General features: G+C 32.6%; 4 protein-coding genes across 4 annotated transcripts; 3 read left to right on the forward strand and 1 right to left on the reverse strand.

The window, feature by feature from the left end:
- Positions 1-18932: 18932 nt before the first annotated feature.
- LOC115874885 (leucine-rich repeat-containing protein 58) lies at positions 18933-38690 on the forward strand. Its single transcript, XM_030890184.1, has 6 exons — positions 18933-18992; positions 22456-22646; positions 22706-22993; positions 31257-31473; positions 35909-36098; positions 38280-38690. The coding sequence occupies exons 1-6, from the start codon at positions 18933-18935 to the stop codon at positions 38447-38449; spliced, it is 1116 nt and encodes a 371-aa protein (XP_030746044.1). The 3' UTR covers positions 38450-38690.
- LOC115874924 lies at positions 23627-26377 on the forward strand. The gene is made up of 2 exons (XM_030890223.1): positions 23627-23869; positions 24169-26377. The coding sequence occupies exon 2, from the start codon at positions 24170-24172 to the stop codon at positions 26264-26266; it is 2097 nt and encodes a 698-aa protein (XP_030746083.1). The 5' UTR covers positions 23627-23869; position 24169; the 3' UTR covers positions 26267-26377.
- Positions 38691-41202: 2512 nt separating the features above from the next.
- Positions 41203-79899, reverse strand: LOC115874925 (chromatin-remodeling complex ATPase chain Iswi). Its single transcript, XM_030890224.1, has 15 exons — positions 79701-79899; positions 79447-79643; positions 79081-79253; positions 78817-79025; positions 76598-76791; positions 70264-70502; positions 66332-66720; positions 61171-61364; positions 60876-61110; positions 60622-60821; positions 52852-53129; positions 50059-50317; positions 43793-43909; positions 43428-43633; positions 41203-41560 (listed from the first exon to the last, which is right to left on the reverse strand). The coding sequence occupies exons 1-15, from the start codon at positions 79749-79751 to the stop codon at positions 41466-41468; spliced, it is 3036 nt and encodes a 1011-aa protein (XP_030746084.1). The 5' UTR covers positions 79752-79899; the 3' UTR covers positions 41203-41465.
- Positions 79900-80188: 289 nt separating this feature from the next.
- On the forward strand, positions 80189-82635 carry LOC115874926 (CCR4-NOT transcription complex subunit 7). Its single transcript, XM_030890225.1, has 6 exons — positions 80189-80347; positions 81090-81298; positions 81354-81580; positions 81643-81919; positions 81989-82129; positions 82187-82635. Exons 2-6 carry the CDS (start codon positions 81191-81193, stop codon positions 82313-82315), a joined length of 882 nt encoding a protein of 293 aa, XP_030746085.1. The 5' UTR covers positions 80189-80347; positions 81090-81190; the 3' UTR covers positions 82316-82635.
- The last annotated feature ends 61544 nt before the right edge of the window (positions 82636-144179 follow it).

Here is a 144179-nt window from a genome sequence, read left to right on the forward strand (position 1 = left end):
CAAACGGAAAATAATTTCAACAATGATTTTTTTTTATTTCAGCCCTATATAGTAATAATTTCACTATATTTTTATTATATCATAGTTTATCTAAAAGCCACACTTGATTGAGGATTGAAAAATGTCCAAAATTTTACTAAAAAACACTTTTTTAACAAAATAACAAAGAACATTGAGACCAGATGGAAGTTTGACATTTCATATATTCTTCTTTCTCTCTCCTATGTAATGAGAGAGACAAATATATTTTATACCTAATCTAGAAATTTGAAAATTTACAGCGTTGCCATATCTTGATTTTTTTCGGGCGATTAGGGATTTTAAATAAATTACCTATTATGAGATCTGACAATAGTTAAATATACCTATATCTACAAAGTTACGGGGAAGAGTTTTAATTACATTTAATTACATTGCAAACTTCTATGCTTAGGGGGTTGATATTTTTATGTTATATTAAAAAAAGATTAAACCCCTTCGCAAAGAAGTTGCATGAAAGAGTTTTGATTGCATTGGTTTCAACTTCTTTGCGGAGGGGGTTACTCTTTTTTTTTATATAATATAACAAAAAAAGATTAACACCCTCCGCATAAAAGTTGTAACCAATGCAAACAAAACTCTTTCGTGCCACTTCGTGGTTATAAATAGCAGATCTCGTTGGTAAAATAGCAGTTATGGGAAGGAGCCGTTTCTCAGGCAACCGCCTTTCGTAATCCCAGAATGAGCGAAAAAAACACGCTAAATTTACGTTTAGCATTGGCAACGTTGCTTTAAATGCCAGAAACACACAACCCAACATTTTCAGATTGTTTACAAATTTATTTTAGCAAATTTTGCTCTATTATGCATAGAATTGTTTAAAAAAATAACAGAAAATAGCAAAAACCTCATTGTTTATTGAATACCTAACAAAATATGTGCTAGAAAACCTTAAAAATATGAGAAATTAAGTAAAATTCTATGTTGAAATTATTTTCCGTTTTTCTGAAAAACGGTAAGAGGCCGCCAGGAAAAATGTTCAGATTCGTAATCTACTACCTCAAAATAGGGTGTATACCAATTTTGGTGAAAATCGGACGATTTCCAGTTTTCTCAATAATTACCTTTAATTATTATCAAACTACATTAATTTGAAACAGTTTATAATCATCTGCTGATGATGCTAACATGGTTAGCGAAACGCGCGTCCAGCGTAAAAGTAAAAGTGTTTTGGTGTATTGTGGTGATTTAGTGTTTTTATTTTGCTGTGTAACACCAAAGGTTCCGACCCCTCAACTGTAATACATTAATTAGTGAAATAAAGTGATGGGAAGGGGGCGGGAATATTAAACTATTACATTACTCTTTGGCACGACCGATTTGGAACAAATTTGGTGTTTTTTAAAAGGGCTTAATTTGTCCTTTAAAATAATTATCTTTTTATTTGGTACTACTGATTTTTTTTTATTTCCATTATTGACAGCAATATCTGTATAAATAGGTATCTGTTTCTATAATACTATTTGCAAAAAATGCAATGATGTAAACGTTTTTACATCATTTAAAAGTCCGATTGCATTATAACATAATTTAATACATTTTAGTTGACAAAAAAAGCACTCAGTTTTAACTTGCTTTCGTAGCCTGCTGTATTATCCGTTTTAAAGTATAACGATATTTTTTTGAAAAACTAGTCAAATAAAAACATCTATTTTTAAACATTAGATTTACAAAATTTATAATTTTATTAACATTTACAAAATAATGATTTTATATAAAAGATATGTGTGTACTAATTGTAAAAATATTGTATGCAAACATAAATATTATTTTCGCTATTTGTAACTTGTAACTTGTACGAAGTGATCAACAATTATTATGGAAATAGTTGACCGTTTTACTTGACTTAACTCGCTTGGTTGGGAATAAATTTAAAAAGCATTTTTATTTTATCAAACAGTATTCCTTAACGCGCTATGCAAGCCGACCCTGTAAAAAATCTCAACCGCCTACATCAACGGCTCTATGGCTGGCCGGCCAATCAGGGTAGATTTCGCCGCTGACTCTCGCCTGACACGTGCTGATCACGCACTGTGCATTTGTTTATACTGGTGCATTTTGAATTTGAATACAGTTTAGTAGTCCAGATTCTCGTATAATTATTTTTACAAACTAATAAAATCTAATATTAACAAAGATAGAAGAACTACCAACAAAATCAATCTCTGATCCTCCATATTGTTTGCAACCGCCAGTACTATTTTATTTCTACGCTCAAATGTAGTCCGAACGCTTTTTTTTTTGGTTTTTTTATACCATTCAGACTCGACCGGCTCCGAAACCAAACGGACGCCTCAAGGTAAGCGCACATTCATCGGAAGCGGACAGACGGCACGCAACGCATTTTTAAAGCCCAGACAAAGGTCCAGACGCACATTTATCGGCAGCAGACGGACAGAGCGCATTGGAATCATCGGATATTTTTCCTGAAATCAGTTTGAATAATGGATTCCCCTGGAGACTCACATAAAAAAAATTAACGGAAAGTGGTGACATTATACAAAATTACCCTGTACACTGTACGTACATGCCTATGTAAATCAATAAAACATTGAAAAAGTATATGTATTTATTTATCTTCTTCATTTAGTCGGCCTCCTATCTCTCTCCATATTTCTTCCCTCCGTTCTGCATTACAATAATTTTTATTTCGTACATTATATAGCTCTTCGTACTGCTGAACTAGTAAAATCAACTGTTCGCTTTCCATTTCTGCACGACCGGCTATGTCAAACATATGTATCGTTCACGATATACTGACCTCCAATGTGTTTTTACTCAAAATCCGTATCAAAATGCTGCTATTTTAATTGTTTTTCCATCGGCAAGTTCCAACTCGCTATCGCACACTTGTTGTCATCGGCACGCAGCGGACGCAGAGTACGGATTTAAATTACAACCCGGCGAATTTTTAAAATGCTCTCTGTCCGATGCCGACTAGTGTGCTTTGCCCCGTTTAAATTTATGCTAGTAATATTTTTCCGCTACGTGCCGTCCGTCCGCTTCCGATGAATGTGCGCTTACCTTCAGAAGACGTTCGCTTCCGTTCGGCGTAGTGGGCGCGCCTAGCTTAAATTGTATAGGCTTTTAGTTCGGCCGGAATTTTTTCCGTTCCGTTCGTTTCACTTCGGTTCGTGACTTTTCCGACAAGTGAGGGACAACTTTTACTGGTGTCTCCGGAAAGGGGTATTATTTATACGCCGGAAAATGGTATACATTGTCCAAATTTTAAAATTGCGCAGACCTCTGTGCTTCGGGCATTACATGATAATCATTTCTGTAATTTAGTGACCTTAAATGGAATCAACATCGAATTTTTGTAAGCATTTTTTGTTTTAACCCCTTCCATTACCCGACAATATCTTTTCTTCTTACAAGTAGTCGTTTTTTATTCGACGACTCATGGTCCAAACTACAGTTCTACAGTTCATATCCAAGAAAGTCTGTCAAAAGCGCAAAGTTCATCAATTTATTCTTTGTTTCTCTGTTTTGTATACAAACATTCAGAGACCTAGTTTCGTACGACGAACAGTAAAAATAGAACATTTCAAAAACGTATTAATTTTTGGCAGCCTAGTTTTCTTATTCTTAGCGGGAATAAATACCATTCATAAGCGCTGTTATACATCTATAACGTAACGGCCAAGGTATTTTTATTATCGGTTTTTTAGAATACCTTACCGTGTCCCCGGAAAACGCCAATACATTGTCCGAATTTTAAAATTGCGCTCTGTGTAACAAACGTGTCGCGTCTGATATTAGCGTTCCACGATAATCATTTCTGTAATTTAGTGATCTAATGAAATGGAAGGTCATCTTCTCGTTATCGAATTGACACCACCAGCAGGTCGAGGCGATATTACAAAAATTTATTTCGCTCGAATCAGTTCGGTGCGTGCCGCCGCGTCGCAGAAGTAATCGAATTTTAGGCTTAAAATTATTGTGCTTTCTGTTAAAAGTTACCAGATAAGTTAAATGTGAACATGCCCATATAAGTAAGTAAAAAATTTAGTCTATACTTAAAAGTGCTAATTATTTCTCCTAATATGTGGAATATTATTCACGTTTATTATTTCTTATTAAACCAATTTTATTCTAAGACAAGTTTTAAGCGTTGAATTCTAATGAAAAAAATTGTTAAGGAAAAATAAAGTTTGTTATATTTTTTGTATTTTATTCATTGATGTTATAATCAATTAATAGGAAATATTTAATTTAAAAATAAGTCTTCACAATTATATTTCGTAATTTTGGATAAAAGTTGTGATCGAATGAAAAAGATGTCACAGTAGGCATTGAAATGCTAATTTAGTTTCATTTTTATTCTGTCTAGCATTGAACTGCTGTTAGTGATTTATTTGTTTTTATAAAACTATAAACTATAAATAAAACTATAAACTAAAACTATCGCTAGGTTCACTATTAAATTATCATTTTTTAAAACTATGATATTATCAAAGATATTTAAATATTTTTGGATTTTATCCTGTGTTTTTAAGGTTTAAAAAGGACTTGAAATATCTAGTTTTAGTTGTTTTTTTTTCGTCCAAAAGAATTTATTTTCAAATAGAAGTATTAAAAATAGAATTTGAATGAATGAGGAAAATAAAAAAAAAACGTCAACGAAAAATATGCGTTTAAATTATACAGGGTGATAATTTGAGAAGTTGAATTCTGTTTACTATATTTTTATACCGGGTGGTACATCGGTGGAAATCCTATGCAAATTTTGAATTTTTCGAATAGGCTCCCCTATTAATTTTACAGTATGATGCCGTAAATAGGTATTTTAAAGGTCTGTGTATGCTGATAAAATGCATGCCAAACGTGAACAATTTTGTTGAAGTAATTTTGGGCAAGCCGTTTTTAACTAATTTAAGAGAAACTGCCTCTATTTTTAAATTAAAACTGGACCGATAAAAATGCAAAACCAGGTAAATGCCAACATACCTTAAGAGTCTATTACGCTATACAGGGTGATTTACGGTTTCCGATTTGATATTTACGGTTTCCGAAATCCCAATGATGCGAGCGTTGAATTCGATCCACCCTGTACTTTCGGGTCGCTCTCAGGGGTCAGGTAAAGCGGATGTATATCACTGTAATCTGTAATCACAAAACTTCAAGCTATCTCCGTATTGTAACGGAATTTTAAATTATGTCTTTATATTCGAGAAAATTTAGTCCAAACATAAGGAATATTTTGTTGATGTTCGACCATCAAAATCTTCAAAATAAAGATGTTGTCTAAAAATGTGCTACAATACGGATATAGTATAATCCTTTACCTTTAATTTACTTCTTAATTTGTTTAAAAATACCTAGCCAGTTTTACATAAAACGTTAAATGCCAAACGCTTATTTTGCTGCTTTTTCAGACTAGTGAAATGGACTCTTAACTTATCAACTTATAATTTAGTCAATGCCAAGTTATAATCACCCAACACAAGTTATAAATTACAAAAATGCATATCGGGCACACTAACTGTAGATATTATAACATATAGTAGATAGTAGCGTAAACAGCACAACAAATTGCATTCAATCATGTTGGTTGACAATTTAAGGTATGTTGACACTTGCCTGATTTTGCATTGTTACTTTTTCAGTTGTAATTTAAATATAAATGCAGTTTTTCTTAAACTAGTTAAAAACGGCTTGTCCAAAATTGTTCAAAGGGTATAGCCGGATTAATATAGGAAATCTGCCCCCACGACTTTTTTGACTCGTACTTAGGGGATCGATTTGGTGTGGAATCAAAATAATTCTACTAAATTTTTAGCTCTGTAACTCAAACGGTTTTCGAGATTTTCAAAAAAAACTGTGTTTTCAATTTTATTTTTATTTTTATAGTAAAATTCAAAATTAATTAATGACGATTATTTTTCTACTTCTTAGAAGTAGGGGTCTAACTCACTGACGACCAGGTCGCAACGACCTGGCCGTCGGCTGGCCGGATGCATTGCGTTTATAGCTGCGGCCAGATGAACGACCAGTTTCAACAGAGTTGTCAGATCTAACTATTTTTTACGTTTTACCAATTAGAAAATATGTTTTCAGAAATGTTAAAATATCCGCGTTAACTAAAAAGCGAAGTTGTTATTCAGCTATTTGCTATGAGCTTAGTAAATGTTCTAATATTAAATAATGCATTTAAAATATTCTTGGATTTTTCGTTTATAAATACTGGTGTGGTAAATGGAGTAAGTAAAATTTCCAATCCCGACTAAGTAAAATTCGTTAGTAAATACTGGCGTAGTAAATGGAGCAAGTAACATTTCCAACACCGTCATTTCCATGTTTTTCAAATCCGCGATGCCTGCTATTCCATCAGTCGTTTCATAACAGAATATTCTACATCCTACGTCTATGTAATTTAATATGTTAAGAGTGAGACATGTAACTCGAGAGATTTTCAGCATTATATCAATAAAGGACAACAACAGTATTGTACCTAAAGGTGCGTCCAGGCTTGAGCATTTTAGCCCGAACGAACCGAGCGCGCACGAACAAGCAGAACAAATAGGCCGAACAAAAAACATTGTGTACGCGCGACCGACAAAAAGGGAAATATTCTGTTTCTTTTTTCTACTCTTATGGACTTCTACTGATGGCTCTTATCGACTTTAGGGCCATCGTAAAAAAAGATCATCAGACACTGGCTCTAAATATAAGCAGGCAGAAAGTTTAGCTTCCAGTTATTTCAATGTTTACAATATAAATTCCTCTTTTTTATTGTTACTGAGAATCTACAATAGTAATTACTTCTATTTTTATGAATGTTTAAGTTTTAACTTTTACTCTTAATTTTTTCTAAAATTATGTATCTTGTAGAAATATACTCTAATGAACCCTGTTTGAAAAACATTAAATTAAATATAATATTTAAAATACAGTTGTCCTCCTTTAATAGAAAAAACAAGTGGTTGTAGAAAAACTTTAAATATGATTTTTTTATTTTTTAACATCGAAACTTGAAGGTATAATAACAGGTATCATACCAACCATAAATAGAGTAGGTATGTCATATAAAAATGTTTTGAATTTTTACTAGAACCGAACCTTGATAAAAAAGGGCCTAGATTTAGGTTTCCCTTTGATCCAGTCTGTATACTATTTCTTTGGATTTCCTGCACGTGTGCAAAAACTACACTAAAACACTATATCTTATAGAAAATAAAATATTGTGCGTTGAATTTGAGGGATTTCATCTGAAAAACTATTAATTTGGAAGAAAACCGGCAACAAGCGGCAGAAAATAATATTTTAGTGCAGTCTACTGGTCGCAACGACCAACGGACCGGACGGCCAGGACGTTAGTGTGCGCCATGTGTGCGCCGTATCATTTGATTTAATGGTTTTAGAGGTAGCAGCGGCCTGGCCGGTGCGACTACTTGCATCTATATCTAAACGTGACTCCGCATACCACGCAAGCGCCAATATATTTTCGCGCGAGTTATGAATTAAAGTTTTGTATTGTAGTCTGTATTATTTTAGTTGTGAATCATAGTTCTTGTGTTTTGTGGCTGAAATACAATATGTATGTACATTCTGATGTGAATTAAAATTCTCTATTAAATAAGACACATAATAGGTAATTATTTCATTAACTCAGTTATTATATTCACGTTAATATTAAGGAACATTGGACATAATACATAAAAATCAAAATGTGTCATTTGTAAATACACTGATCAACAATTGATAAGGATCACAAACTTATATCGCGATATATTTTTAGTTCCATTTTTTTAAATGTGTAACGTTTGATTTTTTTAGAAATAATCGGGTTAAAAACTAGTCCAGGAAAAAAAACGAATTTATTTAAAAAAAATGTATGAAAAATCAAAATGTTCACCTATTTCCAGTTAAATCAAATTTTCTTTTTTTTTTAATGAATAATTTGTTGCATATGAAATGCATTGTTATGTCTTTGTGCTGCATTTCCAAGTAACATTTAACACACATTTCACTTTATTACACGTGCTTGAATAATAGTTTTAAACGTTTTTAAGTTAAGCCTGAATCCTGAAATGACCGAAAACCCGGAAAAATCCTAATGTTGATCCTCAGCAATTGTTTTGAGCAATGTAGTTATAACTTTTAGTATCACAAATAAAACATAACAAATAAATAATAAAATATATATATTTTTGTCTAATGCAAGTGGTGCGACCTGGTCGTCAGTGTGTTCGAGCCCTAAGACATGAAAAAATAATATGATCATGATTCTTAAACGAAAAGCCGATTTTTAGCGGAGGAAAGAAAATTAAAATCTTCACTTTTTACCTTTGTGAAATATGTCACTCACTGAAAATCGCCAGAAAATGTCTTTTTTACTTCTTTACACTCAGGAATTTTTTAGAATTTTTTGTAATGGTGGAACAATATGAAAAAAAATAAAAACTTTTTTTTCTAAAATCTTTTCGGGTTCATTTTTTTGTAATAATCTTTATGTTTATTTGTGGCAAGGATGTATTTTTAATGAAAAAATATTTTCTACTCACTTTTTTAAACTAAACAAAAATATAAATTAGTTAAAACAGAGGATTTTAGAAAAAAAAATAAGTTTTTAATTTTTTTTTCTTCCACCACTTTAAAAAATTCTGAAAAATTCCAGAGTGTAAAGAAGTATAGAAGACATTTTCTGACGATTTTTAGTGAGTGACATATTTCACAAAGGTTAAAAAAATAAAGATTTTAATTTTCTTTCCTCCGCTAAAAATCGGCTTTTGGATTAAGAATCATGATCATATTATTTCTTCATGTGTTAGACTTCTAAGAATTAGAAAAAATCATCATTAATTAATTTTGAATTTTACTATAAAAATAAAATAAAATTGAAAAAACAGGGTTTTTTGCAAATCTCGTTTGAGTTAAAGAGGTAAAATTTTAGGTGAATTACATATTTTGATTCGACACCAAGTCGATCCCCTGAGTGAGAGTAAAAAAAGCCACGGGGCAGATTTCCTATATTAATCCGGCTATACCCTTTGACATGTGTATTCAGCATACGCAGACCTTTAACCCTTAACTGGTCCGGTAATAGATATGTATCATAAACGGTCCGGCGTAGTCTGTAGGACTACGCCTTCTAAAAAGTTAAAAACACACAAAAACTAAAAAATAACAAATTTTTATTTCATTATATATTATATTATGTATTATTGAACTAATCTAGACAAAAATGGGGTCAAATAATATAAACTTTAAGAAAATATAGTACAAAATAAAATAACATACATATAAATTTAAAAAAAACAATTAGGTTTTTACTAAGCTCTAAAAAATAAAACCAAATTACTAACAGCCATTACAATATAGAAATAAGTTTTTAATACGGCGTTACGAGTACAACAAGCAACAAGCGACAGGCGACAACCCGTATTTTTAAATACGAGCGATATTTCACTCGATTCAATAATCGAGACTCGATTATTGAAATCGCTTGAAACTCGAGTACTCGATTTTTGAAATTAATCGGTTTTTCCCTTTGAATAAGAAGACTAAGGAAGGAGCAAAATGCTATCCATGTATTCATGCATGGTGGGCGGAAAAAGCGCCATAAAAGCACTCTAGGGTGGGGATCCTTGACAGTTCTGTTTGACGATGCATTTGACACATTTGAATTTGATTTGAAATTTTGTGGATTTGTCAGTCTCTACGGAGCTTATTTTATGTTATTTATTATTTATTCTATTACTGATAGTTGTATATAGGTAGTAAATCTAGATGGAAATTGTAGCAGAAATTAAATTAACACTGACACTATCGCGATTTATCGAAAAAGACTCTAAAATAGTTGGTTGTGTAGCGTGCGGTAGATCTCGGCAAAAATTGAGTGAAATAATGGAACAACTTTTCGCTAGTAAGTGACTATATAATATACATACGTGTAGTAAACCGATCATTTATGAAATTCACTTAAATTAACTAAATTATATATTTTTCTTGCATTTTAGCTTTTATTTATTATTTGTCAAAGATTAGATGTCAAAGAATTTAGATACGTTAATCTGACTTACTTGCTTCAGTAGCGTATCGGATGTTTGTGGTAATAAATACTTATTATAACTTATCTATTTTTATTAGAATTATATATTTTTATAACAATTTTAATAACTACCAACATTTATTCACAACGTAAAATAAAACAACAAATTATTGAGTCTACCCCACGTCTACCCTACATCATAGTTTTACATTTTTTAAATAAAATTAGAACGACACTGATAAACCGGAATTTAAGTCGGCCATATTTGAGGCCCATCGCGGTGTACCTAAGATTTTTGATATGCTCCTTCCTTAGTCTTCTTATTCAAAGGTTTTTCCCATCACTATTGACAACTTCTCACACCGATTTGATCAAAAGCAAAAATGGACTCTGGCAGCTCGACGAAACAAGTGAGTAAACAAAGTGCCAAGTACTATATCCAAAAAACTAAATAGGCATAATATACTATGAGACGATAAATTATAATTTGCAATATTAATGGTATATTATTTGTTTTAATCAACGAGTGCTTAAATTTTTTATGAAATCTTCTAAAATTATAATATTATACACTTTTATAAAAATCGTTATAACCGAAATAGTCCCAGTTATGCCCCCTCTAGCAAAACCGGTGCGTGAAACTATGATAGCTACTGTAGTTGAACTCATCTAAAACGTTTGATTAGCTTGAATAATACATTATAATACAAGTTAGAGCTTCTAAAAATCCAAAATATTTACCTTTTTATTCTTATAATTTTCACAAATTATACTTCCTAACACTTTTAGAATAATTATATTATACATTTTCCGTATACTCGCTATTTAAATCCGTGTATTTGTATATGCCGGTTGTTTACGATATTCTCCGATGGTGGCAGCACCAGGGGGGTGACAGTAATCCGGAAAATTGGAAACAGTTATGGCGCGGTTCTACCCAGGCAGAAAGCATGGCCTTCTAGACTGTCCTAGACAAAAATCTGAATATTTCTATATGATTTCTGTCAATTTCTGCTACGGAACATTTTTATGCACGTCGGCGTCCTGTTCTTTTGTTTTTTGTCTGTGTGTCAGCGTCAGCTCCCGAGGCCGCTGGCAAGGTCGGGCGCCATTTTAATTTTTGCCGTTTAGATTTGATTGGAAGTTTGTTTCTGATATTTCGGCTGAAATTTATAAGTACAAAGATGTTTTTTGATATAAAGTTCCTTGTTAACACTTTGATAAAGTATATATGATATTAATTACATGAAGAAAATGATGAAATCGACGTTTCTGCGTGTAGGTATGGGCCATATTATATGTAAAAATAGGTAATATATTAACTGTTTTTATATTTTTTTAGCTTTAAACCCAAGGATCTTGGGATATTCTTTGTAAAGGATTTTCCGTATCTCTACTTTAAAGACTGATCGGTGATTTTGAGCAATTGAAAGCAAGTTATACAAGGTAAATTATGATTATTGAACTATTATTAGCCTACATTAATTTTCTACAAGATGAACAGAAATGCGTAATTACATATCACATAGGTACCTATTATGTATTTTCATAGCAATAATGCTATAAATCTATGTATGTAGATTATTTCTAAAATACAAATGAGGTATTAGATGTATATGTATCATATTTTTTATTCATTTTATTTTCATTCAAGTCCTGTTTGATTTAATTCACAAAAGTCTTATGTACCTATATTTATGTTTTTACATATTTTTTTTTTGATTCAGGTTTTGTGTGGGTTCCGGTTGCCTTTTCCTGCTTCCAGTTATTTAGTTTTATGCCCGTGAAGCTGCGAAAACATTTATGTATCTTCAAGTTTCTGTAAGTCAGTGCACTGTTACTTTACTAATTCACTTTAACACAGCATCTCTGATATTATTTAAATATTTGATATTGATACAGTAGTTTATTGGTTTATAGCTCTTTAATTGTGTTGATTTGCATATTTACATTGTTCTAAAGTCCAAATAAATATTTTTTGAGTAATTTTGTTGTATTATTTAGTACTAGAAAGAGTAAAAAGTATATTAACCCTCATTTAAACCTCCTGAACAGGCCGCCATTAAAAACCGAAAACGGAAATAAATTTCATAAAATTGAAATTGTCATGTCAAATGTCCCAGCCGCCATATCTGAAAATTAGTTATCCAGGCAGCCACGCTGTTTCCATAATTTAACATTGACTTGACACTTCTTCTTGTATTTATTATTTTATGGGCAGCACCAGTGGAGAATGCACCAAGCCTAATGCGTCGTCCGTCGTTGATTTTATGGAATTTTATTGATTTATATCAAAAATGACAGGTAATACCTCAACACAATAGTGACGGAAGGACGAAATAAGAACTCATTTAAACCTACCTTAACGCGTCATCTCCACCCACAAAAAAAGCAGAAGAAAAAACAAACCCCCCACAAAGGTATAGACATTATTTAAGTTAAATAATATTTAATGTCAAAAATACAGACGTAGGTATTAAAGTCAACGTAAATTTGTAATAAAAAATAATTAGTCTGCTGCAGAATTTGTTACGGGAGATTAAGTTGTTATAGATAAGAATTAATTAAGCTAAAATTTGAAATAGGTTGTGCTTATCAATAAAAAAAGTAAAAAATAAATTTCTGTTTATTTTTTCAGGAAAAATGCAAGTCACTATTTGCCAAGTAATAATTTTATTTATTTATAGTTCCAATAAAAAGTCATTTATCTATGATAAAAAATACTTGTTACCCTACTTGTTACGTAAAACAAATAAAGAACTTTTGGTATGACAGTTACATACCGGGTGTGTAAACGAGTACGAAAAAATTTAGATGTTTGCTTTAAAAAAATTAAAAAAGGTTTAGCAAATAGTATTTCTCGATTTGGCATTAGAGGACAACGGCCTACTAAATTAAATTTCTCATCTCAAAAAACTCCTAGACACCAATTTTCATCCAAATATTAACGTTGCTTCCGAAATTATCTGGAAAAAATCGAAATAAAAATGAAACTTCTATACCCTGTATCTCCGAAACTAAGCATTTTAGGACATACATTTATACGAACTTTTTTACTTATTTTTATCTGCAGAATATGCTACCGAATGCAGTTCGGACCTAACTCTTTAGTTAACTTGGATAATATATTAATGCAATTTGCTGTTTTTGCCTTTGTTTAAAAAATATAAGTGACCTAGATTAAATATTCATTAGTTTCCGAAACTCATCTAATGACTTTTTCTATTTGTTAAAGCAGATAAATTAAAATATACATTACAAGACTTCATTAATTTATAAAGTAAAATGTGTTCTTATACTTTTTAACCCATATTTGCTTTTGCATAAGATAAAATATTGAAATTGAATTTTATCATCACTTCTATCATCACTCGATATAAACAAATTGTATTTGATGGACACAATATATTGGGTAACCTTTAACATAAAACATAAAAACGGTCAATATTATTGTATCATATGAAATATTTCGCAATAAATTACACTGAACACATACGTAGGTAATCTTTAACACCATATAATAAGTAACGGCCAACGATAAAATACTTTGCGCAGTCATTTTAAAATACAACCTAAGTCCGAATAGCAACCATCTTAGAATCGTGATTTATTAAATGGGCATCAGTCACCATTCAGCCATTCTGTATTTTTTTAATTTTTTTTCTGAATCTTAACATTAACCATAGTAAGTTTCTTATAGGCTCGGTGCATTCTCCGCCGCACAGTGGTTCAGAAATTGAAAAAGCTGCTCATTGGATATTTTATTGATTAAATTGGGAATTTTTCAAGATGATATGCAAATTTATGAATATTTACTATAATTTATTATAAAAGTAGGTATCAAAAAGGTATTTTAGCCTATACTTAACTAATTTTTATTTAGACAGTGTCCGAAATTAATGTTTATATTGCGATCTCGAAAACTGCTAGAGGTAACTAGGGAAAGTTTTCCGACAATTCTGTTTGTAATTTATGTTTGTGTTTCTATTTCTATCACTTTTGGTTTTTGAGATATTTTGAAAGAGGCATTTTTGAAAACACCCTGTAATTTCATTATTTATGAAAAATTTTGAAATCTGTCAAAACTTTCTTAAAACAACTTTTTACGTAGAAAATATCTGTGTAATCAGACTTATGGCAAAACAACAAAAGTAAGATTTTTAATAAATTTGGCAACTTGAAATACATGAAATATTATAAAACCGTTTGGAAAAATTAAAGAACTGAACAACGTTTATTTTACATTTTACAAAAAGGGATTTCAGTAAATAAATAAACAATCATGTTCTCAAGAAAATTCATAGTAATTAAGTGCGAAATAAATTATTATGAAATTATATTCAAAATTACAATATTTAAAAATTATATCGTATCCTCGTATTCATGAGTTTCGGTTAAAGATTCTTCACTCTCAATCTATGCTAGTCAGATCATATACCTTGGGTTACTTTATTTTTTTGGGAAACGGATAACTCAACAAATTGTTTTTTTGTTGATGGACCAGACTCTTCAAAATCCATGAGCTCTGCTTCCTCTTCAATAATCGGCTGACTTCTAGACATTCTTGCCAAAAATTTATCCCAACAATAATTGCTGCTTCGCCATCTGTGTGCTCAACCACTTAAAAATGATTTGATCCTACCTAGTTGTGCCGAACCACTCTTTCGTTCTTTAAAAAAAAAACACATTTGCTATATCGACTTCCTTTCTATTTTGAAATCCATTTTTTAGAAACTTGGCGCAAACGGTTTGGCGCATAGACTTAAAATAAAATATAGACTGAGCATCTCATTTATAAATAGCTGGAACATGCGGTCAGACAACGTCTTGTTATTGTTGTGTATATTGATTAGGTTATAACGAGTGCGACACGAGCGATAGATAGGTTGTCTCTGTCTTAACGGTCGTTCCCTGACGACTCTGCTGAGAAACACAACACTGTCTTTCCTTTCTCAAGTACACCTGAACTCTCCGTATCATAGCCGGGTAACTTTTTTATTTTAATGAAGCTATAATTAAATTAAAAATATATCGTATTTAAACTTTTTTATATTTTATTAAGATTTAGGACAGGTTTTTGGAATAAAAGTTTAGAAAAAAACGTCTTAGAGTCCAAAAAGGATAAAAATAATAAAATACACGTTATAGAAGAAATTTTATTAACGAAATTACGTAATTTTTGAAATTAATAATAAATTATTGATTTTAGTCAAACATTTACAACCCCTAATATTAATCAAAACAGGATCTATTTCACAGATATAATAGAATCGGCGACAGGGAGAGAAAAAAAAATATGATTTTTGTAATTTTTTTTTCTGGTTAAGTGACGTCTTATTATGTAAATTAGAGAAAACATAAATCTGTTCCATTAAACCAAGGAAGGTGATAGGAAGTGGATAATATGAAAATTACATTTATTTAACACGGTACTGTCTTTATTATACCGGGTGCGTTCCAAAAGTGGCTCATCCTCAATTTTTTTTTATATTTTCAAATAGTTATGTTATGTTAGTATATGACATAAATTAGGATTGATTGACGCATTCAATTGTTTTTGGTCACTTCCTGTTTCACCGGAAATGAATATAACTTTTAATTTTTAAACGGCACCCTCGGTATATTTCTACTTTATTCGATAGAAAATGATAACAATTTAATTTTTAATAATAATATTGATTTCTGAATAGAATGACATAGCATAATATGTCAACTTTTGACATTTTCGCATATGGTTTAATTGTAATTGTAACACGCGGTTCATAACGACAATTTGACTCGAAATACCAAGTGTGTGGTATCAATATATTCATAAAAAAATGCTTTTTCCAAATATGCTAATGAGTCTCCCTTGTTCCATTTGAAAAAATTGACATATGTATGATTAAAACTACGATTTGTACATCTTTTAACCGGCCTAAACAAGACACGAAACCCATTAGACGATCAAAACTATTTTTCCAAGGCTCCTTGATTAAAACTTAGTGTTTTTAACAACACCATGGCACCCTAGATTGAAATTTAAAATACGATTTGTTTTTAAGCGACAATGTCAAAAGTTGACATATGATAGTCATTCTATTCAGAGTGTCATTTTTTATCGAATAAAGTAGCAATATACCGAGGGTGCCTTTAAAAATCAAAAGATGTAATCATTTCGGTGAAACAGGAAGAGACCAAAAACAATTGAATACGTCAATAAATCCTAATTTATGTCATATACCTACTAACATACAATTTTTTTTTGTATCTGAAAAAATAAAAAAGTTATAGGGGTGAGCCACTTTTGAGACGACCCGGTATATTAAAAAATATTGTTTCATAATGTAATATCATTTTAAAATTCTTGTATGTTATTTTAGATTCTGAAGATAATTTTAGAATAAACCGGAATATATTTTTAATAAAAACATTATTAATTATTAACAGGGTTATAATTATGGTTTTGTTACAATGTAAGTAAGCCAATATTGTAACGTAAGAGAAAAAATTCAGATTTTACATTTTACTAAAATATTATCTAAATAAGCGCCTTTCTACAACAACGCCACTGACACCTAATGGGTAAATTGAGAGTTGCCTACCGGTCGAAAGTCGTTTCAAGACTTAATTGGATTATTTAAGTCAAATTTCTTGCAAATTTGGCACTGGCGAACCATATTTTATAGTTTTTGAACAGAAAAAGTCAATAAAATAAACACTTAAGGACTACAAGCTAAGAAAATGCGTTAATACAACCGGGGAGATAGCGGCAACAAAGGTTTACCACACACGTGCGACACGTACTACAAGGTAATAAATGAATGAATAGGCTCCCTCGCCTCTAATCGGTGTTGTCATATTGTAAAGGACTTATCCTTATTAAACAGTATCCGACTTATAATTTAGTAGTATAAGGACTATTTAATACATCTATGGAATATTAAAACCTACGTTATTAAACTGTAGTATTAATATCTCAATATATGTGTATAACAAGAAAAAAAATATTGATAATATTAAAGACGTGACAACATAGGCTGGATGAGGAAGGCTCGGTCGACTGTACCCAGAAGTAAACATGTGTGCAAAAAAGGTTGTTTGTCCACGTTGAGATGTAAATAGTGTAGTCTATATTTTATTTTAAGTCTATGGTTTGGCGTGTGAATACACCTGATGTGTGAATAGTAGTTATTTTCACACAGAGTATTTTCAGTATCATAATAGTTTTGGAACAGTTACTAAATAAAATACTTGACTTTATTACTTTAAATAATTATTACTGCGCAAGGGGGGTGCAGGGGGGTGCGAAATTTGGACGGTAAAAACCTATTAGTGAACAGAATATTTCTGTGAAAAAAAATAACGTGGGTCCTCGCAAACCTCTAAGGTTTTATGAATTTAAATTTAAAATTTCAAAAAATTATAACATGTTCTTTTATTCAATGTATTATTGCCGGTAACATATGTATTGCAAAGGATAAAATATAAAAATGAACACTTACCTATGTCTTCTATACTGATATATTCTACACAGAAAAATATTTTGTTTCAAATGCGGTACTATCGAATGAACTTTTTACGTAGAAAACACTGAAGCCACTTCTCAACACTGCATTTCAAAAATCTTTAAAAATAGGTCACAAAACAAGAGAAGCAAAACGCTGTAAATATGTTTTTATGCGTTATTGGTCAAAACCATTTTAAGTAAAGGTAGATTAAGGTCTGGTATCAATAATAAATGTGTTAAATATACTAAATTTGCAACTCGCAGCTTTTTCAAATTCTGAACCACTGTGCGCTGGTGCTGACAGCATCGAAGAATACCGTAAATAGCCGACTAAACAAATACACGGGTTTAAATAGCGAGTACACAAAAAAATTGTTATATTACTTGAAAAGTATTAGTAAGTTCAATTTGCGAAAATTCTAAAAAAAATAAAAATGTAAGCCTTTTGATATGTTTAGAAGGTCTAACGTGTATTATAATTCATTGCTCTACTAATAAACCTTTCAAGATTAGCAATACCACGACAGGTAGTGCGCTGGCTGCTTCAACTACGGTAGCGATCATAGTGTTATGCACCGGTTTTGCTAGTTGGGACATAACTAGGGCTATCTGGACTGTAACAAAAAATTTTAAAGGTACATAATTATAATTTTAAAACGCGTCCATGAAAAATTTAAGCACTAGTTGATTAAAAAGAAGTATGTATACTGTTAATATTGTTTAAATAATATTTTATCCTCATAGTATATGCATATTTAATTTTTTTATTATGTAATAAGCACTTTGTTGACTTACTTGTTTCGTCGAACTGCTTGAGTCCATTTTTGCTTTTGATCAAATAGGTGAGAGAAGCTTTAAAGCTTTAAAATGTTCTTTCGGGAAAGTTGAGTTATTGAATGTTATTACACCCAACGATGCCTTAATTACACTTTCCTTTACGGGTTAAACATTTTTCCGACAATTTTATTAACTTTTGAACTTGTTACGACGCCACGGTGGGGCCGATTGAAGAATCGTTGGTCAAAACCTTCAAAGATATATGAATCAACCAAAAATATATAGAATTTAACAGTTTTTGCTTAATTGAATTTCTAGGTAGTCAATCTTCAAAATTTTAGTTAATTAAATTATAGTTCACGTATATACCCAGCATATTAGCTCATCAATATAATGTTAGAAAAAATAGCCGGATGACAAAACTTTTACATTTTTGCCTTGCAAGCCATTTCGAATATTGTTGTCTTGTGGCATGTCTGTGTGTCTGTCTGTCTGTTTATCGGTCTGTTTGATATATTTTTTTATCCGTATGTAACCAACAACTTTGATAAAAAAATAAATATTGTTTTTGGATTCTAGTTTTGAAGAAGTAAAAAAATAATTATTTTCAATCGTGGTCTCACATGTCTCAAAATGAGTAGTCGGCACGTAATCAAGAAAGTATGGGCTAGATTTTTCGAGTACCTATTACAGGCAAGCATCTAAAAATTAATTCCGGATGATGAGGGGCTTCCAAAAGTTTTAATAACCATTTCGGGAAGGGTGGTTTTGGGTGCCGGAATTTTAAATTTAGCGTAATGTAATGTGTTTAAAAATAATTTGTTTAAATGCTTAAATTTTTAAAATCGGTTCATTATTTTAGTACATATCATAGTTTGAATTTACGTGTGGATATTTTAATAAGTTAAGCCGCCATCTTGAAATTTTAAACTGTCATATTTAGACTAAAACGTAATATTTTTAAACATATTGCCTTACTTCAAATCTCCATGTTATTCCATTAAAAAGATAGCAAAGGAGTGGGGACATTGTATATTATCTAAGCCTCGATCTAAGCATTAATTCAGTTAAAACCCACAAAATTTGTAGATTTGAGGTAGGGTGGGACTGAAGGGTCTAGGACTCTTGGACCCCCTAATTATGTGATTGATTACAGGCGAATCATGAGTATCAGATTTTATTAAAATCACACGAATTTAATCTAAATAAATCATAAAGACCTATAGTATCTATTACTCAAAGTACCAGGGACATACTTCCATTTAAAAATATTTTTTTTTAAAGTTGCGCAAAGTTGCGCAAGTTGGTAACAAATACATGAAGGGTAATGTCCAATCTTTCAAAAAACATCAGCCAATAAATTGGGCAACTTTGGGCACTCAACAAAACTCAAGGTTAAATAGCATATTTTATTTCTTATATTATACTAATTTATTAATTAATTTAGTATGCATCAGTAAAAAAGTTTTTTTTTAAATATAGCTAGAAATAGTCAAGTAGTATTGTACTTTTATAAAAAATGCAAAAAATTAATTGTATTTAAAAATTAACCAAGAAATTTTACTTATTATTCGGGCCCTACAAATTGCAATTATTATACACGATAGAACTAAACCTTCGCCATTACTTCACTGGTTACAGATCTGCATCCCAAATTTTTTTCTGTGCATAATATAATATTTCGGTCTTTTCTGTATTCTATGATCATCAAAACTTTTTGAAAAAGCAACTTCTGTTTTATAAGGTTCTGGCCGCAAAAATGGCAATCGGCCCCACTGTGCGACGCCTAGTTCGTGTTCTTTTTCACTTAATTTTTACTACCCGAAACAACGTTACATCACACAAACCTCGCGTACCTGAGTGTTTTATGTTTTCAATAACTGCACTAGCAAAAAACGAAAATGCTTAAATATTATGACAAAGCCACGATTTCAATATCATTTTAATGCGATCAATATGCATTGTAATCGGTACGGCCGGCGCGGCGTGAAATGCATAGCGAAAATTTCTGGTTTCTGCAGTATAGAGCGCTGCGGTCGCAATTTTTTGAAATCAACTGAAATACACCAAGCCTATAATATATTTATATTAATACACTAACCGACAAGAAAGAAAAACAAATAAAATGTATTATTTTTATATATTAATTACAAATCCATAATATAAATACAGGTTTATTCGCCTTGGTTGATTATACCAAAACGGAAAGGTCTAGAAACTAAATATTTCATGGGTATATGTGGGAAGACAATGTGCATAATTTAAAATTATTTTAAAATGTACAGGGTGTGTCAGAACTAAGATCCGTACCAAAGTTATATTTTTTTCTTATGGAACACCCGGTATTTTATTTCATTATTGAATTCTAGGACATAAAATAAGACATTTATTATAAGGGTTTAATATACTTACAAGCTTTGGTTTTTGAGATATTTAAAGATATTTAAATATTTTATTCAGCATTCTATAATAAAAAACATTGTCAATACCCTGTACATTGTTTTTCAGAATTAATTCTTATGCTGACTTTTAAGTCAAAAAAATAAACTTTACTGAAACATTTGATTGCTTCGTTTAATGTATACAGGGGTATTAAAAATTGCTGGTCTATTTTAAATATTTATTTTGCATAAAAACTTCGTTATTTCAAATGCAACTCCCTGTATTTTTTTAAATAAATCGAAGCAAATTTAAATGCTCTTTCAAAATGTATTAGGATTTTCTATACCTCTCTAGCTCAGATTTTGAATAAAGAGCAATTTTTCAATAAAATGGCAACCAAGAGGGCTAGTGTCGTCATGGCAAATTTCTAGTGTCAGTAGGTATTTTCAAAATGGAAATTTGTTTATGGATTTATTTAAGTTTAAACCAGTTTACTTTTATTTAATTTGCGTACAGTAGTTTAATAAATAATATTAATTAAATATGTATTTATCTTCTATTCTCTTATTCTATCAACAAAAACGAAGAAGTAGTTCTTTGATTTATTTTACGATGACTTGTAGATATATAGATTTTCTATAAAAGAACCAGTTACGGCAAATTCATTTTCTTCACTTCCAACGACAGGTTTCTGCCTACGATAGGTTTTTTTTTATAAACGACACATACCAGCCCTCCGAAATAGGACAAGTAGTTTTTCACAGGAACACTTATCTGGAAGATTCCTATTTGAGTATCTTTGAGCATAAGCTCTTGAGGCTAAGAAGCAATTTTCCTAACAAAATATAAAAATAAAATCACTAGTAACATATCCATTCGTTCCACCAGCAGATTCTACTTTATTTTCTTGATAAAATAATGAATACTTACTTATTAAACAATTGTAGGTAAATTTAAGTAAACTCATAACTCATAAATAATAATAAAAAAAGGTTATAAAAAAACTCAAACTTATAAATAATAATGTCCATAAACTAATGTCGAATTTGAAAATAGTTACTGTCACTAGAAAATTGCCATGGCGACCCCAGCCATCTTGATTGCTATTTTATTTAAAAATCGCTTTTTATTCAAAATCTGAGATAGATAGGTATAGAAAACCCTAATATAGTTTGAAAGAACATTTGAATGTGCTTCGATTTATTTTAAAAATACAGGGTGTTGCATTTGAAATAAAAAAGTTTTTTTATATAAAATAAACCCTTAAAATAGATCAGCAAATTTTTGGTACCCCTGTATAAATTTATGGAAGCAATAACATTTTTTAGTAAAGTTTATTTCTCTACCTTTAAACTCACTGCACAAAAATTAATTCTAAAAAGTAATGTGCAGGGTGTTAATAATTTATTCTATTGTAGCATGCATATTTAAATATCTTTAAATATCTCAAAAACCATAGATTTTAAACATATTTAACCCTTATAATAAATGACTTTTTTTGGGCCCAAGAATCCAAAAATGAAATAAAATACCGAGTGTTCCATAAGAAAAAATGTAACTTTAGTATGGATCTTAGTTCTGAAACATCCTGTATATTTCAAAATAATTTTAAATTGTGCACATTGCCTCCCCACATCTCTCTTTGGTCCGTTTCCCTGAAGAGGGATTAGTGACTATGATGTTCCTGTAGCGGTTTTTATCGTATTGTGCCAGTCCGCTCTGTTTTGAGCCATGCTGACGGTTTCATGAAGGCCTTGGCCGATTAGGTCTTTAGTTTGATCAACCCATCTCTTGGGTGATCTTCCTCGTGGTCACTATAGATCTAGCTTATTTATTAAAGAGTCCAGAAAGTGTTGAGAATTACTTGGACGAATATCTTCAGAATAATCCAAAACAATGTGAAGAAGTAGAAAACATAATATTACATCATAATGAATTAAGTGTGATGCCTGGGAATATACATAGGTAACTCATTTGAAACTGAAATAATTTCTGTAATAGTTATTTTTTATTGTTCGTTTCAGATTTACAAATATTAGAATATTGGATATTAGTAATAACGGATTAACTATTTTGCCGGATATTTTCCAGTATTGCCAACTGTCTAATTTAATTTTGAAAAATAATAGATTAAGGAATGATACGTTGCCAAAGGAGTTTACCGAATGCAGCTCGTTAAAAGAGCTAAACTTAAGTGGGAACGATATCAAGTATTTTCCAGACCAAATTTTAAATTTCCCCAACTTAAAATTTCTCTATTTAGGAGGAAATAACATGGAAAATATATCGAACTCTATATGGAGATTAAAACAGTAAGTAGTAATGAAGTTTTATTATACAGGGTGACAATTTGAAAACGAACAGTATTTAATATTACCTCTACCGATGATAGTATGAAAATTTGGCAAAAAAACCTCAATTTACATATCAAGGGAGACAATTTTTGAGGCATTTGATGTCGTGTTAGTTTCAACCCTTTGACCCCCAGGGCACCTACCCCTAAAATTTTAAATGACAACCCCTATTTTTTTTACCATTTTTGTGTTCCTTATAAAATTCTCAAAAAAAAATGCAATTTATGTAGAATTCTATAAGAAACACAAAAATGGTAAAAGAAATAGGGGTTGCTATTTAAAATTTTAGGGGTAGGTGCCCTCGGGGTCAAGGGGTTGAAAGTAATACGACAACAAATGCCTCAAAAATTGTCCCCCTTGATATGTAAATTGACGTGTTTCGCCAAATCTTCATACTATCATTGGTAGAGGCAATATTAAATACTGTTCGTTTTCAAATTGTAACCCTGTTTATTTACTATTTATACTTTTTTTTGTGAATATTAAAAAGAAATAATATATTAATCTAATAAAAAGTAATATAAATAAAATATTTTGTCTCTGATCGTCTTAAAACCCAAAGTATCAGTTAAAATTTAAAAAGAGTAGGGGAGAAGGGGGCAGGTTCGGACATGGGGCACCTCCGGACAATTCAAATTTACCGCCAAATAATAATTCTAGAATAACCAATCCCGGCCAATCACATCAGTGTATCATTAATAGAAGTTGCAAGAAAATTATGTTCCGATAAATTGCAAATTGCAAACGTTATATGCCAAAGTGTTGATAAGTCGTTTGTGCTATAAGGTCAACGTGTCTGCTAGTAAGGTCCTGTACCCAAGTTTTGAAAGTCAGGTAAGATTAAATGATTTCACTAGAAAGAGACCTGATTTTTATGTACCTAACCTCACAAAAGTATATTGGTTTCGCATGTTTGTAGATATTGTACTAATAAAATGCAGTCAGGTGCACCTGGGGCAGAATCGGACAATTGATGTGGGGCAGGTTCGGACACTGTCCGAATCTGCCCCATGTTTGTGACAAGGATAAAACGTGAAATTATGGTATTTTCTTGTTTCTTTGTTTATTCTATCGAGTTATACCAGGTTCTAAGGGCTGTAAAAATACTTACCTACATTCCTTTTTATTTGCAGGATGGTGCGAACGTACAAAAAAAAACGACCCAACCGACCAGAAATTCCAAGTAATGTCTTAAAAGACGCAGTACGAAATGTAATCAACAAAACCATGTCTCTAAGAGCTGCTGCCATTACATTCAATATACCGAAATCCACACTCTTCGATAGTGTCGCCAAAGCTAAGAAGAGGCTCAACGATGACGCCAGTGATTCAGGAAATGAGGGTGATGATACAGCAGAACAGGACAGTGTATCAAAATACGCCACACGGCAAGTTTTTTCTCAAAATGAGGAAGCTGAGTTAGAGTTGTATCTCATAAAGTGTTCAAAAATATGTTACGGGTTGACATATAAACTTTGCCGTGAATTGGCTTTTGAATACGCCACTAAGTTGGCTAAAAAATGTCCAAAAAGTTGGGAGATTAACAAAACAGCAGGGATTGACTGGATGCAATCTTTTATGAAACGTCATCCAAGGCTTTCCAACCGCAAACCCGAAAATACAAGCATAGCAAGAGCTTCGGCTTTCAACAAAACTAATGTGGACGAATTCTTCAAAAACTATGCAGAAGTACAGGCTAAATACAGTTTTTCACCTGACCGTATTTGGAATATAGATGAAACAGGTATTACAACTGTTCTCCAAGCACCGAGAGTTATAGCGGAAATAGGTTCCAAAGCAGTTGGACAGTGTGTATCTGCCGAGCGGGGATCTCTAGTCACAATGTGCGGAATAATTTCAGCAGTTGGTGGGTCAATTCCACCTCTTTACATCTTCCCACGTATCAGAATGAAGGATCAGTTTTTGTACGGTGCTGTTCCAGGAGCCGTTGGATTTGCTGAGAAATCTGGATGGATGTCTGCGAATATATTTCTGAAATTGTTAGAGCATATTAAGACACATACAAATTGCAATCCCTTGAATAGGATTCTGATCTTGATGGACAATCATGAGACACACGTCTCCCTAAATGCCATTTTATATGCAAGAGAGCATGGAATTGTATTGCTGTCGTTCCCTCCGCACTGCACCCATCGGATGCAGCCCCTGGACAAGGCAGTGTTTGGTCCTTTCAAAGCCAAGTGTAAGGCATCTTTCAATGACTTCATACTGTCAAACCCTGGTAAACCGATTACCATTTATGATGTTGCTAAGTTGACAGCTCAGCCGTATTTGCAAACATTCACTCCTTATAACATTATTAGTAGTTTTAAGAGCACTGGGTTATGGCCTATCAACTCATTAGCATATACAGATGACGATTTCTGTGCCTCGTTTGCTACAGATCGTCCCGATACAAGCCTTGTTGTTCAGTCCAACTTCAATAATGAAGTGCAAGACCATGATGTGGAAGCAATGGCCAGAAATATTATTGAAGACATTGTAGATGAAGCTACCAAACCAAGGATTAAAATTCTATCCATGGTGACTGTAAAGCCTATTGATGTAAAACCATTACCTAAGGCTTGTCCTCGAAAAACTACCAGGAAATCTAGAGTAGGAAAGTCAAGAATATACACCAGCACTCCTGAAAAGAACAGAATTGATGAATTGGAAAGAATAAGACAGTTGAAGCTGAAAAAAACTGATACTAAGAGAAAACTGGTGTCAGAAATTACAGAAAAGAAAACACAAAATGGCAAATCAAAGAAGAAGAAATATAGGACTAAACGGCAGGTTCTAGATGATATTTCTTCCTCTGATTCTGATACAGACATGCCATCAAATTTCATAGGCAAGAGCTTTAAAAACGATTTATCTGATTCTGACATCGACTTAGATTTTGAAGATAACAATGGCCAGATTAATGAACTTTTGCATGATGAAAAAATCCTTGAGAAGGACTATGTGTTAGTGAAGTTCGCGACAAAAAAACGAGTAGTACATTATGTTGGAAAAGTAGTTGAAGTACTAGGAGACGATGAGTTCCAAGTGACATTCTTGAAGAAGTCACCGCGGGGATTTGTATTTCCACAAATTAAAGATATTTCTACTGTTGAAAGAAAGGATGTTGTGTCAAAGTTGGCTAAACCCTCAGCAACACCAGGAACATCAAGGATGGCATCCTATCTTCAATTTAATGTAAATTTTTTTGGTTACAATGTTCAATAAAATTATAAATACCTACTAATTTTGTATTTTTCTTGTTTAATAATTTTAATTTTGAAAAGGTTCTTAAAAAAATAAACTTGTCCGAAACTGCCCCGGCCACGTCCGAAACTGCCCCATCATGGGGCAACTTCACAATTACATAATTTTACAAAACATTTTTTTTTATAAAAAATTATTAAGTGCTTTGATTAGATTTCACAGGACACTATGAAGTGAACATAGCTCTACTCATCATATTTTTTGCAAATCGTTATGTAAGAAATCAATGAATATACAGCAGTTTGAAAAAAGGTGTCCGGACCTGCCCCCTTCTCCCCTACCCCAATCGAATTGTCATAATATAAGCGAACGCACCAAGCTAGTGCGGTGCTGCCACCATCGGAAAATATTGTAAACAATCGGTATACCGGGTGCGTCTTAAAAGTGGATCACCCCTATAACTTTTTTATTTTTGCAGTTAAAAAAAAAGATTTGGTATGTTAGTATATGACGTAAATTAGGTTTGATTGACGTATTCAATTGTTTTCGGTCACTTCCTGTTTCACCGGAAATGACTACAACTTTTGATGTTTAAATGGCACCCTCTGTATTTTTTTACTTTATTCGATAGAAAATGAAATTCTGAATAGAATGACATATCATATGTCAACTTTTGACATTTTTGCATAAGGTTTATTTGAAATTATAACTTGCAGTTCGTAACGAAAATCTGACTCGAAATACCAAGTGTGTGGTATCAAATTATGCGTAAAAAATGAATTTTTCCAAATATGCTAATGAGCCACCCTCGCTCAATTTGAAAAAATATGATAAAAAATACGATTTGGGCATTTTCTAACTGGCCAGGACAAGACACTAAAACCATTAGACGACCAAATCTATTTTTCCAAGGCTCCTTGATCTTAACCAAGGATCTTAATCAATTCTTAATTAATTCTTATCTCATTTCTCCTTGATCTTAATCAATTCTTAAATTAGTGTTTTTAACATAGCCATTGCTACTCTACAATTTTAAAATACAATTTTTTATTAACCGAGAATGTCAAAAATTGACATATGATATGTCATTAGATTCAGAATGTCATTTTCTATTGAATAAAGTAAAAAAATACAGAGGGTGCCATTTAAAAATCAAAAGTTGTAGTCATTTCCGGTGAAACAGGAAGTGACCAAAAACAATTGAATACGTCAATCAATCCTAATTTGTGTCATGTACTAACATACCAAATCTCGTTTTTTTATCTGAAAAAATAAAAAAGTTATAGGGGGTGAGCCACTTTTGAGACGCACCCGGTATACAAATACACGGGTTTAAATAGGGAGTACGTAACATTTGTTATATAATAATTATTCTAAAAGTATAATATGTGAAAATTCTAAAAATAAAAGTAAAAAGTAAATATCTTGATATCTTCAGAATGTCTAACTTGAATTATAATTTATTATTCTAGCGAAAAAAACTTTTTAGATGTGTTTAAATACGGTAGCAAGCATAGTTTTACGCACCGGTTTTGTTAGTAGGGTCATAACTGGGGCTATTTCGGCTATAACGAAATTTTTTAAAGGTACATAATTATAATTTAAGAAGATGTTTATAAAACATTTAAGCATTAGTTGATTAAAAAAGTATTAATATTGAAAATTATATTTTATCCTCTCATAGTATATGCCTATTTAATTTTTTGATGATGTAATGAGCACTTTGTTTACTCATTTGTTTCGTCGAGCTGCTTGAATCCATATTTGCTTTTGATCAAGTTGGTGTGAGAAACTGTCAAACTATAAAATATTGTTTCGGGAGAGTTGAATATCTGAGAAAGTTGAGTTATTGAATGTTATTGCACCCAACAACACCCTAATTACGCGTTAACATTTTTTCGGCAAATAGATTTTTTGGAGTACGGGGCTACAATTATAACATTAAAGTAAAGAAGTACCTATGCAAACCTCAATATAATGACAAGTTCAACAAAGATTAGTTATTTACCTATTATTAGGTTTATTTAGGCATTTTTATCATCTGATTATATTAGTCCATTATATTAGTTGTTATAGTAATATTACTGTAATAATAGATAAAATAGATAACTAGAGTTAAGTGGAAGAGCAGAGATATCTAAAGTCTATATTTGAATATTTGACCATTTCTCTACTATCTATATTATTTGTATTGATTATTTTTAGTATCAATACCTGTTTTCCAAATTACAAATCGACAAAAGATAAATTGATTTTATTAAAAAAATAAATAAAATTAATAATTTTTTATACAGGGTGGCGCCTCTCATACGCCGCCGAGGCTCCAGGGAGATCGACAGTTTGTATTGAAATGAAATTTTGTGAGCATATACAGGGTGATCCGAATTGTATTCCTGAAACTTCGGCAGCATATTCTGCAGATAAAAATAAGTAAAAAAGTTCGTATAAATGTATGTCCTTAAATGCTTAGTTTCGGAAATACAGGGTGTAGAAGTTTCATTTTTATTTTGATTTTTTCCAAATAATTTATGAAGTAACATCAATATTTGGATGAAAATTAGTGTATGGGAGTTTTTTGACATGAGAAATTTGATTTTGATGTCAATATGACTCCTACTAGTAGAGGGCGCCACCTACATATTTTTTGACTGGTTTGAAGAGTAATAACTTTCGTCCTTACCTGTATAAAACTACTGAGTAAAAAATATACAATTTCGAAGTTTTTTACGTAAAAAATGTCTCTGGGTAAAAATCGCTACTATAGTAGTAGTATTGGTTTTCGAGATATTTGGAATCGAAATTATCAATACCTGTCATCGTTGACATAAATTAAACATGATCAGTTAGCCTGGGCCAAGATGTCAAGAAAAAAAATATATAAAGTTTGAGTACCTACTTTATTTTTTAAATGCCGATACCACTGGCTTCAAAAAAATATAAAAATTTAAATCGCCGACGTACAATTTGGGGTCTCAACAAAAATTTAAAAAAAACTTTTTCAACCAAAGTAAAAAGCGCGCAAAAAGTTTTGTTAATAATAAATAACGACCATCATCGCCAAAAGGTATGCTTACTGTTGCCCCCCTCCCTGTTTCTAAATCCAGGAGGTTGGGTCTCTGCACAAATTTAAATAAAAATAGACTATAATCTAATGGAAAAAGCAAAAAAATATTTTTTTTCTAATATTTTAGTGATAAAATTTTACTTTATGATCATAAGTATTAGTAAACAAGTAAAACTACAAACTAACAATTAAGGAAGTACAATTAATAACTTTAACACACACTGAATTTAGACTAAAAAGGAAGAAAACAATTAGGTACTAGCTATAAGTAAATAAATAAATTTTAAACATGGTTACTGTTGTAGGAAGCAACTCGTCAATAATGGCATGTATTGACTGTTTCCATTCTAAATATCTTGAGAACGGTTACTCGTAGCGATTTTTACAAAGAGATATTTTTTACGTAAAAAATCACAGAGATATTTTTCCTCTCGGTAGTTTTATACAGGTATGGACAAAAAGTTATTACGCTTCAAAACAGTTAAAACACATGTAGGTGGCGCCCTCTACCAGTAGGAGTCATATTGACATCAAAATCAAATTTCTCATGTCAAAAAAACCCCAGACACCCATTTCCATCCAAATATTGACGTTACTTCAGAAATTATTTGGAAAAAATCGAAATAAAAATGAAATTTCTACACCCTGTATCTCCGAAACTAAGCATTTTAGAACCTACATTTATACGAACTTTTTTACTTATTTTTATCTGTAGAATATGCTACCGAAGTTTCCGGAATACAATTCGGACCACCCTGTATAGGTTAATTCAAAGCACTTTTTGAAAATATAGAGAGTTCTACAGGGTGTCTCCCAAAAAAGTTACATATCAAAGTTGTGTTTTTTGTAATGGAATACTTTACCCAGTATAGCCTAATACGTAGTTAAATTAAGTATTGTTCTTTAAATCAAATTAAAACTTGATTCAAAAAGTTATACAGGGTGAGACAAAATTAATATTGAACATTGGTCACCTTTAAAAGCATGTTACTCTTTTATTTTAAATGGAACATCCAGTATATTATTCCGGTATTCAGTGGAGAATTAATGTCTCAAAATTCAAAATACTATTAAGGTTGCCTACCCCTCAAACAAAGATTTTCCTAGATATTTTCATTTACATGACTAGACCTGAGTAGATCTTTATTATTTGATAAAATCTAGGTGGTTGTGATATGTCTGACGTTACTTCAATATAGTTGTCTAATTAGTCCAACTTGTCGCACAGCCATATCATCAAAATCATAAAAATTAAAATATCTAGGAAAATCTTTGTTTGAGGGGTAGGCAACCTTAATAGTATTTTGAATCTTTGTTGGCGAGGTAGGCAACCTTAATAATATTTTGAAGATATATAAATGCCCCATTGAACACCGGAAAAATATACTGGGTGTTCCATTTAAAATAAAGGAGTAATTTGCTTTTAAAAGTGACTAATGTTTCATATTAATTTTGACTCACCCTGTATAACTTTGGGTCAAATTTCAGTTTGGTTTAACATACCTATAATGGTTACAACTAAAATTTAGGTAGCTGTTATGGAAATTTAAAATTTACTCTTCATTTTCACAAAATATGAAATATTGTCATCTTTAGATTTTAGTTGTCATCTTTAGATGTTTCTTTAATAAAACTCACCTTTATTTTTTTCCTAGAATCCGAAAATCAATTAATATATAGGGTGGTCCATTAGAAAAAAAAACAACTTTGATATGTAACTTTTTTTGGCGATACCCTGTATAATTTTATACATTTTTATAAAATGCTTTCAGTTGACCTACGTATGTTGCTAAAATTTCATTTCGATATAAACTACCGTTCTCCTTGGAGCTTCCGCGGCGTATGAGAGGCGCCACCCTGTATTACCAAAATTCCATGTAAATCTTTGGTACATATTTAATTTAACTATTCGACATCGTTTTTAAAGTAATTAAATTTTATTTTCAGCTTACAAGTGTTATCCCTAGGCGGAAATAATATTTCGGACGTGCCCTTATCAGTAGGTCAATTGAAAAACCTTCAAGCATTAGTCCTTTGTGATAACAATATTGAGCTGCTTCCGGCCAACATAGCGAATCTTCATAATTTAAGGTCGTTGCTCCTCCATAAAAATAAGTTAAAAACGCTACCTCCAGAAATAATAGCTTTGCGGAATTTATCAGAGGTAAGTACTAGAGTAAATATTAAAATAATAAAATTTTCTGTATCTTTGTTTGGATTTGGATACTAATAAGTATTTTTAACACAAACTTACTAAAAGAACAGATAAATTATTTTATTATATGTATACTTATTTATAATCATGTTGCCTTTTTTCGTCGAAATGATTAGTTATTTAGTAAACATTGTTTATACTATACTGTGTGTTGCATCGCTGACGTGGCCATAGGAAATTCCATGTAAATTTTAAAAATAATGATAAAGTTCCCCATTTTACTTTAGAAAAAACCTTATTTAAAACTTTTTAAAGAACTCTTTAAAAAGTTTCAGATCCTGGTCAAACAAATCACAGTTTATGTCACAATATGGCAAATATATTATGATTTTCTCCTACAGGATCTGTCAAAGATATCCTAAATTATATTCTCTATAAACATAATAGAATCTTTAAAAAATTAAATATACCGGGTGCGTCTCAAAAGTGGCTCACCCCTGTAACTTTTTTATTTTTTCAGATTAAAAAAACGAGATTTGGTATGCCAGTATATGACATAAATAGGAATGATTGATATATTCAATTGTTTTTGGTCAGTTCCTGTTTCACCGGAAATGACTACAACTTTTGATTTTTAAACGGCACCCTCGATATAATTTTACTTCATTCGATAGAAAATGACATTCTGAATAGAATGATATATCATATGTCAACTTTTGACATTTTCGCTTAAAAAAATCGTATTTTAAATTTCAATCTAGAGTGCCATCGCTGCGTTAAAAACACTAATTTTTAATCAAGGAGCCTTGGAAAAATAGATTTGATCCTCTAATGTTTTTCATGTCTTTTCTTGGCCGGTTAAAAGATGCCTAAATCGTATTTTTAATTTTATATCAAGTTTTCGTATTTCGTATCTCAATTTTTTCAAATAGAACAATGGTGGTTCATTAACATATTTGGAAAAAGCATTTTTTACGAATAATTTGGTACCACACGTTTGGTATTTCGAGTCAAATTGTCGTTATGAACCGCATGTTACAATTTCAATTTTTACAATTTCATTCGCATGTTTCAATCCTCGCAAGGAAGACTGGGAGATGGCCAAGCTAGTAATAACACAAAAAATAAAATGGGCTATTTACACCTTTCAGCCTTATAAAACAGCAGGAATAGATGGGATTTTTCCTGCCCTTCTAATGAAAGGTCAGGAAATAGCTACACACCATCTATTAAAAATTACAAGAAGCAGTTTAGCGATGGGATATATACCAACCATCTGGAGAAGAGCGAAAGTAATCTTAAGTAAAACTGACTGGGCTAACCCCAAATCATTTAGACTTATTAGCATCACATCGTTCATATTAAAAACGATGGAGAAAGTAGTGGACAACCATATTAGAGTAAATCATCTAAAGGTTAAACCACTGCACGATAGTCAGCATGCATATAGAGCGGGCAGATCCACAGAAACTGCTCTGTACCAGTTAACTGAGCTAATACAGGCAAGCGTGGATAGCAAAGAAATAGCACTTTGTGCCTTCTTGGACATTGCAGGGACCTTTGACAATATACCTCACAAGGTGGTCAAACGATCTCTTGAAACAAGAGGGGTGAACAGTACGATAATTCGCTGGTTTTTGGGAAATGCTCTCAACACGAACAGCAGAGGCTGAGATAGGTATCAAAACTGTAGTTGTTAAAACAACGCAAGGAACTCCACAAGGTGGAGTGATCTCCCCCCTACTGTGGAGCTTGGTAGTGGATGAACTACTGGAAGAATTAACTCTAGCGGGAATACACTGCATATGGTATGGAGATGACATAGTCATCATTGCACGGGGGAAACATGAAGGCACCCTGTGTGATATTATCCAAAGAGGACTCCGCATCGCTGAGAAATGGTGCAGAACTGTCGGGCTGAGTATCAACTCAGATAAAACCGCGGTAGTGCCATTCACCAGAAAGCGAAGTTTGAAAAACTTGAAAAGAATCCATCTAGATGGAAAGGAAATACTGCCATCACAGCAAGTGAAATATCTGAGAATAACCCTGGATAGTAAACTTCTCTGGAACAGGCATATTAAGAACATTACCAGCAAAGCCACAAAGGCCCTCATGATATGCAGAAGATTGGCGGGAAATAGGTGGGGCTGCGCCCCTAACATTTTGCGCTGAATGTATACTATGATAGTAAGACCCATGATTACTTATGGAGCAGTTGCTTGGTATACAAAACTAGAGCAACGTACAACAAGGCAAAACCTGTGCAAAGTACAGAGACTAGCATGTATCTGCATCACAGGTGCCATGAGAACATGTCCAACAGCAGCAATGGAGGTCATTCTAGATCTAACACCACTGCATATTGTCGTCGGTAGTTATGCCAATGCGACAATGATTAGAATGGTCATTGACGGAAACCGTACTGGGAGAATTTTCAGGTCAGGGGCTTGGAACACCCTCAAAAAGAAAATTACACTTCTCCAACTCCAACAAAATTTACAACTTTGAGAAACACCTCACTCATTGTAGTCTGTAGTATTGAGTAATAAAAAAGATTGGAAGAAAGAAACGCTTACTCAGCATATAAAAGACCATACCATAACGTGGTATACTGATGCTTCCAAAACCAAAGCAGGGACAGGGATAGGAGTATTTGGGCCGAAAACTAAATACTCCGAACCAACTGGCACCCACCCCAGTATCCTCCAGGCAGAAATTTACGCAATTTACGCTATCGAAAGATGCGTACAATTTATCTTAGATAGAAACTATCGAAAACAGGAAATTGCCATCCTATCCGATAGTCAAGCAGCACTTAACGCGATCAACTCAGTAACCATCAATTCGAAGTTGGTCAAAGAATGCCTAGAGAAGCTCAACAAATTAGGTAAAGAAAATAAAGTCCACCTACTCTGGGTGCCTGCTCACCCAGGGATAGAAGGAAATGAAACAGCAAATGATCTAGCTAGGAAAGGAGCGAACACTCCACTAACTGGACCAGAATCGTTCTGTTTTCCAAACGGGAACCAACTGAAAGCGGAACTGAAGAATCTGGAAGACTCCATCCGTAACTTGGAATGGGTGTCCTCCAACGGTCTAAGACACTCGAAAAAGTTCCTCAGAATTTACGACCGAGAAAAATCAAAGGTTTCCCTTGATTTAAGTAATAACAATCTTCGGATTGTCACGGGGTTTCTAACAGGACACTATCTCCTCAACGAACAACTCTGTAGGCTGAAGCTGAGAAACAACGGCAGATTCTGTGGGGAAAATGGGGAAACACCCGAACACCTTATCAGTGAGTGCGCCGAGACGACGACCATTCGTGCCATGAACTTTGGTACGGCTGATGTCGAGGATGGAGAGCTGGCTCAGTGGGGCCGTCTCAGATACTGGCTACTGGTGTGATGAGTTATAACTCGTTATAACTCAAGACAGGGGAACACACAATAGATCTATAGGGTCGCGGTGATTAACTCCCCTCCTAAACATTCTACATTCTACAAATGTAGGATGTCTAAAGTTGACATATGATATGTAGTGATGGGAAAACTGCATGAAAACCGATTAATTTGATCGCTCGAGGGAAATATCGCTCGTATTTAAAAATACGCTTTTTCGCCCGTCGCGCGTCGCTTGTTGTAAGTGCTCCTTAACGCCAAGCACAAGATACGCAACGGATAACGTCGTATAAATTTGCTACCTGCAATGTATGTAGAAAATTCGCTCGGCTTTTTATCGAGTATATCACATTAAAATCGGATTTCAATTTATTTCATTCTAGGATCGCTTGCGTTCGTCGCCCGTAACTCGTCACTTGCATCGCTCGTTCATGATCGAGCGATGTCGGTTATTTCAATAATCGAGTACTCGAGCGAATTATCCCATCACTAATGATATGTCATTCTATTCGAAGTGTTATTTTCTATAGAAAGTAAAAAAATACTGATGATGTCATTTAAAAATCACAAGAATATGTCAATCAATCCTAATTTATCTCATATACTAACATACCAAATCTCGTTTTTTCAACTGAAAAAATAAAAAAGTTATAGGGGTAAGCCACTTTTAAGTCGCACCCTGTATTACGTAGATAAATAAACACATTGTTTGAGACGATACGATTCAATACGAAACAATACACAAATTTAGAATTATTTAGAACTCGTTAAATTGTAACATGAAGAAAATGGAGAAATTGAAAGAAGTTTTTCCATAACTCCAAAAAGAATTCGTAGAAGCAATTGAAAATGAACAATTTGCCTCATTTTAAAGTTCTTTAAAAAGTTTCAAATTCATTTATCTGTAAATTAAAATGGGAATCTTTTATATAACGTTTTTGAAATTTACATGGGATTCCCTATGTCCCTATATTACGATCCGCGATGCAACAGACGAGACGGTATAATACAATACTTATCATATTTTATTTTATTTATAGCTTAGTCTAAGGGAGAATCCCTTAATTGTACGCTTCGTTAGTGATATACAACATCAACCAGCTAGTCTCCTTGAATTATCTGGCAGGGCATTGAAATTGTACAATATCGAGGTTCAACCAGGCGATATACCCACCACTCTACTGGGTTATTTAAATTCCGCTCACAGATGTGTAAATTCTAACTGCAAAGGTAGGTTATAGATTAAACAATAATGTATTCTTGTAACGTACGAATTTATAATACAATTAGCCTCGACGGTGGAACTCAAATTAATTGCCGTTTGATCATGGATTTTTAGATGGCCGTCAATATATTTGATCAAGACATTAAGAATTTTAACTTGTTCTCAAAATTAACCTCCATTTTAAGCCTTAAATCCAGTATTTCATACTCTGAACTACTAGCATTCTAGTGGTATATTTTATTGAGCTTGATAATCATAAGATCTGAACGCGAGACATATTTAACTCTCATATATGATTTTTGAGACATGGTTATTCCGTTTTATTAGTGATGTTTTATTTCTCAAAAATTAATATTTGCAGACACATTTTATTGTTACATCTGTGTCATATCGAATGATTCTGCTCTTTATACTGTCACTTTTTTGTTCACCTTTTTTAAATTATACAACCAAACTGTCATTGTTAAAAGTTGGACAAAATAATGTGCTCTTTAATTACATAAAAAAAGTAGCACAGTAATGCGAAAATCGCCATCTTTGTACCTCTACTCATAAACGAGAAACTCTGTAAAACACGGGAGAAGAGGACACCCTGTACAGGGTGGGTCAAATTCGACGTTTTTAAATGGAAACACCCATTTGTATAGGAGATAGACGAAAACTAATATCGGTGTCTGGAGCTCAATTTTCATCAAAAACATGATGGTGAAAACCGCACATCAATATCTGTTACCGTTTCGGAGTTACGGGGTGTTTTTCAAAAATGTGCATTTTTAACATTTCGCTGTAACTTTTTTGCTATGGAAAATTTTGTATTTCTATGAAAACTTTTCCAAAGCATCTTTTTACGTAGAATTTAATGGTTTAAGTTTATTTTTTTTAAATTAATAATTTAAGAGTTATCAATAGAAAAAATACATTTTTTATTTGGGACACCCTCTATATTTTTAATTAACTGAAAATAATTTAAAATTACCTTTCCAAAAATATAGCACACTTGATATTTTGTTATAATCCCCTTCGAAATACAGAATTTTTAAAAGTTACCGTTTTAACTAGTAGGCTTTGGACCCCTTATTGATGATATGCCCTTAATGGAACTCGAAAACATATTTTTTCAGCAAGACGACGCACCGCCTCTGAACGCTGAAGTTATCAGCAAATTTTTGCAGGCAATTTCGAGAATAATTGAATAGCTAACCAAGATCCCAGCCGTTGGCCGTCGAGGCCGCCTGACTTAGTGCCCATGGATCTAATCCTATGGAATATTTGCGGAAGAATAAATGTTCCTTATTCTTCCGTATAATCTAGACAAGAATTAGAAATACTTAGCAGTTATGAGAGAGTATCTTTCACCCCCACTGAGTTAATGAATTCCGCGAGAAATGTTCAAAAACTGCCCCGTCTGTCCATAACAGTAGACGGTTGATATGTTGAACACCTGTAGCAAAATCTCATGTCTTGGTTTGCTATTTATATTTATTGTTATTAGATATAGTTTAAATGTGTTGATGTTGGTTAAATATATTGTAGATTGTTATAAAATTATAATGTTTACAAAAAATAGTATGTTCGTTTTAATTGATGCTCACAGCTAGAATTTTTTTGCATTACAGCCGGTGCCGTTCAAAACCTACTTATTTAAAGCCAGGCGAATTTTTATATACTCTATATCTCGAAGAGGAATCGAGCAAAATATCAAGTGTGTTATATTTTTAGAAAGGTAATTTTAAATTTTTTTCAATAAATTAAAAATATACAGGGTGTCCCATATAAAAAATCAAATTTTCTGTTGATAATTCTTAAATTATTAATTTTAAAAAAAATATACTTAAACCATTATGTTCTACGTAAAAAGGTGCTTTGGAAATGATTTCATAAAAATACAAAATTTTCCATAGCAAAAGACTTACAGCGATTTGTTAAACATGCACATTTTTGAAAAACACCCCGTAACTCCGAAACGGTAACAGATATCGATATGCGGTTTTCACCATCTTGTTTTTGACAAAAATTGAGCTTCAGACACCCATATTAGTTTTTGTCTATCTCCTATAGAAAATGGTGTTTCCATTTAAAAGCGTCGCATTTAACCCACCCTGTACATATGTTAGAGAAAAAATATAGTTCTACATAAATTCGTCTAATATAAAAAGTTATTTTATTTCTATTAATTTTATTTTTAGGAGTTTTCTTCGACAACAGAATAGAACACGTGAAGTTTGTAGATTTTTGTGGAAAATATAGAATACCGCTGCTTCAGTATTTATGCTCGTCCAAATGTGCAACAATTCCAGCCGATGATGTTATAAGACCCCATAGAACTTATTTGATGAAAAAAGTGCTACTTGGTTAGGTCATTTATAAATTATAAAACAGAATAATTATAAGAGGGGTACTTTATTATAATAAGTATTGCTTTAAGGAGGAAATCATATTTATAGATTTGTTATTTGTATTATTATTTGAAATTTATATAAGTTAGGTTATAATAAATTTTTAGTTAAAGTGTTAAAGTTAGTAAAGTGTGATATAAAAAAGAATTTACTGGACTAAAGAAAGGTGATATACGAGATTAATAAACGGGTCAATAAGTATTTTTTTGTATATTATACACCTTATTTTAGTTGCACCACCCTGTATAGTATTTGCCCTGTGTCATCATCTATTTATTAATATAAAATGGCAAAAAGTATAGCAGCGATACGAGATAAAGTCCCTTCAACATGGGATGTATGACAGCGAGACTTGTCCGTCATTTTAATTCACAAGTAAATTGTATTTTCTGCCATTTTTGGGATGTTATCTGTTGAAATCTTCCCCAACGCGTTGGACAGATTTTATAAATAGATGTGGAAAATTTCAACCTACATTACGCTGAGACATGGCTGAGACGGTTTTCTAATTTTGACATTTAAAATGATATTTTTCATAATCCTTCTTCGGTTTTACCGGTTTGAAAGATTTTTCATTTCGCAACTAGTTACGAAATAATTTTCTTTCGCAACTACCTAGTGATGAAATAAATGATACTAAATGATAATACCTTAAAAATAGTGATGGGATAACTCGAGCGAAAATTCGCTCGAGTACTCGATTATTGAAATAACCGACATCGCTCGATTATGAACGAGCGATGCAAGCGACGAGTGCCAAGCGACGGCGACGAACGCAAGCGATCCTAGAATGAAATAAATTGAAATCCGAATTTAATGTGACATACTCGATAAAAAGCCGAGCGAATTTTCTACATACATTGCAGGTAGCAAATTTATACGACGCCGTATATACCGAGTGCGTCCTAAAAGTGGCTCACCCCTATTACTTTTTTATTTTTTTAGATAATAAAATGAGATTTGGTATGTGAGTAGATGACATAAATTAGGATTGATTGACGTATTCAATTGTTTTCTGTCACTTGCTGTTTTACCGGAAATGACTACAATTTTTGATTTTTAAATGGCACCCTCGGTATTTTTTTTTACTTTATTCGATAGAAAATGACAATCTAAATAGAATGACGTATCATATGTCAACTTTTGACATATTCGCTTAAAAACAAATTGTATTTTAAATTTCAATCTAGAGTGCCATGGCTGTGTTAAAAACACTAATTTTTAATCAAGGAGCCTTGGAAAAGTAGATTTGATCGTCTAATGATTTTAGTGTCTTGCCCTGGCCGGTTAAAAGATGCCCATATCGAATTTTTGATCATATCATAATTTTTTTTCAAATGGAACGAGGGTGGATCATTAGCATATTTCGAAAAAGAATTTTTTTACGAATAATTTGATACCACACACTTGGTACTTCGAGTCAAATTGTCGTTATGAACCGTATGTTACAATTTCAAATAAACCATATGCGAAAATGTCAAAAGTTGACATGTGATATGTCATTCTACTCAGAGTGTCATTTTCTACCGAATAAAGTAAAAAAATACCGAGGGTGTGATTTAAAAATCCAAAAGTTGCAGCCATTTCCGGTGAAATCGGAAGTGACCGAAAACAATTGAATATGTCAATCAATCCTAATTTATCTCATATACTAACATACCAAATCTCGTTGTTATATCTGAAAAAATAAAAAAGTTATAGGGGGTGATCCACTTTTGAGACGCACGCGGTATATTTATCCGTTGCGTATCTAGGAGACAAAATTTTACTACCTACATCGACAATGCTTCGAAATAAATTAAATCAGGCGATCAAGCGAATCGCTCGCCGCTTACTACTTGCCGTTCATTACCGAAAGTATATGTGCCCTGCGTACGCAGCTTACTGCTTGGCGCTCGGCGTTAACGAGTACTTACAACATGCGACGGACAAAAGACCGAATTTTTAAATACGAGCGATATTTCGCTAGAGTGATCACTCGGTTATTGCAATCGCTTGATACTCGAGTACTCGATTATTGAAATTAATCGGTTTTTCCTATCACTACTTAAAAACCCAAAAAGATGCATTTTGTAGATCATTTAATACAACATTAGGCCCGCAACGACTAAAGAATACAAGGACTAATAACACCCGAGAATCAAATTGTTACCATACTTCCAAACAGTGCCGTGGCACATATTTTTCTTAACATAGCTGCTTAAAGAGATTAAGAGTCTTGTGGTAAAATAAGAGAAGGTACAAAACCAGTATCGACGTATAGTACATATCAAGTACATATAGCATCAAAAAAATAATTATCGATTTTAATAAAAAAAACGTTAAAAAGGTGGGTGGGCTGTTTATTTACCTATGAAAAGTAACTCCTGGCTGTTTCTTATCGCTGCAGCTTTTACACTTGAAAGCTGAACAACTAATCACCATTGTAATAAAGTTTATACAAAGTTCACTACACACAAACTATTAAAAATCACTAAAATTGTCGCTGATGACCTCGATTCGTTATTTTTTTAAGAGTTTTTTAGATGAAATTCATAGTCAAATGCAAACGGTAAGCAAAACGTTGGGAAACACATATTTTGTGTAACTCATGTATATGTAATTATGTAACTAATTAGTTGCATAAATATCCATTTAATCATTCTGAAGGCACTTTTACAAAAAAAAAATATTTGCTTGATTTCTTACTGTCTCAGTCTAAATAAAACGCTACTTTTGCAAAAAAGCTATATTTTCCTACTTTCTTAAAACTGCCTCACATTTGGTATACATAAAATATTTAAAATGAAAATACATCCATACATTGGACCATGCTGTAGATCTGTTTTAAGTAGGAAAACGCCTTAATTAAAACTTATACTAAACATGGAAAATAACTTATTTAAATAGTTTATTTTAAGATCGAATACCAAGTTTTTATCATGTCAGGTGTAACCAAAGTTAAAATTTAAAGTTAACCTGATTTGGCAGATACTTTCATTTTTTCTTCTTTTTCTTCTCCACGCTGGCGTTACCGGTACTGTCATTTTTGCGTTTTTGGCCTGATTTGGCAGCTACTTGAGTTGGAGTGCCTGAAACAATACATTCTATTTAGAGACGTAGATCACAAATTAAACTGTACACAAATAGTGTAGAGTTTAGGTAGCAGACGTTGCAGTCGAACATTGTTCTTTTTAGAACCTCTTTTAGTGCAAAGCGTACATGATAGCTTAATAGCTGTAAAAAACACACTGCAACTTTATTAGAATATTTTGCACGGGAAAGCGGTAGTAATAGGCCTTTATGTCCCTTAAGTTCTGTTAAGAAGGTGACTTTTGTTGATGTAAATAATAACTGTTTATATATTTATAATTAATTTATTTTTGTTTCCTAAAATATTTTGATTAAAAGAAAATATATAAAAGTGGGCAACGCTGTGTCGGTCAAGCTTAATCACGTGGCTAAAAGTTTACATGATACAAACTATATACTTTTAAATTAAAATTAGAGACACATCTATTTTCTTCTTCTTCTCGTCTGTTAACTCTCGCAAGAGTATGGTGACATCATGTTTCAATTGCGCGGATTGTTGCTCTCCATCCCCCTCTATCTTAAGCGGCTAGAGAAGCGTCGTGCAGACCGTGACCAATAATTTCTTTGCTTTGGTTCACCCAGCGCGTTGGAGACCTTTCTCTTGGTCGTTTGCTATTAATCTTCCCCTTGATTATGATTTTTTCCAGTTCATCTGTACTTCTCGAAACAGAAGTACCTACCTAGCTTAGGTTAGGTTAGGTTGCTGGGGTTTGGGATCATGTTTGATCCCTCACTCGGAGGCCTTGGGCCCATTGCGATACCCCTGTATTGTTGTACCAAACCTTCCTCTTATTCTTTCTTTGCGTTAAAGCACTTCCAGCTCTTTGCATAGTTCCCGATGTCGCTGATGTTGGCTTCTGCTGCTTCCTCTAGTCCCTCCAAAAAACTTTGCCCTAAAGTTTTAAAGCGTCAGTATTCCAGTGCCGGACAGTGGCACAGCAGGTGCTCTATGGGTCTTCTTCCTCCCCGCATTCTCTGCAGTAGTCGTCGTTGGTTTTACAAACTGTAGCGCAGTCTTTATAGTGTTGCCACGTCTCTTGCTGCATAGTACAAAAAAAACAGCGCTTTTGCCGGTTCTATTTTGTAGTAGGTATATTTGAAATAGTTTTTAAATAATAAGTGGTAATAGTAATTTTATTCTGCATTTCCATTTCCTATTTTCCATTTGCTATTTTATTTACATTCATGTAAATAAAATAGCAAATCCCAGAAGACAATACTACTGAGAAAATTCATAAGGTTAAGTAATGAAATAGAAATTTAAAATTTGTACTTCTAGTCTATACAAAATAAATTAGGATTATTACGAGAAAATTGTGACAACATCGTAAAATGCAAGGAAGTGTTTTGCTCGCATTCTTTCGACCTCCCTTCATTGGGTTGTCAGACTGTACCTACCTAAGGTAGGACTGGTTTATTGTCCATTGAAAGTCTTGTGGTAACTTTCAACTGCCTTAGAATTGAGACGAACGTCTGATGTTTTGTGTATGAAATTCGCAGCATTCTTTTGTAGACCCACATTTCGAAAGCATATATTTTTCGTCTGTTTGTAGTTTTCCAGGTCTCCCATGTGTAGAGGCCAAGTCTCAGAAGCATAAGTAGCGATAGGAAAGGTCAATGTATTTACTAATTTTCATTTGTTGCACTAGGATATAGTAGAGCTTTTCCATTTATACACATCACTGTCAAGGGACAGACTATAGCAATAAAATATAACAAAGACCACAACACTTCAAATATCAAGGCAACTAAATGATTACACCAGATTACACGCGCGGTTAACAAGATGAATGTGTTAAGAATCAGGATAATATAAAACTTTGGAATAGATATTTTTTCACTAATAAAACAAGAAAAATATATTACCTGGTACTTGTCCTGATTTAGGCGCTTTCTTTTTCTTTTCGTTCTTCTCTCTTTCTTCAAGTTCAGCGTTTTCCCTCTCAATAAGGGTAATTAGCGTATTACATCGCCTTTGTAATTCCATTGCAGTCCTCGACTTTAAGAACCAATCAAATCTAAACTGCGGAGAAGCTCTAACTGCAGCCCTTAGTTCTTCATAAACATTTTCTCTGCAATACAAAAAATAAATATGTTAAAAAAGATCTCCGATTTACACGTCATCAAATATAAGTTAATTATAGTAAAAAAAAAGAACCAAGAAATAAACTAACGAGATTCAAATGATTTTGACGTGCAATTGCTTTTAAGAAAAATGTATCAAACTTTACCTATCAAAACCCAATTTGTGTAACATGCACACTAAAAATCTGTCCTCTTCTTCCATGTAGTTCTTTCCTTTGTTGTTCCCATAAGCTATTCGGAGTTGATGGAAAGGAGCGCGATATCTAAAAGTAAATATTTTAACTTGTAAGAGATTATACTAAGGGCTGGCAAAGGTTAGTTTTGGGTCGAGATTTCCGTATGTAAAAAAAGTACAATGCGTTTATAACGTACTGAACAAAGAGAGAATGGTAAAAACGTTTCCAAACGTATGAAATAAATCGGGAAACTGTGCACATTGCTAAGAAACGTGGACGAGGATATAGCAGATTCGTCGCGGTCGACCCAATCACTACAAAAAAATCTAGGGAAGGGTGTAAATCATGCGTTCAACTTCACGATTTAATTACGTCTCGTGATACTTTATTTGTTAATTTATTAAGGAGTCGTTGTAATTTTCCCTACAGCTCGTAAATTTTTAAGTGCAAGTTTGAAACACTGACATTTTTGGTTAAAATAAGTGGAATTGAGTTGGTGTTCGACAGTGGTCGCGCTATTAGAACTTTGAATTCAAAACTTTCTTAATATTTCTGCTATATTTTCTTTGCAGACAGTATGTGAAAATCTTAATAAATAAAAAAAGTTACAGGATTGCTAAAAATTGCTATGCACTAAAAGCAAATGGATGTTTTTTTTAATTTTTGAATGAAAAAAAAACAAGCCTATCGAATTTTTCTTATTTAAATATCTTGTAAAAGATACGAACTTCAAAATAAAAAAAAGTTTCAATATCTAGAGTAGTTCTTGAGTTATAGCGTGTTATGTGTTAAAAAGTTGAGTTTTTAAATTATCGTGATTACTGACGGTTTCTCGTTATAAAAAAATGGACACCCTAACGATATCCTTATAATTCCATTTAAGATGCTCAGAAACATATACCGATCGGGACAGGTCAACTCTGCGGGTTGGATTTTAACGTGTAAGACAGTGATGTAGACAGCTTAATGGCAAATCAAATGTATTAAAAAGAGAAAAAAGTCGGGTGGGTATGGGTGGGTACATTTATTCTGAGCGGTATTGCCGGATTTTGCATCAAAATTTCAAACCGCATAAGTAGACGTTTCAAAAAAATGTTGCATCAGGGTTGGATCTGGATTTTCGACAATTAGTTACTCATTTTACTACAACTGTAATAGATTACATTTAGCTTAGATATATTATCTTCATTTCAGTAGTACAGTACATCTGCTGGATCTGTGTCTATGAAAGGACAAAAAACATTTAAATAAACAGCAATATATTTTATACGTCGACTTGACGAGTACGTCACCGCAAATCGCTCCGCCCACTCATTGGCCACTTGCAAATTTGTCGAATTTTTATTGATGGGGCGCGTTGTCTAATTTTTTACGAAAAATATCGAGAGAATATCGTTTCCCCTCTCACGGATACCGCGTAGCTAGAGAACGAACAGACGTACTGTATACATGAAAGTTTTTAACATAGTTTATTTTATTCTAATTTATTTAAGGCTAAGATAATAGATTTATACCGGATCGACAAGAGAAAGGCTTGGGCAGGGCCGCGTTAAGGGGATTTGGTACTTTAGGCACCATTTATTTTGCCGCCCCCTTCAACTAATAAAATTCAAGTAAATTTTGTTATTCAGCCTGCCGCCCTAGGCCTATCTTGCCTAATGGATAAAGCGGCACTGGTCTTGGGTCAGCATTTACGGAGGGAGGGGTAAACCGCTGGTGTATTTTGGTGTACAAGATGTTGACATTACTTGGTATTAGTAGTATTAATCGTGGTATTAGTTGGCATTTTTTCCATTATACGTGGTATTAGTGTACAGAAATTTGTCAGCGGCTTACCCCTCGGCATTTACCTACATGTGTACAAGTGAATCCCTATGGCGATGTTGTAAATCGGAGAGAAAAAAATCCAAAGTTTATTATATCCACTTAATGCGACGTTTTACTTCATGCGCTTGGGAAAATTCTTACTCTTCTCTCTTATATCGTATTGCACTGAACACATTGACTGTACTCTTCGTACACACGACAATTACTGTCCTCCATTGACGCAGTTGTGCAGCTCTGAATAATCTATCTCTCTGCTAATCTCACTCCATCCAATTGAGTCATAAAGTTCAGAACTGTTCCGCGCCATATGGACGCACGAGGCTATCGCGCACAGCTCCTTTCAGAACCATTCTCAAGTAGCCCAGAGCGTAAAGCTCTGGAACTTGAAATACGCAAATGGAGGACAGCAAATCGGCACCCAAAGCCGTGTGTACGTATAATTAAATAAACTAACCGTAAAACATGCTATTACTTAATCACGTATATCCGCAGTTACTTAATAAGACAGGTAATCAATTAATTACATAATGTAGTAAATAGCGCAAATTCTATTGTCGACCGATCCGACTTAATAGGTAATAAACTTCGCATTCTTCTCTCGTATTATATAGTCTTTTCTCTCTCAGTATATCGTATTGTACTGAACATGTTGACTGTACTCTTCATATACATGACAACTGGCACCCAAAGCCACGTATTATTAAATATAAACTAACCTTTTGGTTAGTTTATTTATTGGTTATTTTTTGCTTCTTTATTACGTTAGTGACATCCGCAGTTACCTAATATGGCAGATAATCAGTTAATTACATAACGTAGTAAATAGCGCAAATTCTATTGTTGACATGTCGACCATTGCAATCAGTATAAGATTATGTATTAAATAATTATAGAGGTGTATATGATACATTGATGACAGACAAATGATTGATTATATTGTTAAGTGCTATAAACTAGTACAAAATTAAAAAAGTAATTTTTAAATAAAGTTAAAGTAAGTTCTGGAAAATATATCCACATTACTATTATTAATGATAACTCTTATCGATTTATAATTGGGGATAAACATTGCCATGAGTCATCTTTTTATTACTTTTGTCAATTTTCTGCAGACGGCTTATAAAACACAGGCACATAAATTTATTGTCAATTCAATTTGATAATTTGATTATAATATGTTCTTCAAATACCATTTCGGTATTCATACAAAACGGCTTTTTATTACATCTCTGCCGTACTTATCCATCAATAAATATTTCTTACATGTTAGAATAGAGCAGGCCCTAAAATTAATAAATTTAAATTTATTTATCTCTACTCATCCTTGACTCTGATGGACCTGACATTATGGCCGCTGACAAGAAGGAGAAGGTGGGCGCTGCATTTCAGTCATAGGCGTACTTAAAACTAAAAGTTTTTATAGATATATTCAGAATTACTAATTACTCGTTGTCCATTATTATAGACATAGAGGATTACAAACAGCATTAAAAAGGCTAAAGATAAATAAAACTTTATACTGATAAGTTTTCTGTACCAATATTAAACAAAACAGGTAGTAGGTATATTTCATACTATAACATTATGATAATGTAATACCATGTAGAATGTAGAAGTTAAGTAACACGTAAGTAGTAACACTAGTTACACCACCCTGCAAAAATTCAATATTATTATAAATAAATCATTTATTTCACATCCCTCAAAAGGTAGCACAACAACCATAAATATACAAATGTATAGTTTTTATTTAAGTGTTACAGTAAGCTATACAGCATTATAATAAAGACCAATACTTACCATGCACTGATACGGTTCGTCGATAGGTCGATTTGTTGCGCAAACGCGTCCGTGCGATGGGTTGTGCGGCGATTTGACAGAATATCGATTTTTGGGCGAACCATTAAAAGAAATATACCGAACAAAATAGACGAACTAACGAATCGCATCCACGAACCGCATGGTGAAGACGTTGCGTAAATATTTGTAATCGTTGCGTACTTAAAAAATCGGCCAGCTGACAGTAAAGATAGAATATGTGAGAAATAAATTGTTAAACTGTTTCCGTCTTAAACTTTGTCAGCTATCATAAAACGATTCTTATAAAAATTCTAGTAAATTAAATTTTACAGAATTCATAAGTAAAACTTTTAAACTATAATTGGCTGTAATACTATATCTAAATGGAAATAAAATATTAGTACGCCTATGACTCAAGAGTTTGATGATCTGCCTTTCTCTTGTGAGTTTTTTGTAGGATAATTAGGGTATGCACTGACATGTAATTTTTAGTCGGCCAACTTTGGACTTGGTTGCAAAAGTGAAAACAATACATTCTTATAGAGCCGATCGGCCCAATATTTGATTACATTGCGTAGTCTTAGGCTATGCGCTGACAGGCAATTTTAATCCACCGACTATTTAGTTGCATATTTGTAACCAATGTATTCTTATGGAGCCGCGCCCACGTGCAATCAAATAGTCGGCCGATCGACTTCATAAGTACGTATTGTTTTCACTTTTGCAACTAAATAGTCGGCCGACTAAAAATTACAGGTCTGCGCGTAGGCTTGTTTTATCGAATTTCCCTCCACAGTATCCGTACTATTTAAAATCGTAAGTCAGGGAATTCAAAATGTCTTGTTTTTCAAATTAATATTTTTTTAGAAAATATGTGATAAGTTTTGAGTAGTTTATTTTTTTAAATATATGTAATTTTTCTTTATTGAGATTTAAAACAAAAATTCTAACCAGAAAACGAAAACTATTCTAACTAATGATATTATTTGAAATATGCTATTAATTATGCAGAGGTTGTTAGAAGAAGTTTATCTGGCAACACTGAGAGCAGTCTCGAACTGTCATCGGCATCGGAGTCGATTTGTGCTCCCACCATGCTCATTCTTAATCCTGCCTACACGTTTACGAACCGGCAACACTGTATCCCCTCTTTTATTTTGCGTCTCTCTCTGTCAACCGGTCAATTGTATTACTCTCTGTCGTATCCATTAAAATCCTATACACAGTAATTGGATGACCCGGACGGTATAATGATTTTAAAAAAGAAGAATGAAAGAAAAAAAAATGTCTTCCTCTGAAAGAATAAAAATATACAGAAGGGAGTGATTTTTGAAAAACACACGGTATAGTAGTACGAGAGCTAGCAACGTCGGGAAAACAAGTATTTTAAGACGTCTGGCTCTTTGATATATCTTTTATTATGCTCTCTGGAACAGCGTGCACGCCGTCTGGCTGCTGATACACGTTGCGTTCACTACTGCGCATCCAAAGAAGATCTTCTATTTTTTACTTAGCGGTTTAAATTCTAGTATTGGACAAAAACCGAGCAAGTCTCCATTAGCTCGGCGCGTAGAGCTTTCGCCTATGAAACGAAGGTCAGTAGTTCGATACTGGCTGGGGGTGCAAATTTTTTATTTTTTTTTTCGTTTATATTCTGATAGTAAAGTAATCAATATTTGCTGACACTAATATTAAATAAAAATATTTAATTCAATTATAATAATTAGATTGTAATGATTTAAACATAATGTCTAAAAATAAAACTTTAAATGTTGGCCATAATTTTTTCTTGCCTCATTCATAAAAATATTTAATTCTTTTATAATTTCATTTTAAAGATTTAAACATAATATATAAAAATTAACATTTTAATGCTTTAATAATGTAATTTCTGTCTGTCTTTCTTCAAAATATTTTTTTCAGCTGTTGTTTATTATTTTAATAATCATATTAATAATACTCTTTTTTAACATATTGTTATCTAAAAGCTACACAAGTTTATTTTCAGTTCAGTTTGTTAAGATAACGATGGAAAACAAAATGATCTGGTTAAATAAAATAAAATAAAATAATAATACAACTTTTTAAACAAGATTGATTAATGTTAATGTGTAGAAAATGCGCAAATCTATGCGTAGAATATTTAATTACATAAAAAACTAGCAAAGTAATGTGAAAAAAAAACGCATCGTTGTACCTCCACTCATAAACGAGAAATCCCAAAAAACGCACGAAAATGAGACACCCTGTACCCATGTGATACGCAGTAGTGAACGCAACCTACCGGCGCGGCAGCCAGACCATCCTAAACCTATCTAATAATTAATTACCACAATAATCCTTCAAAACAAATGAAAGTATCAAATTCTACTTATATACACTACGGATCATAAACCCATAAACGCCATCCGTTCTGGTGATAAAAAAAACAAATATTTTATACTTTACTATCAGAATATAAACGAAAAAAAAAAAAATACTTTCTCGAAAACGTTGCTAGGACTATAGTGTTTCTTAATAAAATATATCAGACGTTTAGTTTGCTACACCACTAGCCAATAATAGACCACTTCCCTGTACTTGTTATAATACTAATCTTAACTACTTACCTGGCCATTTTGGCGTCTAGAGCTCTCTTTATGCTGGCTCGCCTCTGAATCTTCGCTTCCCCGCGTTCGATTTGAGCCATAATTCTATCAATGTCCTGTAGTTCGTGGCATCTTTCCCAGAAAACGGCCGAGTATTCCATAACTTCTTCGGGAGTCTTTCCTTCGACGTCCCTAGCGATGTTTTCAATGTCATCGCGCCCGTACTTCTCGTTAGCTTTGATGAATTGATTGAAGTCTCTCTTGCTCCAATTAGTAAATCCTGAAATTGAAATTTACAATACTCAGTATTGTAGTTCTAATTCCTTAAGATCATTATTAAAATAAACGATATGTCAGCAATTATATAATTTGCCGTCATGACAGTTATCACATGACAAATATGTTAGTGTGTTTCTTTGTTTTAGGCATGTTGAAGAACGGATCTCGTATAAATATTTTATTTATTTTAAAAGATTCATTTAAATTAAAAACAAACAGTTGTTGCAAACTCATTGATACACTCAGTAGGATGACCATTTCTAAAATGACACCGTTTATATCAATAAACGAAATATTTGACAGGATATGTTATTTTTGATAATATATGTATTAAAATATTAAAAATCTGTTTTAATGAATGTGTTACCTTAAAAAATGAAAAAAAAGTTAAAGGCTGTTAAAACTTGAAAAAAACAAAATGCAAACATAGTAAAGTAATAAAAACAAATGTTCTAACCCATACAGGGTGACAATTTGAAAACGAACAGTATTTAATATTGCCTCTACCGATGATGGTATGAAAATTTGGCGAAACACGTCAATTTACATAGGTATATATGTATATACGTTGATATTAGCATATTTAGAAACAAAAAATTATAAAGTTTTGATATGTTGAGGTTATTCGTACTAAAAGGAGACTTTTTAAAATCAAAAGAGTTCCTAACTGTAAAGTGTGAGCTTCACCCCCAATACTCACTGCGGGGGGTTTTCTCGTTTTTCTCGAAAACCATTAGTGGCACAGAAAATTTTATTCTTGTCAAAAATATTCCTTATAAAATTTGCTACAAAAAAGGTTCTATTCATTATTTATATTTATCCAATGCATTTCGAGCAATAACCGTTTGAAAAATGCAGTACAAAAAAAATACAGGTCGCCTTTCAAATTAGACTCCCAAGGTATTTTAACGTGCTATATATACATGCAACAGATATAATACTGTATAATATAAACAAACACATTGCCTATTCCACTAAACTAACATTCATACTTTCATCTACATATTGTCATCGTCTATAGTTTCTAGGATGTGTTCAATATTCGAACAACTTTGTCCACGACAGGTTCCGCAAATAGTTGTACATTTCATGTCGGCTTTAATGCAACTGCATCTTTTGCAGTTGCAACACAATCTTGTTTGCTGATGTTCAAATTATTCGTACTGCCATCAAAATATCTGAGAAAAATGAACAAGTTCTAGTCATTGGAAAAGATGTCGATCTTGTTGTTTTATTAGCAGCACTTTCCCCCGATGAAAAAGGCATTTTTTTCTGAAAGAAGCCATAGGTAATGTGAAACAACGAATGTATAGTTCGAGAGACTTGCAATCATCCAGTATTATACGTAATTTAAAAAAAGCAATTTTATTTATTCAGGCTATTAGCGGGCGTGACACAACATCAGGATTTTTTGGAAAAGGAAAACAACAACACGTACAAATATTTAATAAAGAAAAAGACCTTGATAGTATAGTCGATATTTTTAACAACGCAAAGTCAACATCTGAAGAAATTGAAAAAGCTGGAGAGATGTTTCTATTGGAACTGTACAAACTTCAATCATCTGAAGGGAGCCTTGGTGAGCAAAGATACGCTTGTTTCAATAAGTTCGTTGGTCAAGCAAACAGCACGGTACTTCTCGGAGAACATATCTTCAAGTAGAAATATGGTAAGAACAACCTATAAAACCCGACCAGTGGGGCTGGAAGAAAATCTACAATAGTCTTAGAGGAACACAAAAATGGTAAAAGATATAGGGGTTGCCACTTAAAATTTTAGGGGTAGGTGCCCTGGGGGCCAAGGGGTTGAAAGTAACACAACAAATGCCTCAAAAATTGTCCCCCTTGATATGTAAATTGACGTATTTCGCCAAATATTCATACTATCATCGGTAGAGGTAATATTAAATACTGTTCGTTTTCAAATTGTCACCCTGTATATACTCAGTAGGGTGTCCGTTATTTCCCAAGTTGCCGCACTCTGAAGTTTTAGTTTTGGTCTAAAAAAATTATCTAATGTAAACAAGCTCTTAGTTTTTAATTTAAACCGTGGAATCATGATACTTTTCCCATTTAACATGCGATTTTCTGACCTTTTGCATTTAATTTTTTATCTCCAAAGCAAATGAACCTACAGCTTCGACAAATACATATTCTAATACAAAATTTTACGCTCTGCAAAAAAGGTCTCTTAGTTTTTTTTCATAAAACCATTCCTTTAAAAGTTATTAGCGGTCAAAGTTATGCACATAGTTTATAATCAAATTTTTTTATCATTATTTACTGCAAATTTTAATTGCGCCTTTTGAATTCGTAAATGCAAAAGGGCCGAAAATCCCATGTTATTTAAATGGGAAAAGTATCATGATTCCGGCACGATTTAAATTAAAAATTAAGAGCTTGTTTACGTTGGATAATTTTTTTTAGACCAAAAACCAAAATATCAGAGGGCGGCAGCAAAAAAAATCAACTTGGGAAATAACGGACACTCTAATCCTCAGTATATAAAAAATAGATTTAAACTCTACAAAATTACCTTGAGTCAGCAGAGTTTCTTTTTCCTGTTGCTCCTCTTCGGTTAAAGCTTCCGATTCGTCGATTTTTCGTTGTTCCTCTCTCTGCTGTTTGGTAGCTTCCGAACCCAGCTCTAAATTCTTAGGAACCTTGTAGCCCAGAGTTTTTCGATAATAATATATTTCCTGGTCGAGTAGTTCAAATAACCTGGGAGGAAAGAATTGAAAATCTTGCACCATCGGTTGTTTTGGTGGACGTGGAGCTTTAGGCGCTTTCGGTTCGGATACTCGAAGAGCTTCCCTAAAATTTAAGACATTAAAAAAATTGTGTGTGCACTATGTGCGCGTATTTGAAGTCAAACAGCTATTAAATTGAAGGATTTGAAGGATATATATTTTTTTATGAATGCTTTTTTATAAACTTATATATATATAAAATTAGAGTATAAAAAACAGTATACTATTCTAGCCATAGACTTAAAATAAAATATAGACTGAGCATCTCATTCATAAATAGCTGGAAGATGCGGACAATGTCTTGTTATTGTTTTAGGCTCTAACGAGTGCGACACGAGCGATAGATAGGTTGTCTCCGTCGTAACGGTCGTTCCCTGACGACACTGACGAGGAATGCAACACTGTCTTTCGTTCCTCAGTACACCTGAACTCTCCGTACCATAGCCGGGTAATTTTTTTATTTTAATGAAGCTATAATTCAATTAAAAATATATCGTATTTAACTTTTTTATGTTTTATTAAGATTTAGGAGAGGTTTTTTAAATAAAAGTTTAGAAAAAAAAACGTCCAAAAGCGATAAAAATAATAAATAACATGTTATAGAAAAAATTTTAATATATATAATCTATATATAATTTTGAAATTAATAAATTAATTATTAATTTTAGTCAAACATTTACAACCCTAATATTAATCAAAACAGGATCTATTCTATAGATATAATAGAATCCGCGACATGGAAAGAGAAAAAACTTCATGATTGTTCTAATTTTTTTTTCTGTGATGTCTTATTATGTAATATCTTATATTAGAGAAAACAGAGATCTGTTTCATTAAAGCATGCTTTTAGGAAGTGGATAAAATGAAAACTACATTTATTTCACTCGGTACTGTCTTTATTATACCGGCTGCGTCCCAAAAGTGGCTCACCCCCATAATTTTTTTATTTTTTTTTAATAAAAAAACAAGATTTGGTATGTTAGTATATGACATAAATTAGGATTGATTGACATAAGGTTTAATTGAAATTGTAACACGCGGTTCATAACGACAATTTCACTCGAAATACCAAGTATCAATATATTCATAAAAAAATGCTTTTTCGAAATATGCTAATCAGTCACCCTTGTTCCATTTAAAAAAATTGACATATGATTAAAAATACGATTTGTGCATCTTTTAACCGGCCTAGACAAGACACGAAAAACATTAGACGACCAAAACTATTTTTCCAATGCTCCTTGATTAAAACTTTGAATTTTTAACACCGCCGTGGCACCCTGGATTGAAATTTATAATACGATTTGTTTTTGCAGAGACAATGTCAAAAGTTGACTATGATATATATGTCATTCTATTCAGAGTGTCATTTCCTATCGAATAAAGTAGCAACATACCGAGGATGCCATTTAAAAATCAAAACGAAAACAATTGAATGTGTTAGTCAACCCTAATTTATGTCATATACTAACATACAAATCTGTTTTTTTATCTGAAAAAATAATAGAAAGTCATAGGGGTGACTTTTGAGACGCACCCGGTATATTAAAAATATTGTTTCATAATGTAATATCATTTTAAAATCCTTGCATGTTTTAGATTCTGAAGATAGTTTTAGGATAAAGTGGAATATATTTTTAATAAAAACATGATTAATTTTTTCACCGATGCCTAATATAATTTATCTTGTATATATAACAGGGTTATAATTATGATTTTGTTACAAAAACCTTTATATAAATGATTATGTAATAGAAAAAATTCAGATTTTACATTTTACTAAAATATTATCTAAATAAGCGCTTTTCTACAACAACGCCACTGACTCCCAATTGGTAAATTGAGAGTTGCCTACCGGTCGAAAGTCGTTTCGAGACTCAAATGGATCATTTAAGTCAAATTTCTTGAAAATTTGGCACTGGCAAACCATATTTTATAGTTCTTGAATACAAAAAGTAAATAAAATAAACATTTAAGGACTACAAACTAAGAAAATGCAATAATTCAGCTAGAGAGAAGTAGCGGCAACAATGCTTTACTACACACGTGCGATGCGTACTACAAGATAATAGAAGAATGAATAGGCGACCTCGCCTCTAATCGGTGTTGTCATATTGTAAAGGATTTATCCTTTTTACATAGTATTCGACTTATAATAAAGTAGTATAAGGACTATTTAATACATCTATGGAATATTATAACCTACTTTATTAAAATGCAGTATTAATATCTCAATATATATGTATAATAAGTAAAAAAATATTGATAATATTAAAGACGTGACAACATAGGCTGGACGAGGAAGGTTTGGTCGGCTGCGGTCGAGTGTACCCAGAAGTAAGCGTGTACAAAAATGATTGTTTGACCGCGTGTAGATGTAAATAGTGTAGTCTATATTTTATTTTAAGTCTATGATTCTAGCTTCAAAAGTTTATAATGTTTTTTTATTTTTTTTTCTATCACTCGGCCGGATAGCCTGGCAGCTGTGGCCATTAAACCAAAATACTACTACATCTACACTCAGATACAAAAAAAACGCAACGGAGGAAATTTTGGTCAAATTTAAAGTGTTATATTTTTGTTATCTTTAGACCTATTTTCATGAATTTTTTAGCAAGCCGTATATAATTATATCAACTTTAATTCATAAACTCAGTTTTTTATAAACTTTAGTATTTGGCGCATTATACAGGGTTAATCGAGCGGATGTTTTTTTACCCTAACTTTAAAACACCCTGTGCAATAATTTCGTGTGTAAACTTTCCTAAAATATAATTTTACGGTCAGAACGCTGACTCCTGGGCATTTTGTTTTTTGGGTCATGTCAATACATGCCTTGGTTAATTTTTAAGAGTGAAACGAACTTGCCACCAACAATTTGCAATTTTTTCAATTATCATCTCTTTTTGAAGTTATTTTTCAATATGGCAAGGCGGCTTTGGTGATTATTGTGAACTATATACTACTATGAACCAGGGTTGGCATGATTTAAATCAAATGATTTTTTAAATTTTAATCATGTGATTTAAATAAAAAAATCAACTTTTTTAAAATTTTGCAATAAATAGAAAAATAACTGTAATAGATATAAAAATGTGTCCTAGAAAACTATAAAAAATATTTCTATAACAGATATACCCTATATCTATTCATTATATTGATAAATGTTTAAATATTTTTAATAAATCGAAAATTAATTCTAAATGTTATAAAACTATATAAAAATGATTTCTCTAACACATATACTTATTACATATTTATACATCAATTAAAATGCTGGATCGATTTTTGAAGTATTTTCGTGTGAATCCATTAGATTTCTAAAAGGCAGGGATTTATTTTGAAATTTACGGACAAGTGACAAAAAAATGTTGTTCGAATATATTTCATTCGCAACCTCCCTAGAAAAAGATTCTTTTGATGTTAGACTATATCTTCAAATCATTGTCAGAAAATATGCAGTATTTTACACTTTGACAATAGAGAATACTAATGTCATTCTCGACTTAAGACTATTTCCGAAAAATAGTGTATTGAAGAACCAATTGTGTAAGGGGTAAAAACGACGAGGTTGTACTTTGACGACTAGCGTAAATAGGGAGGCACAAAAGTACATTTTTACTCCGAGTAGAATACATTATATTTTTTCAAATATTACAAATAATTTTTTAATCAATTTCAAGCGTTGCAAATAATATAAAAAGTAATACGTTTTAAGTAATCGCGAAACAATTTGTATACTCGTTGAAATTGACGCTTAAGATCAGTTTAATAATATATTTATGTACTTTTGTGCTTAGGTGCAAAAGTGTTTTACTTTTATGCCTAGGCGTTGAAATGACAAAAATTAATACTCTTGTGACGTTTCAAAAAAAAATCCTTTTGATCTGAAGCGAGCGACTTTTTTGCGGAATATATTGGTGACTGAAAAAATGACACGCGCTACGCCCCGTAAAATTGTTTATGTTGTCAGTATCGGGCAGACTTATGAAGATTTAGCCATTTAGGACAGGACTTTAATTGAAATTAAGTCCTGATTATTTGGAAATCCGATTTAAATAATGTTTTCTAAAAAATCTTCTTAAAATCAAAAAAATCTGATTTAAATCAAAAAAATCTGATTTAAATAAAAAAAAAATTGATTTTTTTTTATTTTTTTAAAAAATTCATGATTTTTTCCAACCCTGCTATGAACTGCCCATTATGTTCGACGTTTGGGAAATGCTTGGCAAGAACGTTAGAGGTCGCGAGGCGGTACCAGCTTCATTAAATTAACTTCGCTTGGTCCTTAAAGAAGAATGGGAAAATATAACGCAATGTGATATATGCAGCCTCGTTTACAGTATAAACGGACTTATACAGGCAGTTATAGCAGCCAAGGGAGACAATACAAAGTATTAGGGTAATTTTTACAATTTCTTTTTCAGTTTGTATACTTGAGTATTACAGATGTTTTCTTTAATATCGTTAGTTCTGTTATCGTTTATTAAAACCCGGACTGTATCGTTAGTCTTTAACGTTTTTTTTTTAAATTTAGTATAGAGTATCCAATGCAGCGTAATATGACGTTACGACAATAGTCAATAGTCACCAAAACCATCTCGTCATATTAAAGACTTACATCAAAAAGTAATGATAATTGAGAAAAAATGCAAATTGATCGTGACCAGTTCATTTCACTCTTAAAAATTAATCAAAGCATGTATTGACATGAATTAAAAAACAAAATGCTCAGGAGTCATGGTTCTGATTGTAAAATTATATTCTTCGAAAATTTACGCACGAAATTATTGCACAGGGTGTTTTAAAGTTAGGGTAAAAAAACAACCCCTCGATTATTCCTATAATATGCCAAATACTAAAGTTTATAAGAAATTGAGTCTACGAATTAAAGTTGATATAATTATATACAGCTTGCTAAAAAATTCATGAAAATAGGACTAAAAATAACAAAAATATAACACTTTAAATTTGACCAAAAATGTCTCCCTTGCGTTATTTTTGCATCTGAGTGTATATCTCTGACTACTACTAACAAGCTACTAACCAACAATTTGTTTTGTGTGGTCTTTTTTTGTTTAAATATTTTGTTCATTTTTCATGTTGGGGATTTTAAGCAAATTATAGAACATGGATTTCTTTTGCATAATCAAAATTGTCACTTTCTTTGAAAAAAAAAGACCAAGGAAGGAGCATAATGCTATCCATGTATTCATGCATGGTGGGCGGAAAAAGGACTCTATGGTGGGGATCCTTGACAGTTCTGTTTGACGATTCATTTGACACATTTGAATTTGATTGGAAATTTTGTGGATTTGTCTTTACGGAGCTTATTTTATGTTATTTATTATTTATTCTACTACTGATAGTTGTATAAAGGTAGTAAATCTAGATGGAAATTGTGGCAGATCTTAAATTTACAGTGACACTATTGCGATTTATCGAAAAAGACTGTAAAATAGTTGGTTGTGTAGCGTGCGGTAGATCTCGGTCAAAAATCGAGTGAAATAATGAACCAAACCAAACCAAACAACTTTTCGTTAGTAAGTGACTATATAAAATACATACGTGTAGTAAACCGATCAGTTATGAAATTCACTTAAATTAACTAATTATACATTTTTTCTTGCATTTTTGCTTTTATTTACTACTTGTCAAAGATTAGATGTCAAAGAATTTAGATACGTCAATTTGACTTACCTGGTTCAGTAGCGTATCGGATGTTTGTGTGAATAAAGAATTATTATAACTTATCTATTTTTATTAGAATTATATATTTTTATAACTATTTTAATAACTACCAACATTTATTCACAACGTAAAATAAAACAACAATTTCTTGAGTCTAACCCACGTCTACCCTACATCATAGTTTTACACTTTTTAGATAAAATTAGAATGGCACTGATAAACCGGAATTTAAGTCGGCCATATTTGAGTTCCTTCGCGGTGGAAGATTTTTGATATGCTCCTTTCTTATTCTTTTTATTCAAAGGTCACTCTAAATTTTACATAACCAAATTGCCACTCTAAATCGCTGTCGTTTTTGACAGATGTCACTTGTCTTGTCATTATTCGAATTCTCAGAATGTTGTTAACAAAAGTTTCACCTTAAAATAAAATTTTAATCAATCACAATTGTTTTTCTCCAGCATTTACCGGATTAATAATACAGAAATTAAAGATAATTCATTATTTATAGCTCAGTTACAAATAATTCATTATTTATAGTGATTTATAGTAATTTTATTAAATTATACGAATATTCTCGTTGATTATTAGTCTGAAATAAATATGACAGTGTCCTCCAATGAAAATGCGAGTTACTAATTCTAAATTTGATGCTTCCAAAACCAAAGCAGGGACAGGGATAGGAGTATTTGGGCCGAAAACTGAATACTTCGAACCAATGGGCACCTACCCCAGTATACTTCAGGCAGAAATTTGCGCTATCGAAAGATGCGTACAATTTATCTTAGATAGGAACTATCGAAAACAGAAAATTGCCATCCTATCCGATAATCAAGCAGCACTTAACGCGATCAACTCAGTAACCATCAATTCGAAGTTGGTCAAAGAATGCCTAGAGAAGCTCAACAAATTAGGCAAAGAAAATAAAGTCCTCCTACTCTGGGTGCCTGCTCACCAAGGGATAGAAGGCAATGAAAAAGCAATTGATCTAGCTAGAAAAGGAGCGAACACTCCACTAACTGGACCAGAACCGTTCTGTTTTCCAAACGGGAACCAACTGAAAGCGGAACTGAAGAATCTGGAAGACTCCATCCGTAACTTCGAATGGGTGTCCTCCAACGGTCTAAGACACTCGAAAAAGTTCCTTAGAACTTATGACCGAGAAAAATCAAAGGCTTTCCTTGATTTGAGTAAAAACAATCTTCGGATTGTCACGGGGTTTCTAACAGGACACTGTCTCCTCAACGAACACCTCAGTAGGCTGAAACTGAGAAACAACGGCAAATGCAGATTTTGTGGGGAAAATGGGGAAACACCAGAACACCTTATCACTGAGTGCGCCGAGACGACGACCATTCGTGCCATGAACCTTGGTACGTCTGATGTCGAGCATGGAGAGCTGGCCTCTGTGGAGCCGTCTCAGATACTGGCTTTTCTTAAAGCCCTGAGACTGTATGATGAGTTATAACTCGTTATAACTCAAGAAAGGGGAACACACAATAGATCTATAAGGTCGCGGTGATTAATCCCCTCCTAAACATTCTACATTCTAACTCTAAATTCTAATTCTGAATTGGCAAATGAGCTAGATGCTTTACCTACCGTTATTCAGAAGCTACAAACCTATCGATGAAAATTTCCACAATATCATGTTTATTACAGTGATTTTCTTAGCCGCGTATGGCACAGATCGTTACCCAGTGTTGCCACAAGCTTATTTTTCATCAGGGTAGATTATCACGAGATAGTGGGACTAAATTGTTTTACAAAGGTTTTTACGAAGTTTCACGGCCTTGAATTTTTACACCCAACGCGCGTAAAGAAGTTTCACTTCAAAAATAATTAATAAAAATTAAAGATATTACCTAAAGTAGGCATCTACTGCGTAATTAGCTTTTCTTTCTCTTTTGGGTGGTTCTATCCAATTGCTAATACCAATAGTTTTTTGTTTCTCCCTGTAATCTTCACCTTCAAATTTGTACACTGATTCTGTAGGAGTATCTACAGTAAAGTTTCTTAGAGATGATTCCCCCATAGTCTCCATTTTTTGAGCAAGTGCCTGAGTCTGTTAAAAATACATTAGTTTCACAAATTATTTAAAATTAAGTTCAATTATTACTTTAACTTCTCCTCTTTCCAAGATGGAATCAATATCTTCTTCGGTAATTTCAGAATCCTTGGAAGCAAACACGTGATTGGCTCCGTGTCTAATCATGCTCAACATTTCGTCTTTGTTCAACGTTTGAGCTTTCGAATCTACCAGTCTACCTTGCTGGATAACTAGTTTATCTAAACGAAGCTTAACTTCAGCTCTTTCGACGATTTTTTCTTCTACTGTATTTTCTGTTATAAACCTAGTTAGATAAGAAACCTTATTAGTATGTTCTTATTTTCAATAATAAACAAGTTCTCACCGAAATACGCGTACTTGTTTCTTTTGGCCAATTCTGTGAGCTCGGTCCATGGCTTGTAAGTCCATTTGGGGATTCCAATCGGAATCGTAGATAATAACAACGTCAGCGGTAGCTAAATTAATACCCAAACCGCCAGCTCTTGTTGACAACATGAAAATGAATTTTAAGCTGCCATCTTCATTGTATTCGTTTATCTTAAAAATAAATAAAATACATATATTAAAATGTTTGAATCTTAAAAACCTTTTTTTTCTGTAGAGAACAGTTTTTTTAAGTGTAAAAATACAGGGTGATTCTTAACTTATACTCATAAAGTTGGGAAAATATTGCTGATGACAAATAATTACGAATAATGAATAAAAAAGATAGTAAAATATTTTTATTTACGGAGATAACAAACTATTTGAAATAAAAACAAAATACGTAAATTCCATTAAATTGAATGTGCGAAATAAAAACAAAAAAACGTAAATTCCATTAAATTGAATGTGCATTTTTTACTGATAAAGTTGATAAATTTTTGTGAAAAAAAAACTCAAATTATTTCAAACATTTTTTTTTTCATTATTAGTCATTATTTGTCATCAGCAATAATTTCCCAAGTTTATGCGTATAGGTTAAGAATCACCCTGTATAAAATATTTTTTTACAAAGTTTTTTTTTTCAGAAACGTAAAATAAACCTATTTCCTTTAAAAACGCTGTTATCCAATAAATTAAGAAACGTAATGGGTTTTCTTTGTCACAGATTTATGTAAGTCTATTCTTTTAAAGAAAGATCTGAGAAGCCAGAGCAACGGCCATGTCAGTATGTCTGAGGCAAATAGTGTAGACAAACCCCTTTATGCGAACAGACAGCAAAATTAAAATTTACACACAAGGCAACACGCGGCTTTTGCCTTGAAGTCAGCATAAAGTGGCAACTAGGCCTACTTGGCCAATAAGAGCTCTTAATTTATGGCGCCATTTATAACTGATAACAAGCCAAATAGGCTGTTTAGGAAGAGATAAGCATGTGATAATATATTAAAAGCATGTTACGCACTGCAAAATAGACGTGGAAATGAAGTGGAAGAAAAGGAAAGTTGTGCACGAGGTGCGTAGCAAAGAATGCAGTTTCATGAAGGTGTAATATGCTTTTGCAACACAAATATTAAACTTTAATAAGTAATGCCACATTATTGTCAAACGATATTCATTTTTTTTTCTAGCAACATGTGTATTTGGTGCGTTTTGCTTACTGTGTGTAATAGGTAAAAAAGCAAAATAAAAAAACGCTTAAAACTTAATAAAAGGTTTTTAAGCAGTTTTCTTGCTTTATAAAAATGTAAAACTCATACTTCTTCAAATTATCAAAGGTTTCTTTAAAAATGTTATAACTGTTAATGATTGTTTAATTTCCCTTATTCGTTCAGTCATTTTATTAATATTATTTTTATCCTCTGTAGAATTTTAAATTTAAGTAAAAACAGTAATTGAAAATATAGCTTGGAAAATATGATTTCTTCTTTTTATTAATGCTTTATTTCTTTTTCTTATAATTTTTTCCATACTTTACGGGTGTATTTATCAAATATTAATTTTAAAATTCTAAGACTTGAAGAAAATAACATGTATTGTGTTTAAAAAAAATAGTATTTTTTCTTGTATCCACCCTCTCTCAGATGTGGAATAGAAAAATATATTTTCTTTCATTTACTGCATTATTATGTGGACTATGACGATATTTTTTCAGTTTGTTTGGAAATAAAAACTTAGGACAAAAAATTCAAAAATGTAGATTAGGAATTAAGAGAAACGCTTTTTGTTTTTATTAAGAATTTTATGTTCCGTTAATGAATTTTTACAGCTAGAAGTGAAAATGGAATAGGCACTTGTAAATCTCTAGAATGGTTGAAAAATTTACCAGGGCAGAGAAAGCCGAAAAAGTTCATAGTAGAACATTCGCCGAAACGACGAAATAAGCAAACACAGTCAAAGCTGTAGTGAGTCTACTAACAGGTAGAGATGGCAAGTAATCGCAAACTGCGATTTTAAAATCGCAATCGCAACCGGCGATTGGCTCTCATAGGAAACTGCGAATGCGATTGTGATTTCTTCTATTTGCGAGTTTCAATTTAGGCAACCAATATTACTATGGCTGCGATTTGCGACTTTGTTGCGATTTTGCTGCAATTATGATTTTGTAAACTGGGATTTCAATCTGCGAGTTTGAATTTTTAGGAGTTGCGATTTACGATATTGCTGCGAATGTAATTTTGTGTCTATTGAAGCATTTTATACTAAACTGCAATTGAATTTTCTCTTTGATATTATAGTCTAAGAGCTAGCAACGTTTTCGAGAAAGTATTTTAAGACGTCTGGCTCTTTGATATATCTTTTATTATGCTCTCTGGAACAGAGTGCAGGCCGTCTGGCTGCCGATACACGTTGCGTTCACTACTGCGCATCCAAAGAAGATTCTCTATTTCTCACTTAGCGCTTTAAATTCTAGTATTGAATAAAAGTCGAGTAAGTCTCAATTAGCTCAGCGCGTAGAGCTTTCGCCTATGAAGCGAAGGTCAGTGGTACGATACCGGCTGGGGTGCAACTTTTTTATTTTTTTTTTCGTTTATATTCTGATAGCAAAGTATTAAATATTTGCTTTTTTATCACCAGAACGGATAGCGTTTATGGGTTTATGATCCGTAGTGTATATAAGTAGAATTTGATACTTTCATTTGTTTTGAAGGATTATTGTAGTAATTAATTATTAGATAGGTTTAGGATGGTCTGGCTGCCGCGCCGGTAGGTTGCGTTCACTACTGCGCATCACATGGGTACAGGGTGTCTTATTTTCGTCCGTTTTTTGGGATTTGGGATATCTGGGATTTCTCGTTTATGAGTGGAGATACAATGATGCGTTTTTTTCACATTACTTTGCTAGTTTTTTATGTAACTAAATATTCTACCCATAGATTTGCTCATTTTCTACACATTAACATTAATCAATCTTGTTTAAAAAGTATTATTATTTTATTTAATTTAATTTAACCAGATAATTTTGTTTTCCATCGTTATCTTAACAAACTGAACTGAAAATAAACTTGTGTAGCTTTTAGATAACAATCTGTTAAAAAAAGTATTATTAAAATGATTATTAAAATAACAAACAGTCGAAAAAAATATTTTGAAGAAAGACAGGCAGAAATTACCTTCATAAAGCATTAAAATGTTAATTTTTATATATTATGTTTAAATCTTTAAAATGAAATTATAAACGAGAAATCCCAAAAAACGCACAATAATGGGACACCCTGTACACATGTGATGCGCAGTAGTGAACGCAACCTACTGGCGCGGAAGCCGGACCATTCTAAACCTGTCTAATAATTAATTACCACAATAATCCTTTAAAACAAATGAAAGTATCAAATTCTACTTATATACACTACGGATCATAAACCCATAAGCGCCATCCGTTCTGGTGATAAAAAAGCAAATATTTAATACTTTACTATCAGAATATAAACGAAAAAAAAAATAAAAAAGTTGCACCCCCAGCCGGTATCGAACCACTGACCTTTGCTTCATAGGCGAAGGCTCTACGCTCCGAGCTAATGGAGACTTGCTCGATTTTTATTCAATACTAGAATTTAAAGCGCTAAGTAAAAAATAGAGGACCTTCTTTGGATGCGCAGTAGTGAACGCAACGGGTATCGGCAGCCAGACGGGCCGCATGCTGTTCCAGAGAGCTTAATAAAAGATATATCAAAGAGCCAGACGTCTTAAAATACTTGTTTTCCCGACGATGCTAGCTCTCGTACTATTATTTATTTATAGAGAAGGTACTATTTTTCTAGGGTCACGATCATAATATACCGGGTGCTTCTCAAGAGTGCATGGTTCACTCCTATAACTTTTTTATTTTTTATGATAATAAACGAGATTTAGTATCTTAGTATATGACATAAATTAGGATTGATTGACTTATTCAATTGTCTGGGCAACTTTCTGTTTCACCAGAAAGATTACAACTTTTGATTTTTAAATGTCACCCTCGGTATTTTTTTACTTCTATTGTTTTGGACTATTGTTTTTCGCGTCTTGTCCTGGCCAGTTAAAAGATGCCCTAAATCGTAATTTTAATCATATCTCAATTTTTTCAAATGGAACGAGCGTGGCTCAATGGCATATTTAGAAAAAGCATTTTTTATGAATAATTTGGTTTGGTAAATATTAAAATCGCAAATGCAGGTTATAGTCGCTGCTATTTAAAAATTGCAATCGCAGTTTCAATTGCGATTGGAAAATCGCAGATTTGCTCATCTCTACTAACAGAGCTTTGCAAGCTGAATAGGCATTTTTAGCTAATGGGATTGACCAACGAAGTCATGTGCAAAAGTTCTGTCAATTTGAGGAAACGACAGAACACATTTTACGTCGGTGCGACAGCCTGGCAAATGTACTGTTCTTTGTACTAGATAATGATAGACAATTGACAGACGGCAATATGAAACGTACAGTCTCCAAGTTCCTTGACTTTTTGAAAAGGATAGGAGTGGAGAATGTTAATTTCAGGATCAGAAGAAAATCACAATAGATCTGAAAAGGTCGCAGTGGATCAGGCCGATAGTCACCTTCTGACTATAGTCACCAATTAATATATATGATTGGCCTGATAATTACTATCAGGCCCACTTTTATGATTCCATTTGTTTATGGCGATTCCGACCAGCCTGCACATATAAGAAATTGACTAGGGCTCTTAAGAGCACCAGAAACACGGGGAAAGAAATTAATGATAAAGGAAACAAAAAACCAATCCTTTTTTGGTACCGAAATTAATTCAACTGGTGTCAGGACGACATAAACCGAGCATTGGTGTATATCGGGCCAAAAAATACCCGTTAAGTTTCTGTTCGTTCGTCTGTATGTGTATTAGTGTTGGCGTTTGGAATCGCCATGAATGTTTGTAGGTATATCGATTAATATATGTTTTGGGTAAGTGGCCAGTTAATTTTATTTTGATATTTTTAAAAAACTGCTTCTTTTATAGTGCCTGAAGAAGAGACAATAAAGTCGAGAAACGTCGCAAAAATATTGTTTCCTTTCGAGCCATCCAAAACACACACGATTTTTTTTGCATTATAAAAATAGTTTTGAATTAAAACATTACCTACCTGTCTTTGTCGATCTTCGTGTGGCGTTTGCCCGTCAAGTCTACAATAGTGATACTGTCTCCAATGGCAGTAATCCTCCAAAATATCCAACATACGCGTCATCTGTGAGAATATCAAAACCCTGCTACCCTGTTCCTGAAGTTTGGGTAACAGTTTGTCTAGTATGGACATTTTGCCGCAGTTGTACACCAGATGTTCGTCGGTGGTGTAGGGCGGACCGGGTTCGGCTCCGTCGAAAAGGTAAGGGTGGTTGGTGCACTTGCGAAGCTGCATCAAAATATTTTGCAGTCGCATTTTCTCCACCTTTCCCGCGCCGTTCACTATATCGATGTCTTTTAGGAGGACCTTGGTGTACCATTCGCGCTGCATTTTACTCAACCCAACATATACTACAAAAAAGCAGAAATATTCAATGAATAAGTATCATCTTGGACTGACATTGTCTAAGGTTTTAATAACGGAATTTTATTTGACGTACATTGTGTTGTAATAGAGAGAATGTTCCCATATAAGAGTATGTATAAGCACAAATCAATTTTTTAAAACGATTTTTTATTGTTGAGTACTACATAGCATAAACTTTTTACAAAAGCAATAGTTTCCTATAGTATTCATAATATTCCCTTATCTACCCCATAGCTATGTATGGCTATGAAACCTGGATACTCATTGATATATAAAAAAACACATCCTGAATATCTAGAAAAAAGTAGTCTTATGAAATCCCATGAAAATCTGGGAAACCCTTTAAAATTCCTTGAAAAAAAGGGAAACTGAAAATATAAAATACCTTTTTTTATACAGGGTATCTCAGAAATAAGTGCAGGTATTTTAACTGGTAGTATATTTCCACTCCAGAAACACGCCTATGAAGTTTTTTGCGAAAAAAAAATGTTGAAAAGTTTATATTTTTCTTGACATTTTGACGAAATATTGAAAAACTTTTGAGTGCCGCTTATTCAGTTTCCGAAAATTTGTTTATAGTGCTTCGAGAGAATGCAATGTAATGCCACCTCCTATGTTATCCAAATTATGTATGTTTATAAGTTATAAGTTTAAATTTTTAAATTCCTACAAAAAAAAAATACTTAAATTAATTTTATTCACTGCAAATAGTCCGGTCAAATTAGACCAAAAAATAAGAGTTAAGGTACATAAATTTACAACAAGCTGAAAATGCGTGTAATTGTTTAAAACATAATTAAAATTAACATTTTAAAATTCCGAATCATTCCGGTGCCTGGAAAAATAAATTATGCGAGGTCAAAGGTCAAAAATCTCGAAAAAAAAAAAGGTTTTTCGCGATTTTCAGCAAAACGGTAAGTTTTCTCATAAAATGACTTCAGACAAAAATTATAGATCATAAATTTCTCTATAAAAAATGTCACAGTACTTATTTTCCTTAGAGCCACTGTTTCTGAGATATAACGAGTCAAAGAGTTGTAATCGTCATAATATTATGCATACGTTTCCACGCCACCTATGAGGTAGTGTCCCTAGCGCGTTTTTTTAACGTGGTTTCCCCAGTAAGCCTATTCCACATGTCTATTGTGATTCTATTTAACTGAAAACTATTTCAGAATATAAGATATTAATAAGGATTAGAAACTATAAAAGCGATGGAAATAAAAAAAAAAATAGAAATTTACTAGGCTGATTCATAACCTTCAAATACGTCTTCTTGTTGTTCTTCTTGTTCGTTTTCTTTATCCTGGTTGTAAGTAAATTGCGTCAATAGTGATGTGTCGCACATTTCTTCGTTGGTATCAAACGAATCCTCTACTATTGGTGATTCAACATTAGAACATGACCGGCATTGACAATTTGTACATGCCAGAGAACGAAACAGTCCAACCAGTTTTGCAAAGACTCAAAATCATGTACTATTTTTACACGCAATAACTGGCTGTCATACGACGTCTGCATTTTACAGGAGGGGTAAAACAACAGTCTTTAAAATGTTTGAAAAATATGACTTAGTTCAATGTGTTGAAGTTTTCAAAAAAAGTAATTCAAGTAAAGAAGATATATTATCACCTACGGGATTCGCTTTCTTCTTTCTATGTACGGAGCTCCGAAAAAAAACCACCTCTGCTTAGATTATAATATTATAGATATCGAAATAAAAAAGAGGTGCAATTAGCTTGTCTTCCTCCAACCTCAGTTGCTGCTCATCAACATCTTTTCCGGGTATATTACCAAGTTCAAGTGTGGCTTGGTTATCAGCCAGACTCAAAAGACTGAGGTTGGAAGTTGGTCGACAATACATTAGAACCAATTCAGACTTACCACCTGCGCCGGAAAAACCGCTAAACACAATTTTTTGCAACTCTAAAAAGGGATGCAGTGCTAAATGTGGTTGTAAAAAAAGTTGAACTGTTTTGTTTTCTGGCATGTACAAATTGTCAAGACCGGTCATGTTCTAATGTTGAATCACCAATAGTAGAGGATTCGTTTGATACCAATGAAGAAACATGCGATATATCACTATTGACGGCGTCAATAGTCAATTTGACGCAATTTATTTACATCCAGGATGAAGAAAACGAACAAGACGAAAATCAAGAAGAAGATAAAAAAAAACAACAAGAAGAAGTATTTGACGGTTATTAATCAGACTAGTAAATTTCTATTTTTTTTAATTTCCATCGCTTTTAAAATTTCCAATCCTTACTAATATCTTTTATTCTGCAATAGTTTTCAATTAAACAGAATCACAATAGACATGTGGAATAGGCCTACTGGGGAAATCACGTTAAAAAAACGCCCTAAGTACACTACCTCACAGGTGGCGTGGAAACGTGTGCATATTATGACGACTACAACTCTATGACTCGTTATATCTTAGAAACAGTGGCTCTAAGGAAAAAAAGTATTGTGACATTTTTTATAGAGAATTTTATGATATATAATTTTTGTCTGAAGTAATTTTATAATAAAACTTACCGTTTTGCTGAAAATCGCGAAAATATTTTTTTTTCAGGCACTGGAATGATTCGGAATTTTAAAATGTTATTTTTAATTATGTTTTAAACAATTACAAGCATTTTCAGCTTGTTGTAAATTTATGTACCTTTGAATGAATGTCTAGATTGACTGGACTATACATTTTTTAATAAATTAATCAAATATTTTTGCACTTTCTTTTCGAAATTTTTGAATCAGCCTGCTCTGTTAGATATGTAAATAGCCAATGTTTTGACATACATTTAAACATATCAGCTGATTGAATTTTAGGTTATCCATTCATTTGAGATTCTACTCAAAACAGTAGACCTCTGACAAAACTGAAAAAATAGGCAAAGTAAGGTAAGCCTTACATTTGCCTATTAGCCTCGTAAAAATTCTTTTATTTTTCTAATAAATATATCAATTATTTTGGTGTTTATTCACAAAAACAAGAGTGTGAGATAGAAAAAAAGAGAAGTTTAAATTTTCAAAAAATAATCCTAAATAATTCAGATGGCATATGAATGTATTTTGTGCCAAATATACGTGGGCATTTAAGTGTCTTGCTGTCAAGAATCGTAGTGAAATGAAGTGTTGTTAAGACTTAACTGTACTTAACCGTGAGTCCGTTTTGACATACATTTAAAACAGGTAAGTTTTTTACTTTTAATCTGCATTTTCCAAGTCGTTTTTAAATATTTCTAGCCGATATGTCAACACTGGACGTCGAACAAGCCGAGCTCCTGATAATTGCCAGATAATTTGCGACAGACTATCGATTGCTGGCGGTGGCTTTCAAAACGTTGCCATTATTTTTTTAAATTTTCAAAGTTAAATAACTCAGTTAATGCCAATTTATTTTAAGAATGATAAAGCGAAAATATGTTTCTTTTGACCAGATCTACCAACCCTAAATAAAAAATAACAAAAAAATATTTGCACTTATTTCTGGGACACCCTGTATTTACGTTACCAAACCTTACCTTTGAGTTCTTTCTTCGGTTTGAGCCTCTTTTCAACTTCAGCCTTCAGTCTTCTTAGTAGGAATGGTTTAAGTACGGCGTGTAACCTCTCAACAAGTGCGTTGTCGCCGAGACATTGATTCGTATTAAACCAAGAGTCGAAATCGTCGGCCGAGTTAAACACATCTGGCAGGAGGAAATTTAACAAAGCCCAGAGTTCGTGCAAGTTGTTTTGAAGAGGTGTACCGGTTAGTAATAATCTAAAGTCATTTAATAACAAATTATATTAAAAATTGCTTTAAAAAAAAAATCAAAATAATATTTTATAACATTTTTTATATTCGAGATCGGGATGTCGTTTTGAAATCCCGGATAAGAACCTATAATCCCGGGATCCCGGAATTGACTATCAGAATGATAGATTTAATACCGTACGTCTCCGGATTGTCTTTCCCAAGCAGCATTTTTAGACACAAAATCGAAACAAAATCTCTGCTAAGAAACATTGCAAAACAGTTTCGTTAAATTTTTGATACATATGTTTCGTAACATAAATCGCTTTTTGTTTGGAAACACTTTACCATAATATGGTTTTGCTACATAAGCTATAACAATAAAGATCTTAGTGTCACAAATTTTTCGAAACTTTTAAGAAACAGATGTGGATCACATTTACAGATTTCGTATCCATTTTGTGCCTGAAAAGTTTCCATAATTTATTTAATATTCTGTAAAATATGAAAACAAAACCTTACTTTATTGTTTGGATTTTGTTCTGCAGTTTTTGCATTTAAGCATTCTTGCAAGTTTTTATAGTACCATAATAAAAAAAGCAGAAGGAAGGACATAGGTGAGTACAAGGTCAGTCAAGTTTGCCCCCCGTATTAGAGGAAATTCAAAAATAAATATACCACTATTTTGCACAATTTTGCACACCATAAATGATATTTTGCACACGTACCTAAGAGAAACCAAGGCCGTTTTTTAAACGGGGGGCAAACTTGACCGTTCCCCCTTTGTTAAGAAATTGATTTATTTCTATGTACATCGATTCGGCTAATTTTGCACAATTTTGCACACCTGTTTTTGAATTTTGCACACCCTTCTGACGAAAGTTATAAGCGGTTTAAAATTTCAAATTTTAAATTTCCCCCCCATCTGTGATTAAATTGAATTTTGTTTATATCAAACGAATCGGCTAATTTTGCACAATTTTGCACACCTGTTTTTGAATTTTGCACACCATCCTGATTAAAGTTATGAAGGTTTGAAAATTTGCAATTTCCCCCCCATCTGTCACGAAATTGAATTTTGTGTATATCAGACGAATCGACTAATTTTGCACACCTGTTTTTGAATTTTGCACACCATCCTGATTAAAGTTATGAAGGTTTGAAAATTTGCAATTTCCCCCCCATCTGTCACGAAATTGAATTTTGTGTATATCAAACGAATCGGCTAATTTTGCACAATTTTGCACACCTGTTTTTGAATTTTGCACACCCTTCTGACGAAAGTTATAAGCGGTTGAAAATTTGAAATTTTCCCCCCATCTGTGACTAAATTGAATTTTGTTTATATCAAACGAATCGGCTAATTTGGCACAAGTTTGCACACCTGTTTTTGAATTTTGCACACCATCCTGATTAAAGTTATGAAGGTTTGAAAATTTGCAATTTCCTCCCCATCTGTCACGAAATTGAATTTTGTTTATATCAAACGAATCGGCTAATTTTGCCCAATTTTGCACACCTGTTTTTGAATTTTGCACACCATCCTGATTAAAGTTATGAAGGTTTGAAAATTTGTAATTCCCCGTCATCTGTCACGAAATTGAATTTTGTGTATATCAAACGAATCGGCTAATTTTGCACAATTTTGCACAGTTATTTTCGAATTTTGCACACTCTCCTGACAAAAGTTATAAGAGTTTAAATATTTGAAATTTATTCCATTGTGTGTGAAATGTCCCATTTAAAAATACATAAGTATGAGTCATATTTCGAAAATGATAGATCTCAGCGACGTGAAAAGCTGCACGGAACTTAGATTTCACCTTTTAGATAATTTATAGCTTGCATAGAAGAACATTTATAAAACTAAAGATTCTACACACAGATTTGTCCTAGCCCTCTTACTTCCTGAAATACCTGGCAAATTTGAAAATTTTGCATTTTTCGACAACCCTCATATCTCGGTTATCCTATAACTTATTGAAAAGGTGAAGTCTGGGTTCCGTACAGTTTTCCACGTCGCGTCGCTGAGATCTGTCATTTTCAAATATGACTCATACTTATGTTTTTTAAATGAGACAATTCACACACAATGGGACAAATTTCAAATATTCAAACCCTTATAACTTTTGTCAGGAGAGTGTGCAAAATTCTAAAATAGGTGTGCAAAATTGGCCGATGCTTTTGATATAAACAAAAGTCAATTTCTTAGCAGATGGGGGGGAAATTGCAAACTTTCAAAACCTCATAACTTTCGTCAGGAAGGTGTGCAAAATTCTAAAATAGGTGTGCAAAATTGTGCAAAATTAGCCGATTCGTTTGATATAAACGAAATTCAATTTCTTAACAGATGGGGGGGAAATTGCAAATTTTCAAACCCGCATAACTTTAGTCAGGAGAATGCGCAAAATTCAAAAACAAGTGTGCAAAATTGTGCAAAATTAGCCCATTCGTTTGATATAAACAAAATTCAATTTAGTCACAGATGGGGGGGAAATTTCAAATTTTCAACCCCTTATAACTTTCGTCAGAAGGGTGTGCTAAATTTAAAAATAGGTGTGCAAAATTGTGCAAAATTAGCCGAATCGATGTACATAGAAATAAATCAATTTCGTAACAAATGGGGGGGAACGGTCAAGTTTGCCCCCCGTTTAAAAAACGGCTCTAGTTTCTCTTAGGTAAGTGTGCAAAATATCATTTATGGTGTGCAAAATTGTGCAAAATGAGTGCAAAATAGTGGTATATCTCTTTTTGAATTTCCTCTAGTACGGGGGGCAAACTTGACCGACCTGTGAGTACAAATAGAGGTATTTTTCTTATGCGATTTTACAATTATTTGTTATACGCATTACAGAGATGATTTGTTTTACAAATAAATGTAATAACAACCACTACCCATACCCAACAGGAGACCAAAGAAAAATGTTACCAGCAAAAGTTTTTTTTCTCTTTTTTCCACAATGGAATAGGTACATGTTTTTATGTTTTAATTGTGCTATAATAAGTAAACAAAAATGTTTTAATTATTTTGACCAGAAGTTTTGATTGGCGTTGTTGACAGGTGACTAGTTCTAAATTTCTACACAGTTAGCGCTAAATCGAAACATTTTGGAAACAAGGTTTCCATTTGTTGTCGATTCATTTTCGAAACACGAGTTTCTCTCTTTTTAGACACAAATATGATATAATGTAGATGATTTGTGTCCGACTCCATATTAATTTTATAAAATAATGAATTAAAATTCCGCCATGTTGGCTAGTGATAGCGTTTTTAACTAAAAATATATGTTTTATATCGGCTGTTAAGATAAATAAATTATGGGAGGTCGACATTGCTGATGGTTATTTTCATTTTGAAATCCACACATAGACTATTTAAGTTTGGTATTTTGTTTTTTTTAAATTTCGAAACAGTGGCTGCTGAAAACGGGAATATCTTGGACACAAATTGCAGAAAATGTTTCGAAACATTTCCTCCAAAAGTTTTGATTCCGCCTCCAAACATTTCAGGAAACGGCTAGTGCCACCATAGTATAAGGAAAATATGAGTTCACAATAAAATAAAATAAAAAAATTGATCATCGAGTAAAAACTTGTTTGAAAACAGAATATTTTCACATTTCGCGTAGGTAAAAATTCTTTTGTATCTGAAAATCTTCTGATTGGAAGAAATGCGGAAAAAATATATAATTACCTATTTTTATATTATTATCTATTTCAGAGATTTTCTACAACTTTTTTTTGATTTAAAACAAGTTTAATTTTCTGTACATAACTGGATTCGGCATAAAATTCTGCATATAGTACACCGTCTTTATTTAAAGCACACTGCGGTGTGGCCATTCTATTTCATATTTACTAAAACTTTGGTTAAAAACATTATATACGAAAGGTGGTAAAAAACTAGAGTGAATATAACTTTGTTAATACTTAGCTATGTTTTCTTAAACACGAAGGATACCAGAATAAATTGGTGTAGAAAAATTTACTTTATCAGATACAGAATATTTTTAAACTCAAATCGTAATATTTAAAATATTAGATCATTTTTTTTAAATGCAACACCTTGTATATTATTTTTCTTTCAGATGTAGAATTAAAAGGTAAACATTTTTTGTATTTAAAGTGTTCTTAAATTTTTAGCCGTTTTGCAAATATTTTCTGTATTTCATTACATATGGGATTTCCAAGGATAAAATATCAGACAAAGATCATATTAGGTGGCTTTGATAAAAATTTACTGTTTAAAGAGCCATATGTAATATAATACTGCGAAACCGTTAAAAATTTAGAAACCCTTTAAATAAAAAAATGTTCACTTTTTAATTCTGCATCTGACAGAAAAATAATATACAGAATGTGGCATTTAAAAAAATTGAGATATACCATTTTAAGTATTACGATTTTGGTGACGCCATAAAAAATACCCTATACAGGGTGTCCCAGAAATGAGTGCGTAATAAATGAGGCTCCAACACAGCAGCTATGCTATCCGGAGAAATATCCTCTTTATACGGTAAAATGAGTGTGAAATAGAATAATGTATATAGAATGATGTAAAATAATTTAAAAAAAATAAAACTAACTTTACCACAACTTTTTTGTGACACCCTGTATATAACAAAATATTTTAGGATACGCCCCTTTATAATCCTTGAAACATATGAATAAAACTTTTTTCACATCTTCGACAACGACACGACGATATTGGACCTCCTCGCACTAATGGGCCATCCTGTATATTTAAGGTGGTTTAAAGCTAGGTGTGGCACTTTTCTTCCCTCAAATATAAACTCAATATTTTGTCTATAATATTTTGAATATTGTTATATTACGACCACTTATAATAAAAAATAAATAAAAAAACATAAAAAAATACAGTCCACTAAATTTATAATAGATTATGCTATTATAAAATTCTATCAATTAAAAAATATGAATAATTTGCGGAGACTTTAGATGTACAAAATATTTACTCTAAAATTGTTTCAAACATAAATCTATATAAATTATCTCGTAAACTATTATTGAATGAAAATTTTATAGCAAATCCATTGACCAAAAAATATTTTCATGCGCATATTTGAGACAACCTGTATATCTAAAAAACTATTTTTAAAATCTGCCCACATGCTAAAAAAAATAATAATATTTAATTAATTACATAATATCTCAGCTTCTAAAATAACCAAATATAATTAAATGTTAATTGATAATTACTATCAGCTTGCCGATTTATATCCGATGGAAATCTAAAAAAAAATCAAAGAACAATTTTTGAATTATTACTACAATTAATAGCAGCACACAGTAATGCACTCATTTTTTATCAATCCGTCTCTGTGCTGGAACGCAACGCTCGAACCTCGCAGCTCGACGGACGGAATTCAACTGAAACGCTTTGCAACCTGCCGATATTCGACAGCTTGCAAAAACTGGCAGAAAATATTTGCGAGAGTGCAACTACTCTTTTCCTTAAACTATGGTGCCACCACATTGGAAACGCAAAACGCATGTAATAAAACCAAGTTTTGAAAACGTTTCCTATTTGTGGCATACCGTTTCCATTTTGTGTCAAGAAATAGACACGATTATTAGAAACATTACCTAAAATGTGTCCAAAAATGCTACTTGGGTTACAAGAGGAAAACCTTTTTTATTACTGACATTTTGAGAAAAACAGTGATGTTTAGGCCAGCATTACACTATCAAATTTTTTTGTCAAATATCTTTTATAAAAGATATTTGATGAAAAATTTGACATTGTTAATATACAATATTTTGTAAAATATTATTTATTCACTGTCAAATTCTTTGATAAAATAAAATCTTTGACAAAGAAATTTCATAGTGTAATACTGGCCTTAGGACTTACAACTATTAGTGACCTTAGTTAACACTGACTTTAGGAAATATTCAACTATATTTTCATGTTTTTTTTTAATTTTCTCTAAAACGGTATGGAAATTTGGAAGTGGGCCGCGTTTTAACTTATTAGTGTCAAAAGTACAAACGCGTAAGTCACGCCTGTATTTGTTACAGGTTGGTAGTTATTACATATAAATAAAAGTTATTCGCAAAGTGAAAAACCATGCATGGCCTAAATAAAAATAGAAACAAACCTGTTAGAAGTTTTGAATTCCCTGAGAATTTCGGAAAGTTTAGATTTCTCATTTTTGATCCTATGCGCCTCGTCAATGACCATATACCGCCAATTGAACTTTTTGAATACTGACTTTTCTTTAATGCACATTTCGTACGATGTTACGCATACATCCCATTCACCTGGCATCATTATATCTCTTATAAAAGTATTCTAAAACAATACAACAAAACATGGTAAATATTAATCTAAAAATATAACGTATTTTTTTGTATTTTTAACAATTTAAAAGGTAATACAACTACAGTAGAACTTCGATAATTCACATACTGAAACAGCTACAGTCGAATTAGTGAATAACGCGGATTTCTGGAATATTTTTTTATGTTTATCTTTCGTATTTGTTTTTAGTTTCCAACCTAAACTCAAAATTCAAACACATATTTTTATCAAAACAAAAATGCCAAGCATTTTATTAAAAACATATTACAATAACTAAAAATATAATAAAATATACAGGGCGGTCCGAATTGTATTCCAGAAACTTCGGCAGCATATTCTGCAGATAAAAATAAGTAAAAAAGTTTGTATAAATGTATGTCTTAAAATGCTTGGTTTCGAAGATACAGGGTGTAGAAGTTTCATTTTTATTTCAATTTTTCCAAATAATATCTAATATTTGGATCAAAATTGTGTCTGGGAGTTTTTTGACATGAGAAATTTGGGATTTTGATATCAATATGACTCCTATTTGTAGGGGGCGCCACCTACATGTGTTTTAACTGTTTTGAAGAGTAATAACTTTTCGTCCGTACCTGTATAAAACTACTGAGTGAAAAAATATACATTTCATTGATTTTTTAAGTAAAAAATGTCTCTTGGTAAAAATCGTTACAAGCAACACTTCGCAAAATATTTAGAATGGAAATAGTCAATACATGTCATTATTACAATAAAAATAGATATGTTGAGATGTAGATAGTTATTTGACTGAAATGATAAATTTTTCTTTGAAAAAATGATGATAAAACAGTTTCTGTTGAATTTTTGGCACAAAAACACTTCAAATTTATGATTTCAGTCTAATAACTATTTAGTCAACATGTTTAATTTGTCAACGATGACAGGTATTGATAATTTCGTTTCCAAATATCTTGAGAACCATTACTCCTAGCGATTTTTACCAAGAGACCTTTTTTATGTAAAAAACGTTGTAAATGTATATTTTTTTAGTCAGTAGATTTATACAGGTACGGACGAAAAGTTGTTACTCTTCAAACCAGTTAAAAATATGTAGTTGGCGCCCTCTATAAGTAGGAGTCATATTGACATCAAAACCAAGTTTCTCATGTCAAAAAACTCCCAGACACCAACTTTAATCCAAATATTGACGTTATACCTCAGAAACTATTTAGAAAAAATCAAAATAAAAAAAAACTACTACACCCTATATCTCCGAAACTAAGCCTTTCAAGACATACATTTATAAAAACTTTTTTTAATTATTTTTATCTGCAGAATATGCTGTCGAAATTTCCGGAATACAGTTCGTACCACCCTATATAAAACTTTATTGTACAGGATGTCAGTTTTTACATCACTGTGCTATATTTTTATTAAATTGAAGATGCTACACAGATTTGTCCTAGCTCCCTTGGTTTTTGAAATACAGGGTGAATCGGAAAATGTTGCATTTTTCGACCCCTTTCATATCTCGGTTGTGTTATAACTTATCGAAAAGGTGAAAACTGAGTCCTAAGAGATAATATAAAATTCAGTAGCATATCTAAATTTTCGCTGGAAGCTGTCATTCTTGAAATATGAGCGAAACTTATGTATTTTAATTGGAATATCATCCTATTACTTTTTTTATTTTCTTTGTCCTGTTATAAGCTTCTTAAAAATATACTATAGTCTATAATTTAACTTTCTTAACTTTTTGCAAATAGATTTCTGTAATTTGCCGCCAATTTTGACAGTTGTCCTATGACATAAGTGAAAAGAATTTTTTTTATGGTGGACATGCTGAAAAAATTCTGTATACATATATATCTTTATTCAAGCCACTTGTTGCAAGATTTTTGGCACACTCTATACATGCACAAAAAATAGTACCTATTTTATATTTTATGCCATATAAAAATCACTTGTGTATACTACAACTAATATTTTTTGAACAGCTAAGTTATAGGAAAATATTCTCTGATTTATGATTAAAAAAAAAACATAAACAAATACCCTAGCTTCCTGATCCCCAATCAAACAAACTGCTCTAAGTGAGGGACACCATTTCTTAAATTCGTTCATCCAATTTGATAAAGTCGACTTTGGAACAATTACAATATGGGGTCCGGCAGTATTCTTGTAATGCTTCATAAATCCTAGCAGAGATATTGTTTGCAGAGTTTTTCCTAAACCCATTTCATCAGCAAGAATACCATTAATACCTAAAAAACAGAACAAATAAAGATATGTCCAATTAATAGTTAATCAAAAACTAACCATTTTCATATAATGATATCATCCAGTTCAATCCTCTAACTTGGTAATCTCTCATTTCACCATTTTTTATAAAGAATGGAGAAGTGTCAAATCTAATCATTGCCTTTGTTTTGGTGTTTGTTTCAGCCAACAGTTCTTCATCTTCTTCTTGTTCTGTTTTTCGATGTCGGTGACTAAATAATAATCATAACTCAATAACAATTATGAATTATGACCTATGTAAGATTTGATTAAGAATAGAAGGTATTATGTTGATATGTAACAATCAACGATTTGGATTAGCAAATGAAATAGTAACAGAATTTCATATATATTTTTTTAGTTAAAAATTTATTTATATTTATAGTTAAAAATTTTGTGCCTTACTCAGCAACCTCCTCTTTAGTCTTTTTCGGTCTTCCAGATTTTGGCTTGGTTGGAGTTTTAGACTGATTCATAAAATGTGAGAAAATCTCAGTTTGTTTTAAAAGAAAATCAAAACGTTTACTACGATCTGTTTCCAATTTTGCGTCAAAATCCTCGTTCTTTGAGTTAGCATCTGATGAGGAGTCATTATCGTTCCCCTTTTAAAAAATTTCATTAAACGCTTTTTCTTAAATACACAGTAAACATTTTCTTACCCCGCTCTCGCCGATTTCTGTGTTGTCTGTTGTATCTTCAGTTTGAGACATCTTTAACTAATTTTCTTTTATTCCTGAATATATAAACAAATTTATAAATCGCCAACAATAACAAAAAACGTTTTTGCTGGTTTTCCGATTTTCAAAGAGGCGATTTAACAACCACAGGAGTTGTCAAAGTGAGACACCCACAGATCATGAAAGAAATTAATTTTAGAGGGAAACGTGACAGCAGGGATGTGACTCCGATTGTTTCAAATGCTTTTACGTAAGAAATAAACGTTTATTTGAATATTTATTTGAAAAAAAAATTGTACATAAACGAACACGGTCGAAACGGGTAATTTTATAATTCTGTCTTGTCAGATTTTTATTTTTTTTAATAAATGTGGCCTTGATCATATAGTCTAATTCATAGTCTAATTATATGATCTATAAGATCAAAGTTGCGCACCAAAGATTAAAAGTTAAAACACGCCATTCATTCTGTCAAAATTACGTCAAATTCCACAAATTCTCAACTTTGCATTTCTCTTTTGTTGCCGCTTCTAAAAAATTAAATGTTTTTCATGCCTCAAAATCTTTTAACAAGTAATTTTACTCTCTAACCAAGTTAATGAATATTTTATGTAAATTTTTTCTAAAAGGTAATTTGACTTGACCCTTATTGCATGCATATTTTGCTAAACTTAGGGCGGATTTACCCAATTCCTCAATTGCTATTCCTTAATTCTTATTTCTTATTTGCTAAATTATAAAAAGATAAAATACGTGCTATGCAGTTAGTTTGGTTATACAGTGTCTTAATCCTTAATTCTTAACCACGGTTCGTAATTCTTTATTTTGAAAGTTCCCAACTTTTAACTTTTTAGCGATTACGAATTAGCGATTAAGGAAAACGTGTAGATGCGCATGCATGAAAATTTGAAATGTTAATTTTTTGTGTATTTTGTGAACTGTTGTTCGTCCCATTCAAAGGAAGGCATGTCTTGTATTGGAGTTCCAAAATTGCCTTCCATGTCCTTTCTTCTATTCATGGGGCGAACCCCAAATCGCCTACAACCTCGGTGGCAATTCACGAGAGTAGCGACACAACAAGCCATGGTTATAAACAAACCCGAAAGTGCTGCAATTTTTTGTATGGACCTCATTACACACAATAACACAGCGAAGTAAAAACGATTTGATTTGATCTACTAGTGTCAGTTTTAAGAATTAAGAAATAAAGATTAAGACATTGGATAACTGTCTCTAAAAAAATAAGGGATAAAGAATTGTGTATTAAGAATTACAAATTAAAGACTAGAAATAAGAATTAAGGAATAGCAATTAAGAAATTGGGTAAATCCGCCCTTATACTCAATAAAATAATACATTTTCTTAATTAAGGTATCAAAAGGAGGAAAATACGACGAAACCCGGTTTCCAATGACCAGATCATTTAATTCATTTCATGTACTTGCAATTGCTAAATAAAATATTCATCAAAAATGCCAACAGCTACAGTTGGTAGCTTACAACTACCAAATAATGAAGATTGTGGAATCAGAGATGTTTGGGCTCATAACTTAGAAGATGAATTTCGCACTATCAGACAGGTAATTAATTCCTTAAGTACATTTATACAAATTCACTCTCATTTTATGTCTATAGATCGTTCAGAAATACCAGTATGTTGCCATGGATACTGAATTTCCAGGAGTTGTGGCTCGGCCTATAGGGGAATTTAGAAGTTCGGCTGATTATCAGTATCAAATGTTAAGATGTAATGTTGATTTGTTAAGAATAATACAACTTGGTCTTACATTCTTAGACGATAATGGCAAGACACCTGGTGGATCATACACTACATGGCAATTTAACTTTAAATTTAATTTACAGTAAGTTAAAATTTTATCAAAGTATTTATATTCTTTACAGTATTTTAAAACTGTACTTGTAGAGAAGATATGTATGCACAAGACAGTATAGACCTGTTAACCAACTCCGGAATCCAATTTAAAAAACATGAAGATGAGGGTATTGAGCCATTAGAATTTGCCGAACTACTTATGTCTTCTGGCATTGTTTTAATGGATAATATCAAATGGTTAAGCTTTCATTCGGGGTACGATTTTGGATATCTGATCAAATTACTTACCGATAATAACTTGCCTCAAGATGAAAACGAATTTTTTGACTTGTTGAAATTGTACTTTCCAACAATATATGATGTTAAGGTAAGACTTTGTCAATTCTGTTTCATAAACATTATGGATGATTAGAATTTTTTATTGTTCTGATTTTAGTACCTCATGAAGTCTTGCAAAACTTTAAAAGGGGGTTTACAGGAGGTAGCTGAGCAACTTGAGTTGGAACGTGTAGGACCCCAACATCAAGCTGGATCTGATTCTCTACTTACTGGAATGGCCTTTTTCAAGATGAAGGAGGTAACTCTATTGAAAGAATATTCATTAATTATAATTGTTTAAAATATTCCTTTTTAGATGTTTTTTGAGGATACTATTGACGATTCTAAATTTTCTGGTCACCTGTATGGTCTTGGAACATCATTCGCTGTGAATGGAACAAATAATTACCCACCTGATAATGGAGATAATGCAAACTCAGCATAACTGAATCAAGGATTTTTGGCAAATTTCTGAAAATGAGAACTGTACATAAATAAATTTTTTTAATGCTGTTCTGTAGTGGCAAGGCAAGACATTTTTATAAGTTTATAAATAGCAATCATCTTTTTTTTTTTGTGTTGATTTTTAATTGTTGATAGATTTAAATATGCATTTAGACAAAGCCTGCAAAAACAAATTTATATTTATATTGTAATTCTATATTAGACCTTTAAAAATTTTCATTTTTATATCTTTTTTCAAGCAGTGTAATAAATGTATCTTCTGTATTTTTAACTGAGAAAAATATCTAATTCTGAACTTGATTTCAGTTTTTATAAAATATTTAAACTTTTACTTATGCAAGTTCACTTATAGTCTGTCCAACGAGATGATGCATTACAGTGAGGATGGTTCTAGTTATTTTAAATCACAGGTGTAAATTTTATTTTCTGTAATTTTTTAAATATTATCTGTTGAAGTCATCTTCAACGGGCTTCTCTTTTGGACAGATTAGATTTTTGTTTAACTAGCAGTAGTAGAGGTATTAATATTAGTAGAAATCCTTTAAGTAGCATACAGATCAGTTATCAGTATATTATTTACTTAAGTAGCAACAGTACTAGGAGGTATACAGGGTGTTTCAAAAAACATGTGTCATCTCTCCCGGGAAGATTCCTCACATAAAAGTAAGATTTATTTTTCATATCAACATAGGTTCGATTCTGCTTTCTTTTGTAGCTACAGGGTGTTAAAGTCTTAATAACCTTTTGATTTATTATAATTTTCTTCCCAGTACTTTGAGTGATTTAAATGAAATTTTGAGGGTAAAAGTTATTATAAGTGCTACATATTATTTTAATGCTAAAAAAGTGTGGATAAATTCATCAGGGACGTGCATACAGGTTATCACTGGAATATTTTTCAAAATAAAAAACGTGCGCCACTGACTTTTTCTTTTGATATCAAAATTTTGTAGGCCAATTAATGCCAATTAAAAGTTATCTCTTGATATTTTGTCGAATTCGGCCTCCTTGATGAGATAAACGCAATTTTATTAATCACAAATAATAAAATAAAAATAAAATTAATAAATTATATATTTTACCTAATTTATTACTAAATATTATTACTATTAGTCCAACGTTACAGCAATTTCAAATAAAAAAATAATGGTATTTAAGATAATTACAAAAAACTAATGTTAAAAAGTTGTAACATCCTTTAACTCTGAAACTATATGCATTTCCATACCCATGGTTATAGGAACTTTTTTTCATATTTTTTGATAAGGAAAAAATGAGTACTTATTTAAAACTTTCACAAGTTAATGGTATTTAATATTTTTAAAGGTTGATATTAGACTTGGATCAGGCAAATTAATAAAATTGCGTTTATCTCATCAAGGAGGCCGCCAAGTCAGTGGCGTACATGCCGCCAAGTCAGTGGCGTACATGCTTTAAAAAAAATATATATTCCAGTGATAACCCATATCCACGTCCCTGGTGGATATGTCGACACTTTTTTAGTTTCAAAATATGTCGCATTTATAGTAACTTTTACCCTCAAAACCTCATTTGAAACGCCAAAAGTACTTGGAAGAAAATTATAATAAATCCAAAAAATATTAATACTTTAACACCCTGTAGCTACGAAACAAAGCACAATCGGACCTATGTTGATATGAGAAATAAATTAAGTAAGGAATCTCCCCACAAGAGACAGCACATGTATTTTGAAACACCCTGTATACAATTATATCATATATTATTCCTTTAAGTGGCAACAAACTGGTATAGTTTATCTGAAGTCAGTTGGAATAGATTGGGACTCTTAATTTCGGCACTGTCTATGTCGCCTCCTTTATTGGGACAAGGGAATTAAGAGTCTGAGTATTTTCAATTGACTTAGAAATACTATATATGTCCTTCCTGTTAGGTATCAATCCAGGTACATCTGTATGAGACTACTGAGATATTCATTGATCAGACAGTGTCCTGTTAAAAAACCGTGAGAATCCGAAGATTGTTCTTACTTAAATCTTTGATTTTTCTCGGTCGCAAGTCCTGAGAAATTTCTTTGCGTGTCTTGGACCTTTGGAGGATTCCCATTTCAGGTTATGGATGGAGTCTTCTAAGTTCTTAAATTCCGCTTTAAGTTAGTTTCCACTTGGGAAGCAGAAAGGTTCCAGGAACCGTTACTGGAGTGTTTGCTCTTTTTCTAGCTATATCGTTTTCTTTTTCATTGCCTTCCATCTCTTGGTGGGTCAGGTAAAGTAGGAGTGGTTTATTTTCTTTGCCTAATTTGTTCAGTATCTCTAGTTTGCATTCTTTGATCAACTTCGAATTGATGGTTACTGAGTTAACATAGCAGTTGCATCAATATATAGGGCTGGCCAAGGTTAGTCCACTGCTTTTATAATGACAGAACAGTAAAAACGTTGCCAAACGTATGAAATTTTAATAAACCAAGAAACTGTGCACATTTCTAAGAGACGTGGAAGGGGATATAGCAGATTCGTCGCGGTCGACCCAATCAGTACCATATCAGTACTTCTGTACATTCTAGGGAAGAGTGTACATGATGCGTTCAGCTCCACGATTTAATTACGTCTCGTGATACTTTATTTATTTATTTATTTATTAACGAGTCGTAATTTTCCCTATAGGTTGTAAATTTTATGTGCAAGTTAGAAACACTTGCACTTTCGGTAGAAATAAGTGGAATTGAGTTGGTGTTCGACAGTGGTCGCGCTAGTAGAACTCTGAATTCAAAAATCGATATCTCGAAATCCATTAGAAATAATTGATTGTAGTTTTTCTCAAAAACTTTCTTAATATTTCTGCTATATTTTCTTCGCAGACATGTGAAAATCTTTATAAATAAAAAGTTACACGATTGCTGAAAATTGCAATGCGCTAAAAATAAATGGATGTTTTTTTTTAATTTTTAATGAAAAAAAAACAAGCCTATGGAAATTTTATTAAAAAATGGCCGATTCATCTCTCCAAAAAATCCTATATGGTTTTTTTTAATTTTATTATAATTTTTTTTAATTTTTTTTAACAGAACGTCAACGGTTTTTGTAGACGTATTTTAAAAAACTAAAGGGTTCTCGAATAGTTGAATTTAAATATTTTAACTAGTTTTTTTCTTTATTCATTGTATTTTTTTTGCTTCCGACGACGGAAAGAGATAAACTTTTCGAAACGTTAAGCATTTTTTTGTTCGTTAAGCAAATTTGTACATCTTTAAACCTAACTTCTGACAACTAGTTTCTGTTTGGGATTAACGCAGAAGTGTTTACTTAAAATAACTATTTTATTTTGTAGATTTTCTTGCAGTGGCGAAAAACCCATATAGGATTTTTTGGAGAAATTTTCTTATTTAAACATCTTGTAAAAGATCCTAACTTCCTTAAATAAAAAAAAGTTTCAATATCTAAAGTAGTTCTTGAGTTATTGCGTGTTATGTGTTAAAAAGTTGAGTTTTTAAATTATCGCGATTAATGACGTTTTCTCGTTATAAACAAAATAGACACACACATATCGATATCCTTATAATTCCGTTTCAGATGCTCAGAAACATATTTAATGATTTTATCTAGTTATCCTTTAGAAAATAAAAGTCTTTTAAAAATATTTATGCAATTTGCGATCGTGATTTTACTTAACAGTCCAGTTCTCATTAGTACATCATTTCTTTAAGATTACAACACTGCCGTTAGATCAGAACATTATCTTTTTAAGTATCAATAATGCAGTTGCATGAGTACCAAATCAAACATTTTTTAAGGGTCAACTAACCAGTTACATCGGGTAGTGGGTAGGTACACCCTTACGATCCCGGTTTGGGTCAGACCTACTTCAGGGATGCGACCCTGCCCACACGAGCCTTGATTTGCTCTCACTCTATTTTTTGAGAGGAATCATGTCCTAACCTTTAATCCCACCAAATACAAAATCCTCTAACATCCTATTTTCCTCATCCTATTCCATTAGTCATTGATGAAGGTTGTCGATCCTTGATCAGACGTCTCCCCAGGTGGCGAGTACGGGAATGCCTCCCAGATATGGGTGGTCCCGCAGAAATTAAATATCCGGGGCAGAATAAAACTGACCTAGACAATGGCAGCTATTATTGGCTGTCTTTTTTTAGATTAGGCTGCCTTTTGGCAGTGGCGGATCTAGGGTAAAATACGTCGTGGGTAAAGACAAAATTTGGCGCCCCCACAATCCAAAAAATGTGTAGACACCCTCCCCTCCCCCAAAAAAAATAAAATTTGAAAAAATATTTCAAACGTTATATTACTTAAAACATAAATAAAAACAAAACAGAAACAAAAGAACATATTTAGTACTTATGCAGTCTTAAAAACCCTGCGAAGATCACGAAAATACCTGCTTATTACAAAATATTGCACCAAATTAAATTTCACTTTTCTAGCCTTTACAGAAGCCATTTCAGTATCTATCACTTTATTAAAGTTAATTTTTTCGGCTATTTCAAACTCTATACTTAATATTCCCAAGTCAGTCAGTCTCGCGAGTCGTTAGCATATTTAATTGCTAAGTCTGCAGCATTTTCTTGATTTCTTCTAGTGGTAATGATGCCAGTGACTTTCCAGAAAGGAAATAAAAATCTTCGACAACACCTTACATAGCATTAAACTTCCAGGAAAATTGCTCATTTATTTTATCCAATGATTCAAAAATTTGAATTTTGAGTTGTTTTTGTTCTTGGGTTAATGTACCAATTTCGTCATCAGCGTTTTCATCGAATAATCTTTTTACTTTTCTTGTCTGTTTTTCTGGGAGAACAGGCTCAATATTGCTTGCCTCTCTTTGCTTCTTTAAAGCAATCGTCGACTTTGTCTCTAAACTCAGCTAAGAAACTCTGTAATGAATTCAGCAATTTAGATGCCTCCGCGATCGAAAGCGTTGGCCTCTGCAAAGCAGTGTTTACATTTTCGATGTTCTTTAAAAATGCCTGCCGCACGCTCTAGGTAGCGTCTTCTATCTAAATTTTACTATTTTATTGTATGATGTTTGCATGGCGATTAGAGTTTTTACTACTGGTTTCGGACATACTTATATTTTGCCGCCCCTGTGCCGAAATTTTACTTGTAGGTATGATGTTTGCAGAAACTACTAACATACCTTATGTGTGCATGCGGTGCGTGATTAGAGTTTTTACCTATTGATTTCGGAGACATTTTGGGGCCTCTGCGGCACCCCTGGCGCCTGGCGTCGTGGGCAGGTGCCCACCTTGCCCACGCCTAGATCCGCCACTGCTTTTGGACTACAGAAGGAGGGATTTCGCCGTTACAATTGAGACCGATACTAGATTTTTGGGGTAGAAGGAATTGCAATTGGTTCATTTGTTTCAGAAAGGACAAGTCTCAAGATGGACGGAATAGCTACTGTGGTATTGTCAGTATCACAGCCTATACCTTGATATACCAATTGAACATTTTCCGTATTGTTAGAAACTGTTTCGTTATCATCATGGACAATTATTATTACATGCGTACTATTGAAAGCATCGTTTGCCAAGAAATTTTTATCTTTAAATACAGATCTTTATCCAGTCAAATTAGATAAAAAAGGCGATCTGTCGATAGCATTTGAGCCATGATGTGAGGTTTATTGTTAAGATTATAAGTAGAGAGAATTTCCCCCTGGGTCTCATTTAGTAGGGTGGTATATGCAGCTCGTCTTTTGAGCATGCGGTCTATCCACCTGCAGCAGGTCTCCTCTAATCCGAGGTTCCTTGTAGCTCTCGTCAGTGACTGAAATAAGGTGTTATTAAACGCCCCTTGTATGTCGAGGAGTGTCCCTAAAAGCACTTCTCTTGTTTCGAACGTCGACTCCACTTTGCTTACTTGCTGATGGAGTGCCGATTCGCTTGATCGTCCTGCAGTGTAGACATATGGTATTTTTCCCATTACTTCGTCCCTAACATGTCTGTCCATTAGTTTCTCAAGAGCCTTTAGTACAAACGACATAAGACTGATTGGCCTAAAGGCCGTCGCCGTAGAACCAGTCGCCAGTCCAGACGCCCATTCTTGGGTATAAAAGCTACTCTGGTCTGCCTCCAAATTCTCGGTATATACCCTAAAGCCAGACTGCCCCTTAGTGACTCCTGGACTTGCAAATAGACCCATTAAGAATGTTGCATTGCAAAATCTTTAGTCGGCGGCAGAGAAGAGATGTGTTTGATCTTATCTTTGTAGTAGACTTCAAAAAGGATAAGTAACGCTGATTGCCCAGATCTTTTTCTTTGCCATTATATAGAGCTAAGAACATTTCCGACTTTAGCAACCTCCTAGTGCAGAAGGGGTCTCATAACTGCTAAAATTATGCACAAACAAAATGTTCTTTACAAAAGAAAGCCTTTGCACGCTATTACCCCAATCAGCCAGTGTATATTCTATGTGCGTCTTATGTACGTAAAAGTAGGAGTATAATATGTACGCCCGAAAAACGTACACGAAAATAGAGATTACATCCAGAGGATATATTCCGTACATGCATTTTCCACAAAAATGTACATTCGGTGTGTGTACAAAGAGTACATCCGAAGTACGTACATTTTAAACGTATCATGTACGTACCACTCTACATTCTATGTGCCTCTTATGTACGTAAAACTAACCCTTATATGCCCAGAACTTTTTTTGTTTTTTTTAAATTTTTTTGGTTAATATCTGATAGAAAAAATGTTTAAAAAAATATTGAATCTTCAGCTTGGACAGGAACGTGTGTTCTTTTAAAAGGACAGTGGGCAAATGAAGTACCTACCTACGTATTTTTGAACAAAGTTTATTTACATCAAAATATTTAACTTCTAGTATGGTACGTTATAAAACATCGAATATGTAAAGCCACATCGCATTTGATGCATTTGGTTTTGACCTTCATGTGACATACCCTACACCTGGTTTGATGATCTTGTTCGGCCACAAAATGATCCATTCGGTCGTATCTGGATTCGACATTTTCTAACCCTGATGGTCTGTTCAATCTTTTACTTAGGATCGAGGCTCTACCTTTTCGATCGAGGCTCTTTTACTTAGGATCGGGCGTTTGTCTCAATAAATTGACAACGCTATCGTTCTTCAAAATTTCAGTTGATCCTTTCCTCCCTGAAGCCTGTGAAGTTGTCAGGCATTTTGTTCCGTGGCATCCAGTAATTGTGAAATAATCTGGAAGTACCACTTCTTTCCCCTAACTGCTACTCTGTATAGACCAATGTTCTGGTCGCTCCTGTCTACACCCCTATACAGGGTGGCCCATCGGAAATGTTCCGCAAGGCATAACTGCCAGGATATATTTTTTTTTAAAAATCCAAAAACACGTCAATTTTGTGTGTGAGGGGGACAACTTTTGCCCCATAAATGATTGCAAAATTTTCAACACTCTAAGCGGGGGTGTCATCCCCCAACTTTTTTCAAATGGGAAGGGGGGTCAAGTGGCGCAATGAACAGAGCTTTCTATTCTCTATATTTCCCTGCTTCGTTTTTGAAAATCGGTCGAGTCATTGAGAAAATACGAAGGATTGAAATTTGAAAAGTTTATTTAAACATTTATCAGAGTAAATGATAAGGATAAATTCCTTCGACCAATTTGCTGTTTTTTCTTATTATTTCTAGATGTTTACGCATTTTTTCTTCCATGAGATTGGGGCTTGTAAAAAAATTATCGAAAAATAGGCTATATGGCAGCTTAGCTAAGGATTCTAATCTGTCAACATATTCTAAAACAACAGAGGCACCTAATCCCATCGGTTTATAGACATCTTTGATTTTGGTTTTAGCTCCCTGATAAGGTTCATACCAAATAAGATAACCACTTTGTGTAGCTCCAACCCAAAACTTGTAGTCATACCTTACTGGCTTTCCCCTTATAAATTGCTTGCAGCCATGACGCCCGAAGTAAGGCACCATAGCTTCATCCACGGAATGATGTTCAGTTATCGGTGCAAATTTTAAAAACTTTTTATTCATTTTGCGGAACAGAGGCCTCACCTTTGCAAACCGATCGTTTGGGTCTAATTGATTGTTATCACAGCAGTGTAAATTGGTCAATATGTGTTCAAACCAGTTTCTCGACATTGCCTCAGATACCAGATCAGTGTGGACGTCTCTTGAATTTTCCTAATACATACGTCTTCTTGGGTATGGATGATACCCACTTAGCAAAAGTATCCCAAAAAAAGTTTTCATTTCTGGTACAGTAACATCAGCTTTTCTATTTTTGCTAGATGCATACTTATTTGTACAATCTACAAACATCTGGATGACATCGGTGTCGAAAAAAAGTTCAAAAAGTTCTAATGGGCTGTTGGAATTGTTTACCGTGCTTATTTGTGGCTTATATTTATCTATGTCAAGCAAATCATGTTCCAAAGTTCCGTTTACCCACCTGTACGATTTATTTGGCTTTAAAACAATATCTAGGTTTTTCACTAACTGAGCAAGGGGTATAAGATTCTCTTCTTCCCATTCTTTTACGTCCGGATCCTCTTGGACAAGGTATGCTTGAGCACAAATTTGATTACTAGGTTAGTTGTTTATTGTGACTTGATCCTCAGTACCTGAGTCTTCATCGGTGTCACATGATGGGTCACAAGCATTGGTAGGTGGCATAATACCTATGTCTACTGTAGTTCCGGTAGGATTAAATAAGACTTCTCATTAACTCGTCTTATGTGAGAACCCTAAAAAAAGATACACTATTTGCCCACTGGCCTTTTAAAAGTACATAAGAATATAACTGTTTACAAAATCTATTAGTTTAAAACAGAGAATAGGTACATTAAAGAAATGCTAACTTCATGTTAAATGGAAACAGACGCCACCTGGTGACGCCTGGCAGTACGAGCCAAATTGAGGGGAATTGGAGGGGCGGGGCTTAAAGAGGGGAAATTTAAAAAAATATATATTTTGATTAGTATCACTGATTTACTGTTTAAAGTTAATAAACATATATTTTATTACTTTAATGTAATTTAATAGCAAATCAATGATATTGTCAAGACTTAAATAGATGTCAACTTGGGTTTAGATCAAATTGGGGAAAAAACACAAATAATATAATCCTAGTAAATAAAATATAATTCGAGTAAACCAATTTGATATAGGCCCAAGAGATCGGTTACCTGCATGACATCGACACAGATATGTTTTTAAATAACATTGATAATTAAACAATTAAAATACAACAATCTCGGGTCGATAGTCCACATGTCGCGACCCCGTTTTAGAGGGTTGCGGCTAGGGACGTTTTAGGTATCGAAGACCATTAAAACAATCAATATATATAAAAACAAAATATAAATTTATTAAAGAATTAAATACATTAATTTAGGTAGGAGAAATGTCAAGCAGAATACCTTTTGACCAATAAAATATACTTAGAGAAAATATATAAAAAATATAAACTTACTTTACTGTCATTATGATACTTGGAGAACTCAACTCAACTGAACAGCATGACTTCTTCATTCGTTCTCCCCGAGAGAGCCCCCTTCAAACATGCTGAGTGGCCAGCAGTGTGAATAGATGCTATTCTATTTGCTAAACTAGGATAATTGTCTGACACGCTCAAAAACATTCTGCTAATTTTCTTCAAAACAGAAGTTAAGAAGATACCATCAGATAATATTTCTTTACCATAATTAAATAATTTTTGACTTACCCATGATTCTTCTAATTTGATATCCATTCCGATCTGATTACTCACTTTCTTCAAAAATATTAAATAATTCTTAACAACTTTTTCTAGATGTTCTTTTCCTTCTGTTAAATAGGTCTGAGAGGTGTGATACTCTTCAGGAACGGGGAAAAATGCAACAATAACTTGGTTATCACCTTGGCCTGTAATTATCCCTTTTATGCCTAATATTGATTCTGCAGCAAGTAAGCTGCCACTTGTCACTGTAGTCCACCCCTTCTGTCTTAAACCTTCACATCCACCATCTTGTCCAATCCAAGTTGTTTCACTTTCATTAAAAGATACTTTTGGGTCAATTGGCTTAATTTTAGAATTTGATGATTTAGGTAATCTTAAATACGATGGAGGATTCAAGTGAGACGATAAGTAAAAGTAGGAAGATTTGAAAAATTCATGGCTATATGTATATAAGCAAGGTTGACCTAACAGATCATCAATATTTTTAAAAATTGGGCCAACTGCTTCATGCCTCCATCTGTTATTCCACTTTACGAAATCAAGTGAGATGGTAATGGGCACAAAGTCTTGATTTTCACTTATTTGAGTCACGTGATGAATGTGTCTCAATAACTCAGTTTCTGACCAGCTCATCGTCTGGCAAGGCATGTATTTGAAGATTGTTCGAGCTATGTTGGCCTCTGTAGCACAAAAGTATAATCTCATTTCGAGTACCATCATAGCAAATAGACGGGAATTTATTTTTAATTCCCGCTCTTTTGAATGTAATCCAATTACCTTCCAATGGTCTGGGACTTTCCGATTTTGAATGGTTTTGCATATCAATCTTATCTCGATATCTTTTCTGCTAAGAATCTCCATCAAGACACGTCGAGACTCTTTCATTTTTCCAGAATGTTTAACATTTGTTAAATCTTGACTATAGACTCTTGACCAATTCAATAAATAGGGTGACAAGGATTTGTCTGATAATAGCTCAAGAAAATCAGGATAGAAATCAAATTCAAACTCTTGGTTGTACTCTATACTCCCCCATTCTTCCAGAGTGATTGTATTCATGTACTCATCAAAATGAGTAATGTTTTCATGGATCATTCTGTATAATAGATGTTCAGGACTTAGAGTGGTGTTACAAAGAGGCCATCTCTTATTTTTCTTAATGAAATTCATAATGAAGAATCTATTCCATGCTCCTGTTATTTGGAGAACCATATTAGTTTCTATATCAACAGGTTTTCTTGTGTGTTCTCTCATCTTGTTACAACCTTCCTCTTCATTAACCGTTGGATGTCCAAAATGTCTGTAACATCCGAAAAACTCAAATATTAATGATGGATGATTAGAATACTTGTCTATTAAGTTATATAAATCGATAATCCATTCTTTCTCTTCAGGAGAATCAGTATCATTTGACAGCTCCTCAAAGAACTGATGAGAGATACTCAATGTATCATACCGATCTAGGTGGACTCCAACGCATGTTGGTTCTAACTTTTTGATAATGGAGTATCCTTCATTCCCCCTCTTGTTTATGATCTCATCTCCCCAGGCATACAATGCCAATAAACCCTCTATACTCGGTAAGTTTGGTAAATTAAACACTGGAGATAGATCACATGTCAAATGGCTTAGATACCTCGATGTTACCGTATCATGGATCATTAATATTTGGCTATAATCCAGCATATATAGTAAATTTTGATATTCTATGAGAACACAATTGTTCAAAATGTAAATGAACGGTATAGACAGTAATGCAGTTTTTAATTTTTCTATAGTTTGGACGATTCTTCTTTTCCGAAGATACAATTTGTTTCTGACAGAATACCAGAACATTCTTAATCTTTGATATTTAATAGTATTCTCTGTTGGTTTATAATTCGATAGATTGTTTTGTATAGGTGAATCTGTTAAATTACAATAATCTTTAAGTAAATTTATGTTTAATTTTGTTATCTCTCTTGCTACTGAAGTCGAATAAGTTAGTTTCTTAACTTCATCTATTATATTGATTTCTTGCTGTTCATCAGATTTTTCTAGATCTTCTGAAGTGGAATGATAAGGGGTTAAATCTGAAATGTCCCAAAGTTTTGGGTACAAAAATTCACTTTCTAATATTAAACTGTCCCTCGGGATGCTAGCTGAGATCAACATTTTTCCATCTGATCTTAAATTTGGGGGAATCGGAGTCTTAACATCATGTATGTAATTATAAATTAAAGATCTTGTATCTTTTTTAATAGCTTCTTGCAAATGCAAATCAGGATCATATTCAGGTTTTATATTGTAGGATTCGCCTAATATGTCCAATAATGATTCATCTTCAAACTCCATGGTGGTCTTTTTGTGGTGAAGGCGCCGGTCTCTCTTTTAATTAAAACAGCCTTTTTTTTGTATGCAAATTTTAACTAATTTCTCTAGTTTTTTTTCAACACCACGACATATGGTGGAGGCGCCGGTCTCTTTTTTAATCAAAGCAACCTTTTTGAATGCAAAATTTTAATTACTTTCTTTAACACCACGACATGTGTTGGAGGCGCCAGTCTCTTTTTTAGTCAAAGTAGCCTTTTTTAATGCAAATTACGGGTAAACCCCACACACCTCCGCAACATGTAGTGGAGGCAAAGTTCTTTTATTTTTTTAATTTCAAATATTTTTTTTTCAATACGTCCCCACCATCAAGACATGTGGTGGAAATGTCGTTTTTATCTGTTGCAAAACAACCTTTTAAAGAAATTTGTTTTTAATTAATTATTTCTATATTTTTCGCCACCACAACATGTGATGAAGGCATGTATTTTAATTTTTTTTATATTTTGGGAATGCCAAGAATGTCCTAGTTTTAACTTATTGAAATGATTTAAATATATTTAGTTTTTTGCTTTTTAACATAGTTTCTTTATTTTGATTAATATTATCCAATATGCAAGATTTTTGTTTTCGTAAAATATACGAAATGATTTTAAATTTTAGTATATTTAAGTTGATAAATATTTAAATAACCTATATCTACTATTATAGTATGAATATTTTATTTTATAGTTTTTATTAAGTATCTCATAATAATTTAATACCCTATATATTATTTGAATATTATTTATTACATTTATTTATAAAGTCAAGTGCTGGAAAATGCTGACGACTGTAGTTTTCACCCTGACCTACACATCATGTTTTATTTTGAAATATGAGTACATTCTCATCCACATTTGTTTATTATTTTTCTAACGTTTAAATTTCATTGAAATGCCAATGGCTTTGTCTATATTTAAATATTTCTTGATATATTTCAATGTCATAAACTCTCTAACTAATTATTTTTAAACAAGCTAAACTTTTTATTTTAAAATTTTTCATGATGGAATTTCAAAGACTTCCAGTTCTGCCTAAATTTGTTGAACCCCCTACATTTGACCCTAGGTACGATTGCCCAGTGTCTTTTATTTCTAACTACGATAAAATTACTGATAGAAATGGTTGGGATTGTGCATATAAAATTCGATATTTGCAGTGTTACCTGAAACACGCATCTGTCTTTTGGTTTGAAAAATACGCGAAAAATAAAAATAATTTACATAAAACTTGGCCGGATCTGAAAAGAGATTTTATTTTAAATTTTGGCGGTGATATAGCAATAAGAAAACTAAAATCCAAATTGCGCTCACGTAAGCAGGATGCAAACGAGGACATTAAACATTATTATTTTGACTTACTTTCAATGTTTCAAGAAATATATGATGAGATTAATTTTGATCAGTTCAGAGACTATTTTGAGAATGGTTTGCATCCATCTTATGACAAATATTATTATATGTTGTCAAGCCGTGATATGGATTTTACCGCGTTAAAAAGTATTGTTTTCAAGTTGAGTGATCTAAAAGACAGAAGTTCAGATTATAACACGTTGGCACGTTCGTCCCATTTCTACGAAGGTGGTACAAATTTAAATAATTCAGCTAGTAAAATAATTATAAACATAATGATTACTATAATTATAATTCAGACGATTTAAAAAGGAATAAAGACAGCTAGAGTATGATTATTCGTATAAAAATCATAGGGTGGCAAATTTTAAAAATTTTAATGGCAGAACAAGATTTGAAAATAATGAAAAACATTATGACAGGGTTCATAGATATGACAATCAGGCTGAAGCAGCCCAAACTGAGTGTAGACATTATACAGACAAATATAATTATAATTTGAACTATGAATGTAGTGAAGAGAATGCAATTGAGGACAACCAGACCACTAATTTTGAACAAAACTCACCCCTGTTTGAGAGACAAACAGCTGATATGGATGGTATATTTATTGTGTCGGAGGAGCATGCTGTAGAGGAATGCACAAATAATGTTGCGAGTTATTTTAAAGAGGATGATTTGGATTCCCTCAATTTAGAAAGTGCACGGATAGAGGAAGATTGTGATGCCCTCCCCGTGGCAATGGGATACGCACAGGCAGAGGAAGTGAATGATACCCTCCCTGTAGCAATAGAGTTCGCACAGGTAGAGGAAGATAATGCCCTCCCTGTTGCAAGTGAAGTTATGCCGGCTGAGGATGAGTGGAATACCCTCCCTGGCAATGTCGAGGAAGACGAAAAAGATAAATGGGATCCTTCCTGTTTTGAATATGAAAAGTGCTCCCCAAATATACCGATAATTTGTCCGTCCGACACAGAAGAGAAAGATATAACTCCGACACATGAAGTCACATATTTAAGAAGTAAAAGGACACGCCTATTGGGCCACCCTTTAAGGAACCGACAGTTTGACTATTTTGACCGGAAAACAAACGTTCCAAGAGAAAAAACTCGTGATGAATTTAGACCCCAGCAAGCCATTTCTTGCACAACTAGGACACTGGATATGATGACCAAAAGGCCAAACGCCAAGATGGCGAAGGATATCATTATCCACCCTAGCCACCCTCCCTGGACTCGATGCTTATGAGTCATATTTAAAGTCGAAGTTTGAATCTTGAAGCCATGTACGATGGACCACGATAAAGGATACTGATTAATTAATATAGCATTTAAGAATATTTTTACTTTTATATTATATTATTAAAAAAAACAAGAGACTGATAGAAACTAATCTATTTTTGAGTATTTTTAGGTGACATATTATTTGTTTTCTAACATTGAGCAAAAATAAGGATAAAAAAAGAATTTGATTATTTTTTTTCCCGAGTCAGAAACAAATATTATTTATAATTTATGTTAGTAATAAAAAAGAAAAATAAACTGCTAATTAAGAAAGGCTTATTATTTTCAGAGAAAATTCATAGTAACTAAATTACACATTTAGAAAACAATATCATTCATTTTTTAGAGCTGCGATTTATATTACAATAATATTGAAATAAGTCCCTATAACATTTATATTTGTAGGTACTTATATTTGTATTTTATAATATATTATAAAATATTATTTATTTTTATATTCCGTTCTTTACACCTACATTAGCCTAATGTAGGTCACAAAATCGGAGAAGACCAGAGCGGATTTAGGCCAGGAAGGTCTTGTTTCGATAACCTGTTCACTTTACAATAACTACTGGAAAACAGATTGCCGTATATAGAGAAGTCCACCTAGCCTTTATAGATCTAGAGAAGGCATACGATAATGTACCACGCTCGAAACTTTGGGAAGCTCTAGAAGTAATCGGAACTGATAGAAACGTAATAGAAATTATAAATGAACTCTATAGAGACAACCACTCATATATTAAAGTTGGAAAACATCCAGCCGAACCTATAATAACAACTAAAGGTTTAAGGCAAGGTTGCAGTATATCTCCATTGCTCTTTAATATACAGGGTGGTCCGAACTGTATTCCGGAAACTTCGGCAGCATATTCTGCAGATAAAAATAAGTAAAAGAGTTCTTATAAATGTATGTCCTAAAATGCTTAGTTTCGGAGATACAGGGTGTAGAAGTTTCATTTTTATTTCAATTTTTTCCAAATAATTTCTGAAGTAACGTCAATATTTGGATGAAAATTGGTGTCTGGGAGTTTTTTGACATGAGAAATTTGATTTTGATGACAATATGACTCCTACTAGTAGAGGGCGCCACCTACATTTTTTTTAACTGGTTTGAAGAGTAATAACTTTTCGCCCGTACCTGTATAAAAGTACCGAGTAAAAAAATATACATTTACGACGTTTTTTACGTGAAAAAGGTCTCTTAGTAAAAACCGCTACGAGTAATGGTTTTCGAGATATTTGGAATAGAAATTATCAATAATCTGTCATCATTGACATAAATTAAACATGTTAACTAAATAGTTATTAGACTCAAATCATAGATTTGAAATGTTTTTGTGCCAGATGTTCAACAGAAACTGTTTTATCATTTTTGCAAAAAAAATTATGATTAGTTTAAAAAAATAAAAATTTCCCAAATTTACTTATTTCAGTGAAATAACTATCTAACTCAACGTGTTTATTTTTCGTCAATAATGACATGTATTTACTATTTCCATTCTAAATATCTTAAGGTTGTTCGTAGCGATTTTTACAAAGGGATATTTTTTACGTAAAAAATCACAGAGATGTATATTTTTTCGCTCGTTAGTTTTATATAGGTACGGACAAAAAGTTATTACGCTTCAAAACAGTTAAAACACTCGTAGGTGGCGCCCTCTACTAGTAGGAGTCATGCTTACATCAAAATCATATTTCTTATGTCAAAAAACTCCCAGACACCAATTTTTATCCAAATATTGACGTTATTTCAGAAATTATTTAGAAAAAATCGAAATAAAAATGAAACTTCTACACACTGTATCTCTGAAACTAAACATTTTAGGACATACATTTATACGAACTTTTTTACCTATTTTTATCTGCAGAATATACTGCCGAAGTTTCCGGAATACAGTTCGGACCACCCTGTATACATAGAAGTTGCACTAAAAGAGTAGAAACGAAAATGTGGTGGAATGGGTATACCAGTGGGAGAACATATTTTATATTCGCTCAGCTTTGCTGATGACCAAGTGGTGATCGCTCAAGATTCTTACGACCTAGAGTTTATGTTAAACAGGCTACATGAAGAATATGAAAGATGGGGATTAAAAATCAGTTTTAAGAAAACCGAATTTCTGGTGGTTAACTCGGAAACCAATTTCAAACTTCTGCTGAATGATGAAGTGCAGCTTAGCCAGGTAGAACAATTTAAATATTTGGGCGTTAATATTAACAAAAGAGGCCTCGAACAACAGGAAGTTAAGATAAGGATTCAAAACGCAAAACGAGTAATCGGATGCTTAATCGGACGGTTAACTCTGACTTGCGCAGAAGACTTCTTGCCACCGAAATGGACTACCTCAGGCGAAGCGCACGAGTATCTAGAAGGGAGTGCGTGCGCAACGACGTGTTAAGAATGGATGGTCAGGACACGGTGGTTGATAGAATAGAGAGAAGATCGCTGAAATGGTTTGGGCACCTCATGAGAATGCCAGATGATCGATGGCCAAAACGAGTCTTTCAATGGGTTCCGCCGCAACGAAGAAAACGAGGGAGACCACGACGATCCTGGAACGACGGAATAAGAGAATGCATGGAAGCTCGGCAATTAGAGGACGATGATGTCTTTGATAGACTAGCTTGGAGACGGGAAACGGGAAGACTGCGTCAGCAGTAGGAGACTTACCCTAATGATTTGTTTATTATTGTAATGGTTTCCACCCGTAATATATATGGATGAAAATTGGTGTCTGGGAGTTTTTTGACATGAATAATTTGGATTTTGATGTCAATATGACTCATACTTGTAGAGGGCGCCACCTACATGTGTTTTAACTGTTTTGAAGAGTAATATCTCTTCGTCCGTACCTGTATAAGACTATGGAGTGAAAAAATATACGTTTTCATGACTTTTTACGTAAAAAATGTCCCTTGGCAAAAATCGCCACAAGCAACCGTTCTCAAGATATTTAGAATGAAAATAGTCAATACATGTCATTATTGACAAAAAATAAACACGTTGAGTAGATAGTTACTTTACTGAAATAATAAATTTCGGAAATTTTAATTTTTTTTAAATTAATCATAACTTTTCTGCGAAAAAATGATGATAAAATAGTTTCTGTTGAACTTTTGGTACAAAAACATTTCAAATTTGTAATTTCAGTCTAATAACTATTTAGTCAACATATTTAATTTATGTCAATGTTGATAGGTATTGATAATTTCGATTCCAAATATCTCGAGAACCATTACTGGTAGCAATTTTTACTAAGAGATATATTTTACGTAAAAAGTGTCGTAAATGTATATTTTTTTACTCAGTAGTTTTATACAGGTACAGACGAAAAGTTATTACTCTTCAAACCGGTTAAAAAGTATGTAGGTAGCGCTCTCTACAAGTAGAAGTTATATTGATATCAAAATCAAATTTCCTATGTCAAAAAACCCCCAGACACCAATTTTCATCCAAATATTGATGTTACTTGAAACATCGATGAAATAAAACCGTTGAAATAAAAATGAAACTTCTACACCCTGTATATCCAAAACTAAGCATTTTAGGACATACATTTATACCAACTTTTTAATTATTTTTATCTGCAGTGTATCCTGCCGAAGTTTCCGGAATACAATTCGGACCACCCTGTATATCGGTTTTCATTCCACTTTCATTAAAGAAGTAAGCTAATGGTTGTTTCCACTTCTTACAGATTCCTCTCACCTTGAATACCATTACTTTATCAACAATTATAGGACTTTTATATTCTTCACTTGCATTGTCTTGATAACCTTCAATGATGTCTTTTTTTGTTTTATTGGAGTGATGTAGCTATTTCATTAAAAATCATGCTGCAATATTTATCGGTATCCCTCATTGTCTTACATCTTGCAGAGAGTGATGACCGATAATATAAAGCATTCCATTTGAAACAGCGTATATAAAATATCTTATTTTACTTCAATTCCATGACATATTTTATTTTAGTACTGGATCCATTGATGCTATCGAATACTTTATCTGTAAATAATAAGAATTCGGCTGTGCTTTCAGCATCCACTGGCAAGCTCAATGGACTATTAAAGTTTATAATTGCCAATCTTCTCATTAGAGCTGTAATATTACTACTCAGTACTTCTGCGGCTACTAAAATTTTTATCTTTTTAGTATTATCAACATGATGTACTGTTTTTATTGCAAAATTTATAATCATCATCTCTGCAGCTTCAATATTATATAAATGTGTAATGTGGTTCCATTTTGCCACTTCTGTCTTTTCATTTTCCCATTTAAATTTTATATTGTATTTAAAAAAATATTCCTTTTAGATATTGGTAATTGTTGTGGATAATAAATTGCAATGATTTCTTCATCCCCAATGCATATTCCAAAAATATTATTTTCTCCATTTTTTTCAGCAAAATACTATCTTGTTTCTGTGTATAATGTGTTTATAGCTGCAACATTAGTGGTTGCTTGATCGCAAACAAAAGTTTTCATTTTTAGGCCTGCCTCTTGGCGAGCCATTATTGCTTCTTAAACGGTATTTACTAGCATATATCGGTTTTCATTCCACTTTTATTTAAGAAGTAAGCTGATGGTTGTTTTCCATTTCTTACACATTCCTCTGACAATGAATACCATTACTTTATCAGCAATTAAAGGTCTTCTATATTCTTCACTTCCATTATCTTGAAAACCTTCAATGATGTCATTTTTTGTTAATCACTCCAAAATCATGCTGCAATATTTATCGGTATCCTTCATTGTCTTAAATTTTGCAGAGGAATTTTTCAAATTCCATTTGAAACTTTTATTTTATTTATAATACTTCAATTCCTTGCCATATTTTACTTTAATACGGTTCATTGATGCCGTCGAATACTTTATCTATAAATAATAAAAAATCTGCTACACTTTCAGCATCTAATGGCAAGCTCAATGGACTATTGTTAACGTTTCTAATTGCCAAGCTTCTCATTATAGCCGCAATATTACTACTCAGTGCACAAGGGGCTTCTGAACCGTTCATCTTTCTAGTATTAATTATCAACATGATGTGTTTTAATTTTTTATAATATAGTTTATAATCATCATCTTCCGCAGCTTTAATATTATACAAATGTGTAATGTGGTCCCATTTTGCAACTGTCTTCATTTTTCCACTTAAATTGTATATTGTATTTAAAAAAATATTCGTTGGATAATAAATAGCAATAATTTCTTCATCCCCAATGCATATTAAAGGTCCTCTAAATTAATTTGTCTTAAATTTTGCAGAGACTGATGACTGATTATATAAATCATTCCATTTGAAACAGCATATATAAAATATCTCATAATACTTCAATTTCTTGCCATATTTTACTTTAATACGGTTCATTGATTCCGTCGAATACTTTGTCTATAAATAATAAAAATTCTGCTGCACTTTCAGCTTCTAATGGCAAGCTCAATGGACTATTGTTAAAGTTTCTAATTGGCAAGCTTCTCATTATAGCCGCAATATTACTACTCAGTACACAAGCGGCTTCTGAAACTTTCATCTTTGTAATATTATCAACATGATGTGTTTTAATTTTTTATAATATAGTTTATAATCATCATCTTCCGCAGCTTCAATACTATATAAATGTGTAATGTGGCCCCATTTTGCCACTTCTGTCTTCATTTTTCCACTTAAATTGTATATTGTATTTAAAAAAATATTCGTTTTAGATATTGGTAATTGATATGGATAATAAATAGCAATAATTTCTTCATCCCCAATGCATTATAACCCACAACATTCTGGATGTTGATGAATTATAGAAGTATGCTTTGGAATTAAATAAAACAAGGTCTTTTAGCAAAATACTACTTATATTCTAACTTAACGATACTACTACAATTGGCTGGCTGTGGCAGTCTCGACTATATAAGGTTAGATACAATGTAACTGGGATACTTAAATTTTCATCTGCTTCGGTTGGTTCGTTGGTTGGGAGAAAGGCCTCACCCTCTTCGCTGCACTCGCCCGCTGGTGGGTAGCGTCATTGTTCGGCTAACGTTGGAAAGCTTGTGAAACTCCACTAGTCTCAGTGCGTGAGCAATTTATGGGGAGGATCAATTCTCGTATCTTTCTTCAGCGTGCAGTCTTTAAGAAAAAAAATGAAATCTCAAACAGATTTGAATAATATCCAAAGCAGAGATGAGAAGAGAAGAAGGCAAAACTTTAAAATTTTTAGTTTTATAGTAAACAATATCCCTTCTCCCGAAAATTTTGACATTAAAATCAAATTGAAAATAGACATGCGTTGTTAAACTAATTCTCGATAGGATTTCAACTACTAATAAAAATAATACTTAACGATTCCTTACATACCTTCAAAAATCAAGGAAACAATTGCATCTTAATCAATTAGCACTTATAACAAGGAAAATTCACTCAACCTCCGTTAAGAATAAACAAATGAATCCGAAATATGAAGGACTATTTAAAAAAATGGTCCTTTTAGATATTGGTAATTGATGTGGATAATAAATAGCAATGATTTCATCATCTCCAATAGATATTCCAAAAAAAATCCTCATTCTTTCGATCAAAATATTCTATTGTTTCTGTGTATAATTTGTTTATAGCTGCAACATTTGTAGTGTCCTTAACTTCTTTTTTACGAGTAATGATGACCATAATCCGAAATATGAAGGACTATTTAAAAAAAATGGTGCTTTTAGATATTGGTAATTGATGTGGATAATAAATAGCAATGATTTCATCATCTCAAATACATATTCCAAAAAAAATCCTCATTCTTTCGATCAAAATATTCTATTGTTTCTGTGTATAATTTGTCATAGCTGCAACATTTGTAGTAATCCTTAACTTCTTTTACGAGTAATGATGACCATAATCCGAAATATGAAGGACTATTTAAAAAAATGCGCTTTAGATATTGCACTGATGTGGGATAATAAATAGCAATGATTTCATCATCTCAAATACATATTCCAAAAAAAATCCTCATTCTTTCGATCAAAATATTCTATTGTTTCTGTGTATAATTTGTTTATAGCTGCAACATTTGTAGTGTCCTTTAACTTTTTTACGAGTAATGACACCATAATCCGAAATATGAAGGACTATTTAAAAAATGGTGCTTTTAGATATTGTAATTATGTGGATAATAAATAGCAATGATTTCTATCATCTCAAATACATATTCCAAAAAAAATCCTCATTCTTTCGATCAAAATATTCTATTGTTTCTGTGTATAATTTGTTTATAGCTGCAAACATTTGTAGTGTCCTTAACTTTTTTACGAGTAATGATGACTATAATCCGAAATATGAAGGACTATTTAAAAAATGGTGCTTTTAGATATTGGTAATGATGTGGATAATAAATAGCAATGATTTCATCATCTCAAATACATATTCCAAAAAATCCTCATTCTTTCGATCAAAATATTCTATTGTTTCTGTATAATTTGTTTATAGCAACATTTGTAGTGTCCTTAACTTCTTTTTACGAGTAATGATGACCATAATCCGAAATATGAAGGACTATTTAAAAAAAATGGTGCTTTTAGATATTGGTAATTGATGTGGATAATAAATAGCAATGATTTCATCATCTCAAATACATATTCCAAAAAAAAAATCCTCATTCTTTCGATCAAAATATTCTATTGTTTCTGTGTATAATTTGTTTATAGCTGCAACATTTGTAGTGTCCTTAACTTCTTTTTTACGAGTAATGATGACCATAATCCGAAATATGAAGGACTATTTAAAAAAAATGGTGCTTTTAGATATTGGTAATTGATGTGGATAATAAATAGCAATGATTTCATCATCTCAAATACATATTCCAAAAAAAATCCTCATTCTTTCGATCAAAATATTCTATTGTTTCTGTGTATAATTTGTTTATAGCTGCAACATTTGTAGTGTCCTTAACTTCTTTTTTACGAGTAATGATGACCATAATCCGAAATATGAAGGACTATTTAAAAAAAATGGTGCTTTTAGATATTGGTAATTGATGTGGATAATAAATAGCAATGATTTCATCATTCAAATACATATTCCAAAAAATCCTCATTCTTTCGATCAAAATATTCTATTGTTTCTGTGTATAATTTGTTTATAGCTGCAACATTTGTAGTGTCCTTAACTTTTTTACGAGTAATGATGACCATAATCCGAAATATGAAGGACTATTTAAAAAAAATGGTGCTTTTAGATATTGGTAATTGATGTGATAATAAATAGCAATGATTTCATCATCTCAAATACATATTCAAAAAAACTCCTTTCGATCAAAATATTTATTGTTTCTGTGTATAATTTGTTTATAGCTGCAACATTTGTAGTGTCCTTTAACTCTTTTTTACGAGTAATGATGACCATAATCCGAAATATGAAGGACTATTTAAAAAAATGGTGCTTTTAGATATTGTAATTGATGGATAATAAATAGCAATGATTTCATCATTCCCAACATATTCCAAAAACCCTTACCTTTCGATCAAAATATTCTATTGTTTCTGTGTATAATTTGTTTATAGCTGCAACATTTGTAGTGTGTCCTTTAACTTCTTTTTTTACGAGTAATGATGACCATAATCCGAAATATGAAGGACTATTTAAAAAAATGGTGCTTTTAGATATTGCATTGATGTGGGTAATAAATAGCAATGATTTACCACTTCAAATACATATTCCAAAAAACTTCCCTCATTCTTTCTCGGATCAAAATATTCTATTGTTTCTGTGTGTATAATTTGTTTATAGCTGCAACATTTGTAGTGTCCTTAACTTCTTTTACGAGTAATGATGACCATAATCCGAAATATGAAGGACTATTTAAAAAAAAATGGTGCTTTTATTGGTAATTGATGTGGATAATAAATAGCAATGATTTCATCATCTCAAATACATATTCAAAAAAAAAATCCTCATTCTTTCTGATCAAAATATTCTATTGTTTCTGTGTATAATTTGTTTATAGCTGCAACATTTGTAGTGTCCTTAACTTCTTTTTTACGAGTAATGATGACCATAATCCGAAATATGAAGTACTATTTAAAAAAATGGTGCTTTAGATATTGGTAATTGATGCACAAGCCAGCAATGATTTCATCATCTCAAATACATATTCCAAAAAAAATCCTCATTCTTTCGATCAAAATATTCTATTGTTTCTGTGTATAATTTGTTTAGAAGGCAACATTTGTAGTGTCCTAACTTCTTTTTACGAGTAATGATGACCATAATCCGAAATATGAAGTTTAAAAAAAATGGTGCTTTTAGATATTGTACTGATGTGGATAATAAATAGCAATGATTTCATCATCTCAAATACATATTCCAAAAAAAAATCCTCATTCTTTCGATCAAAATATTCTATTGTTTCTGTGTATAATTTGTTTATAGCTGCAACATTTGTAGTGTCCTTAACTTCTTTTTTACGAGTAATGATGACCATAATCCGAAATATGAAGGACTATTTAAAAAAAATGGTGCTTTTAGATATTGGTAATTGATGTGGATAATAAATAGCAATGATTTCATCATCTCAAATACATATTCCAAAAAAAAAATCCTCATTCTTTCGATCAAAATATTCTATTGTTTCTGTGTATAATTTGTTTATAGCTGCAACATTTGTAGTGTCCTTAACTTCTTCTTTAGGAGTAATAATGACTATAATCCGAAATATGAAGGATTATTTTAAAAAAATGGTTCTTTTAGATATTGATAATTGATGTGGATAATAAATAGCAACGATTTCATCATCTTCAATACATATTCCAAAAAAATCCTCATTCTTTCGATCAAAATATTCTATTGTTTCTGTGTATAATTTGTTTACAGCTGCAACATTTGTAGTTGTCGATCGCAAACAAAAGTTTAATTATTATGTACAGCATGCCTTGAATGTGCAGATAAATATTGACAAGAAGCCCCCACAAAAAATACCCGAAAACATTTTTCACATTAAAACAAGGCGATTCTGAACTTTTGATTCTATATATTCTATAGATTCTGTGTATAATTTTTTTTATATTTAAAGGAACAATATCAAAATAATTATATTACTTTGCCAGTTTTTAAATGTTTTGTAAGTTTTATTTCGTCATGACAAGGCTCAAAAGACGAAAACTACAGGCATAAATATCGAATTCGACCCTAAACAAAAGGGTTGTTTCTCAAAAACTTCTTTGTTCTATTAAATTCGGTAAGATTGAGCTTCGTTACGTGTTTCAATCACGCGAAATCTGCGGGTACAAATTTGGGATTTGTTTCTGAAGGAGCACGTGCATTGCGACAAATTGCATTGAACTTGAAAGCGCATCATTTCATACCCGGTTCACGTTTCAATGTTTAAAGGAATTCGCCGGCAAATAGAGTATCGCATCGAATATTACTCCTTTTGTCAAGCGCAGTTTTTTTTATTTTGAATTGCAAAGATGCGGCATTGGAAAATGCTGTTACTTCGTGTTGGTATATTCTTATAGCTCTTTATAGCTAAACCCTGTCGATACGGAATTCCGAATAATTCGATATTGCTTTTAACGAATTATATCTCTGCTTAAGTGTTCTTAAAATAAATTGCATTTGTTGTAACTAGAGAACGCAAAGTCTGTCGTTTTTTCACATTTTATAATGCCGTACTGGTAAACAAAATATTAGGGAAGTATAAAGACGCCTACACACCAAAGAAACATTGGCAAATAATTGTACAGGGTGGGTCAAATTCGACACTTTTAAATGGAAACACCCATTTCTATAGGAGATAGGCGAAAGCTAATATCGGTGTCTGGAGCTCAATTTTCATCAAAAACATGATAGTGAAAACTGCACATCAATATCTGTTACCGTTTCGGAGTTGCGGGGTGTTTTTCAAAAATGTGCATTTTTAACAAATCGCTGTAACTTTTTTGCTTTGGAAAATTTTGTATTTCTATGAAAACATTTCCAAAGCACTCTTTTACGTAGAATTTAATGGTTTAAGTATAATTTTTTTAAAGTTAATAATTTAAGAGTTAACAACAGAAAAATTGATTTTTTATTTGGGACACCCTCTATATTTTTAATTAATTGAAAACAATTTAAAATTACCTTTCCAAAAATATAGCACTTGTCTATATTTGAACTCTTGCCACCTCTTTAGCGGGACAACGATTGACGGCGGTATGCAAAACATGTTGAAAAAAAAGTCTAAATGTTTAAAAATAATAAAAGATGAAACTTTCTCAATGTTTTAATAACATTTAAATAAGTCATGAAACGCCTTCCTGCCACTTTTTCGGTAGATCTATACACTCCTCCCATAATTTTATTTATGTGCAATTTTTTTAACATTTCATTAATATTTACAACTAAAAAACATATCCTGCCAGTCATTTCATGGGATCTGGCTTCGGCAGGAGGTAATAAAGTGATAGAGTCTTGACATAATTACAGAACTGAATTTGTTTCAACAAGTTAGATTTTTTTATATATACACCAAAAATATACAATGTCAAAAAGTTTATAGACACGTATCTTCGTCGATCTATAGTTTCTATAAAGTGGATAAATTGTCGATGTCAGAATTCTCGCTCTCGCTGGAATCGTTGTCAAGTTGAATGCGCTCACGTTCCATTGCATCATCGTCATCGTGTTCATCAGTCACCGTATCAGGACCTGTAAAACGATCATGAATCAGTTCGAAATTAGTGCCATTGTTTTATCTATTATTAATTATTACTCACAGAAAAAATTATTATTACCTGTGTCATCGGTTTCAGCAATTTCATTGATAATTATATCGCTGATTGAAGTTGGGAACTGATCACCCTCAAACCATAACAACTCCAGCTTATTATCTATTTCTTTCCATCCACAGTCTGTAGGAGATAGCAACGTTGGGTGTGGGAAGTGTGCATTACACCACACACTGGAAATATAAATTGCCCACAAAATTTGTTGTTGTAACTCCACTTTGCACGGGGGTAATATGGAGCCATCAAAATTTGTCGACTGTAGTTGAAGCTGTTATTGAGTGTCGCTGAATTTATAGGCTTTCATGAACGTAGCTAACCGTACTTCATTCACACTCACACAAACAAATTTCTCCAGATTATCAAAAATTTCACTTTTATCGATATCTGGATACTTATGCATGGTAGCAAATATATTAATCAACTGTGGAGAGTTTTAAAGAATAGTAAATGGCCGCTTCTTGCCTTTCTTGAAATACGCTGGATTGAAGTCGCATCCTGTGAATGCGTGAAATGCTGGAAGTGCGCGACTTAATTCTGGTCCCAATAGTTCATACAGTTTGCTGACATTTATATATCTTTCGTTGTTCCCAACACCTACTTTTAACAAGATTTTTACATTTTCATTGACACGCGCATTCCTGTGTAATATAATCACTTAATATATAACGCATTGAGAACCACATCGAGAACCTTTAGATTTAGAATCTGGAAGCCTAGAATATTGAATATATGAAGGTGTTCACGCGCAACAACTTTGCTGATGTTAAAAAAATTCAACTTTTACAATTTTTATATAGGTCTACCACTTTACTATAGGTCTACCGAAAAAGTGGCAGGATGTCGTTTTATGTCGTATTTAAATGTTATTAAAAAATTGATAAAGTTTCTACTTTTATTATTTTTAACAATGAAACTTTTTTTAACATAATTAACATATCGCGGTCAATCAGTGTCCCGCTGGTACCACTGCAGGAATCGATTTTAGATTTCGATAGATTCGATATATTTTAAATGATACAAAAAAAGTAAAACTAATAGTTATGAAATCTTACAAAATTTAGTGTCGCCACCTCCCGTACTATAAGTATAATTCACAGAATATAAAATGTATTTTGGATATACGATCACTTCCTGAGATTAGGTTTTTATTATGTAATAAAATAAGTACGTGCCAATGTAAACAAAATAAATTATGAATAACATTCAACTACTATGTATCGTATATTATAGAAAATTTCAATGCATTTGGAAACTATTAATTAGAAGTTAGATCTTTAATTTGTAGAGTTAATACCAATTTTGTTTGAATATATATTTTTTGTATTTGTCGGAAATAATCTTTTAAAATTAATATTATCTGGAAATTGAACTAAATCCATAAATTCAATAAAGAAGAAAAGTAAACAGAGAGCAAACAAAATAAAGGTGAGAATGAATTTACGAGCCCTAGCGGCAGATAACCCTCTTTGTTTTTATAAGATTATTTCTCGTCTCCGAGACCTATCACGTCGCCTACTCATTCTACACTGCCCTTTGTATTTTTCCTGGTCCCATAACAATTTATTGCCATTGATATTTCGATTGCATCACCTTTATCCAAAAACTGTGAAGAAAAAGCTCTAAATATAAAAGATGATACCATATCTAAATACTTAATCACTAAATATAAATTCTCCAACATATATTTAATATTTAAGTGCTTTATAATATTAAGCGAGAACAAAGTCTAAATATTTTCATAATTAGCTTTAATTTGGACCCTAAAAGAATTAATAATTTTTGTCTACAAAACTAAATTGACGTTTCAAAATATATATTATGTAAAATGTATATCATGCACCTAAAAATTGTGAAAAATTACATCTGTATAGTGACATGTGACTGTATATACATTTTTTGCTGATCGTTTAATACATAAAAATGTAAAATTTATAGTTACATATAAATATAACCCAAATAAAATTGATAAGGCTAAATGGTCACCTTTACATTTAATTTAAATTAAGCTATAAACCCGCAACAAATTTATAAAGCCGGTCTTACACCAAGGCAACAATTGGCAACATGTAGCATGCGACGTTGTCGCATACGACATGTTGCCATCTGTTGCCATTGACGCGTTCAACCTTGCTACAAAATGTCGCCTGTTGCCGATCCAAAACAAGTGGAAAAATATAGGCAACTTCGTGCGACCTCAAACGTTTTGTGTGTACATTTTTGAATTATTTTTGGTATAGTGATGGAATGGTCAAATGAAAAAACTATAATGTTTATTGAAGATTATCGAAATAACGAAATACTTTGGAATCACCAGTTAAGCGATTTCAAAAATATCAGGAAAAGGTTGGATTTTTTTAAAACTTTAAGCGAAAAATAGTGAAAATCAACAAATCATCTTTTTTTTCAGTCTTTTTGACATGAGAAATTTGATTTTGGTGTCAATTTGACTCATATTTGTAAGGGGCGCCATCTACATGTGTTTTAACTGTTTTGAAGAGTAATAACTTTTCGTCCGTACCTGTATAAAACTACCGAGTGAAAAAATATATATTTGCGTGATTTTTTATGTAAAAAATTTCTTTGTAAAAAATTCTCGAAAAATAAAAGTTCTCAAAAAAAGTAATGATTCTCGAAATATTTGGTATCGCAAATTTTAGAGCAAATTTATCAAGAGCAAATACCACTTGTCTGTTGGCTGCTCTAGAGCTGTGAGTGCCCTAATATGCTTACAGTATCTAAAAACTTAACGTAAAGTCTTAACTCTCCTGCATTTTCTTTGTGTATTGGTGCAGTATGTAACAGTGTTTTAACCTGTGTGTTTGTATGGTCCATTTTTTATTCTCATACCTTTTCTGTAGAAGCACCCAATTGTGGTGTAATTGGCTTCTGTAGTTTCACTAGGTTGGATAAATTCTTGTGCTTCCCCTGTCAGCGATCATCGAAGATAATGGATTTTTTTCTACCGAGCTTAAATCATGGTAGTTATCAACTATTGAACAGAAAGAGTCAAAATGTGGTCCACTTCTCATATGACCCATCATATTGTGGCAATGTGATGCGCGGTAACTTTATTTGTGGTACGAGGTCTCTATCTTGACTTTCGTATGTTGTCTCAGATACATCACTCGTGACTATTACTTGAATCCGATCCAGTACTGTGTGACATTTGATATTTATCAATTAGTTTTTGAGCTCTCTGTTTCCCGAAAATATGTTCCTTCAAACTGATTCCTCTCTTCGTTCTGCTCAGCTATGGACTCAGCTTCTACTTCTTTCTGAGCTTGTATCTCATCAAATTGATCATATAGCTCTTGAATTTTAGCTAAACGAATTTTTATTTCAGCAATTTTAGGCTCTTCATTTTGTGATTCCAAAAATGATTTAAAAAAACTCGCGAATCGTGTAAATTTTGATCTTATACAACCTCTCTGCGTCGGTGTGTCGTGATTTGCAGTTAACAAAAAGAATGAAGGATATTTGGTAAAAAGGAATAATAAGAGGTAGCAACTAACTTACCAAAATGATAATGCTAAATGGTCAAATGTACACTTAATTTAAATTAAGTTATGTTAACTGGCAACAAATTTATAAGGACGGCTTGTTCGATACTTATTAATTAGTTAAATTATGTAAAATATTTTGGTATTATCGTGATTGTAATAATAAAAAGATGCTGTTTATGAGTTTTTCATTGTAGTTGATTCTGTAGATTTGTAATTATACAGGGTGGTTGGTTTTTTATTTCGATTTTTTCCAAATAATTTCTGAAGTATCGTCAATATTTGGATGAAAATTGGTGTCTGGGAGTTGTTTGACATGAGAAATTTGATTTTGATGTCAATTTGAATCATAATTGTAGGGGGCGCCACCTACAAGTGTTTTAACTGTTTTGAAGAGTAATAACTTTTCGTCCTTACCTGTATAAAACTACCGAGTGAAAAAATTTATATTTGCGTGATTTTTTACGTAAAAAATCTTTTTGTAAAAAACGCTACGAGTAATGTTTCTTGAGATATTTGGAATCGCCAATTTTAGAGCAAATTTATCAAGAGCAAATACCACGTCTGTTGGCTGCTCTAGAGCTGTGAGTGCCCTAATATGTTTACAGTATTTAAAAACTTAACGTAAAGTCTTAACTGTCCTGCATTTTCTTTGTGTATTGGTGCAGTATGTAACAGTGTTTTAACCTGTGTGTTTGTATGGTCCATTTTTTATTCTCATACCTTTCCTGTAGAAGCACCCAATTGTGGTGTAATTGGCTTCTGTAGTTTCACTAGGTTGGATAAATTCTTGTGCTTCCCCTGTCAGCGATGATCGAAGATAATGGATTTTTTTCTACCGAGCTTAAATCAGGGTAGTTATCAACTATTGAACAGAAAAAGTCAAAATGTGGTCGACTTCTCATATGACCCATCACATTGTGGCAATGTGATGCGCGGTAACTTTATTTGTGGTACGAGGTCTCTATCTTGACTTTCGTATGTTGTCTCAGATACATCACTCGTGACTATTACTTGAATCCGATCCAGTACTGTGTGACATTTGATATTTATCAATTAGTTTTTGAGCTCTCTGTTTCCCGAAAATATGTTCCTTCAAACTGATTCCTCTCTTCGTTCTGCTCAGCTATGGACTCAGCTTCTACTTCTTTCTGAGCTTGTATCTCATCAAATTGATCATATAGCTCTTGAATTTTAGCTAAACGAATTTTTATTTCAGCAATTTTAGGCTCTTCATTTTGTGATTCCAAAAATGATTTCAAAAAACTTGCGAATCGTGTAAGTTTTGATCTTATACAACCTCTCTGCGTCGGTGTGTCGTAATTTGCAGTTAACAAAAAGAATGAAGGATATTTGGTAAAAAGGAATAATAAGAGGTAGCAACTAACTTACCAAAATGATAATGCTAAATGGTCAAATGTACACTTAATTTAAATTAAGTTATGTTAACTGGCAACAAATTTATAAGGACGGCTTGTTCGATACTTATTAATTAGTTAAATTATGTAAAATATTTTGGTATTATCGTGATTGTAATAATAAAAATATTCTGTTTATGAGTTTTTCATTGTAGTTGATTCTGTAGATTTGTAATTATACAGGGTGGTTGGTTTTTTATTTCGATATTTTCCACTTCTTCGAGTTTGTCCACTTCTCATATAACCCATCAAATTGTCGCAATGTGATGCGTGGTAACTTTATTTGCGGTACGAGGTCTCTATCTTGTCTTTCGTATGTTGTCTCAGATACATCACTCGTGACCATTATTACTTGAATCCGATCCAGTACTGTGTGAAATTTGATATTTATCGATTAGTTTTTGAGCTCTCTCTAGTTCCCGAAAATATGTTCCTTCAAACTGACTCCTCTCCTCCTTCTGATCTGCTATGAACTCAGCTTCCACTTCTATCATATAGCTCATTAGCTAAACGAATTTTTATATCAGCAATTTTAGGCTCTTCATTTTGTGATTCCAAAAATGAGTCCAAAAAATTCGCGAATCGTGTAAGCTTTGATTTTATACAACCTCTCTGCGTAGGTGTGTGCTGATTTGCAGTTAACAAAAAGAATGAAGGATATTTGGAAAAAAAGAAGAATAAGAGGAAGCAACTAACTTACCCAAAACGATAAAGCTAAATGATCAAATATACACTTAATTTAAATTAATTATTGGTAGGTTCCCGTAGAAGCATCCAAGCTGTGGTGTAACTGGCTTCTGTAGTTACAATAGGTTGTATAAATTTTTGTGGTTCCCCTGTCAGCGATGATCGAAGATAATGGATTTTTTTCTATTGAACTTAAATCAGGGTAGTTATCAACCATTGAACAGAAAGAGTCATAATGTGGTCCACTTCTCATATGATCCATCAAATTGTGGCAATGTGATGCGTGGTAACTTTATTTGTGGTACGAGGTCTCTATCTTGTCTTTTGGTATGTTGTCTCAGATACATCACTCAACCTGTGACCATCACTTGAATCCGATCCAGTACTGTGTGGAATTTGATATTTATCGATTAGTTTTTGAGCCCTCTATTTCCCGAAAATATGTTCCATCAAACTGATTTCTCTCTTTCTTCTGCTCTGCTATGGACTCAGCTTCCACATCTATCTGAGCTTGTATCTCATCAAATTGATCATATAGCTCTTGAATTTTAGCTAAACGAATTTTTAATCAGCAATTTTAGGCTCTTTATTTTGTGATTCCAAAAATGATTCCAAAAAATTCGCGGATCGTGTAAGTTTTGATCTTATACAACCTCTCTGCGTAGGTGTGTCATGACATGCAGTTAACAAATAGAATGAAGGTTATTTGGTAAAAAGGTATAATAAGAGGTAGCTATTATTAACTAACTTACCCAAAATGATAAGGCTAAATGGTCAAATGTACACTTAATTTAAATTAAGCTATAAACTGGCAACAAATTTATGAGGACGGCTTGTTCGATACTTATTAATTAGTTAAATTGTAATATATTTTGGTATTATCGTGATTGTAATAATAAAAATATGCTGTTTATGAGTTTTTCATTGTAGTTGATTCTGTAGATTTGTAATTATACAGGGTGGTTGGTTTTTTATTTCGATTTTTTCCAAATAATTTCTGAAGTATCGTCAATATTTGGATAGAAATTGGTGTCTGGGAGTTGTTTGACATGAGAAATTTAATTTAGATGTCAATTTGAATTTGATGTCAATTTGAATCATATTTGTAGGGGGCGCTACCTACATGTGTTTTAACTGTTTTAAAGAGTAATAACTTTTCGTCCGTACCGTACATTTAATTTTGTTTGTTTCCATTTCTTCTATTAGTTTATTTTTATTTGTTCCCTTAGATTCTGAGGAGATCCATTAGAGGTTTCTTCATCTCTTGTCACTCGCTGTACTGTACTTTGGTTTTGTTCGTTTAGCATATTCTGTTCTTCTATGTTGGTATTTTCTGCATCACTTGTTTCTTCTATGGTGGTATTTTCTCGTTTTAGGTTATTGCTCACTTCTTCTTTTATGCGTTCTCTTTCGGCTTATTCGGTTATTTCTGATGATGACTCTTATCTGATCTGCTAGCCTTTGTTCACTTACGATAGCTCCGGGTATTTATTTAAAAATTCAGTGCGAAGTTTTTGTTGAGTCATATCTGATTCCAGTTTGGTGACTTTGAAATAGCATCGGATGAGCATTCTGTTTACTTCATCTGTCCACTTCATCCTTTGCCGAGTTTTACCCGTTTGAGTGGTTGCCGGAAGCATTTCCCGCAAAGCATCTCCAACGGGCTGTTCCTGTTCGTTTGCCGGGTCAGTCGTCCTATGGTCGGGCTGTGGTGAAATCCCGCGGCATTCCCGACCGTGATGCCGCTCGTCTGAGGCTTCGTGTGATTTAGGAACCCAGTATTCACACTAAAAGGGAGGTTAACCCCTGTAGTGGTGTTGTCGTTTGCCGGTTAATAACCGTTGCCCGAGGTGCACCACGAGGAGGTGACAACTTGCACCTTATTCACTTTATTATTATTATTATTAATCATTATTATTAACTCAAAAAAAACTAAGCTCTGGTAACGCGCAAAAAAATAAAATATTACTAATGCAAAGTAAAAATAGGTTTCAAGTAAAAAAAGTGTCACCCTATTATAGTTTCCAGCGAAATTGTAAAAATATTTATGTTTCACTTTCCGGATTAAACAGGTGAAATAATTGTCGGGTTGTAGCAAATGACGTGGAAAGGTTATTATTGGTGGTGTTGGTGGTGTTGAAATTGGCGTTATAGTTAGATGCCTGCGACGAATTAGTTCTATTTGTAACTTTCCAATTTTTATCGAAATTATTACATTCTGCTTCATACAGAACACCATTAATGAGCATCTCAGCCATTATTCTCTGATCAATTGGTAAAAGTCGTAATTTAATAGCAACATTTTCGCCGGTTACGTCAAATCTGACTTCTTCTTTCTTTTCGTTAGCCTTCTGCACAAATATTTCATTAATATAGCAGCCTTTCTGAACTCTTTTTGTTAAGTTTCTTCAAACGTTTAGATTTGTCATACGATAATGTAGGTGTAGTAGATGGAGATCAGACTGTTGCGAGTTGGGGGGGCTCTATTGACGTATTATATGTTAATGGTGATAGTACAGATTGATCTTCGTCATTGTCATCTGCACTTTGTAAATCTTCAATTTCACTCATGTTCTGTGATGGGATGACTTCCTGGATCTGACTCGCTTCCATTGTTTCCTGTAAAAATGTACACTGGTAATTTTTTGTTTCAGTTTCCAAGAACGGACGAAGATTGGAAAACCATTGCAACAGCATTTGAAGTGCAATGGAATTTTCCGCACTGTTTAGGCGCCCTGGATGGTAAGCACGTACGCATAACACCCCCCGCAAACTCAGGTTCTTACTATTACAATTATAAAGGATACTATAGCCTTGTCCTTATGGCAATTGCTGATGCTAACTATGAGTTTATCTTAGTTGATTTTGGTACTAATGGTAGGATATCAGATGGCGGCGTACTAATGAATACAAAATTTAATGAAAAACTGCAAAACAAAACACTAAGGCTACCCATAGAGGAAAAGTTATGCCACAGTGACAAGGTGTTTCCATACGTGTTTGTAGGAGATGATGCGTTTCCTTTAGGTGTACATCTATTAAAACCATTTCTCCACAATCAAATTTGACCGATGAAAAGCGCATATCGATCGACAGGAATGAATCGATGATTCTCTTCCTCGCCTAATCATGTTTCAGTTAAAACTAGTACATCACAATTTTCTTGAATTACGTAACATTCCACATCATCAACTTTGTTTCTTAAATTTTGAATATTCATATACACCAAATTCAGTTTCTTCACTATTAGTTTTTTAGGTCCTTTTCCTCGTTTAGAAGAATGGTTCTACTGCTGTCATCTTTGCGTAGTAAAATATTGCCATTGCTGATCCATAAATACTTATAATTGTTCTCCTTCTTAAATACTTGTGCTTTCTTATACAATTCCAGGTTTCTCTTTGTTAGTCGTGATTAATAAAAAAATTTTTGCTCTCCGTATATCCCAGTTTTTGCGTATTCAGTAAAAAATTATTTTTAGATTTTATGAATTTCTTTTTCATTTCTTCTTTGAATATTACTCTGATAGGGCACATTGTCTCGTTTCTTTTTCCAATTCTGATTGCTATAAAATGATCATTTGTTAGATCAACTTCCAGATCATTCCCAATATTCTTGATAATTTCGTTTAAATTTTGATTAGTTTTGTTTGGAACTTTATGAATAACAGTATTTTTGTTAATTTCACGCTGCTCTCTTGCATTCAGTTGATTAATAGTAGACAACTCGATCTTTAATTGTTCGTTAATTTCAAGTTGTTCGTTATATTTTACAAATAATTGGTTATATTTCCGATCCATATCTTCCAACTTGTCCATAATATTCTCCAATGTATACGTCTTTTTGATTTTGCCCTTCTTCGATGGATCTGTATTCTTACATTTATCACAAATCCAAGTATTTTGTGATTTTCCAAATTTTTGGTATGTCTACGGCCATAGATAAGCATATTCTATGTTTCCATAAAAGACATTTATCGCAGAGCAAACCTTCATTATCTATCACTATTTTGTTACATATATCTCATCCTTCATTTGCAGACAGCCTGACAACATCGCGAAGCGATCGGAATTCGATATATTTTTCTTTAAGTCGTATTATTGAATGTTCCACACGCGCACGGAATTTTTATTTGCGCCTATTTAAGTGTTTACCGTTTTTTTGCGTTGAAACGATTTGATAAAAAAACACGTTCTAAATACACACGTCTATACACCACGACTGTTCGATATCTACTACTAACTTCCCTCATTTATTATTATATTGTCAATATAACTTATGTATAAATAAAAAGTTTTAATATTCTACAGGAATAAATAACAACATAACACACCATAAATAAAACAAAATATTTTATTATATAGATATAATAATCTCAATAATTTACAGAACTTACTGAATTTTATACTTAAAAAGTTAGATAATTAACTTTAATCTTAATTTTTTAAACCCGTACCGTTTTCTCTCTACAGTACTAAAATCCATTATTATTTACGTATCATGTGATGTCTTTTATTTACAGCTGCTCCAGTTTTTAGTACCATATATGATATGGCATACAAACTGTATTGGTTGCTAATATAACTGTGCATCAAATATAAACTGTGCTTTTAATTTTCTTTCTACACACTAAACTCTACACTTAATTTTCCCTCAATTTTTCCTCCACTTAACTTTAAAAATATAAAACACAGGTAATAACACGAACCATAATGCAAAAGCAATTCGCAAATGTTTATGCTTTTCATGCTTTTCCAGAACGCACTGAACGCAGGTTATTTGACATAAATTATAACCTATAATTTGGCATGAGTTTGACAAGTCTCAAAAATCTTTAAAAGGCGCTACAGCTGTTGTGAAAAGAGGTTCACCTAGCTGCCAGCCATATTTGATTGTCAGTCGTTTTTGTAATTTGTGCTTTTTCCCAAAATTTAATATTTTCATCGATAATTTGAATGTTTTCTATCACAAAAACATTAAAAACCATGGCATCGTGTGCTGTACGCAGTTGTAGGAGCAAGAAAGGTATCGACTCGAAGAAACTCACCGGTATAAGATTTCACAGGTAGCGTAAACAGTGTATAGGTCCGTAATGACCGAATTAGCGAATGAATATTAATTATTATTTTATTCCTATTTTAAGTTTGGTGAAGTAATGCCAAGTAATTTTTTCATTACGATACACACGATTAATATTACACAACGATATTACATTAGCTCAAGGCAAATTTTAATCATTGTCTGCTTTTATAATTTGAAGTTTTACCTAATCAGGTCCTGTCCAATTGCTTGACTTTTGGCCCCGCCCGAAAGAACAACAAGGATAAACAACAACGAAAACGAACCGCCCGAAACATCGAAAGTGATACCGTTTTTATCCTACAGAAATACGTGTAGTAGCATCTCCCCTCTCTTATTCCTCCGGGATGTCATTCCATCAACTTTTAATTTTCTATTGGCATCTTTGTTACGTAAATGAAAAGGACATATACTTGGGTTTCAGCCGGGTTGGGGGACACAGAACGAGCCTCCAACTAGAGTGTGTATTTAAGTGCTATAGCGTCGGCCTAATATGAAAATCGCATAAGTACAAAATATAAAATTTTATAGGAGAGAGGAAAAACCATTTAATCTACGACAATGTCATTATGACACATTTAACATTGTCATTTGGATGTCATTATGGCTTTCATAATAGCACTAGTGCTATTATGAATTCATAATAACACGCAAATTTTAAAATAAGAAACAAGCAAAAAAAGGTCCCTAAATACGTTTATTTATTGTAAACATTAATTATAATATCAGTACAATTGGTTAAATCAATTCCAGACGATGACAGGTGAGTTGAATTTTTAGAAAGTAAATTTATTTCCTGAGTGCTTGAACTTGTTGAAGACCCATCATTGCCAGAAATGTTACCCAAAATATTACATGACACTTTTTTCTTATTTTCTTTGGAATTTTCTATATAGCTCTCTGCCACTGTGTTAGAGCGTGTCTTTTGTCTTTTAACAGTTAATAAATCCACTCCTGAATCTGCAAGCAACGACGCAGACGATCTACGGAAACAATGTCCAGTGTACTGTTGTGGATTTGGAAGACTTAGGAACAATGCTATTTTATACGGCATTTTCCCTAAAGTATTAATGCCAACGGGTTGCTTAATAAATTTTCCATTTCTGTACCCCACAAAAAATCGAGTATGCTCTGTGTTGCTTAGCCGCATAGCTATATACGAGTATCTTCAAACCATTTCCACCATATTTATTCCTTCAACATTCCCTTTCGTTATAAAAAAATCTCGCGGTATTTTTGTTTTCGTAAATGGAATAATGATATGAATGCATTGTCCTTCATCTTTAACATTTTGCAGCTGCAGATTTGTCAACTCGATACGCCGGCAGGCTCCCGCAAGTCCCACTATCAATGAAACCTTTGTCAGGAAATAAGTTTTATCATCAGCTTCCAACAAAAAACGAGTTATGTCTTCTTTTCTTAAAATTCTCGATTTTTTTGACCGAAATCCTTCCGATTTTCTTTTTAGAAATGCAATTAAATGTACGTACTTACTAATATCTCTATTTTTCTTCACTGATATAACTGAACGTAGCATGGAATAATATACCCAAAGTGGTGAAGCCTTCCTATGTTTTGAAAACAGTTTCAGTAAACATTAAATGTTCGTATTTCTCTTTTTTAATTTTTATTGGCGCCTTGTACAGCGATGGTTGGGAGTTTATTTCCCAATAAGTTGGGGAGCTGCTTAGTCTCACTGGGAGCTCTTTAAAAATATCCGGTGTCTTAATTTAAATTCAACTTTACCATCCGGGTTGTACTGTAAAGCTCTTAAGTCCATTACTGTTGGATCTCCTGATTTAAATCCCGGGCGAATTGATTTTAATAAATTCACTTTTGAGAAATTTAAAAAAAAACTTGTGATTGAGATACCTGACAATATAGGGTTTAGGATTTTACGCGCAGATTTACAAATTGCAATGTAGTCGGCAGGCACACTGATGATTCTTCCTTTTTTTTTCGATGGTGGCATGCATTGAGTCACATTCCATTTGGGTGTGACCCTTTTCTAAGTATTTTTGGACAATGCATACCTTTGATGTAACTGCAATGGTATGGCAAAGTATTGGCCATAGTTGAATTCCGATTTTGGGCATTGCATCCATCGCTATAAAGAATAATTTCTTGGTGTGGCTCAAGCTGAGGTATGATTTCAGTGCATAAGAATTTACCAACTATTGACGAAAAGCAGTGTGTCATAAGAAAAAAAAAAAAAAAAAAAAAAAATAAAGAAAATAAAATAAGATAAAAATAATGAAGAAGAAATATAGAAAGGTAAAAGAGAAAGGTGAATTAAAATATTATATAAAATTATTTACTGATACAAAAAGCTCTATAAAAAGGGGGTGTCAAAATATGAAAACCTTTTTCTCTCTTATGACAACAGAAAAACTATAATTTATATTATAGCTGTGTTAAATTAAAAAACTATGTTACGGTGAGATAATATGAATCAAAAGATAAAGGAAAAGAGACAGCAACAAACTAATAGTTATTATTTAATTATTTAACTCTTACTCCTCAAACAGGTCAATGCCCAAATCGGTAGCTTCTACGGAGTAGGGGTTATAACTAAATGTGTCTAAATTAAATATAAATAAGCGCCACCCACTTTCTGGACCCTAAGAGTAAAAGTGATGTTTCTGAAAGAAAGTGGGAAACAAAATACTCAATAAAACAATAGGAATCACTTAACTCATTTAATAAAGAAGGTTCAGCAGAAATCACGATAAAAAGGTAAAACTCTAAATATTGTATGTACGGCTCAAAAACAGGAAAATTAGTTGTCAATATATCAAATTAAATTATAGAAATCTACCAATATATCAAATAAAACTATTTAAATCTTATACTGAAATAAACTTAATAACTCAGTACATTTATACTAAGGCAAATAATGAGAAGTAATTAACTACAAAACAGTACAGCTCAAAAAGTATCGGTAGTACACAAGTGGTAACTTGAACGATAGTGTCTAAACTGAAAAGGGTTAAATCGATATCATAAATCTCAAAATGGTTATACGCTATAAATTACTAAAACGGAAATACGTACTCGCGATACTTACTAGTAAGTTCACAGATCGAGCCGCAAGTAAAAAAGTCTAAAGAAGTTAAACTACAACTATCTTAAATACGCAAAAATAATTAAACTCAATAAACGATTAATAAGACTGTTCGGCGGAAATAACTCAAAACAGTAAAATGAAATGAAATGGGTACTTATCAGGACATTCCAGAATCTCGGTGGTCGGTGACTCAGATGGTTGCTGACTTTTTGACTGCTTTTGGAGACGGCGGACGGCGAGCTGGCTTCAATATCCCATAGTGGTCGGTGTCAGAAGGTCTCCTGGATCAAATGAGCTAGGTGATGAGGTGATGGTTAGCTCAGAACCACATGGTGAACACGGACGGGTGACCTCTTATTCAAAGGGTGACGTAGGGACCTCATGGCAAGAAGAAACGGCAGCAACGGCAACGAATAATAGATCCAACAGTACAAAAAGGTAAAATGGAGATCAAATCCAAAATTACATGGAGATAAAAACGAAGTTAAACTAAATTAAATCCAAATTAAATTAAATTAAATTAAATGGCCTGAAAAAGAAGTTCAAAATTACCTTCAAGAAAAACTACAAAATGGCGTAAAACATACCTGAGATATCATGTGGCCATTCATCAACTCTTCTCTCAAATTCGTGCGGTTAAAATAATTAGAAAATCGGAAAACTCCACTTGAATAGTGCAAACGGCAAACTATTCACTAAATAATTATTTAACAGAACTTATATCAGCACAAGGCTTGATCCAAAAGCGTGTCTGCACACAAAGACGGATCGTTCTAGAAGAAAGAAATCATGGATGAACACCGGGACAAAAAGGGCAGTAAAAAAAACACAGCAAATCAATGTTGCCAATAAACCAAATAACATACTCCCTAAGAGCAAAACATAAAATACGTAAAATATAAAAAATCAATAAATCGAAAGTATTGAAAGTAAAGGAAAATCGAAGAATGAAATCAAAGAAAGTACTACAGAAAATAATATTACGCAACCAATATACAATGTAAACAATCAAAAAGTCACCATCATATATAAATGTCATATATAACTGTCAATCAAACCCTATAATTCGGTAACTAATGCTAATATGCTCGATATTTACGTTGCCGCAGAATAAGAAATTACAAAATAACCTCAAATATTATTCGGCTGTAAACACATAGCTGTCAAAACATTACTCAAGCTAATTTTAATTAAATTACGATTTTGCAAGCCTTTAAGAGACTAAATATCAGCCACACATCGTAAGTAATCTATTTAAAAGTATCTATTAATAATTACTAAACGTTTTATTTACTTTTAGTTTATGATGTTCAACAATTGAATGTGCTACACTGATATCAACACTTGTTCGATCCAAAATAAAGTTAAATCCGTATTATAATCATGGGAAAAACTATAGCATTTTTATAATAATGGTACATTCCAAGGAATTTGTGTAAAATATGAGAATATAAACCAAATTTAACTTGTTGAAATAGAATGCATCGTATTTAGCTTCGAAGAACTATAAAGTAGTACGAGACAGAGAAATTAGATCTTTTTTTATGTTGTTAAAAGAAAAAGTGTACGGCAACAGTAAATAAACATATTTTAGACTAGAAATTATATTATTTACCAATTTGTTTTTAGATTATAAAGAAATGGCGAATGTTCCAGGTTTGATAAAACAATAAACTAAATTCAAGAAATGTCCTAAAATTACAATATTGAGCGCAAAATAAATTAAATTAGAAAAGAAATGTATGAGAATATAAATCCCGTAACAACACCTCCCCTTCTTACAAAATAAGTTTCGAAGAAACTTATACCAAATGAGAAAATAAAATCTTAAATTAAAGCTAGAGGTATAAAAAAAAAATATGAATCTAGTAACGGTACGATAAGCGGTATGTATGTGAGATTAGATTAAAATTAATTTTGATCAATGGAATCATCTGGAGGATGAGCTTTCAGATCCTTGGCATGATACACACCCAGGCTTTTACCAGTGAGATCAGATAGTTCATATGACCAAGGAGATAAAATTTTGGTTATAATAAACGGTCCACTATATTTTCGATTCAGTTTGGCGGTAAATTGTTTTGATGCATCAGAGGTAAAAGTTCCGTTTGAACACTTGCTGATTTAGCTGAAATTTATCATCTCTTCTCCTAAGATTGTATCGGTTTCTTGAAGTCTGATAGGCTTGTTGAAGTTTCTTTTGCACCTCAGCAAAAAGTTTACTTAATGACTTAGATCTTTGTTCATGATCAACGTCAGATACATTGTCAGAATCTGGTGGAGACTTGGTAACTGGATGATAATTAATCTCTCGTCCAAACACTAAGAAATTTGGAGTGTGTCCAGTAACGTCATGACGAGCTGATCTAATAGCACAAGATACCTTCGGCAAAACTTTATCCCATTTCTTTTGATCATCAGATATGTAACATGAGAGCATAGTCTTCAAAACTCGATGAGTTCTCTCGACAGGGTTTGCTTGAGGATGGTAATTTGCGGTATGCTGGATTGTGATTTTATATTCTTCCATTAGATGTTTAAATATTTTGCTCTTGAACTGAGGACCATTATCAGCGATAACCTTTTGAGGAGCTCCATAAACTAAAATAACAAAATCTTCAAACCATCTTGAAACACTAACAGCTGTAGCAGATCTGAGTGGGAAAAATAAAACAAATTTACTGAAAACATCACAAACTGAAAATATATGAGTATATCCAGTAGAAGATCTAGGAAGAGGTCCAACTAAGTCAATGCTAACAATTTGCCAAGGTCTTGAAGCAACGGGTTGAACACTTAGCATTTTTCCGATAGGAGGCTTCTGTTCAGGCTTTGCTTGTAAGCAAATATGACACTTCCTGATATATCTTGCAACATCAGTTCTCATACTGGGCCAATAATAGTGTTGTGATATCCTAGCAACTGTCTTTAAAACACCTAAATGTCCACAAGTAGGCGGGTCATGATGGTTTCTAATAATCTCAGATCTATTGTCTCTAGGTACAACAATCAACCAAATATCTTCGGGATTAATTAAGTCTGGATAAGATGATCTTGCTCGTTTATACAATTGGTTATCTTTCAACAGCCAAAGCGGAAATTTCACTGGAAATTTTGTAACATTCTCACACATACGTTTATACCAACGGTCTGTGGTATTGGATTGGTTACTATCTGGGAGTAGAGAAGTATCAACGGAGTCGATAACAGGAACGGCTCTGGACAGAGTATCTGGAACAACATGATCTTTGCCTTTACGGTGAATTATTTCAAAGTCATATTGTTGAAGTCTGATTGCCCATCTGGCTATTCTACCAACAGGATCCTTAATGGAATTAAGCCATTTTAAACAATAATGATCTGTGATGACATAAAACTTCGTGGCTTGAATATATGGTTTAAGCTTTTCAATGGCAAACAGCACAGCAAGACATTCCTTTTCAGTAGTTGAAAATTTTCTTTCGTTCTTTGTTAAAGATCGACTGAGATAACAAATAACATGTTCTTGATCACCATCCGTCTGAGTCAATACGGCTCCTAAACCATAATCAGATGCGTCGCATTGAATAGTAAAAGGCTTCTCAAAATTTGGACATGAAAGAATGGGTGCTTTAATTAAATGTTCTTGAACAGTTCGAAAGGCTGTCTCACATTCAGTACTCCAATCAAATTTAACATTCTTCTTGGTCAGATTTGTCAGTGGTGCAACTACAGTTGAGAAATTCGGTACAAAACGGCGATACCATGACGCTAAACCAACAATACGTCTAACTTCAGTACGTTCTTCGGCGGCGGAATTTTTACGATAGCTTCAACTTTCTCGGGATCAACGGAAAGTCCAGATGCGTTGACGACATATCCTAAATATTTAAGCTCGGATTTACAGATGTTACATTTGTCTTTGTTTATACTAAGTCCTGCTCTATTAAGACGATCTATTACTTCCTGTAACACTTTGCAATGCTGTTCGAAAGTAGGAGTGCATACAATAATGTCGTCGAGATAAACAAAAACGTATGGATCTAAATCTACTCCAACTACTTGATCGATGACTCTTTGCCAAACGGCTGGGGCATTGGTCAATCCAAAAGGCATCCTTTTAAATTGAAATAGACCACGTCTGGGTACAGTGAAAGCTGTTAACGGTTTGGATCTTCAGCTACTGGAATCTGCCAATAAGCCGATTTAATGTCAAGAGTGGATAAATATTTAGCATCTCGAAGCTTGTCTAAAGTTGAATTAATTAGAGGAAGAGGATAAGCATCATGAAGTGTAACTTTATTAAGTGCTCGATAATCTACACAAAAACGCCATTGATCGGATTTCTTCCTAATCATTACAATGGGAGATGACCATGGAGAATTGGAAGGCTCGACAATATCATTTTCAAGCATCTCATTCAACTCCTTGTCTACTACTTTTTGCAATGCCGGTGACAATGGGTAGTAACGTTGCTTTATCGGAGGAGAATTGGTCTTAATCTCAAGCTGTACTAAGTTGGTACGTCCAAGTTTGTCTGTTCTTCCTGAAAATGACTTCTCTAGCATATCATCTAACACTTTTCTTTGAGATTGACTGAGTGAATCCAAAGACTGAACGGCAGAAACTTGAGCAATAGGTGTCAGTGGATCTCTAAATTTCCATTCATTCGCACGTAAATCTGGTACTAGTCCCATTTTCGACCAAAAATCAATTCCAAGAATCAGTGGATGTCGTAAACTAGGTACAACTAATACATTAATTAATGTTAATCGGTCTCTCAAATTAAAAGGTAGAGTAACTGTGCCAATACTAACACAGGATTCGCCATTTGCGACAACACAACTCAAAAGCTCAGAAGAATCCAATTTACAGACATTCTTCAATATATTCCAACCAGGAGAACCCAAAATTGTTCTTGTAGATCCGCTATCCAATAAACCTAAAATAGTAGTGCCATATATAGAAATTTCAAGATACGGTCGTTCATCTCCTTTAGCATGGGCAAAAATATAATCTAAATCTGCATTGCGAGATAACACTTCTGTCGGGTTAGAGGCCTGATAGGCGTCACAAGATACTTGGCCATCTATCTTGCGCCGGGCTCGTTTTTTGAACACTTCGGGCATGTCTTAAAAGTTACATTATCAGTGCCACATTTAAAACAAAATTTTCTTCGTTGCTTGGTGCACTGCGAAAAGATGTGTCCCTGTTCTTGACAATTCCAACACTTGGCCTGACTTGAATTTATGACGTTTAAGTTCGGTGTTGCTTCAGAAAGGTTCAAAAATTCAGAAGACTGAGTATAGTTGCTAACAGGTGCTATATCTTGTTCTACAGCAGAAATATTGATATTCGGTTTACGATATGCCAGTTGAGGTTCTAAAATTGTGCGGTAGTTTGTAGGCGGTGGTACAAATCTCTGTATCCTTATCTCGGTTTCTTCTACAGAACGGCTAAATTTAAGTAAGTCTTGGATGCTTACAATATCATGGGTAGCTAAACGGCTTTGAATGTATGGAAGTAGATTTCGTTTCATAATCTGAAGTCGGTGTGATTCAGGCGGTAAAACTGGTAATTTTCTAAAGAGGTTCTCTAGAGCCACAATGAAACTGATGACTTTCTCTTGGGACCCTTGTGTACGGCGTCTGATTTCATCCCAAATTCCAGTTTCGTAATCGTACGGCATGAATGCGTCCTTTAATTGACTAACTAGATCATCCCAATCAAGAAAATGTTTAGTTCGGTACCACAGTAAAGCATCTCTAGTCAAAAGTTCCGGTGCTGATCGAAGTAATTGATCCTTGCTAATGCCTCTAGAACGTCTAAGTTCTTCGAGTCTCTCTAAGAAATCATTTAGACTAGACTGACCATCGTATGTTAAGTTCCATCTTCCAATATCATAATGACGATAATTATATTCTTGAATCGGTTGAGGAATTGTAGAGGATATTCCACGTAAAGGTGAAAATTGGAAATTCTCTAATCGTTCAGCTAAATTTACAACAGGATTAGGATGGCTCAAAGTCTGATCACGGTAGGTAGTATTAGCATTTGCTACATGAGAACTATTCGCAACAGGATCACTAAATCTAACATGTGAATTCCTGAAAACTGTACTAGGTGCTGATGAAAAATTCGGTTGCAGTGCGTTGGAAGTTGATACGTTGGAAGCTTGTTGCGGAGGGACAAAATTCGGTGAACTTACTGGTGGTCTGGACGGTTGTCTATCGTGTCTCTCAGGAACTAATCTTGAACGTTGCTCAAAATCAGCTAAAGGCATATCTATCAATGATTCAAATGTATCATTACAGTTCTGGAGAGGTACGGTTATCATATCGGCCACATTAATCAAGTCTGTGCTAACCACATTCTCATTGATACTAGGTACACCTTCTTGAGAAATTCCACCATTATATACAACTTCTAAATCCTCCTTCAACTTCATAGCTTTGTCCAGTAATTCTTTTTTAACACTACAATCTTGTTCGACGTCAGAAAATATTCTGCTCAATCTAGAAATTGAGTGAACTAACTGAGAATTTAGTCTTTTATATTCATTATCTTTATTCACAGTGTCAAATCGTTGGATATCTCTCTCTATGGCATATAGTTTAGCTCTGCACATACAAAGTTCACTGACTGGATCAAAATTTGTTGTGGTAGGCATTGGTGCATGACCTTCACGTTCTAATCTTAAAGCTTCTCTAAGGGATGTTCGCTTCTGTGCAAAATTACCGGTTGTAGGTAATCCACGGATCGATAACTCATACTTAAGTTCCTCATGTGACAATAGATTGACTTCCATTGTATTCAAATTTAAATGAAAATTTTAGAAAAAGAATGAAAAGTAATAGCAATGATCTAAAATATTAACTTAAATGTCCAAAGAAACTGCAAAATATATTAAAAATACTGAAGTATTCCAAAAAAAAGCTATAATTAATAATTTAATTCAAATCTGCTAAAAGTCTTATATAAATCCAAAGTCAAAATAATCAAAGTCTAAATTAATCAAAATAAATCTAAGTCTAAATCAAATCGCAAGAAAAAAAATCCTTGAAATGTCACTACGTAAAATTATTGTGACGAAGTCGCAATCCCGACCCCCACAAAAAAATTAAAAAACTATAAGCTGGAATAAACCTAAACGCTTAAAAAAATAAAAATCAGCTATAAAAGCTAGCTATAGTGATCAAAATTAAACTCTAAAGGCTAAAATATCAATCACTATAAAATCGACAGTGCGATCAGTGTCCACAACAATATGTCTCAAAAAAAATAATAAACTAAACTACTCTAATTGGCGTTAAAATAAGTAACACCAAAAATCCGCAAAGAGTACGGTGAGCAAAACTGTAATTATAAAAAAAAACTCTAACTAGTACTATAACATTTAACAACTGCTTGTTAAAAAAAAATACGCAACCAAAGTAATATACTTAACACCAGTGTGTCCAGCTCAGCAGCAACATAAATATCAAATCAATAAAAAATTTCAATAATATCCTGAAAAATATACCCAAGAAAAAATAATCAAATTGCGCAAAAAAATAAATTAGACTGTATTATAATAATATTCGCAATACTTGTTCAAGTCAACACTGTGCCAAAATATATTAATAAAAGGTACCAAAAAAAATATAATAACAGCCAACCATTCCGTAATTTAAACCATACAATACAGAAAAAAAAAATTCAAAATAAATTTAATTGAGTTTGCTAATTAGAAAAAAAATATATATCAGTTTAAATATTAATCACCAAAAAAAAAAAATGACTGTTTGTCATACAAATTGCGAACCTAACTTCTTTTAAACCGTTGGGCGCCAATTTGTCATAAGAAAAAAAAATATAAAAAAAAAATAAAGAAAATAAAATAAGATAAAAATAATGAAGAAGAAATATAGAAAGGTAAAAGAGAAAGGTGAATTAAAATATTATATAAAATTATTTACTGATACAAAAAGCTCTATAAAAAGGGGGTGTCAAAATATGAAAACCTTTTTCTCTCTTATGACAACAGAAAAACTATAATTTATATTATAGCTGTGTTAAATTAAATAAAACTATGTTACGGTGAGATAATATGAATCAAAAGATAAAGGAAAAGAGACAGCAACAAACTAATAGTTATTATTTAATTATTTAACTCTTACTCCTCAAACAGGTCAATGCCCAAATCGGTAGCTTCTACGGAGAGTAGGGGGTTATAACTAAATGTGTCTAAATTAAATATAAATAAGCGCCACCCACTTTCTGGACCCTAAGAGTAAAAGTGATGTTTCTGAAAGAAAGTGGGAAACAAAATACTCAATAAAACAATAGGAATCACTTAACTCATTTAATAAAGAAGGTTCAGCAGAAATCACGATAAAAAGGTAAAACTCTAAATATTGTATGTACGGCTCAAAAACAGGAAAATTAGTTGTCAATATATCAAATTAAATTATAGAAATCTACCAATATATCAAATAAAACTATTTAAATCTTATACTGAAATAAACTTAATAACTCAGTACATTTATACTAAGGCAAATAATGAGAAGTAATTAACTACAAAACAGTACAGCTCAAAAAGTATCGGCAGTACACAAGTGGTAACTTGAACGATAGTGTCTAAACTGAAAAGGGTTAAATCGATATCATAAATCTCAAAATGGTTATACGCTATAAATTACTAAAACGGAAATACATTACTCGCGATACTTACTAGTAAGTTCACAGATCGAGCCGCAAGTAAAAAAGTCTAAAGAAGTTAAACTACAACTATCTTAAATATGCAAAAATAATTAAACTCAATAAACGATTAATAAGACTGTTCGGCGGAAATAACTCAAAACAGTAAATTGAAATGAAATGGGTACTTATCAGGACATTCCAGAATCTCGGTGGTCGGTGACTCAGATGGTTGCTGACTTTTTGACTGCTTATGGAGACGGCGGACGGCGAGCTGGCTTCAATATCCCATAGTGGTCGGTGTCAGAAGGTCTCCTGGATCAAATGAGCTAGGTGATGAGGTGATGGTTAGCTCAGAACCACATGGTGAACACGGACGGGTGACCTCTTATTCAAAGGGTGACGTAGGGACCTCATGGCAAGAAGAAACGGCAGCAACGGCAACGAATAATAGATCCAGCAGTACAAAAAGGTAAAATGGAGATCAAATCCAAAATTACATGGAGATAAAAACGAAGTTAAACTAAATTAAATCCAAATTAAATTAAATTAAATTAAATGGCCTGAAAAAGAAGTTCAAAATTACCTTCAAGAAAAACTACAAAATGGCGTAAAACATACCTGAGATGTCATGTGGCCATTCATCAACTCTTCTCTCAAATTCGTGCGGTTAAAATAATTAGAAAATCGGAAAACTCCACTTGAATAGTGCAAACGGCAAACTATTCACTAAATAATTATTTAACAGAACTTGCAAGAACTTATATCAGCACAAGGCTTGATCCAAAAGCGTGTCTGCACACAAAGACGGATCGTTCTAGAAGAAAGAAATCATGGATGAACACCGGGACAAAAAGGGCAGTAAAAAAAAACACAGCAAATCAATATTGCCAATAAACCAAATAACATACTCCCTAAGAGCAAAACATAAAATACGTAAAATATAAAAAATCAATAAATCGAAAGTATTGAAAGTAAACGGAAATTGAAGAAGAAATCGAAAGTACCACAGGAAAATAATATTACGCAACCAATATACAATGTAAACAATCAAAAAGTCACCATCATATATAAATGTCATATATAACTGTCAATCAAACCCTAATTCGGTAACTAATGCTAATATGCTCGATATTTACATTGCCGCAGAATAAGAAATTACAAAATAACCTCAAATATTGTTCCCCTGTAAACACATCGCTGTCAAAACATTACTAAAGCTAATTTTAATTAAATTACGATTTTGCAAGCCTTTAAGAGACTAAATATCAGCCACACATCGTAAGTAATCTATTTAAAAGTACCTATTAATAATTACTCTAAACGTTTTATTTACTTTTAGTTTATGATGTTCAACAATTGAATCTGCTACACTGATATCAACACTTGTTCGATTCAAAATCCATACTATAATCATGGGAAAAGCTATAGCATTTTTATAATATTGGTACATTCCAAGGAATTTGTTTAAAATATGATAATATAAACCAAATTTAACTTGTTAAAATAGAAGGCATCGTATTTAGCTTCGAAGAACTATAAAGCAGTACGAGACAGAGAAATTTACAGTGAAATTAGATCCTTCTTTACGTTGTTAAAGAGAAAAGTGTAAGGCAACAGTAAATAAACATATTTTAGCCTAGAAATTATATTATTTACCGATTTGTTTTTAGATTTTAAAGAAATGGCGAATGTTCCAGGTTTGATAAAACAATAAACTAAATTCAAGAACTGTTTCTAAAATTACAATATTAAGCCCAAAATAAATAAAATTAGAAAAGAAATCTATGAGAATATAAATCCCGTAACAAGTGGCTGTTAATTCGCCTTCCCCTTCGTGCCATAAAATGCAGTATCCGTTTTTAGTGTGAAGATCAAAGATCGTAAAATTATGAACTACGAGCTTGGTACGGTAGTAGAGAGCAGAGACGTTTGATTTCGGTGACAAAAGAACGGATTGAAGGTCCATGGTAAATACCCTATTGCTTGAGTTCTTATCTTGCTCTTTTTCCATTCGTGCTTCATTCTTTTTTAATATATGCTCATTGTAAACTGATTCGTCTATATTTTTGGTTTTGAAGCCTACGCAAGTATCACACTCGTGTTTTTTTTTTGGTAAAAATAGGGACAGTTTCATATCTCCAAAAGTGTTTGAAAAGGTGGCAATGCTTAGTGGTGGGATCTTATTTGTTAAGCACCAATCATCTTTATAGAGGGTGTAAATCACATATTTTGTTTTGAAATGAGTTAGTTTTGTTGTAGATTTTCTACAATAGTGTGATTCTAATGTTGGAAGGGTGTCGAAAAATTTCTTCAAGTTTTGTTTCTGTTCTTGAAATCTCAAATCAATTCTTCGTGCCCTTTCTTCTTTATATTCAGTTGAGGGTGTGACTTCGTTTTTATCGGGACTAACAGAAATGCCAAGTGTATTGCAGAACATGGTTTTTACAAACTCGTATTTGTTCACTTTTCTTGTTTAAAAAATATCGAAATGAAACGGACCGTTGGCTTTCAGCTTCATGTTTTCTGTTCCTGGCTCTTTTTACAGAAGACTTTAATATCCTTGAAGACACGTACATTTTCTTTTCTGGCCACGTAAGTTCCCAAAATTTCGCAAAAATGTGTGCTCTATCTTCTTCATTTTAATTTAGTTAACTGTTAAACTATAGCGTTTTTTTAAACATTACCACTGCGAACGGCAGCTTTTCTTTGGTAGAGCAGTCGTGAATAAGGTACTTCACTGGAAAGAAACTAACTAACAATAATAAATCAAAAATACAAATATTGGGCGCCAGGCATGAACAGAAAAAGGAAACACAGTTGTTTATTACTTGAAACTAGTGACTATATTCATTCATGATGTATTCTGAGGGTAAATAGCATTGTACAATTTTAATAATTATTATAGTGGTTATATGTCCAGTAAAGCTATGTTAGAAATAATATTAAACATATTCAATGAAAAGACTATAAAAAATACCATACATGTAAAGTTATAGAAAATGTATAAAATGTAGCATTACTTTAATTAATTTGATATGTTTTATATGATGTTAAATCGAAGATGCTGCAACCCGTAGATTCTAGAATCTATGTTTGGTTATTCATCTGTTAAAATAGCGCAATAATAATATCTATGGAAAGTAATACTATTACAAGACGTAATGTAATGAAACCTAAGATCTAAATCATATTGTAACTACTAAATCGACTTAAATGTTCTTAACGATCTAACCAGTAAACATAGTCTGTACGATATTATTTAAAATGTACGTTATTATGTTAAGACTGAAAATCGACTGAAAACTAGAACTTAAATCTACACTTAGCTGTTCTTTATGCAATCATGCTTTAAACAGTAATAGCGTGAGGTGGGCTCACATCTCTCTACTGTCTCTCGGCTATCCTGTTGGCCAATACAACAAAAGAGGCCAGAATGAGGACACCATGAATCAATACAGCCGTAGCTATTGACTAGGCTTAGAAATGGGAAAGAAGCAGCATGGGGCTCAAGCTACATCCACGCTGGGGCACCCTATATATAAGATAAACCATCCCTACATGGGACACTCGTCCACAGGATATCCGTACATATGGCATCCAACCATAGGACCCTAAAAATACGAAACTCGTGTTTAAAACCTACCAAGGTGTAATAAACACAATAAACCTACCTCGAAATACTTCCGAGGGCTCTATTATAAACAAAGGAGGACAAAAGGAAAGGAACGCCAACGTGCCAGCAAAATATAAATACAAGTTAAGTTGGGACATCCAAAACTCTACCCAAAAAATACTCAATAATAATATCGAATCTAAAAAAGATAATAACTCATCTTTACCTGTAGCTTCGAAATGGCAGCTGATTCAAATTATGCAGCAAGATTTAAATTACCATTTCTAAAAGTCGAGTTTGCGACCGTGCCGCAAACCGGCCAAAACCAAAAATGAGGTTAAAGCGCAGAGAGGCGCCTTGAAACGATCTTGACAGCCCTCCACAGAAGCAGTGAAACGATAACAGGGTTGTTGACTAGCGAACGTAAAAATTACGCCAAACGTTTCAAATAAAATATCAGTCCTGGGCGATACGGAATCCGGTGATGATACGCCAGACATCATATATCATATATAAAAAAGACATGTAACGAACTAAAAACGTTACAAAACTGAAACACTTTAATTTGTGTTTCTTTTTTAATACAATTGCATCTTTTCTTTGACCTAGGGACATTAAATTCATTGCCTTTTCGACCATTATAATACAATCCCAGCTCTCTCCTTCTTTTAAACCTGTTATAGCTCCACTCCGAAGGATCGCTTAACCTCTTCTTTTTCTTTTTACCTTTTCATCTCCTGTGTGGTCGTCACTGTCTTCTTCTGTTCCTGTACATGTGTATAGCGTGTCTTCTCCTTCCTCTCTGTTGATTTCTCTGCTTGATGCCGATGTATTATTTTGCAATGCTTGACCTTCCTCCTGGTTTATTACAGAAATTGTTTTTAGTGTTTCATTCCTTCCTTCCTCTCTAGCAAAGTCATGATGATTTTTAGCTCCATCAGTACCCTCGTCTGTTCGACAAGGAGTACCAACAAGCATCACCTCTTCGGAAGTCAATGTTTTTTGATTTTCTGACTCGAAATTGGTATTTTCTTTGTTTCCAAAGTTTTCTCTTTCTAGTCTATCCTCGGAACATAGCACATCATCATGGGTCTTGTCCTATTTGCCATTATCCAAAAAACTATTATCCATAGCATTGAAAGATATATCCGCAGCTTTATCAAACAAAAGATCACCATTTAAAACCTCTTGTGTGAGGCGACATTCTTCTAATAAGTTTTGAATAGCGATCCCAACATCGTTATTTTCTAGTCGTGTTCCTTGCCCTAAGTTTTCTATTTCACATGACAGGGATACCTCGAGGTCTGGTTCACGTTGGGTATTTGTAATGTCGCTTCGAATATTATTTTGTTGTTGAGCCAAGCTCACCATTTTGAAGATCCTTTTGTTTTTATCCATATCTGAAAAGGTACGAAACAATACATTAAAATAAACAACCAATTATTTGGTCGAAATTCGTTTATTTAATTAATAAGCCAGCTTTTTAAAAGGAAACCAAACAAAATTTAAAGAATGGGGATATTTCATTGCTGCCTTGTGATCTTGTCATTTAGTAATGACCAAAGTACGCAACTCAAAACACAAAAAATCAACCGTATAAATCTTATATAAATTTTAGGTCTAATAAATAATACCTAGGTAATGGCGTGAAACATGCATAACTCCCTTTTTGAGAGAAAAAGTTTAATGTGAAAATTGCACAAGTCCTCATAAAGTCGGGTCTCCACCAAAGCAACATTTGTCGGCGACTGTTGCCGACTTGTGTTGTCAACAATGTTGCTGAAAATTCAGTAAAGTCGTCGACATTTTATGTCGCAGATTTAAGTCGCCGACTTTGTTTCACGTTTCGCTTGAGAAGCGGTACATCAAAGAAAAATCGTGTCGACGACAATGTTTACAAACATGTTGAAAGACCTTGTTGTCTCCACCGAATCAACTCCTATCAGTAACTTTATCGGGTATATTTTGCCATTTTTACTCGTGTAGTTCACAAGGCCAGAAGTTTGTTTTTGATTCTGTTGCTAAAAATAAATTTGGTATGGAGTGGAGCAATGATAAAACAAGAAAGCCGATGAAAAAATATCAAGCCCACCCCGAACTTTGGGACACTAAGCATACATGGTATAAGAACAGAAATAGAAAGTATGATGCCTGGAATGATATTGCAACTAGTTTAGAAGTGGAGGTTTATTTTTTACTTGGGTTTTATTTTTGTGTTATGAATATTTACCTTTACATTTTCCTTAAGTTCAGCATCACATACTTCTGGTATTATTTTTGAAATCGTTTGCTTTCCACATTTGAAAAGATAACCAAGGCTAGTATATGAATACCCAGAAACCAAAAATCTAAGCGTAACAGCAAGACGCTCCTGAACAGGAATTGCATCTCGATAATTTGTGTCCATTTTACAAATCCTGGGACCAATCATTTGGAGCAATGATTCAAAGTCAGCTGAACTCATTCTTAGAAAATTCTTGAAACTACTTCTTATTTCATTGTAGAGCGGATTTAAGTCATCTGTACAAATAGCAGTGAGCAAGTCACTACCACTATATAAATTTCTGCTCCGGAGGCTAACCTCTGGAGGCATTGCCGTCTGGCTTGACGACGCTCATTTCGTGAAATAATAAGGATTGCGGCTGAGATTATAATTACATCCTCGTCGTTCCACATGTTGATAAACACTAAATAAACTTTCGCTCTTTAGTCGAAAAATAAAGTCGAGCAACAATATTTTTTTGGTAGGTACGATCTACATTTCTCGACAATATTTATGAAAATAGTAACAAAAGTTGATGACAATGTCGTGGACATATGTTGCTATGGTGGAGACCCGGCTTAAAACGTGAGACTATATTTATTAGACAGCAAACTTATAAAATATATCTCAAATTATTATCTTCTTACCTGCATAAGATTATCTTCAACTTCCTCACAAATCAAAATAGGGAATTCAAATCACAAAAACACGAAAGATTACCGTTAGCTTTTAACGCCAATATAATAACGTGATTATAATGCAATTTTCATACTGTTGACAGGCGCCTGGGACTTGTGCGATTTTCAAACTTACTGTTTTCAGCGACATCTAATAATATTTCATCAACTTAAAGAATACGTTACATAGATTATACCTCTAACTACTAGATGGCGCAATAATCGTGATTTTTTAAAAATGTGGACTTATGCGATTTAGATACAACTCGGACGTTCCCTAGGCAACGGTTGAAGTTTTATTTAACCGGATGATCTTTCCAATCACAGAAGCGTTGCGATGTCTGATAAGAAAAACAACAGGTCCTTTTCCGGGGTAGTGAAATCGTGTCATGTACCAGAGTCGCTCAACAATTACACTAACTCTGCATTTTTAAACGATTTTCTTGTGAAAAAAATGCATTTTTAAGAAAATATAATACATGTTTAGTTATAAAGACGTGGGTTAACATAGGGCCCTGTCCATGATTACAGATTCGACCAATCAACCTTTAATAACTTTTGTTTAAACGGACACCGGACGGTTCAAACTGCACAAATATATTTCAGACGAAAGATTATAGATAGATAAATTTTCTTGATATTATTTTACATCTTTCGCAAACACTTTTCCGTTTCTTGATTTCCCTGTTTTCCTAAAATAGACTTTTTCATTTTTTAGGAGATATCGAGATTCCCACATTTCTTATTTAAATTTTTCCCAACTGTTTTCTTTTTTATTAACTTTTCGTTTAATTTTGAATGAAAAAAACTTTGGAATTTCACTTATTATTTTGAAAATATTCCGAATATAAATTTTATTTATACCCGTATTCAGAACCATCTGCTGAAATGTGCACTTATTATTTAGATGGGGGGGGGGGTTGGAGTTGGGGACATATATTTATAAATGTTACAAGTATATCATCTCCTAACTGCATTCTCTGAAGACCTGCCGGTGAAATGTGTATATAGGGTGGTGCCAATTTCGATGCTCAACATTGGCACCTAAGAAACTACGAGAGATACGAATTCGGTTAAATGGGACAAAAGTTGCTTAATTAGAAGTTTGACAAACACCTATGAAGAAAACTCCGGTATCTTGATTAGTTATGTCAAAAAAAAAAAATAATACGTTTATTTTAAATGACAATATCTTCAGAACTATTGTATTTATTGCAACGTAAGTTGCTAGATTTATATTTTTGACCTCTGCCAAATAAATGCCGTTTTCAGAAAATTTCTAAGCCTTCTCGATTTCGCACAACAGCAGTTAAGTTTTTGTTTTCTTATGGCCGCCATTTTGAATTTTTATACTATTAGATAGTGCAAAAAATAATCTATACGGTGGTATCTAATTTTTATTCACCATTATGTAAATTCACTAAAAAAAATAGATTTTTTAAAAATTCGCTCAAAATATCAAGTCTGCCTTGGAAATCCAATTGACACTTTATATGACAGCAAGTTAATTTTTGTTTACTCTATTAAGTGTCAAATTTAGACACAAAAATCTATAGTAGATAGTGTAAAGTGTATTAACAACAAATTTAGCAGTTGCTGGTAGCTTTAAAAAACCTTTTAAAAGACTTAATGATATCAATGTGTCAGCTCAGATTATAGATAGATTTACATTTTTTTACATGCTGGTAATCACGAGAGACGATTCAATTTTGCAAGAGATTCGGGAAAATGTTCAAGAGAGCCTCCTTTTTTCTAGAAAATACATATATTATGGACGGATACATCTTTATTTACAAATTCTAGTACATTTAACAAAAAAAAATCACATTATTATGCAAAAGAAAATCCTCATTTAATTAGAGAAACCCGACCACAAATAAAATATTCTTTGAACGTCTGGGCTGGGCATATTACTCTACTATACAATTTTTGTGCGTTCAGATTAGACACTGAATAGAATAAACAAAAAATAACTTGCTGACATATAAAGTGTCAATTGGATTTCCAAGGCAAACTTGATATTAGGGGAAATTTTGAAAAAATCTATTTTTTAGTGAATTTACATAATAATGAATAAAAATTAAATACCATCGTATAGAATTCTTTTCGCTCTATCTACTAGTATAAAAATTCAAAATGGCGGCCATAAGAAAACAAAAACTTGACTGTTGTGCGAAATCTAGAAGGCTTAGAAATTTTCTAAAAACGGCATTTAATTGGCCGAGGTTAAAAATATAAACCTACCAACTTACCTTGCAATAGATACAATAGTTCTGAAGATATTGTCATTTAAAATAAAAGCATTATTTTCATTTTTTTGACATAAATCCGAAACTAATCAAGATACCGGGGTTTTCTTTATAGATGTTTGTCAAACTTCTAATTACGCAACTTTTGTCCCATTTAACCGAATTCGTATCTCGTAGTTTCTGAGATGCCAATGTTGAGCATCGAAATTGTCACCACCCTGTATAAATCTTCTGAAGGAATTTTTTTTCTGAAGTCGTTCAGCTAGGCGAGCAGAAGCGTAGTGCACAAGCGTGGATTTTCAATTATCGATCGGATAACTAGACCAATAAGAGAGTGTTGATTCGTACGCTTTTGTACATATTTGTACGGCTTTTGTTTGCGATCCGTTCGACAATGGCCAATCGATTTTCGGAAATTTGGAGTTGCGCTACTGAGCCAGAGCTTGCCTAACAGAAGAACTTATGTGAAATATACATGGACCGGTTATCTAGTGGTCTTTGACTTGGCTTCAATTCCAACACATTGCAGTTATAGGGGATAATCCATATATTAGTTAATACACTCAGATGCAAAAAAACGCAACGGAGAAATTTTAGGTCAAATTTAAAGTGTTATATTTTTGTTATTTTTAGCCCTATTTTTATGAATTTTTTAGCAAGCTGTATACAACTGATTCCCGTACTTTAAAATAATAAAATTGCCTATATTTAACTCAGCAAATGTCACAGAAGTTTGACTTGGCTTTGGTTTCTGATTTTCATTTTTGCTAGAAAGATATTTATTTTCTTTAAATTTCATTTTAATGGTTTTCTTTTTGGTATACATTGCCAGTTTTTAGTGGTAGTGATCCTGAATCATCTTCCTTTGAATTCTCATAGTTTTTATTTTCACCGTATTCATTCATAATTATTGCATTTAGTTCGATATCAATATTATTTCTTATATTTGTTTTCTGATCTGAAGAAAAACTCGATGACGGTATTTGTTTAGATTGGTAATCTTGGCTGACAATTGTCTTTGGGATATTATTATATTTACGTACTATTATCAGCTTTAATTAAAACACGTTTTTTTCAAGTTTCTCTAAAACGCTATGGAAATTTGTAAAAGTATGAACGGGATTAACCATTTTAGAAGAAGCAAAATTTTTTATGTAGAATGCATTTTTCTCAAAATGTCAATAATAAAAAAAGACAATCCGAGGACATACTGTATAAGCCTAAATTTGTAATGAAAAATCTAATTGAAATTTTATATGTAATACATATAGTACAATTCTTTTAAAAGTTCCTCAATATGGACCTAGTTACGAAAATTGGTAATTTTTTTAATGAAAAATAAGTTGGTGTTAGCGTTTTCAGAATTAATTAACTCTTTGGTTAACAACATTTTTCAGGATTGTCAAGTTGATGTTAAAGTTAGGTTATTAGGTGGTTGTCTAAAATAAAAACATAGATTATTGAAATTATTTAAATAAGAATAAAGGTATTTTACCGCTGATCGGAAGAAATTTTAGTTAAAAGTATTTTATAAACTTTCTCAGTGAGAATATTAACTCCCCTGTTTCTTATATCTCAGTTAAACGGATGTAAGAACTATAGGAAGTGAATTTTTGTTTTCACGTGTTTGACGATATTCGAGAGTTCCTAGAATTATCAAGATTATTGAATAATTATAGTTGTTTAATAAATGAAATTAATAGAAGACTTGGAGATAGGAGGTTGGGTTTCATGTTATAGTTGATAGATCACCCCATTTTTTTCTTAATTTATGTTTTTATTTCAGTACAGTTAATCACAAATTGAATTGATATGTGTGCAAAAACAACTATATATTTTTAAAAATCTTATTTAGATAGTTCTTTTATATACTGTTAAACTGTATCATCTACAAAGTCTTTAGCAAAAATATATATAAAGATTACAACACAATCCTCTGAGGAAAAAAAGAAATATTCAAAAACTCATTAAATACAATTTATTAAAAATAACAACATACAAAAATAGTCATCCATGCAAACTGTAATAATCAGAACATTATCCACATTATAATACCTTTATTAAATTTGTGTTCACACTTCTGCCAGGAAAGCCAGAGATGTTTGTTTAAATATTACTTAACTTACTGTAAATTGCCAGAAACACATCAGAATATGTCACAACCACAACTATAGGTTTAGAACAGTACTAAATTTTATACCTGTGTCAACTAACAAGTATAGGATAAAAAAGAATTATTAATATAGTGTGTACTATATGATCTCCTGCTTATTTATGAAGTGACTTTCCTTTCAAATGTGAGGAATACGGGTAAAATAAAACATAATTTTTGGTTTGGTTTGGTGTTTAATATTCTAACTACATCTATTGTGACGATTTTTCTGTCGTTACCCAAATAGAAGAAAAAAAAATAATCCGTTGCTCAGGGTTAGAGGAAAGCTGGGTTCGTAGGTAAGGACTCTGACTCACAGTGACTTTCTAATGTTGTTAAAAAATAAAAAAATGATAATATATAGGCTGCAGAGATTTTAATATTGATGTTAAGAATTCAAATAGGTATGGTCAAAGACAGTGAAAAGGGCGCCACTTACTTTGTTTATGAGAGTGGTAAAGTAAGAAACCAAAAAGAAAAATACGATATCACAACATAGCTAAAATAAAGTAATCAACAGCATTAAGGGTCTATTATGTTTATCAGGAATAAAAGTCAGAAATAACTATCCTACATTAAACATTTATTGAAAACGAACACAAGTATCATCAATTAGTCACAGTGATCCCAATAAAACCGCAAGTTATTTTAAATAGATTCGAATTTAGTAACTGTATTCTTTGAACTAAGTAAGCTACTTAATATAAAAACAGGTGAAATTTATGTATGTCTCAATACGATGATGTTTCGAAACATGTCGTGTACAAAAACCTTTAAAATGAATACGTGTTAATAATTTTCATATAAAATTTCATAGCTAAGTAAGAGTGTACTGTACGAATCAAATTATAACTTATAACGTTAAATAAAAAATAATTTTGACTACAATATGTGGGATAAATAGTGATAATTTTACAGGTTATTAAATCTGTTGTCTCAAAAATTATAAAATAAAAGCGTACCTTGTGTATCAAACTTAAGAGAGACTTATCTGTATATAGTTTCTTATGATGTAAACAGGTAGGTAGGTATTCTCCAGACTAACAGAAGTGGATGCAGATGACTATGGCAGGAGAAGTCTTCGATATCAGCCAAAAGAACGATTGTAATGTCAGGAACACTGTCTTAAGGTCTGCATAGGTCCATACAAAATGAAAGTGGGTGAAACATACAATAAATACTGCATTATTACTGCATACCATGTGGTAATTACTGAGTACCATGTGGTAGTTACTCTATAAATAAAAAATAGTTCTCAGGACAGATACTCAATAAAAAAAAACTTACGGTCTGAAAATCAGCTTTACATAAATATATTCAAACCATATGCCGATCCAAACCAGTAATTAAATACTGAAATAAACGAAATAAAAAACGGAAATAACTGAAATAGAATTCAGTTAGATAGGGCTATATAAAATGGCGGATAAACTTACGGTGATCATTCCAAGAAGAAACCAAACAAATACGATTGGATTCAGAGTGCTTTTCACTGGAAAATTTGTCGGACTCCGAAACACGCGTCTTCTTCAGATCCAAATTCTCAGAAAAAAAGACCTTCTTCTCAGTTTCAGAACCGAACCAAAACCTTTTCACCACAGACAAAATGAGAGAGAAAAAAGTGATATCATATGATCGAAATCATTAGAACAGAAAATCGCAATCCACAGCGAAGTGAGATTCGGACAAGTGAAATGCATTTAAGGAAGTTTGGCATATAGCGAATAGATGGCGCTAATAAACAAGACAAGTGAACTGTAATAAATGAAGTTTGACATCTAGCTAATAAAAATTAAATATCGAGACAAGTGAGCTGTAACAAATGGAGTTTGGTATCTTTGGCATCTAGCAAATAGATGGCGCCAATACTAAGAAATTTAAATAAAAATAGATTTTTAAATTCAATTTTATTAAAGGAAATAAAAAATGCTACACTATTACAAACCTTAAGTGCTTTTAGTGAGTAACTGTAATTTCTATTATTCTTTGTGTATCCTGTAAAGTAAAAAAATATTTATTTCAAAAAATACAAAAACATTGCAATGGATATCAAACAGATTCATAAAAACTACTTACACG

Source organism: Sitophilus oryzae, unplaced genomic scaffold, assembly GCF_002938485.1.
Source record: "Sitophilus oryzae breed Bouriz unplaced genomic scaffold, Soryzae_2.0 scaffold_1307_pilon_pilon, whole genome shotgun sequence".
NCBI classification, from domain to species: Eukaryota; Metazoa; Arthropoda; class Insecta; order Coleoptera; family Curculionidae; genus Sitophilus; species Sitophilus oryzae.

What these genes read in the sequence shown, in the direction of transcription:
- LOC115874885 (XM_030890184.1), top strand. Translation starts at nt 18,933, where the DNA reads ATGAGTAGTCGGCACGTAATCAAGAAAGTATGGGCTAGATTTTTCGAG. An exon ending in CTTTGCGGAATTTATCAGAG is followed by an intron (nt 31,474 to 35,908) that starts GTAAGTACTAGA and finishes TTTTATTTATAG; the next exon opens with CTTAGTCTAAGGGAGAATCC. An exon ending in TGTAAATTCTAACTGCAAAG is followed by an intron (nt 36,099 to 38,279) that starts GTAGGTTATAGA and finishes TTTTATTTTTAG; the next exon opens with GAGTTTTCTTCGACAACAGA.
- LOC115874924 (XM_030890223.1), top strand. Translation starts at nt 24,170, where the DNA reads ATGGTGCGAACGTACAAAAAAAAACGACCCAACCGACCAGAAATTCCA.
- LOC115874925 (XM_030890224.1), bottom strand. Translation starts at nt 79,751, where the DNA reads ATGTCTCAAACTGAAGATACAACAGACAACACAGAAATCGGCGAGAGC. An exon ending in GATATCATTATATGAAAATG is followed by an intron (nt 79,026 to 79,080) that starts GTTAGTTTTTGA and finishes TCTGTTTTTTAG; the next exon opens with GTATTAATGGTATTCTTGCT. An exon ending in GCAGTAGATGCCTACTTTAG is followed by an intron (nt 53,130 to 60,621) that starts GTAATATCTTTA and finishes CTTAAATTTTAG; the next exon opens with GGAAGCTCTTCGAGTATCCG.
- LOC115874926 (XM_030890225.1), top strand. Translation starts at nt 81,191, where the DNA reads ATGCCAACAGCTACAGTTGGTAGCTTACAACTACCAAATAATGAAGAT. An exon ending in AATTTCGCACTATCAGACAG is followed by an intron (nt 81,299 to 81,353) that starts GTAATTAATTCC and finishes TTATGTCTATAG; the next exon opens with ATCGTTCAGAAATACCAGTA. An exon ending in CCTTTTTCAAGATGAAGGAG is followed by an intron (nt 82,130 to 82,186) that starts GTAACTCTATTG and finishes ATTCCTTTTTAG; the next exon opens with ATGTTTTTTGAGGATACTAT.